We start from the raw sequence: 121,896 nt of genomic DNA on the forward strand, positions 1-121,896 counted from the left end.
AGGAGAATGTGTCTCATTCACTTCCAGCTCTTCGGAGCACCCAGCACCCAACCCAATCACTGCACCAAATTTATTTCCCATTTTCCCTTCAGTAAAAAGTAGGGGCCAGATCCCACTGACACCTACCATCATCTTAGCACAGACTTCACAGCCCTCCTGACTTCAGCAAACTCTGCTCAAAGCTCTCTGTTCCCGCCAGCTTTCCTGAGCTCCTGGGCTTCGCAGGGTAGCTGTTAAGGACAGAAATAAATCCTTTGTTTACTCTAGAAACCAAAGAACTGCTTTAACCTCTGGCTAAAAACAGGTGCATTTTCCTATCAGGTTCATGAGTCAGTCATCCCAGCACAGAGCAGTGAGCTTGGAAAGCCCAGAGCTCACTGGAAAACAGGAAAGAATGACTTTTTAATTGAATGGTGGCAAATGTCATCATCCGGTTTTCCTGGGTGGCTTTTTTCTTTTTAAGTCATGTTAAATCATTGGTTTAACACAGCTCAGGCCTGTTCCTCACACGTTCCTCTCCAGTGTGGTATTCCAGCATCATGCTCACTTTGGGATGGAAAACACTGCCGTTGTTGGACTGCTAGGGGTAACAGTGTGTTCAACATGTGACTGCATAAACTGAGCAGGCAATTAATACCTCTGTAATATATGGTGTGCTTGGCCCAGCATAATCAGACTTTCCAGCAGAGAGATTTGTATAAATATATTTGTTTATATGTGAAAACAAAGCGCTCCCTTTCTGTGGAACTGTTTTCACAGAAAACAGCATTGCTTCTTGCCTACCACATGGACAAGAACAACTAAGGAATTCTTAAAAGGTGACCTTCAAAAGTAACTTCTTTTTTGATGAAATAATAATAAAAAAAAACGTATTTGCTGCAACACCTTCCCATTCCAACCTTAGCACTAGAAACTCAGGTCTGATTGCCCTGTTTTTCCACAACTGAAGACTTACGACAGCATCCCAAGGAGCTGCTCTGAGGATATTTCCCCACTGCACAGTTAACTCATGTTCTGACTCCACCTGAAATCAGTGGTTCTTGTAATACACAGAGGAGAAACCTCTGACCTGGCCAAGGTGTGCTCCCAGTCCAGACCAGCTTACCCACTTGTCTGTAGAGAGCAAGTAGGACTTGTCTCTGTTTTGCACTATGAATACAGAACTGAAAATTAAATAACATACAAATCACCCATTTTGTCAGTTTCCCCTAGTTCCCCTGTAGCAACCAGGTGGCTGGGAAAGAATCCTGTGTGAACACAAGAAAAGAAAGGCTCAGTGTCCAGAAATAACACCAACAAGGTCTGAGAAGTGTGATGGCTTTGCTAGTGTCTCACTAGGTTAGGGGTTTTTGAAATAAGGGGAGTTGTCATGTCCCCAAGCAGCAGGGATGTTCAGAAGAGTTCTCTGCATGTCTCTGTTCTCCAGAGAAGATCAGCGAATGAACAGCGAGAAAAAGTCCTGGCATTCTTGGCACTCAAATTAAAGTGGGTAAACGTGCCTTCAACATAACGGAAGAACACATTCTTAAATCCCTCACAACAGAGCTACAGATGAGTGCAATCATCAAGCATCCCCACTTTACCAAAGCCAGTCTTCAAAGGCTTTCCACTTTGCTTTATCACATTAACCACAAATACTTCCAGTTCCTGTCCATCCCCACTCCATTCATCCCACCTCACCCTGCTTTGGGTTGTTTTGAATGCCATCAGCAGCACTTAGAAAAACAACAAAGTCAATTACCCATGTCCATTAACCTATTCCAACTGCACATTCAGCTGGTTGGGTAAGATGCATCCCTCCAAATGACGACTGAATGGCAACTTTCCATTCCCATGGGCATGGCTTGGAGGTGCCACACAGCTTTCTTGCCACCCAATCCCACTCCAGGGCAAAAGGAGGAGGCCAAGGGACTGTAGAGACACAGGTCTTGGTGGGACAGATGCAAGAGGGAAGATAAGACAGGTGCAATACCTGTACATGAGAAGAGTCACGTTAATCAGGGTTTTTATGAGTCTTAGAGGTCTACAGAAAGCGTGCAAGAGTCACTTAGGGGTCCAAGTGCCCACTTGGTTTAGTCAGGAGTTAACAGCAACAAGGAAGAAAGATCTACACCTTGCTGAGAAATATTTTTTAAAAACCCAAACAACTACCACTGCTGCTCACCCAAGTTTTGTGAGCCATGAGAGCAAACTTCAGCAGTGAGTGAAAGAGAAATGGTGGTAGAACTGTGCTACTATTCAAAAATACCTCAATCTCAGTGAGGATTAAGTCACGGCTTTCCAATTCTCCTCCATGCTTCTGAGCCCTATGGGATTAGTCCACCCTAAGGGCAGCCATGCACACAAATGCACTGTTATTTCTGGTTTTCTGCTCAGAGGCCAGCTCAGCCTGCTCAGAGCTCTGTACACTCCAGACATCATAAACAGACGTAAGAATCCACTCCTGGTTTCACCATCACTGTTTAACCAGCACGATCTCTCCTAACGACGGAGAAAACAGACTGGTCAAAAAAGGGTGCAAAATGATCTTTCTGCACTGCCAACATTACAGATTGAAAGCTCTGGGGAATGAAAAGGTGATATTTCTGTATGCTTTCACAGCACAGAAGGAAAAGAGGTCAATAAAACAGGAAAGCATACCCCGCAGCTGCCATGGTACCAGTCCTACAACGCACATCTTTCTGGGTCACCCAATAACAGCACAATATCGATAAATGAGAGCTAAGAATAGGACGGACACCGAGTGGGGAAAGCAATGACAACAAAGGGGAAGCTGGATGGGGAGGAGGCAGGGACTGATGAACATGAGAAAGTTAGGAGCCTGCAGTTAGCTCTGGCCTTGCACCGAGCAAGAGGTGACTGAACCACCGCAGGTTGTGGAAAAGAAAATCCCTTGTGCATTCCCAAAACAGCCACCAGCTGCTCTGGCCCTGAGGTGACTAATAACTATTTGACACTTTGTGGCTTTACTGGAAAGTTCATTTATTTTGCTTTATTTTTCCCAGCATAAAGAGGCTCCTTCCCTTGCTGAGTTCCAGAGAAATAAAGAGGGAACTCAAATAACAATTCACTTCAAAGCTGCAAATGTCTCAGAGATGTTCATGGGAGGAAAGTGAAGAATTTCATTCGGTCTGTACTAAAACATCCCCACTCAATCACGCTCACATCTGGCACCTCAAACACATCCTGCAGCAAAGGGCTCAAGAGCAGAGAACAAGAATATGCTCCAAAGAGAGAAACTGTAGTCTGGTCTTTAACAAAAGATAACGTGAGCTGGGTTTTGTTGTACTGGGCTCTTCTTCAGCTTCTTGTGGCACCTGGGGATGTGGTTAGTGGATACGGTAGTGATGGGTTCACGGTTGCACTAAATGATCTTAGCGGTCTTTTCCAACCTTAATGATTCCATGATCCTAATTGGCCTTTCTGGTTCGACTTATATTTCCCTAGTCTCTGGCTGAAACCCATTACACCTGCTCTCCAGGTTCATGAGAGTACTGTCAGCCTCCAGAACCTCCTGTATTTCTTCTCCAAGCCCTGCTCTTGCATCACATCACCCTGCAGCAGCCCAGAGGTGTCAGTCAGGGAACCATCCTGGGGCACTCACACCATGCCATCAAAAAGCCACCGTGCAAAGTCCTTGTCCCTTCCTCCCACAGCCTTCTTGGCACTTGTTCCTACAATTCCCATTTTGCTGGAAAGGAGGAGCAGGAAAATAAACATGACCTGTGCTTCTCCAGGACATGCTTGGAGCCCAGAAGATCCTTTGTCAAATTAGCAAAAGGAACTGGCAGGAAGGAGCCTGTTCTTCCAGCTCTGCCCGTCACCTGATGACAGGAGCAATCGATTCAAAATGCAAATAAAGCGTTACGAAATTAGTCTGTTGTCCTTGAAAAAGGTTTGCCACGAGAGAGCTGCATTCTTTCCCCCCCCTTCCTTTTCTTAGTAAGAAGTTCTGAAAACAGAAATGTCAGCTGAATCACCCGGAGGTGCTTAGTCTGCAAGTTTCTCAAAACACAATAGTGAGGGCTGAGATTGTGAGAAGCTGGAGTCAAGTAAAAGAAAAAGGACAGAACCATGACGGCCCCTTCTTCCTCCCAGTTTCTCAGCATCCTTACTTGCAATATCAGCAGAGACACAGAAACATCACAGAGGCAATTCAGGAAGCTCAGAAATGTCAACTTTTGATCCTATCGAGTTTGCATTTTCAAACATGAGTCTTATCAAGTGGGACGGGGAAAAAAAAATTCTTAAAAAAAAAAGCAAAAACAAAACAACAATAAAGAAGGAAACCACCCACAAAGCACAAACACCACAACTCATGGTTTCAAAGTGAGCGTTTCATGTAAACCCAATTCCCTGTTTTGTGAAGTTGCTGCTGAGAAAAGCTCCAACCCCAAAGTAACTCAATTATCACATTTTCAGGCCTGAAGTTCTCAGGACTTCTACAATTTTGGGGAATTTACATTCTTCCCCCCCTCCCCCGACTTCCTACCCTGCTACAGCAAATCAATCCTGCCTTCATTGCTGATGGTATTGAATAGGCAGGGAAGGAGAACCTATCCTGATTTTTTATGGCTTTGTCCTCAGTCACAAAGACCAGATGGGCAATTTCAAGCAGAGTGATTTTTATGTCTGAATGGGAAACACACAGAACAAGTGAGCACAAAAGCCAACCTTCTGCATTGCAGATCCCTCCTACGGCAATCCTCAGAGCTGAGCACAAAAAGCATCCCTGCCCCTCTAGACCCCTCGGAGAGGGAAACATTTGTAACACAGCAGTGCCTTGTAAAAAGACATGGCATAGTTAAATACAGCAAGTTCATAAACCAGCCTCTTCCTTCACAGAGGATACAGGATAGGTGAACAGCAAAAAGCTGAGCTCAGCTAATAGATATGCAGCCAATCCTTTTTCTCTTGTGCAGGGTCTCACGTGTGCACATACTTGGTGTGCAAGTAAGATGGTGCAAGATTATTTGCATTCAGTCATTACCTCTTGCTGGATAACAATAATATAACAGGATAACAATAATATAACAGAATAACAGGAAATAAACATTTCTACAAGCATATTTCACTCCACTCTCCAGTATTTCTGCCCGTCCCTTTGCTCTGACTTAAACAATTATTTCTACACTTACACGATCCTGATACTAACAGACTCACCTATACTGATTTAACCATTGTAAAGAGATTACCTTCAGCTAATCCTCATTGTCCTATAGAAACAAATTAGAGCAGCATTTGAAACAGATACAAGACGACTCAACCTGTCTGAAGCCTCTGTTGCCTGAATGAGTATCTTCTCATTGCTTCCCTTTTCAAAGCTCAAACAGGACATCCAGATCTATATAACCCTTCACAATTCATGCCCATAACACAACACAAAGAAGTTAATTAACAGTTTATACTAAGAAAGTGTTAAGTGCTTTCTGAGTATACCTAAAGAACATAGGCAGGCATAATAGGCTGCGCTCACCTGAAAATAAATAAATAAATAAATAAATAAACAAATACTAAAAATATATCAGATTTCAGACTGAAAGACTTGTGTTATTCTATGGGCTAAGACTAGGTCTATGATAGCTCTTAGACCTTTTGATTCTATGATTCTGGAAGTAAACAGTCTCCCTCTACGGCACCACCCACCAAATCCACTTTCCAGTGTGAGAAAATGAAAGGGTTAATTTCTCTGTCTCTGGTTAACCTTTCCAGGCTATTTAGTTTCCTTTCCGACTCCATCCCATCAGAGGCATGTGAGGTGAAGGATAGAATTACAGACTGGGCATGTTTCCTGTACTTAGTGGGTGGATAGAGCACAACTTCCGCACTAATAATGTCAAGGTAATTAGGACATCCTGCAAAACCTGTAACAGGGAAGAAATAACCATTGTTTATTGTCAGTTCTGCTGCTGAAGTGAGGTGGTGGGTTCCTCTTGTAACTACTCTTGCCTTTCTTTTTGAACTCATCTCTAACTTATTGGAGATACAGTTGGGCCAAGTCCAGGAGCCCTGGGAGTCTCACTACAGCCCTGCACTAAAATCTAGTCTGTATTGAGCAATCACCAGAGAAGAACAAACCACACCTGTAGATCTGAGTATGTGTGATATTAAATAGCAATTCAAACTGAGATAAAAACGGGCAAGTTTAGCTCATCTGATTATGTGCATTCTTTAATTAAAGGCCCTGCTGTGAAAGGGACCCACAAAGGTCACCACTGTCCAACTCCTGGCTTCACAGAGAACCACCCCCCCCCAAAAAAAAATCAAACTTCACGTCTGAGAGCATTGCCTAAACTTCTTGAACTGCGTCAGCTTGGGACCATGACCACTGCCCAACCTGACCCACCCCTAACATATTTCTGCACCATTCCTTTGGATCTATTGCTGGTCACCAGGGAGAAGTGCAAAGACCTTTGCATCACACAGTACAAAGATATGAAGTTAGATTATTTTACTAATTTTATCCCCCCAGAAGGATTGCAGGTACCAAGGTCAAGCCTTGTCCTCCATCTAGGTACCTCATTCCCGAAGCTTTAGAATACAATCTGGCTTTACACCAAAGGCTGTGCTCACCAAAACTCGGGCATTTTAGTGTTTGCAGCACAACCTCCACTCAACCACCCAGCTGCAACTGAAGTGGGAAGCACCTCTCCTAAGCAGGCAAACTCAGGTGCAGCTGACCCACCGTTCCTCCCAGCCCAGTCTTAAGGGCCTGATGCCATCACTGACACCTGCATCCATTCTTCATACAAACACCAGAGCCACCAGGTTGCAGTATCATATCTCTGGATCAGTGGTTTATCAGGGTGACACAGTCTCAACAAGATGGTTCAGTAGTATGTCTCTCACACTGCCTTCTTCCACAAAAGAGACCCCTGTCTTGTGGCTGTGACAACTCTCGGGCTGCTGAGGATGGGCTCTTGAAACTCCCAAAAAGGGCTCTCCACTCTCTGCATCCCAGAGAAAAGCCCCCAAGGACAGCAGCACCAACCAACCTCCGAGTGGTGACTTTGAGTCACGAAGCCCAGCAGCCCCTTGAGGGCAACACGGCAACACAGCAGGATAAGATTTAAATTATTCTGCTCAGTGTTTCCTACTGCCTCCCCTAAAAAGTTTCTGTCTTTGACAGGCTTAAGTGAATGTTATTTAGGGCCAGGAGCTCTTTTTCTGCTCTTTGGGAAGTCAGACTTTGAATGAAAGTAACAAGATTTTCTTGTGGGACCGGGAATGTAGCTGGAAGAAAAGCAGAGAAGCTTTGGATACCTGAAGCTTTTTAGCTCTTTTTCAGATTTCCATTTCACAAGATTTTTAGCAGCAGACACCTGACCCTGCAGGTTTCTCATGAACTGTTTCTCATCTCACTAAAAATATACCCAAGATGACAGGATTGCATGGGTGCGATTTTGGGAACCCGCCCCAGCCCAGGTGTCCACATTCGCAAGAGGGGGCAAATGGGAAATGAGGCAACTGTGAGACCTTGTGCAAGTCTCTGCCTCTCAGAAAAGATCCTCACTTGGCTGTTCTGGCTGCATTCGTCACAGCCTGTGCATACAGGCAGATGCCAGCACAACCCGTCCCTTATCACAGGAAGCAGCTACGTGGTCAGATGCAGACAGTCATATGGCAGCTCAGCCGTGCTGGAGAGCTGCTGGGTTCCCGAAGCCATTTAGACGCATTAGCAAGGACCATCTCAGCAGCATTTAAGCCTTGGCAAGGAAAGTGACTGGCAGGCATATCCTTGACTGGGGCCATGGTTACTAATTCATGTCCATGCTGCCCAGCCAAAAGGGCCGTATGTCCATTACAGAATACAGATAATGATCTGTTAAATCATTGCTCTTTCCTTTTGTAAGATTTCCTGTCTGCTGGGTGCTGATGTTTGTAAGCGCTGCAAGGAAAGCAACATTGATTTTTCCTCAGGTGGAGGATTTCAGGATGCCACGTGCCTCTTGTTTACTCTTCCAAACACTTCTCTGAGAGCCGTGGCTTTGCACACATTGTAAGCACAGCCTGCATCAATATCCTGAGGGGAACTGTGATTCTTAATTAATGACAGAGTCCTTCTAAAGGTGTCTCAATTAAACTTGTACATCAGGGTATCTGTGTGCTGGGAAATTTCCCATTCCTCTCACATGGAACAAGCTGTTGCCATCTGCAGAAGATACTGACAATAATGCTGAGTCTAAATTGATAAACGCACCGCTGCTGGGCTTGTGGAGAGAGCTACCTGTTATACATGCCTTTCCCAAAGGGGCCTGTGTATAATGAGGTCCTGCACTTGCTTTTCAGAGCTGCTAGGTTTTCTAACTGCACTTGTGATCATCATCGAAATCAGAGTGTGCATTTCAGATGGGAGGAAGAAGAGGGGAAAGTGGATCTTAAGTTCTGAAATAATTAAAGATGGCTCTGAAAGAGTTTAAAAAAAGACGAGATGGTGAAAATAAGTAACAGCAAAAGTCAACACAGAATTGCTAGCTATCAGAAGATAGTGGTGGTTTGTAGCAGTGCTTTTCACCCTGTAACATGACATTGGCGTCGAAAGTCTGGTCTACACTTAGAATTTGCTAGCATAATTATACTGCTAAAAACACCAGTGTAGCTCTGTTTGGACACACTTATTTCAAAATAAGAACATTCATATGGGGTGGAAATACTGGTGTAACATAAGGTATAATTACAGTGGTAAACGTCCCTGTGCAGACAAACCCTAAGGAGAAAAAGTTTGTCTGCTCCATTGTGTGCACTGATTTTAGAAGCCACCTCTGACCCACAGTCTAAAGAAGGAGCACACCCACCCCAAGGACAGGTCCCACTGCCTGCATGCTTCTCTATTTGCCAGTTTTGAAACAAAAAGCTGAATCTTACAGGAAAACTCACCTTTCCACAAAAGTCTGGAAGGAGGAGGTTTATGGCCAAAGTGACTAAGTGACAGCAATGCCTTTGGTCTAGCTCACTGCTTCCTCTTTGCAGCTCTAACGTGGGAACAAAGCTGTGGGATAACTGGGGGTGGGAGAGACGCAGGCATGGTTGGTCCAGGCAGTGCCTTTCCCTCAAAGAGAGAGAATTCCGAGCACAATGCAGCCTGTGCTCCCAGCCTCTGGAGGAGTGAGGGCCGGAAGAGGTTAATGATTGACCCTAACCCACTGCCTGAGAGTGGGCTGGATTGGGGCTGAGGCAGCAGAAATTCCTGCTGATGGGACCAAAGGGGTCACCTACTGATGGACTTCAGCTCTACGCACGCTCTGAAGAATGTCCCTGCTGACAATGTTGCTCAGGCCACTGAAAAGGTAAGTACCTCATTGGGCTGCTCTGCTGCAGGACTTTTCAGCCAGTTTTCCCTTGAAAATGAATGATTTCAGCCACGGAACTTAGGCATTGTAATCCCAAAGGCCATCTGTGAGCAGCCCATGGATCTTCCTGCCAGTGCCTTGCTCAGCCCAGCCCGCAGTGACACAACACGTGGGTTTCAACCACTTCCTTTGCAACACTGCCTCATGGATCTTCCCACCAGGAATGCCATTTCCCTTTGCTAAGCTCTTTGTGTTATTTCAGTCATATCCAAGGAGCTATTCTGCTGCGTGACTCAGCCCTTCAAGACATGCGGCTCCTAAGAGAGGCAGGTGTAGGCTTTTAGTCCCAAGTGTATTGCACCAAAACCAGTAGAAAGTATTAAGAGAAAGGACAGAAATGCTCTCTCTGGACCCAGAGACTTTTTACTACTTATTTGTGCCAAAGGACTCTGGAAACAAAGGAGAGAGGTCGCAGCTTGGTTAGAGACAGAATTGGTTCTGCTCAGTGATCTCTCCACTGAGACCTTCAATTGCTCCCTCAGCTAACTTCTGGACAGAGAAAAGTTACTCTGAGGTCTTCACATTTTTGGGTAATTTGTTCTCAGAGTTGTGTCTGCCCCCAGGAACTCGGAGGTGTCAGGGAGGCATAGGAAAGAGCCTCTGGCAGAGGGAGTTTTCTGCCTGTGCTCTGGCAAATAGAGCGTGGCAGGACACGGTGAGTGGGAGAGGCCTACAAATAATACTGCGAACATAGTTTTGTGAATTTATCAGTGGAAACCCCTCAGGAGAGAAGTGAGTCACCAGAGGGTTTCACAGCAGGCTGCAGACATCACTCAGCTGTCAGAGAGGAAGCAAATTCCCTCCATTTTACAGCGCTAAGCAAGCGACACATTTGCACATACGTTATGTCAGGAAAGAGCACCTAGAAGGGATGACTGATGCAAGCAAGGCAAAGCTCTGCAAGGACACTTTTTTAGAGGCCCTCTTACATTTTGCAGGGCTTCTTGACATCCAGAATGCCTCATCTTGCCTCATTTGTTGCCTGCAGAAGGAGCCCAGCTGGAGCACTCAGACTGGGCTGGGCTTCAGCCCCTGGCTGACACCTGTGCTTGTGCTCAGCTGCCATGGGCTTTCATCAGACCAAAGTCACACAGAATATGCACATATTTTTAACATAATCCCTCAGGATAGAAGGGGAAAAGTCTTCTCTACACAGTTATGGCAGCTTTGCATAGCTCCAGGTGGTAAGAAAAATCTAAATGTGCCTTTACAAAAGCAATTGCAGGAGAAAAGTGTCCCATCGCTGATGTCAGGCCATGATCAGCACAGCACTCAGACCTTGCTTATTAAGGTACTGTGGGTGCCAGGAACATCCAGTAGTTCCCCTGGCTCTTCAAAGGAAGTGGCAATCTCACTTAAGACACTGGCCACTGTTATTGAAACTTCTTGCATAGAAGAGACAAGAAGTAGAGCCATTCCCCACCAGGTGACCCTGTAAGAGGCACCCTGTACAGACATACTTACAGACTCAACAGATAACTTTGCATGGCCACAAACACTACAGGAGCTCTGTCCGAGTCCTTTGTCCCAGCTGTTTGCAGCTTGCAAGATGCAGAAAGAGCAGCGACTCCTCTTTCTTCAGCTCTGCATGAGAGACTCACAAAGTCATGTCTGTGCAGAAAAGCTGTTCCCGTTACACCCTAAATCAACACCTCGACACGATCCTGAGCTGGTCTCCCCCTGCAAGGACAGCAGCACGACCCAGCGCCACCTAGCCACCTGCCGCCGAAACGCGCCGCACCTCCTGGAGCACGAAGTGCCGTGCAGGCAGGAGTTGCCCCTAAAAGCTCGCGGACATCACCAAAACCAACGAGTAAAGCTGTGCTGCCAGCTCTGCCCCCGATGTGGTACAGCAGCTTGGTTTGGTGTTCGTTAAAGGCTTCCTGACCCAGCCTGGCCCCTTCATGTCAGCTCTGCTCACAGACGGACTTTCGTACATCTTTGTTACCAAAAGAAAAGAGATAATGAGGGGCTGTCACAGTTTCAGCTAACTTTCATTTCAGGCTTTGTAATTCCTCTGAATCAGAAGCAAGAAGTGAAACCGTAGGATGGGGGTGCAGTGTAAATCCCCAGATAGATCCAATCTGATGAGAACCAGTCTCCCATCAGCTCTGCAGTGCGACGTGAGCTACACCACAACTGGACCTTAGCAAGAAAGTCACAGAATCACAGAATCATAGGGGTTGGAAGGGTTCTCAAGAGATCGCTGAGTCCAGCTCCCTGCTAGAGCAGGTTCTCTACAGCAGGTAGGAGAGGAGACTTCGTAAACAAGTCTGAGCAGGAAACTTGGTCGGCACCTGAAGATAGGATGGCTATGACATGCACGGAAGGCGAATCAATGCTAACACACACTAGCAGCTTTCATTAAAGGATTTAATGGTCAGTTTAAACCAATCTGAGTCTGCTTCCTTCCTGCCATATATTGCCATCAGCTCTCTTGTGTGGGTACCAGTCATCATGGGGTTTGGTGCTGTGCCAGACCTGCCTGCTGATCCAGTTGAAAAACAGCCCTGAAAGTAAAATGTCTTCAGGCAGGCAGGAGGCGAATCCTTTCCAGCCCAAGTGCCAGCACTGGGAAGGGAGGTGGCAGGAAGACGCAGCCTGGTGCTTGGGGAGGACAGGACTGCTTCTTTTGAAACAGATCTAAAACATGAATCCACACTCCTGGCAGAGGAGAAATCATTTAGTTCTTAACAGGTGGCTAGTGGTACATACACAAGTGTCCCCACTGAGTACACTTACCTCAGAGATGAACTTTAATGAGAAACATTAGAGATTACATACAGGAAACAAACTGAACTGCAGTAGCAACATAATATTACCACCTGTAAAGTCACAGGTCTAGGTGCTGAAAGTTCTCTCTGTCAAAAATAAATGCAGGTAAAATAAGTGTTTGCTTCATCATCTGCAATCCAGCCTGTTTTGTGTGTACTAAGGCTTCCCAGCTTTGATATGGAACACATCCAAGGTAGAGCAGTTTACTTTAAAAAGTGGCTGAGACAAAAAGTCTTTGGGGATTGTATATATATATAAATAAGAGTGTGTGAGTGTGTGGGGGGGAGGTGTACAAGAAGAACATAACACACTACACAACTCCTTCTCACCTCACGTGAGTAAAGGCTGCCGAATTTTAGTGGAAGAGGCTCAGTGATGTCAGATTTATCCTTTCCATTATAGTGAAAATCAGTGTGGGCAGTTCTGTAGATCTGAGCTGATGTGAAGCACCAGAAATTGGTTTCTGAGTTTACTGATCTGGAAAGACCAAATTTTAGAGAATGTGGGAGTCTAAATGATGCCAGTTAATCACGGATGTTCTGCACTTCTGAAAAGAAATGGCCCAGCTTAGTTCACTGGTCACCAGAAATCAGATGCAAAACATTGTACCCTAAAGCTGCAAGTCAAACCAATACATGGTTTATTGTTTTGCTTCCCAAATGAACGTCATCCTCTTTAGAAGGGAAAGCTGCAAGGTAAACAAAACAGCTACTTCTTTCTGCTTTTTGAAACCATACTTTCAGCACTCACTTCAGAGTCCTGAGCCCTGATGCTCTCTACCCATAGGGCTGAACATAGGGCCTTCCTTTCAGCAAATGATTCAGCTCTGTCCGGATGGTCTCACCTAGCAGAGACATAGCTTAGACGTGAGCCACTCAGGCATTTCCTTTCAGACTGTCAGTACAGATGCCAGTCAGTGCAAGGGGCGCAGACAGTTTCTTGCAGTGTGGAAATGCTGCTCCCAAGGAGCTCCGTGGGGGCTGTTTGCATGTTTCACATATCAGTAGGCGCAGCCAAGCCATGAGAGAGTGACTTGGCACGGCCGGCTGTGTTTGTCCCCAGGGCCACAGTTTCTTAACTGTGGGATGTGGATGAAACTGCTTTCGCCAGCCCTCTCTCCTGAGAGACAAGGTAACAGTTCAACTCGTACCCGTGAACACCCAGGCGATTTTGAGAGACGTGGTTTAATGGCATGGTGGTGGGGGGTTGGTGGTTGGACTAAATGACCTTGGAGGCCTTTGCCTCTTAATCGTTCCATGATTCTACGACTTGCTGGGCTGGCAGAAAGCAAAATGAGACACTCCCAATTCAAGTTATAACCAATTGCACATTTAAGAATTTGGCCTTTTGATTTGTAAATGTTTCTTTTTTTTATTATTATTATTTGAAAATAATTTTAGGGCAATCTGGAACCTGTGCTTCCCCATACACTGGAAAATCAGAAACACAGAGTGTCAGCTCCAGCCTAACTCCAGAGGAGAATTTGGTGAGGAAACCACTGACAGGACACAGCATTTCCAGCATGTCAGAAGTCTGAGCAATTGTGGATCACCTCCATGCTATAAGCAGAGGTAACATTGGTGGAATTGCTTCTGTGAGTGATCTAAATCCATGCCATTGGAGGAGAAAGGCTCTAGCCTTGATTCTGACATTAAGGTTTGTTTCCATCAGGTCCACGACTCCAAGTGAGCCAGGAGATCTCTCCTAACCACCCATTTAGTTACCAGCCCCTAGCACACCACTTGAGGTAGTGACACAGCAAACTAGCGAGGGATTCAGTGTCACACCATGAATCAGGTAGAGGTTCATTCAGGAGGGCGCTTATTTACAATTACGTCAGAGCAATTCTGTTAGGGCCAATTATTTGAAAGTTACTAAGCAGACAGGCGAGCAAACACAGAGAAAGGTGGACATTTGGGTAGATCCTCTCTATTTAGCAAGAAGGATACAGAAGTATTGGCCTGGCAGCAGCCTTTTCAATATAATAACATCACAGGGACAGGAAATGCACGCTGTTTTCCAGCATTGAATTTCTAATTCTGGCATCTTGCTTCCTTCAAACAGTTTTTGTCTTGTGTGTAGCTGCACTAAAGCATTATTATCTTTTGAAAGCCTGGCTTGCAGCTTTTTGTGCTCCAGCCGAACATGAGCAGCTTTTTGGCTTTGTAAGGAGCAGTATATTATTGCTCTGTCATCAGGGAAAATTGAGAAATTTCTTTAGCGACAGAGGAGTTTCAGAGGGAGAGAGGGAGGAAATACAGCTCTGCAGCTTGCTGTGGGCTCTGCTGGTTTCGTCAGTAACTGTACAGCTCTTATATAATATCTTTGGGTAATAGCCAGCTCAGCCTCACAGAAATGATGCGGTCAATTTTTTCTTTTTTGAAAACAGAAGAGGATTTGAATATAGCTGATAACTTCGGGCAACTGGAAAAAAGACAAAGACAGTGCAGTTAAAGTTGCAGCTGGCATGCATGGCCTCTAAAGGGAATCTCTGAGAAAGTGACTTTGTCACTGATTCTTCCTTGGCTACAAATGGCACAAGTATGACCAAAGCTATGATGGCTAAGAATCTGAAAACATACTCAGCACACTCCGTACAGTTTGGGGAATCCCACCCATACCCAGCACAGGGGCACAGTTTGCACAGTTGAATGGAAATAAGTATTGCGTTGTACAAAACAGCAGCAGAATTGCAGGAAGCTTTACAGTATTACAGCCCTCTCAGTTAAAAACACAACCGAAGGAACCCACACCCCTGATCAGTGTAGTCACACTGGTACCACGCTCCCCTCCTCACATTTCCCCCACTTAGAACACTACACCAGGTGTATATCGGTCAGGCGAGCACCTTGTGGGAGTGCCTGTGAGTTGACATGCCAAAGTATTTGGAAATTACTGCATAGCAAGAAACCCCATCTCAGTGAATGCCAGAGACAAAAATACCCCAGCATTGCATCATACCTGCAGTATTATTTATGGCTTGCATATTTACCTAGAGGGAAAAAGGAGGCTCTTCTATTGTGAATTATTATTATTATTATTATTTACTACTTTTTTTTTTTTTTTAAACTTCAAAATGTCCACTGTTCCAGTGCTGAAAGCTCACTTGAGCTGCCCCTGTTGATGTTCTTCCCTGTTAAAACTGCTTTGGTGGGGTAACTGTCACTGTATTTGAAGATGGCAATTCCTTTCACTGATCCGTTCAGGCAAACCAAGCATATGGCACTGTAATTTTGGGCTTATTGAGCAGATGACTGATTTGAATAGCCTGAAATCCGTCTCCAATAACTACAGTATCAGTATCAAATTATACTATTCCAGGATATACTGGATATAGATGCTTTCTTGGTCCCTTCAACTGCACCTTTGGCAAAACCCAATGCATGTTTGGAGCTGTCATGCTGACATGTGAGTAGGGTGCAGTGTCATCAGGGACTTTTCAATACCCAGACATATCAGCTGGCACCAGGAAGGAGAAAGGAAGTGGTGAAAAGTCATTCCTTCTGGTGGCATCGAACCTTGAGATTGCATCATGTGAACAAGAACAGCCTCACAAAACCCTTTGTGCCTGCCTGGGGATTTTGATTTCCATTTCTCATTTATGAGCTGCAGCTGAATTTAGTTTCAAGCTATGACATTCCTCTCTCTTATTTGTTCCCATCTATATTCTTGGTTCGTCCCAAATTAGCCTATGGCCCAATCTAGACCATAACAGTCAAGGACTCAGTTATGACCTGTGCTGCAATCAGATCTGGGAACAAATGATTTCCGTTTGGTGGTGCTGATGGGAACTGTGCCCCTGAAAACTCGAATCCAGAGAAATCCAGATGGTCCAATCACCCCACGGGGTGGGGGAAAGGAGCTGTGCTGGCAGAGCTGTTTCCACGCTGTTGTGTTGGACTATTGCGAGTGCAAATTTCTTTCTTTGTCCTTTAACCCAGCTCACATACACGTTTTTGGTGGGTGGCACGTTTGGCTCTCACACTTATTGTTCCTCTGACTGACAGTTGGCAGAGGTTGGTGGGTGATTTTCATGACAAAAAGGCTTTTGTTTGGTACTCCTTTCCAACTAGCAGATGAGAAGCAAAGACACACAGCAATATCCAATGAACATAGTACAGTTCTTTCCAGGGAATTTTTTTTAAAATCTTTTTCTGTAACAAAAATAGCATTTTCGCCAAAGTGTACACATTTCTGGAGAATGAATTTATATCTGTATCTATATCTATCTATATATAAAATTGGTGTTACTCCTCCAGAATAAACGTAGATCTTTTTTTTTCCTTTTTTTCCCCTATCCGCTGGGAAGACTGTTCAGTTTGAATAGCTCTCCAATAGAATTTCAGAAAGAAGATGAACAGACTGAACTCAAGTCTCAGCTTCAGATTCCCCTAACAAGTCTAAGCAAATTCAGCTCAGGTATCAATCTTATGAATCTAAACAAAACCAACTTCCCCATAGTGCTATGAAATAGGTGACTACCGCTTGCATTATATAAAAGATTATTCAAATTTTCCTTGCAAGGAAAACTGTTTGCCTAAAGTCACAAGAATATTTTGGTAAAGGCAAGAATAAAATCTGATTTCTCATCTTCCAGTCTGCCTTTTAGAGAGCTGAAACAAAGCAAGCACTCTGGGGATGGAGATATGCAAACTCCAGACCAAACTGGGAAAAGGAGGGGAAGCAAATTTGACATTGAGACAGGACAAATATTATCTTCCTTATGGGAACTGTACTGCTAAGTCTCTTTCCAGCAGATGCTGCAGCTCAAAGAAAAAGCTGATCTTTGTTCCTTTACCTTGGAAGTGCTGGGATCCCACAGACAAAACTTGTGCACCAGCGCTTCCCAGCCCTTCACTGGCATCCCAGGAGAGTTCTCATCTGACACCAACAAACCCATTCACGCCAGATGGTTTTCAAATATGCATCAGCAAATATTTAAGGTGCGCTATTCCTTTTTGGGAACAACGGTTCTCTACTACTTAAATAAATGCCAATTAGTGAAGGGATAAAAGATGAACTCAGCAGAGGAGTCAAAGGAGTGTGCGATTTGCTCTGGCATCTCACTTCATAAATCAGTTCAAGATTTTAACGGAGGGAAATAATTCTTTAGGACACTGAAATGCATTCAAGAAAGCTTGATTCCATCCTCCCAGCCCTGGGGGCTGGAGCCCATTGCTCCAGGCTTCAGGACACTGGGCAGTGCTGGCAGCACACCTGGCTCTGTGCTCCTCCAACACCACAGCACTAGCTGCAGCCCACAGTCTTGCTTTGTACTGGGGTCCTTGCCGTGACATAGTCTGGAAGATATTTTTAAAATCTGCCTTCCTCTGAGCAAAGCTACACAAAATGACTACCTGCCTGCTGAAGGAAGAGCAGATCAGTGATCCTTAATAATGCCGTTTGGGTGAATATTGTTATATTATTTGTCAGGGAACTGACTGGTACTGACAGCACTCTGTTTTTTCAAGTCTGTTTGGGAGGGGCTGAGGACATGCAGTGGGAGGCAACAAGTGCCTCCAAGTGGAAAAGGCGTGTGAACTGCCAGCCGCCGTGCTGTCAAGTGATTGATGAAGACCATTCAGGGCTCGCCTGCTGAGCAGTGCCTCCAACACTGTCCTGGGCTGAGCTGCCCTGTGCTCCTGGGCGCTGTGAGACCAGAATAGAGACCACGCAACACTTAGCAGGGATACCCCTGCCCTCCCACAGGGCCCAGGGTGGCCACTTACCTCCAGTCACTGTTAGTACAGTGGCTTGCTCAGGTTAGGTAAAAAATCCATCTGTAATAACCTGTCTTCGTTGGAGAAGACCCAGAGCCCCTCCTACACAGCATCTGTAGGAAAAAAAATAGATTCAATTGCATTGGTCTCTGAGGATAAGTCCTCAGAATAAAGCCTGGGCCTGCTTAACTTAGCAGGCATTAATACTGACAAGAGTGCAGGGTTCATCAGTCAAGCTAATTTGTTGAACATTACCCTGCTGTTGCTTATCTGGGATAATCTTTCCTGCTGGAAGAGCAGCAGCAGGCTCACTCATTGGTGCCCCTCTAACATGAGCTAGCTTTATCTTCCAGCCACTGCTCCGAAGGCACTGTAATGTTTCTGTTAAAAAAAACAGTCACAGAGAGGGAAAAAACTATACTGGGACCCTTTCTGTTTCTATTCCACAATGCACCAAGGAAGGCTTTTGTTGTCTGTGCTGTAACTGTTTGGTTCCATCAGCAGAATCAGCAGGCATCAAGGTGAGTGAAGCAGAGGGGTTGGGAGCAAAATGGCTGTGAATCCTGTTTTTGATAGCTCTGATTTTCATTTGTTTTCCCAATACACATCTGGGAGAAGAAGTTGTGTGGGAGATTTCTCTATGCCTTCCATCAGGAGCTGAGAAAACTTTTCCTCATTGATTCATTTGTGAAATTCTCCAGCAAAAACTGCCTGAAGCCTTACACGGAACGTGCAATAATAAAATCCAAAAGTAACCTTCCCTTGACAAAGCCTTCAACAAAGGCAGAGTAAAACACGAGAACAGACTGCTTCAACAGGGCACCATTCATGGCAACAGAGAAGGGGAAGGGCTGAGGGACCACGCATTCACTGAAGCATATGGTTACCAATTTGCTGGACATACGCTGTAATTCCTGACAGGGCACAGGAGGGCTTTTGGATTAAAGGGTGTAAATCATTGGTTATCAACATAGAATTAAGTTCTATTATAAATGTACAGACTCTAAATATATACCTTTTCCTCCCTGGAGATCTCTTTCCCTAGCTGTACTCAAAAACCACAAATCACAACGTGCATTGCTTTTAAGAAAGAAAATGATAATAACTGTTCACACAGAAATTTTTCCCCTTTGCCGCTTACTTTTGTTGTGTGTGGGGAAGGAAAGAAAATGGGAGTGGGGGGGAGAGGAAGAAGAAAGATAGGAAAGTGTCTTGGGATGTTTTATCCCACAATTTCCACTGGGAGCCATTGAGCACAGATGTGCTTTTACACCACAGCAGCACCTAATTATTTTTCAGGACTGCTGTAATACATGTTTAGGAATCTCTGAATAATAGAACCATATGGTAACATTGTCGGAAGGAGAAAATAGGAACCCAGTAGGCTGGGGGAGGGAGAACGCATTAAAAAGTGCTGGCTGTAAATAGAAAACAATTTGTCAAACAAAGAATGAGGAAAGGGCAGGAATGTGATTTTTTTTTAAGAAAAAAATTTTGTTCACATTCTTCAGAAAAGATTCCAAGAATCTTGTTCTTTGTTTCTCAGCCTTTTTGCTAGAGTCGTTCCCAGAACATCTGTCCTGTGAGACTGAATGCAGTGCTATTGCAAAAGTTTTGGAGGACGGAGGAGCTTTACATCAGTGCCAGAGACATGGCTATGAAAAGCACAGAGAGCACTGGATGTGCCTTCGGTTGTGTGAGGTTAGGAAACACCTCTGGAGCAGGCAGCACCCTCAGAAGCACATCCATACAGGAATCTGGTACCGCTCCTCCACAGGCCTTCAGCAACACCATCATTCATGTTCCAGTTGCCAGTTCCAACTCTGAAGCCTTGCCTTTCCCCTGTAGGTGCAGGAAGGCACTTCTCTGCCATGATGTTGTACAGGAGATCCAGGTGTCTCCAGCTTTGCACCCATATCAGTGCAGACTTGAAGCTGGTTTCCTGAAGAAGGTAAGTCAGGACCCACTGAGGGGTCCAGCTGCCAGAGGCACACTGAAAGAGCTCCTTTTGGGCCCAAGAACTTCCTCTTGTGCCTGGAACATGGAGCTCTCATAGAGCTGTGCACGTAACTCTTGACATATACAGAAGGGTATAATCTGATACATCCATGATGGTAACAGCTCTACTTTGTGCTGTAATAATGGTTCACTGGGAACCTACAACCTTCCCCTGCTCTGCAGTTCCAGACTACAGAGCACTACAAGATATCCCAAACATTCAAAATCTTCAAACTCTTGCTGGATGAGATTCTCAGGAAGAAGAGAAATGCCCAAGAAAAAAAACACGTTTGGCAGTGAGTAAAATCATGCTGAAAGATTACCAAGGCTGAGCTCCATTTCCCTACCATTACAGACATCCTTATTGCAAAGTGGACAGGTCAGAGCTTAGCTTAAAAGGCAGCCTGGGCCCTAATCTGCATAGCCAGGTGGGTGAGAGAACACACACTACAAGTGTGTGAGCACCGGCATAATGGTTCTTTGTCTCAGTGGTTAAAGGATTTAGGGAAGTTTCCCGGATAAAACTTCAACACAGCACCAAGCACAAAGGACTCACACACATGCAAGAGGCTTTCTCTTTTTCAACCACTCTGTTTGGGGTTAAGCGACTCCACGTGGAACTCATGCACACGGGCACTGTGCTGCAGGAAATCCACCAGCTGCAATCAAAGTATCAGAAGGTGACTGGAGCTGCACACAGCAGAGGAAGGAGCCTCATCTGAACAAATGGATGCCACTACAGTGATCACAACGTGCCCAGCATGAAGCTGGGACAGTGGTAATTGTGCAAAGTGCTCTCTATTCATCATCCCTTACCGAAGCTGTGTTTTTGATTGTGTCTTTCAAAAACACATCAGGGCCACTTCTTCCTGGCCCTCAGCAAGATGCAATTTTCTCTCTCCTCCTGGAGAGCACATTTTAATCAACCTGCAAAGGACCAACACATTTAATTGGCCCAAGGAGCTAATTTGAAATTGTCATTCCTAGCTTAAGATTCACTTCAAATACACTTCATGAATAAGCAATGTAAATGCAGTTTATTTTAGGTTCACATTTTTCCAAGGGGCCCAAAAATCCTCATTGCGGCTATGATCTCCTGTACATGGAAACAACTAAGGTCACAAATGAGAACAGTTAATCATCTGCCTAAAGCACCAGGTCTCTGGACCTCCCTCCAGAGGTCATTCATTGCAGACACAGCTGACTGCAGGAACAAAATTGGAAACTGCTTCCCACACACAGAACCATAACATCACTGATGCAATGGAAAGGAGAAGGAAATATGAGAGCTTCATTCCTCCCTCACCTTAAAGAACAAACAAACACACAAACAAAAACCACAAAGACAAGAGTGAAAAGGCAGGAGGACTAATGGACAGCTTCTGACAAAGCCAAAAGTGATTGCTCAGTCTATTCAAAAATAACTGCAGATGACACTAAGATAGGCTGCCATCATCTTTTGTTTAGCAAGCTTCAAAGGAATAAGAATAAACTCTTAACACTTATTTCTTTTGTTTTCTTCTAGCTAGCTGCAAAGTAGCTTGTCTGGGCACAGCTAATTACCTTCCTACACTCTAGGCTTGTTTATTCTGCCAAGATTCAGCTTACAACTGGTAATTAAAGCAGTGTAACACTTTGCATAGACATGTCTTAATCTTGGCCCACACTAGACTGACCCTCTGCACCGCCTCAGGTGCTGGCTAAGGAAGGTAGTGACCATGACTTGGCTAGCCCTAAACTTAATACTCAGAGCTATTACCCTTCCAAGTACTTTCTAGATTGATACTATCTTCCTATTTTTGCATGCTATTGCCAGATTCACCTCCTGGTCCCTTTCACCTCCCTTCAGCAATTACCATTTCATAGAATCATAGAATCATAGAATGGCATGGGTTGAAAAGGACCACAATGATCATCTGGTTTCAACCCCCTTGCTATGTGCAGGGTCACCAACCACCAACCGGGCTGCCCAGAGCCACATCCAGCCTGGCCTTGAATGCCTCCAGAGGTGGGGCATCATTTTGCTGAATTTCTCTTTCTCACACTATGACTTCTGGATTATTCTGTTCTCAGATTTAGAGCCTCAACGCTGTTTTTCTCTCAGGTTTTTCATCTAAATCATATTTGTATTGCCTTTTGTCAACACAGGTTGTCAAAAACCTCTCCTGTCTTGTCAGTTATTTACATTGTTGCTCAGGATAGAAGACCATTTAAAATTTCCAGCTCAGCACCAGAAGAGCCGGCACATTGCTGAGGAAACGAGACATTGCACAAGAAATACATTCCCTATAGACATTCTTAGATGGTAAACTGGAAGTTGCAGGCAACCAAACTCTGTTTTCTTTGTGATTCATGGGGGATTTGCATCTACAACAGACACCCCACATAAGAATAATTACTTGCCTACATCCTTAACAAACCACACTACTGAGAAAGACTTCCCAGATGCATTTTACACCAAAAAGGTTCAAGTGATGGCCTTCTGCTGTGTTTATAAACCTGAGCTAGAGGCATTCCTTTGAGATTATAAGGAGAATTTTAGATTTTCTAGCTTGTTTCAGCATTGACTTATTGCTTATTGTTTTATGAGGAGTATCTCAGTGACTGCCAAAGATCTTTTCTGTAGAAATGTCTATATAAAAAGGAGTCATAGCACCCCATGAAATAGCATACATAATTAAAGTCTTGTTGCTTCAGACACAATGAGGTAATAATAATAATATAAGAACAAGATTGTAGACTGCAAATAGAAAAAAGTAATAGGCACTTTGTTTTATTTAAGTTTCTCTATCTGCTTGCAAAGATAGCCCCCTTCTCTAAATAGTGGATTGCTTTAAACTCCATGGCTGTAACACAGCCACCCTAGATAAAATTTAAGGCTTTCTGTATAGATAGCAGTCACTTTTAACGATGGTTTGAATTTGAAAACACTAATTTCTTCAGCTCATGAAGGTGACAATTAATTCAGCCTGTGGAATAGTCTCCAGGATGCTGAAGCTGGGCACTTCTACACACTCCCTTGGGATGCTTGGAGCCCAACTGCTCCTGGACCAACTATCCAGCATCTGTTGTGTCCCAGTAAGACAGCCTGAGGCTGAGCTCTGAGAAAAGTCCACATGAAATACTGTATAAGAGAGCCATTTTCAGTCTGCTGTAATGCTAGTGGGTATGCACAATGGAGTCACATTTTGAATGTGTCAGCTCTGCTTAGCATCCTTTCATGTTTTCCTTTTTGTCACGCTGTTGACTAACCTGACAGTTTAATACAGCATGAAGTGAGGCAAAATGATTGAAGAGCTTGAGAAATATTTCACCAAATTCTTCATGATAGAAGTCATCCGAATCCAACTGCTTCCCCTCCCTCCTCTTTTTTATTGAGAGGAGAGTGTGGAGAAATGCGTTGCTCAAAACCGAAAAGGGTCTTGAGAACAATTCATGTGCATCCCAGATTTCAGTCATTTGAAAGCAGACCTTTATTTTAGAAAGTTTCCAGACATGAGGGAGAAGGGCAGAGAGAAGCCAGGGCCTTTCCTGTGCTGACAGCACGGGCCCCACCACTCCCCATTGGAGAATCCCCACAGATGACTCACAGATTAGCCTGTACCAATTCCAGTCTTAATTTTCTTTTCTCTCTATTAATCCTTACACAGCTCTCCCCCCAAAATAAAATTAGAGCTGGATTCTCCCCTTTCTTCATTTCCTCCCACTCTCTACTTCAAATACAGCAGTTAAAGCACGATGTCCTAAGAAGACCACTTCATTTGTACTCAGTCATCCACATTTAGGGGCATCGGAAGGAAAATGTTGCTGCCATCCACAGCTTCCAGCCATTTTCCTTGGCCCAGGTTATCCAGTACCACGACTCTCCAATTCTTTCTTGTTTCGTTACATGTTTTATATCCTGTGATACAAAGAACACTGGCTGCTATGTGTGCTATGCTATACATGTTTCAAGTTCCTCTTGTTTTCTTAGCAGTAGGCCTCCTGCTGAGGAACTGTTAATCTGTTCAGCCTTAATGTCACAACTGAAATTGTCTTCTTCAGTCTCACTGGCACTCAGAAATTTTGAGAAGGAAAGAAAGAAACCAGAATACAACTTATTTAGCACTACCACCAAGATGCACTTCAAAACTGCAGAAACTTTCGCAAACTCATACACCAAAACCTAGCTTTGTTCCCCTCAAACATCATCCTTTCTTTAGCTGGACTTTCTTCATAATCACTGGTTAATTTGCTACATTCCCACTCAGTGCTCTTATGCACACATTTCTGTACCTGTGTGACTTCAGTTAGTGGTCAAAAATAGAGCAGCTTCTCTATAAAATTTTAGCTTTAGAGCTTTAAGAAGGTGCTTATATTCCAAAATGAAATTTATTGATATAAAGACCTCTATCCTCATGCAGCTGCATCTGCTATCAAAAAGATTACACCACACAAAATATGCCCACACGTACATGTACAGCTACATTGGCACAGACCCAGCACGTAGATCAGGCACAAATTTATGGCACTCTGCTTCCCAATTTCCCACTCCACTGCAATGCAGACTTCATGCTCTTATGACTCAGGAAGGAGATGCATTGCTCCCACTAACACTTCTTGTGGAGAAGACTGCTCTGGATATCACATCCATGGGTGTCATACTGGAAGAATTTATGATGAAAATCTTGAAACTTGACAACCTACAAAGCAAGCCTAAAGGCATCACTCCTTATCACCACATCTCTCTGGCCTACAGCTCTGAGGAGACAAACTGCAGGCTAACATCATTTAGTTATTCCCATGAGCTGCAGTGTTGGGAACATCCCAAAGCTAGGGATGACAAGAGAGAGAAGCACTGGTGACACACAAGGCACAGAAGATGGCTGCAGACCCAATTAGAGCAGGTCTGAGATGGGTTTATGACTTGCCTCACACAGCTCACGGTTTCAGGTTGAGCTGAGGTTTCAGTCAAACTTCCGCACTGCGCTCCAGCCCTGGGGAACTGCTTGCTGGTTCGGAAGTCTGGGAGCAAGAGAAACATCAGCCATTGGAGTCAGGTCAGGAATATAGATTGATGCAGCTAGACAACGGGACTGATCCAAGACAGATCTTGTTTCAGAATGGGAAAGCTATAGGGAAGCAGCTTTGCTCAGCAGCAGGTGATGTAATGTCTCTGGAAAGTAAGACGGACAGACAGCTCTGATGAATCCTCTCTCTGTCACAAGGACAAGAGCTGGGGATGGAGGACATCACACAAACGTGGGAAAAAGCAGAACAGAGGGAGGAAGGAACAAGCAGACGGGGAGGAGGAGGTGCTGAAAAACGGCAGGGAACAGCTCTTTCTGGGAGAGAGTAGCAAGGATTTTGCATTGAGAAAAGCTGTCGCCAGTTATTTTCGTACAGATTTTAAAGTTCACCGAACCCAGCTCTGGAAGTTGCATGTTGTGTTTTTGGCTGGCAATATCAACGTACCATATGGAGAAGCCTCAGTTTGAGCTTTACAATATTGTTTGGATTTGATACTGACGTATTTTCATTAGCACATCCACCTTGAATTGTATGTTCTTTTCTTTTGATGGATGAAATAAACCCATGAAACAAAGAAGCAAGACCTAGAAACAACAAAAGAATTGCAGAAGGAAACTCTTCTGTTTTGAATTAAACCTGAAATTCATTGACTTTAGCATCCTGCCACTGACAGCATCTACCCAATATGGTTGATCCCAGACAAGAGGAAGAAGCAAGAAATACTATGCTACAGTAGATACTATAGATGCTGCTTCTCCATCTGTTTATCCCATTACTATTGGACTGCTTCCCTGTTTAAGGGATTTGCTGAACTACTGGAGCAAAGAGTCTAAAGATAGCGCTTATATTAATTGATATAATAATAACTGTAAGGCAACAGCTCCCACCTTCTCTCTGAGAAGATCCTTAGTAGAAAATCATCTAGAAAAGAAATTTGGAATGGATGAACATATGGAGGCTGAACGAAGTTAAACATGTGGAGAACGGTATGAACCCGAGTTCTCAAACACAGAATTTGAAATGACTTTCTGGCTTCATAGGCTTAGCTTTAGGAAATCTCTCCTTGTAAAGCCTTTCTCTTGTTATGTTTTACTCTCCTCCAGAAATTTTGACAAACTTACTTGAAAAGTGTTGGGATTTTGTCACTCAGGACACTGAATCCATGCATGTTGATCTGATCAGAGTGCCTGGCGTCAGCTCCTGGAGAGCTACTCTAAGAGAAGGAGAGCCACAGTGCCTTTCAGCTCAGACAATGTCTGAATGGAGTGAAGAGCAGGAGGAGTCAGAGCAAGGCCACAAGTCTTCAGTCATGGGGACCACTGTCAAGAGAGAAGGGCACCTTAATTTTCAGACCTAGCAGGCAGTAAGGATGCCCATAATTAAACAGATCGTTGTCAGGGGAAACATAAGGGCCCCAAGAAATCCTCTGAGATGCACTGAGGAGCTGCAGGAGAATAGGGGATGCCTAGGAAGACCATTGTCATCAGGGCAGTACTAGCATTTGGGTTTCTGAACTGACTGCATTTTGTGGAACTCTTCAGCCAGCCTCTGTCCCTGCATGACGCTTCTCGCTACAGCCTACAGTTTAATAAACTGTACTTTCCTCTGCTAAATGCCATCAGCAGCACGAGATCAAGCAGTAGTAAGAGGTTCTCCCACGCATCTCTTCCCCCTTCTTGCAGCCTGTGCTGCACTAAACCACATATTTGCATTTTCAGAGACTGGTTGCCTGAAACGTAATTGAAGACATACAGATCGTCTGTTTACAGTAACAAATTACAGTAATTTCACTGAGACTTTCATAACAATTTTACTCCTAAACATGCCTATTTTTCATATGCAGTTAAAACACGAGCAAGAAGATGGTGAGATCAGAAAGCCTGCAAAGATAAAGAAGGAAGACTGAAGTAATCTCTGCTATGGATATAAGAAAAGTGGTACTGAGTGATACACCTGTCTATGCAGTGTAGGTCACACTGTGCAAGGGAGCCTGATAACACTGATCTTGCTCTAAAGCCTCTTGAGCATCCCTCCAGCAGTGGTGTCCATACTCTTGGCATCTCCAGCTACTTGTTTGTCATTCCACAGGCTAGAAAAGCAATTCAACTCCTAGGTAGTATTGAAGCCACACAACACAAATTCAAATTGCACTGCTGCTTGACATCTTGGTTCTCTGTAGACATTCACTAGAGGGAAAAGCTCAGTTGCATTCCGTATTTTCAGGCTTTTCCTGTACAAGTGGGGAAAAAAAGGAAAGAGAGACAGCATAGACTCACGTTTATTTGCACTGACTGTCGCAATTAAAAACTGAAACCATGATTTGGAAAACAATCAAAAAGAAATGCCGCTTTTGATGAGATCACTTACATTGACTGTAGTTGACATGACTGATATTCCACCAGCCTGCCTACCTGCTGCTCTGTAGTGCCTCTGGAAACAATTTTTCATCTCTGCTTGTTCTGGAGTTGGAGCAGTGTGAGAGAGACAAAAAGCTGCTGCTGAACCACCACTGTACAGTCATTTCTATTTGTCAGAGCATTTATGCAATATTTACCCAGCTCTGCCATCTCATAATCTTTAGAAGTAATTACCATCACAAGCACCACTGAGCTGGGAAGTCATATCACTCTCATCACAGAGTGCACTGAACTGCTGGGTGACCAGGCAACGTCCCCAGTGACAGTGCAGGGCATGGAAAACTCAGGTTTTGCTGTGCCACTCTCACACCAGTTAAGCTGAACTCCGTTCCATTTTCTCTAATGCTTTCAGCACATCCACCAATTTGTTCTCACGTTTAAAGGAAATTAAAACTTATCTGCACAAAGAAAAGTTTTTTCTCCATTAGAAATCACAGCCATGTATGTTAAATCTTGAAAATATTAAAGCCATTCTGGGACCCAAATTCTCCTCAAGTTTCACAAAATGCTTGCATCTCTTCATTCAGTTCTCCCACAAAACACCTAATTTTCTGGACAGAGACAGCCTGAGTACCAGACAAATTCAAATATACAAATTAAATTCATAAAACTTACAATTTTGTGTTTAGGTCTATCATGCAATCATTGTCTGCAATGGCAACTTCATTTTTGGAGGAACACCAGGAGTGCCAGTTTCATTCAATAAGTATGGTTGTCCTCTCTGAAACCCAGATCTCTGCAAAGCCCCAACCTAATGAAGGCAAAAGAAATCTACTTCAGAGGGGCCAATACAATTTTCTATTTGCATTAATGACTGATATCACTTTCACAGAAATGACATCTTCCTCTCTGCGTGAAGATGAGAAAGTGAGACATCTCCATTGTCTTCAAGAGTCAACTGTGGAAGAGAAGAAACTGTAGAACAGCGTGAAGCTTTTAAATACAGGCCCTAGTAGAAATCCTATTAGCAGATACTACTGTTGTTAGCAAAATTATTTACTTTCATCATATGAGAAAGCAGATAAAGCACTGATGAAATTAGATAAATAGGATGCAGGAAGAAGTCCATCAAAGAAGTCCAGTTCTTTTCACAAAGCTGCTGATCAAGAGCGGACAGCCAGAATACACTGCCAACATTGAACTCATAAGCATCTTTCCTGGGCATAACTGACTGCCTCAGGATGTGAAATGTACTTACTGACAAGAATTCTTGCAGCTATAACAAACTGCAAAAACTTTCTTTATAAAAGAAGGAATAACCTGACAGGACAGAAAGCAACATCTTATAGGAAGATGACAGTTCTGGAGGAAGGATGCTGAATTCTGACACCCAGCTTATAAAGACATGACTTCACATTTTCTCCTCATGAAGAAACAGGTTGTATTCAGGTGTGATGTAAACACAAAAGAGCTAACAAAAGTCTGTTGTCCCATTTATAAGAAAGATGAATTGACTCAGGAGAAATTCAGTTCAGCAAAAGGGGAAAGTAGTCTCATAAACCCAGCTTTGTCCCTTCAGTTTGACAGATTTCAGTATGTTTTTGAAGCATTTTTCCTCCCTGTACCTGGCTTAGTCAGAAACAAATGCCAGCTGTCCATTCATCAGCTTGCTTGATTCAATACCTGAGCATTATCTTATAACAATGTCACTTTGTGCAAAACATCTTCATGTTTCAGACATGCAATTGCCACTGCATTCAAGTTCAAGGCACGACATTTATACCAGATTTCAAACACTCCTCACTCTCAGGTATGGTGTTGCAAAGAGAGTGTTGATACACACAGCAGGTTAAAACAGGCATTGCTCTGCCAAAATTAGTCCCCAAATTTTCATTTGCTCCTTGTTTATTTTAGAAGATGCTCAGGTGTTAAGAGAGCACTGAATGCAAATATCATTCCAGCAGACAGGGCATCACTGTCTACAGACAACAATGTCCATTACAGCCATGGAAAGCAAGAGGCTGTGAATTGTGTATTTCTTCAGCTGTATTTTTACCAGTATCACCTACACGTGTTCCAGTTCCCTATCTCATAGCTATCCATGTGATGTTTACAAAAGTATGCGAGCTGCTGGTAAGCTCTGCTACCTATCATACTGCAGTTGAAATTAGAGATTCCCCTGCAACAAATAAAGGTAGATAAATCCTTAAGATGAGCCAGCATCCTGACAGAACCAGCAAATTGTTCTATTTCTACAGAAATAGCAAACCTTTAAAGAAAGCTCCAGTCCACTCAACAGTTTATTGGCAAGATACTACATAACACAAGTGATGTAGGTGTGCAAGGGAAGCAAACTCATAGCTACACAAAGCATTTGTAGATTTGAAGATACTACAAATGCTTAGAAAAGCGTAATTTGCCTCAATGCCTGTTTAAACCCTTACATTCAGAGCTCTGTTCAACAGAGCATTGTAAGCTACACAAGAAAAAAATAATTACAGCATCATGAATACTTCAGTTAAAGAAGTTAAAGAGAGCTAAGTGAATTCCATGCAACTGAAAGGAAGCAAAATTGACTGACATCCCCACGAGCTGAATTCTATTATACTCGCAAAACAGTCCAAAGGCAAACACAAAGCCAGTTCTCCTCCTACACTAAGTATGTTAACCTGAGGAACCTTCCAGGAAAGTCAAGAAAGAATGCATCCATTCATTCATTAATTTATTCATTTTCTGCCCTAAGACAACCAGCTAAGGAAATATGGCTGGGGAAGAAAGAAACATAAGAACTTTGTACAAGGCAGAACCCTGCCTTTTTACAGCCCTGATAAAGGCCACTATGTGATTTTAGTTGATCTTTAAACCAAAACAAAAGCCAAAACAAACAAACAAACATAACCAACAGGAGGCATTCAAAAATCAGACTCTGTGTAGCAAGAAAGGGATATGCACAGCTATCTATCCTGCCCTTAGATGCTTCCTTCAAGGAGAAGGGGTTCAGCACAGAAACTTACTGCTGGAGTCACACGAACTTTTCAGTAGCAGGAGTGCTTCACTCTCCAGATACATTAGGAGGGAAGTGACATTTATAGCTCTACTGAAAACAGAAATAAAGAAAAGCAATGAAGAGACCAGTTGTGTCACCTGCTTTCCTTCCTCTCTTGCCTCCTCCTAGCTCATATACTCTCCAGGAAGAAAGATTGGACTCCCCTTTGACTTTTCAGAACAGCTGGCCTGCCTCTAACAAATGAGACACCAGAAAAGGAAGGTTAGGAGTGATTGAGCTGCAGAGGAGACCCAGCTGACCTCAGGCTATCCTAAGGCCTCCCCTCTATTACAAAAACATGACAGTTCCCAAGGAAGCAAGTGGAGGCATTTCCTCACTAAAGTTCAGGGAAATAGTTGTCATCATGGCTCAAATCGTTTTTGTTTGAGGAAACCAGGACCAAACCCTATCATTGCTGTTTGCTATTATACCACTGACAACTGCTGTGAGCCTTACATATGACAGACTACGATTCTAGGTAGGAATTTAAAAGTAGTTGTCTCTAACAACTGTATTTTTTCATTTCTTTAGAGATGCATCATTTGAAGATATTTAACCAGTCTTAGGTTTCTTTCTTCTAACGAAACTGAAGCAAGAACTCTACATCATTACAAGAGCTGATGCATTTCAAACCAGATTCACAAAAAACACTCATGTTAAATGTTGTGATCGGCTGGGAGAGCTGAGGCACTCTGCATGGCCAAAGAATTCTGTCAGTGTGAGTGTAAATACCTATGGCAAGCCATCCGTGTCGTTATCCTACATTAGTGGTAGTGCAAAATGAGAGCTATGAAAAATGCCAGGGCAAGCAGAGAGATGCTGTGTTTGTTAAGTGTTGCAGATGATAACCAAAACCCATCAGACAGCAAAGCGCTGTGCATTTTCCTTAAGCAACTCAACTCAAATAGCAAATGCGGAACACTCAGGAATGGTACGTTCCTCAAATTGTCTCCTAAACGCTGGCCTCAGTTAAGAGCTGCAGATCAAAATCTGCTAATGAATGAACATGGTTGGCCTTTAATGCTCCATGCTCAGTGTCAGAATTGGCATAGGGTCAGAAATGTTGTCTGACAGACTGCACAACGAAGGGTGATGCTTTGATTACTATTATTAGAACTTCTATTTTTTTTGTAAGACCCCTCAAGTTTCTTGAGATTTTACCCAGAACCTTTGGGCTGCTCAGAGGAGTTGCTCTTTAAAATGCCGCGTCTTGAAGCTCTCTACTGTCTCTGCATCCAATTGGAGTGGAAGTCTCCTATAATGACAACTTGGACACCATTGCATGAAGTCATTGAACTCTATACCTGGCTCTTATTAGAAGTGAGCTTGAAGTGGTGAATGTCCTCATGCTGCTATAAAATGGCAGATAATCAGCTGCAAGGTTTAAGTCCTGTCTCATGTTTCCAGCAGATGTGTGGAAGGATCTGAGAGAGTTAAGTGGTGGTAGTCTTCAGTCCAAGCAGGTACTGCCATAACATGCCATGAAATTGTTATCTAGGAATGACTTAATCTGTGACCTGAAAAGTATCCCCCTCTCCAGGAGGGTGAAGTATGCTGCCCAATCAAAGGCTGTCACTCACAAACTAAGTGCAATTAGCCAGAGACGTGTTACTAGATAACAACTGTAATGAACCCCAAGCAGAGACACACCTTCCCTGGCAGGCTGCTATTTGGGCTTGGAAAACAGTTTCAGAATAAATAAAACAAAAACTGAAGCCATCACATTAGCTGCTGATTTTTCACCTCCTACTCAAACACTCCATGCAAATCCATGCTGGGCTCTGTCAAAAGCAAGTAATTACTCTCAATCAGAGATATTTGGCATGGAGGGAGCGAATCAGTGCATTCCTTGGGGTGGGTGGGTATTTTTACACTAATTCAGATAATGGAACTGCCTTGCTGAGTGGGAGAGGACTACTTATTTCCAAGACTACCTCCCAGCCCCCATTTCACTCCATTCCCTGATTTTTAACATACTCCCACTGCTATATGACTGGTGCATTACACATAACCAGCTCCTGAGCTGACTGCTTCTGGGTAATAGGAGAGAATTGCTCACATTCCAATGTTGGGCGAGTTGATTTTTTTTTTTTTTTTTTTTTTTTTGCACTGCATATAACAACACATATATTACACTGCAACGTATTACATATAAGATATATTACAGTAAACCACAATTTTTACCCCTATCTCCTCTCCAGTTACACAATTCAGCAAGGTGGCTGAGAATGCAGGGAAGAAACAAATCAGATTATTCTCTGCAGCAGAAGAAAGATCTGGCCAGCTTGCCCAGCTGCTCCCAGAAGGTTCCAAGCTAGAGCCCCGTTATCTCAGCAGAAGCTGAGCCAGGACAACTGATGTCTGACTGCCCACAAGGCCTCCAAGCTGATATCCTGGGCTCACAGCTTGTTTGGACACGTGGTAAATTCCTCCTATTTGCTTAAGCTGGAATCTGAATTTCTGGCTCCTTTCACTTCTTGTCAGATGATAATGTGAGTCAAGGGAGAGCCTGTGCTGTCATGCTAAGATCACTCCAGCTACATTCCTGCCATACCATTGGTACAGGCAGCTTATCCCACAGGACAGCCAAGACCCTTCCCACTTACACCTACCCCAAACCTGCCAATCACTGCTAGGATCCATTATGCTGTGTCTAAACTGATATTTTATCTCCACTGTCTTGCAAGAATTTTGCAATGTTTGTAAAAAGCTTTTTTGCTAGTAAAATACTAAAAAATAATGTTGCACAAAGTAAATTTCTTTGCTGGTAAGTTGCTTTTGTAATCATGTGAGTACAACCCAAGAAAAAACATCCAAGTAATATTTCAGCGTTAGGTACTGATAAGATGCTCCCCTACTAAGCACACTGGGAGAATTATGTCATGTTATCACTGCCAGCCTCATTGCCTGCATGGCACAGAGATGCTTGTTGGAAGATCATTTGCAAGATTTTTTTTTTTATTTTTTTTTATTTTTTTTTACTTTAACCCAAGGGTTTCTTTCCCCTCCACCTTCAAGTACAAACTCTCCAGGAGAGAATTAAAGATTTATTTACCCCAGATTGTTGAAGGATAGTATTAGCAAAATCTCCTGGCATTATCAGGGCTGCACAACTGGCAGCTGAGGATGGCTGTGCCATCTAAGGCAAGATGTTCTCAGGGGCTGCTGCTGACAGCGCGCTGCAGTATGACAAGCTGCAACACAGCAGAGGTTTTGTAGCACATATTCCTTGCCAGCATAATATTGCCCACCACACAACTGTGTAAGAGCAAATAAATCAGAGGCATATCCAAACCTGAGAGTTCAACGGGGAAACATTGCCAGCAAGCTTCCCCTACGGGATACATTATGTGGTCTTCAGATACACTATCTCTAGAAGTAGACAGCTGGAAGACAGAGAGGAGATACATAAGCCTTTGAGATGCTACACTATACAAATCTGTGATGTTCAACACTTGCTATCCTTCCTACCACTGTGTTTTCTCCCCTGTTGCAAATCACATATCTTTCTCTGATACAGGGCGTGCACCAAGCAGGTAGGTTAGCTGGCCAGAGGAAGCAAATCTTAGTTCTATGTGATTAATTCTACAATAAGGGTGATTAGTTACATTCTTTCTCTTACCATTTCAAGAGAATGACAAAGAAAGGCAGCACCATCCCATCACTGGAAGTTTATTTAGATTAAGACAGGTGAGCCTGAAGGACAAGCTGGTATTTGAACTCCAGGATAAAGAAATGACTGTTGTGATTTACCAACTTTGAAGATTTGCTTTCCAGGTAAAAGTTAAAGTGAAGGAGGTACAATTTTTCTAAAATCAGCAAGGACATCCCTTAAATTCATCTAGGAATATTGTGCAGGTAAGTCCTCAGATTTTCAGAGAGAAATACAATTATCTGCTACAAAAAAAAGAGAGGAACAGTTATTTCTGAGAGCCTGCTGAAGCATGCAAGAGCAGGGAAACAGGAGGGAAATACAGTGGTGAAAGATAAAAGGGTTTAAATTGAGGTACGCCTTAGGAAACAAAAATTACTCACTTCTCTCAAATGAAGCTGTGCTGAATTTTTCTCTGTTATACATATTTGGGCTTCCAAACCAGTCAGACCTACATTAGCATCACAACACTGAGTCACTGGGCTGACTGACGCAGACACATGGAGCTCTCCAGCTGAAGAACTTCACCTTTTCTGTATGAACAACAGAAACAGGGAGCCTTCCCTTTTTCCTTTTCTTTATTAAATTTTGTGTGTGTGGTTGTTTTTGCTTGTTTCGCTTATATTTTTAAACACATTCCTTCTCTTAGTAGTATCATCTTTAAAACAGTGTTGCAGTCTAAGTGTTATAACTTAGAATCTCAGTTATCTTCTTGGACAACAACCAACCAGGAACCTGAAAACAAATGTTACCTTCTGTGAAAGCCTGGTTCATCTGAAGTTTAATGCTTTTTTTCTTCCCCACACAACTTCCCATGAAGTAGCAGACTGTTCCACAGCAGTGGCCATGGGAAAAGCTGCTGCCCAAGTACTACAGTGCCCAGTCAGTGCACATCAGTCCTGTGTATCTTCCACAGCTTAACCAGCCATTTGTCTCTCAAGTCACTATTAATAAGCCCTTCGTCATCCAAGCAGATCAGAGCACTTTGCCATTAAAGTCACTTGCCCATAAATCTAGAGCTTATCACAAGCAACTTCTGACGTGCATGCAGAGGAGTGAGAGAGGAACTCGGTGAGAAGCAGGCAGAACGAGCGCACAGATGCATGCTATGCTCTGGACCTAATGTGCAGATCACACAGAGATTCAGCACAGTTAATGACATCTTCCCTTGCCAGCATTAAGGTTCCATTAAGTGATGAATCATTCTGCCATCTGCAAATAGCAGGTCCTCCCCCGTCACCCACCCCACACAGGACAAGGGAAAGGGAAGTTTGAAAACAACTTTCAGCTCTTCTCACTTGTCTGTATGAGCTGCTTCATTGCCTCCTTCGGTGATATCATTGGTAATCTTTCCAGTTCTCTCTCAATAGGATTTTATAACCGTGTAACATTACGCACCGAGACCAGCAGGTTTCAAAACTGCACAAACACCACCATTAAAAATGACAACCAAAATTGACACCTTTGCAGACAGCTGCATAGACAAATAGATGGTTTCATGTTCGTTGCCATTAAGCAAAGCAGCACTCATTTCAGAGCCCAAACTGAATACGAAATATCACAAGAAAGCGTTAAGTTGGGAGGCTAGCAAATGAAACTGAACCCAGCTACTTGCTGAGCTCCTGATCATGGTGCAACTTCCATAGACCATGGAAACCTGGCAGGTCAGCTGCAAAGAAGAGCAGTTTCATTTGCAGGTCAGTGCCTGCCATGTAAGCAGTACTGGGTGGCTGGAGCTCTAAGGCAATATCAAAGCGTAGACAAACAGGGAGCTCACAGCACCTGTCTCTGCAGCTGCCTGTTGATAAACATGTGCCAGGAGCTGCTTCTCTCCCTTGTTCCAAGCAGGCCAAAGACTCAGCCATTGGGATGGCCAAAACCACGGCCGTTACAGCAGTGAGTAACTGCTTAAAAGCTGCTGTGAATGTGGTTCCCCAGAGCTTCCTTAGTAGCAGTCCACATTCCACGTCATTCCCATCAGGGAGCTGCTGTGGCTGTTGGACACCCACACTGGCAACCAGAACAGGCAACTGATCCAGATGCAAAAAAAATAAGTTAACTTTTGCTGTGCAAGCAGCATGGGGAAACCCAGCATGGAAGCTGGGTTAAGATGACTTCAGCAGCACTGCCATAAAAAGCGAAACCACAGCCAAATGATCTGTTTTAACAGTTCCTTTTTTTTTTTTTTTCAAGCCAGTTTTGAAAGCTGCAATTTAAACTCCATGTTAGGTAGTATATCCTCCTTTACCATCTCTTTTTTTTTTTTTCTCTCTCTCTTTTTTTTTTTTTTTTTTTAAAAAAAAAAATTAAATTCCCAAACAAAATGAGACCACTGATGGCCTTCAGATTTTCAGATTTGTTTTGGGGAAAAAAAAAAAAAAAAGAAAAGAAGAAAAAAGCATTTCAGACAGGCTAACGGGCTTTCACTGCTGAATTCAGACTTATAAACAACAGCCCACAGCAATCTCTTTTCCCTTAAGTTATCTAAAACCTAAGGCTGCTCCCTCTCTACATTTTTCAAGAATAAAGGGTTTGGTCAGAAAACACCTTCTCACCATGGTCATCCAAGCTCCAACTTCTAAACTTCTATCAAGAGAAATAAGAGTATCACAGTGCTCAACACCTACTGATCTAGTCATCCCTCCTAAATCCCACATGAGGTAAAATAAGAATTGAAACAGGAGAATGGGGCTCGTGTTGCCATTACCAATTTCAAGGGCCTCACACTGAATTGAGCATGTCACATACAAATGAGTTGGCTTCCTTGAGCACCTGGAAGATCATTTCTAGCTCAAGAATGACTTCATCAGATTTGGTATTTGTGAAACTAACTTTGTTCTTCTGTATAGAAAAATATCTGCAGAGACAATAAATTGTACACACTATTCAGCTAATGTGCAAATTTATGCATCTGTCACTATGGCTTCTTCACTTTGCATCATAAACATCACATTCCTGTTTTGTTTTGGTTTGGTTTTGGCTTTAAGCAGAGCATCATTAAGTGCTTTGCCAAGAAAACTGATTAAGACACTTGTTGCCAAGAAAACTGATTAAGATTTTAACTTGTTTGTTTTCCTAAAACAAATATTCAATTGGCAGCTTTAAGTGGATTACAAATGAACACCTTTAACAATTTAAAAATCAAAGAAGTAAACCAGTGTTACCCTGCAAGAGGAAAACAATTACCAATTCATCCATTAGGACTAGTTGGACACATCACCATCCAAGAAAGCACTCAAAGACATGCAGATTGTCGCAGCTGTCCTAAGCAGCAATTAAAAAGAATTATTCAGAAGTACCATCCACTTACTGGCTTAAGTTATCTGGGTTCTTCCACTACTGTCAAGTGAGACAGCAATGCAGTGGCAGGCCCCTGACAGATCCTGCATGTCCACAGCAGGTGGAATGATGACTTTGCAACCTCTGGCAGAAAGCTCCCCAAAACCATCAGGGCCATAGCAGAGAGCTGTGCTCAGAGAGAAGCAACACACTGAAACTTTATTAAACTCTCTGGTAAACTGAAGTTTCCTCCCCCTTCTCTCCTTTTTTCCTCTCCTGCTTTTCTAAGATTCCAGAAATAATGTATTAGTACCATACTCAGTGATTTAAGTTCCTTTTCTTCTGTATTTCATGCTTAAGAGTTTTTTCTGTTTTATTCCTAGCCATCAATGTTCAAATTTCAAGTGTGTTATTGAAGAACAGCTAATCAAGCAACTCGGATGACACTGTCTCTACTGTCTGGTGGAATGAGCACTACATGTTATGGTAGTCATCTCTGAAGCAGCATCCATGTCATCCACATGCCACTGCCATCAGCTTTTCATATGATTTCTTCCTTGCCTTCCCTGCCATGTCCTCAATAACCTACAGCTTCTATGCTCTCTCTTCCCATCATATATGGTTTCCTCCCCATAGTCATAACAGCAGATGGATGAGTTGGGGCAGAAGTGAATGAACATCCCTTTATTCTCTCTGCATGTCAGTACTTTCCCCAAGTCACGATTTTATTAACTGCATGGCAGTTAAGCTAATGCCTCAGCATTAGACTCATGGGATATTAGTTACATAGGGGGAAGAGGATATGAGCACCAGCAGGAAATGTTAATGTGGCATGTTTAAAGCAAGTCTTTCTATTCTTTTGCACCAGGTATGTGTTAGTGATCAAACAAGATTTCTTATTTATAGAAGAAAAAGAACTGGAAAAAACCCACATTTTCAAGTGACTGTGAAAAACACTGTGAGGAGCAAATAAACAACTTTCTTCGCAACCATACATGGCAGCTCTCCCTCTGGGAAAAGTTTTACTTTTCTCTTCATGATTTATCCACAACTCAAACCTCTACATGTCCCCACCCTCCAGTGGCTGTCAGTTCACACGGAGTTTTGAGACGTGACTGTCACTGATGCATTTCATGAGGAGACTTTATAATGTCACCTTAATTTTCCACTCTGACCAACTCTCTCCCCCTTAGACTTCCCACAGAGTGAGAATCTGTAAGAAACAAGAGGAGTCAGTCATCTAACTTCATATTTCAAGTGAGTGGCTGCAGCCTGAGCTGAATCAGAGCCTTTGAAATTGAGTCATTTTGTCTAGTTCACTCTAATGTGATAAGCTAGATGGGATAGAAATTCTATATATTATTAACATGGAATTATTTCAAAACATGGAGCTAAGATAAAAGCAGAGTCCAGGGAGGGCTAATCTGTGCCTGGCAGCCCACACTCTAATCACATGCCGATTACTTTGTTAGTCATCTCTCTTCATCAGTGCTCTCAACCCACTCCTGCTCCTCCTGCAGTAAACTTTAATTAACCAAAGAAACACTGGACTTACTCACTGAGAATGGAAAAGCAGAAAAACTGAGGTGCTGAATGGCCTTCATCACAGGGGAGAACGAATTGGTCTGGAGGTAAACTTAACTTTTCAAACCAAATCAGCAGCAATGTCTGCAAGTGAGTGAAACAATTTTGATTTTGAAACAATCCAAAACCGAAGATTTTTGTGAAAGCACACAAAATGCCACATTTCTTTCCCTGGCATGCCTTTTAGGATAGCAGTTGGCTTTTTACAATAATTTAAATTGACAAAAAAAAAAAAAAAGGCAAATAGAGCAAAACATGAGTCACCTGCGTGGAGAGTTCAATAAAATCACTGTTCTTCATCTGCCATGCATTATCCCTATTCTGATGGGACAATTGTTAGCTAAATGACAAAAACAAGCAAGTCACATAATAACAATGTTTGCACTTCAGGGTGAGCCTTCAGTTCTTTCTAATTTTAGTAAGCTAGCACCACCCCTACGTGTCATGCTGATTACAACAGCAACAACATCTGTCATGCCACCAGCAAGTAACATCTGAGGTGTTATGGTTTTGTTATGCTCTTAGGGATAAAAATTAACCATTGATGGAAAAGAAACCACTTCAGTAGAGCATGATCCTGCTGTACAACTAGTTGAACAAGTTACTATCACTTGACAAAGAGAATCTGTGATAAAGAGAATCTGTGATGGAGCGAAGGTTTTATCCTCCTGGATCTCCATCCTTGCATTAGCAGTAGCATTCTTCCTTATGACATCGAGCCAGGTAGCATGAGGCCTGGAAGATGAATAAAGGGAAATAAGGTTCTGACTCTTCAGCATTTCCATATCAGTTCTGGAGTGCTTTGCCTGAAGATCCTACAGGGTTACTTCAGCTATTAGGTTAGCACTGGAGAAACAGACTGACAAGCCATAGACTCTACTAGGTTTTACAACAGCAGCTACCATGCCACATACAGAGCAGTGCTTTGGACTGAAGCTGCCTGTTAGCCTTGCATGCTCTTAAGACATGCAAGACACTGCCCAGTGTCCTGCACCAAGAATGAACCTGGGACATATGCATAATTTGCAGTACCGTAGTGGAAAGAAGATTATGTGTACAATAATTTAATCAATATTAGGCAACAAAAGGATGTATGATGTGCTTCAGCCACAACAGACCAAGATCAATTACACAGGGGTCCTGTTTTTGACAGTGATCTCTGGCAGAGTTCTGAAAATGACAGTAACATTCAGTGTCATTTTCCTCCACTTGTGGAACTTCTCCTGCCCCTCACCTTGCTTTCAGTTGGCACGTGCTCTCGTGCCTGATCATGTGAGGACACAAAATAACCTAATAAGTAGGTCTGTGAGGAATGAGAGAGTAAAGCTGTACAAGAGCTCACCATCTGGACAGTGCTCGGTACAGAGCTGTCACTCAGTGCTACAGTCACATGCCAAATCAGATCCACGATTAGGAAGCATGGGCTATATTCACAGCTGAAGCAGGGCATATCTCAAAGAATTAATCTCCATTTTCACATACCCTTATCTCAGGCAGAGCTGTAAAAGCAGCACCCTGATCTGGCACTTCAGATGTTATTGCTGCACCCCAAAACAGCAAAATAAGTCTTGCTTCTCCTAAGCACAGTCTGAAAGGCAGGAGATCCTTACCATTAAGGCTCATGTTCTCTTGCAGGCAATTTCAATTTTGCTTTGCAAACTGCTATCTCCCTCCCCTAATCAAAAAACACAGCAGTAGGTGCACTCAGCCACTTCCATATTTCACAGACTAGGAAGAGAATGCCTGTTGTTTTGGCACAGGAAGGACATGCAGGCAGCCGCTCACAGACTTGCTGACCTGGCACAACATTCAGCTGTAACACAGAACTATTTTCCCATGCAACTCATTGTTAACATTTAATTGCAAACACTGTAGAAAAGGCTACAGGATTTGGAGAGAGGTTATGGGAAGCAAGGTGTTATCTAGAGTGTTGTTCCATGGCCCAGTGAACAGCCACAGAGAAAGACAGCAGGGGCTGCTTAGCTAGATAGAGGAGACAGAGAAACTAGCACCATGCAATAGTCTATAACCAAGCACAAGAGAACATCATCATAGAAGCAAGTTTCAGAGCTTCTCTCATGCCCAGTATAAAAGGACATACAAATAATAGAGGTGTAATAAATCATGACCTGAAATCCCTGACTGAAGAGGAGTGGCTTTTTTTTGAAGCTGAAGCCCATGTTTTTACGAGTGCTCCCTTTGATCTCTGACATAGAGATGTGCAAATCACATGGTTCAATACAAGCATGCAAATCAAATGTGAATCAAATCAAACTCAACTCTGAATTTCAGAAAAATCACATACTAACGTAAAGCCTTTCAGAATGTAAAGAATTGCTGTTTTGTTATCCGTTAAGCTGTGATCTGAGCCTCTCTTTGATTTAGGGTTTTCAATTCAGATATAGGTATGTCTTATGGTCTGATTAACACCAAGAGGTCTCCTCTTCTTTTGGATGGCACAGAAGAGGCGTGGTAACTAAATAATTACTCACTTGTAGAATGAACAGACTCCACATGCCTTCTGTCATGATGTGTTACAATCCTTAAGCCAAAATCACTGATAAATGTTCTATCTAGCATGCCCACCATAGCAGAAACAGAGGAATTCCTATGCACCTTCTCCATTCTTTTACATGCACCCTCATGCCCTGACAGGAGCCCCAGAATAATGACACAACAAATCAGATGTGTAGATCAACAATAAAAGAAATTTCAACTAAGTTTCACAGCCTATTTACTACAAATAAAAATCATGCTTCACTGTACCATCCTTACCATCACAATCCACTTCCTTTCAAGCTCAGTAGGACCCTTGAATCCCTTCTGATACCAAATTACTACCAGGAGCTGTAACTGGCCATGCCACCCAGCTGGAACCCTTCTTAGGATATTAAATAAATAAATAAATAGACCCCCACAAAATATATGCCTCTCGATAGCATTCTCTTGATTACCTAATTTAAAATTAACACCCAGCAGCCTAATTATCAGCTGCTTTTCATTTGTACTCCCATTAATTTCACAGCTGCTTTGCAAAGTGACAGGCTGCTGTATGAAGACTGTTCTTCCTTCAAACCCCTTCCATTTATTTCACAGAGAATGACGACACAAAGAACTGAAATGCCTGCTTGGTATTTGGCAGATGCCACTTTCATGACACACTATTCAAACAGCAAACTGCAAGAATGACATGATGTTCTAAACAGAAAAGACATTTGCTCTTGAGCTAGTAAAAGTCTTAATTTCCACACATCCCTTCATCTCCTCACTATCCAAAGCAATTCTACTTTGAGCCATATGTTTCAGCTTACCTATCTTGTAACAAACCATGGCTGAAAAGAGGAATGCTGTCAATGCAGCAACTGCTGTTGAGTGGTAGAGGCAGAAGAATAAACAAGCAAGATGTCGGCGTAGCAGGCAGAATCATGGCAGGACACTGAGGCTTTGAAGTACTGTCTTCCAAAACTGATCCAGCTGGAACTCCATCTTGGCAGGGACACCTCTGAAGGAAGAAATAACCTGAAATCACATTTTTGTGGCTTTTAAACATGCTAAACTGACTGAATATATGTCAGCTTTATGCAGCTGATGTTTCAGCTTCTTCAAAATATATTTTCTGACATATTTCTCGTTTGCCAGGGCATTTCTCTGCCAAGCACGTGGGCACCTAAACGATGGAACACAAACCTACACCAAGAACAAGCCTACAGCATCTCAGTTAAGAACATAAATATCATTGCTAGGCAAAGCCAGGCTGATTGCAGACTGGACAGTGAAATGAAATGCAGACAGATCTGTTATACCCATTAATTACATAGGAATAACCTTAGTGTAACGCAACCTGCCCTAGCTTTAGCCTTTGAGCTATTGCTTATAAATGTGGTTTGTTGAAAGTGGTGCTGTTTTTATGCATGGATTCCTGTTTACTATGAAGCAGGCTGGGATCTGCATACTTGTTTCACGTTTAGCAAGAACTCCCTCTGTAAAATTTTACCTTGTACCTGTATCAGCTGGAACGACTCAAGGATAAACTGCTACTTCATAATCAACAGACAACCTGAGACATTCAATTTCCCAGGGTCAACTAATCAAAATCAGCTGTTCACACCCCACCCAAAAACTTAATTCAGTGCTTCCAACTACAGTGAGAAATCTCCAAGTAATTACATCTTCACAGCAGCCAAACTTATCACCATATAAAAAGAAGTAATTTCTGTCCATTCACACTACCCATAAATAAAGAACCAAGGTAATACAGAATGGGGGAAGTACTGCTTTTAAAGAAGCCATCAAAGGCCAAACCCAGCCCTTGGACTGAGCTGATATTTGTCTACTCCTGAAGTAGATCAGCAGGAAAATGGGATATTTCACCCTTATTAAAATTAAAAGATTCATCAAAGTCACATTGACAGGACAGAGAACAACACAGACAGGCTACAGGGCTGGATAGGTTCAATTTCTGAAGAATTTCTGTTAACTTTCAAAGACCAATTGAAGACCTGAAACAATAATTTAAGGAAAAGTGGAATAACCCTAAAATCCTTGCAGAAATTTGAGGTAGGATCTGCTTGATTTGGTTCATGTTTTAAAACAAATCAGACAGCAAGTTTGGATCCAGCCTAGGTTCTGCATTTTATTTTTATTTTTAGTTATGCAATAACCAAACTCTAAATAATGTTATTATATAGTATATATATTATATAAATAACTTATTTGAAGTTCTGTTACCAAGTCCATTCAAAAAGACTATTTGTTTTGTCATCCCTTCTAACTGCCCTCAGCCACCACACACAACTTACTGATGATACAAGCCTGATAAATTACAACTGCTGTCGTCATCGTACAGCTCACAGATGACAAAGGAAGCCAAAAGGATGCTTTTACAGATTAATTTGGAGTGAATCAGTTTTTGGAGTTTTAAAATTTAGAAGTGAGAAGCAGCAAGAATCAGGAGGGAACACATGGACCGCAGGCAAAGCACACATTTACTATAAATGATGTTCCCTCTCTTGCACGGCTATAAACATTTGAGTGGTTTATTTTTTGAAGGGGAAAGGAACAGACGACAAAATTAGACTCAGTGATTCTGTTTATTACAGAAAACATGAGGTTTTCATTTATTAGCTTATAATTAGGAGCTCTGGGACCTTTCCTGATAATACGCTTCTCTAGCTGAGTAACAGCATGCGTAGGATTAGTCATGTCTGTAGAAGTGTCCCGAAGTTTCATTTCCATTGGCGTATTTACCTGATAGACGCTCATTTTTCCCTATGAGTTGTAGCTTTCTGAAGTTGTGTGCTTCAGAACCTTCTGCGTCACCTGCCCATGGCTCAGCCCATGCTGGAGCCACACACACAGCGCTGGCGGAAGGCGAGGGTCAGGCTGCGACAGCAGGCAAGGAGGAAGGACGCGGTAGGGAAGGCAGGGCTCACAGCTCTCGCATCAACATATGTTATGTGGGCCACAAGAGAGCAGAGCATGCGTCAGGCTGCCTCGAGACTATTTTAAGCATCAACGGGTAAAATAAATGACTTAGCTGAGCAACCAAGCACCCTCCTTTCGTTATATGCTCCAGCTGAGGAGTCTGAATGCGTGGCATAAGTCACGCGCCTGCCGCCCTCTACCTTGGGATGTTTCCAGTCTGCAGATGTGCAGCAATGGTAAGATATAAGTGACCAAAAAAAGTAGCAAAATCAAATCCCTATCAATACCTCAGGCCCCCATGCTGTAAGTCACCATCTTCATGTAAATCCTAGCAAAACTCCACAAGAGGTGCCAGTAACTGCTTACATCGGAACACCAAATGAGCACCAGTGAGCTTATCTTAGCTATCTCCCCTCACAAGCCTGAACCAAATCTGAATATGGGTGCACAAAAAATTAGTTGTTGTGTGCTCTTGTTTTCAGAATCAGAAGACAAATTATAACAGTTGGAGAAATAGCACAAAACTATAAGCAGGACTCCTAAGTGGTTTAACTGCGCAGTAAGCCTTCGAAACCTTAAGGCACCCAACTTTTCTGCACCATATGTAACCTTACATACACCCCAAAAATGGCACAAAGACACAGGCCCCTGCCACTGGGGCCCACATCCTCATGCTAACTGTGTGCTGCTTTCTCCATGGGCAGTTCACTGTCTGCCCAAGGGACATCTCAGTCCTTTGTCTCCAACCAAGTGAACTTCTAACATAGCTGAAGTTAACTCGAATGGAAGCCTATCATAATGGAAAAGAAGGAATAGAGAAAATCATACAGTAAAAACTACTTAAGAATGCAATTCACAAGCACGTTATTATAAGAACAGCCCCAAAATAAAGATATAACCTTTGTTAATTTTTTTTATACGCAAAAGCAAAACATAGTGAGGCAAAGATAGCTAAGCCCAAGCGATGGCACTTAGCTGCTCTACTGTTGGCAGCTTCAAAAACAAATCCAAGCAGAGGCAGATTAGCCTAATGAAAACAAACAGCTCCACAAGGCTGTTCTGGTTTTCTTTTGTGTGTGTGCGCATGAGCCAAACGTGCATTTAGCTTAGTTCAGTTTGCCCATGCCATATGCACTATACATTGATTCAAAGTCATTTCTTCCTGCAGCAGAACTCAAATTGTTAACCCTCATCTGCAGGTTAAACCACCCCTAATTTCCTTCCGCCTATTATTTCATATTCTCCTTCCTCTCTTCCTGTTTCTACTTTAAGGATATTGACATGTCAATAATTGGTCTTATTAGACACACAGAGGGTTTTAATGCCATGAAAATGGAAATATGCTCTCTGGAAGCTTGACTAGCTCCAAAAGAGAAGCGAATCAATAGTTACTGGATAGTCTGTGCTAAAAACACCTGTATTATTAATACAGCCGATGATAGCAATAGTCCACAGAGACTTGAAGAGTTCCAAAAACAATACTGTTTCCCTGATCAGATCTGTTCAGAAGCTCCAAAGAAATCTAGACGGAGTATTTCCCAAGAGGTTTCACTAAATAAATAAAAAAGAAAGGATTAGCAAGGCTGATCTAATATTTCAACCACTCCGAACCATGGTTTCTGACAACAGCTCCCTCAAGGTTAGCCTTAAAATTATATCACAGCCTAATTTGATCTTGCTTTACATTACTCTGAAATCATGTCTATATTTTATCGAGCTCTGATTCTGTTACTGGTTTTACATATTAGCCAGATTAAATTTTTAAGATGGTTTCATGGTTTGAAAAGCATCATCATCTTCTGGTAGGCAGTTTTTAGTACAGCAGGAAATGGAATTAGGAAAGATCTACTGACTTAATTGAAGACTCCACTAAAAGCATTTGTCAGCTGTGAACGCGCTGCCCTCCCATCTCAGCAGGGACCCGGGGCAGTGCTGAGCACACAGCTACTCTCCAAGCACAGAGCGACTCTGCTGCATGGATGTCTACTGCTGTCAACATCATTTCGGAACGTGCAGTAATTTGGTAATGATAATGATGTTGAGCCTGCTCTCTAACTCCAAAAGGAACACAGACTCTGGAAGAAAAACAAGTCTCTGTCTTCTCCTCTTTGGCAATGTACGTCTGAATGCCAGAAGTGATTTAAAAAGAAATTTACTACGAAAAGTCAACTAAAGATATTGAAATAAATGCTTACCATACTCACTATTCTGGTTTACCAGGTAGTCAGTTTCTTCGTTTTATTACAACAAAAGGGAAATTGTGAATGCTCTAAATCCAGAAATGTTAACATTCTGGGTGTCAGGGATGTCAGTCTGCTTGGAGATACCTCCAGAAAGAGGCAGAAGGCAAAAACAAATAAGAGACATTTAAGTTTTGCTACTGTGCTTCCTCCCTGTGGCTAAAGACATCACCATCGTGACTCACTCCAGGGACAGAGCTGCTCCCTGGGCAACACAACCCCCTCGTGCTGGCTTTGTTCCTCATGCTAGAACAGATTGGTCATCCACTGACACCAAATGAAGAAATTTCCTTATTAGTCATATCTGGATCTATAATACCGGCAAATGATGTTGAAACAAGCCCACTGCTGCTTCAGGTATGCGGCCTCCCGACATTTCAGAGCTAAGTAGTTTCATCAGGTGTGGGAGGGAGGGCAGAAAGAGGAAAAAATGTTAGACGTACAGCCGTGTTGTGACTCGTGTTGAAGCCATGGAGCAGCACTGCTCGCAGGCAGCTGGGATCCATGTGCGGTTTTCACGTTTATTTGCCTGCTTGGCAAATCCCAAGGAGATTCTGAGACTGATGCTTAAAAAGTTCAAGCATAAAACCCCACCAAGCCTTAAAACCCAGAAGGCTCAGCTCTCAGCTGCACTTCAGCTGATCAGTTATCCATCCTTGTCCATCCTTCCTTAGGCTGTAAAAATTCACGTCCCCCCATTACGCAATTTAAAACCACACATCACATCACCCTGACAAACACAAGAACAGGTGTTGGTCTAAACATGCCCCTGGCCAGCACCTGTCCTGTGAGCGTACAGCACATTACTGACCTGGTGCAAACCTCAAAACCATGAGAAAAGCAGCCTGCATCTAAATAATTAGTGTGATTGGACTTAATTCATTCAAAAGGTACTGCAATAGTATCAAACCAGACAGTCACTACTAATCAAATTTACAAGAGAAGCTTACTCCACTAGCACGGCATGCTAAGGGTGGTAGCAGAGATCTGGGAACCTCTGCAGAAACAATCTCAGGTTTTCTCCAGTGGCAGTGTTTGAATTTCTGACAGCACTTTGCCCACTGCTGGATACAAGCATTTCCTCTATCAGTTCAAGAGTTATTTTCCTTGGAAAAGAAAATAATCCCATGAATATAACAAGAAAATTTATTACAAGGGATAATGCCCATTATAATGGTTACTGACCACAGTTACTACCTTCTTGTTCCCAATGACAAAAGCTGGTTTTCATTTTAAGCTCTCTCTGCTGGCAATAATTCAGGGTCCACTGCCATCAAACAGTGTGCTTGACCCACTCACCAAATCATGCCAGTAGCCTTGACCAAGGAGAGGACAAACATCCCCATTGCAGAGGACCTCGTTAGAATCCACCACCCATCAACAAAGTATCAAGCCAAGCTGCAAATCCTCCTGCAGCCCTGAAGCTTTGGGTCTACAGCCACACCGAAGAGCAGAGCTCCCTCCCAAAGGAAGCACAGCATGGGGAATCCAGATCTGCATGAAAAAAATACAGCATATGAAACTGTATAACAAATCAAGCCCACATTTATTACCTTTGTAAGTCAGGAGTGTCAACAGCACCCATGAGAGAAAACCTTGAAAGTAAAATTTTAGAAAAGCATCCAAACAAACAGTTCCTATCTTTCTGCTCAGTGCACAATGAATAACAATCATCGCGGTGCCCAGACGTGTTGATGCCTTTGTGTGAACAAGAATCATGTAGTTAAGCCTGCAGAGCTGCTGTGTCTTAGTATGTTTCTGATAACCTGCAATATCGGTTTCCCCATCATATTAGGATAGATATTGCAACATCTTAATATGAAAGTTAGCATTTGGAGAAATATCCACTAGTAGCTCCACATGCTTTTCTCTTGCAAGCGACATACAACTGGAAATGTTGATAAAGAGAGTTTTAACTGCTCAAGTGAGACGCCCTCCTCTCATCATTAGCCTCTAAATAATGATATTTGCTTGCCAAGAAACCAAACTGACTTTGTTTGGAGACAGCTGCAGTGACATGCACAACAATTACTGTAAGAGGAATTTCAGTTTCATTTTCTGAGGAAACATCTGCAGGAATTTCAGCTTCCCTAAGCATTGCATCAGGTGTAAGACAACATTACCAAGAACAGGATGTTAAACCACATGAAAGCAGCCTTGCGGCTCAAGTAGTGACTAACACGACGAAGAAGGGAACATTTAACAAGTCCACTCTTGCAACAAGAGGGGCTGTTGCCACATCTCGCCGCTATATGTGTCCTTCAGAAGTTCTCTCACTTAGGAGAACGCGTCTCAAAGTCTGTCAGTAAAAGGAATGATGGAAGAGCTTGGAACAGGGATGTGGATGTTTGGGATGTTATGTAGACCATAATGTTTACGTTGGTGAAGAAAGTACATGGGGCCATGTGAATTCTGCAGCTACTAAAGAATAGCCGGCGTTTCTCCAGAGGTTCACGTGTGCTGTAAACAGCAAAAATAACCCCAGCAGAGTTCACCCCTAGAAATGTTGACTACAGGCAACCTCAAGGCGCTCAGCATGGAAGTAAAACATGGCATGACAAAGTGGCCTTCAGTAGTCATTCATTCTGCTCGCATCCTGGTTCAGTGTCAGCAGAACTTGCTAGAATAACCTCAACATTTCCACCTCTTCTTTCAGATGAAGTCTTTGCTAAGGACTCCTCAAATTCTATTTTAGAGAGAATTCTCCTTTTCCTACTGCCTTTCATTGATACTCATCAGTATTGCATCTCAGCATTCTTTAAATATTAATTTCCATAATGCAATGTAACTTTATTATCCTTTTTTTCTACCGGAGGGCGGAGAAACAGAGATACAAATAGCCAAAAGTGTCTGAGGGACTAATTAAAGTTCTGATCTCATTAACTTTAGAAGAGGCATCAAATAAATAGTACTCTTTACAAATAAATTATCCTGTCTCAAATTACTTCATTCTGTTTTTGATGACCCAAAACAACAACCCAATACAGCTTAAGGAATGCCGATGAGGAATGGTGACTGCTGCAGGTCAAGACTTCACGATCCTTCATAACCAGGAAAGTACAGAGTTCCTGAAGGCAATCCAATCTGCCCCACTGGATGCAGAGTACCTCCAGCTGAGCCTGAGTTCCTTCAGTCAGTTCCCAGTGTCAAGTCCCATGGTGGAATCTGCTCTGCATTTACACTCAGCTTTATTTTTCTACACACGAGTTCCACATCGTTCACACAGTGCAGACATTCCCACACAGGAAACTAAACTCCAATCTCTACAGCGGCGCTTTGTTGCCCTCTTGCAAACCTCATTTTCTCTTCTCTCATCTCACTTTCCTTTAAAATGCAACAAAAAAAGAAGCAGAACTTAAAAGCATCAATCTTTTTTTTTTTTACTATTTTGACTACACATCCTTGATTGCTGTAAATCCCGTGTACTGAATGGAACAGAGATTAAGAGGAAGAGGATGAAGGCATTTGATAACATAATTAAAGACCGTAGCCTAACACACAGGCAGAAGTGGTCAGATGTGAAGGCCAGGTTCATGCTGGGATTTCAGGTGCTTGCTGCGTATTAATTCTCACAACATAATGTGCTTGTATTAACAAAAGACAAAAAGCAAAGTGGGTAACAAATGAAAGCAAAGTCACCCAAGGAGCCCATTGCAGCACTGGCACCAGCAGGGGTGGGTGGGCTCGGGGCAGCAGCACAGACACAGCTGAGGGGGCACTGCTGTCAGATGCCAGCACAGAGGCTGCCGGCACACAGCAGAGCTGCTGGGAGCAGAGCGGAGCTGCTGCCAGGCTTTTGTCTCCTGCCCCCACACCAATCCCTCCGTTCATCACAGCAGCACTCCTTGTTCCATGCTTCCCAGGTCTCTCCCCACACGTAAACACAAAGTACCCCTACGCTGTTCCCATGTTAACCTCGAGTTCCTGCTTCCCAACCCTCCCACGCTGCTGGCTCACTGCTTCAGGCTCCTCTAATCCTCCCAGGCACTTCTACCCACTGCGCTGGCCCTTGCTCCCTATTTCCAGCCTCCCATCATCTTCTCAGCTCAGCTCTCATCCAAACTTCGTGTGAACAGAAGCAATCTCAGTCACAGCCTTCCCAGCACCCTGAGCTGCAGAACCAGCATCTCCAGCAGCCTGCTGAAGGCCCCAGGCAGCCAGCACTGACACGCTCACTGACACGGATGGTAGAGTGCCTCACAGAGAGAGGTCACGCCTTGACGTGGCACGTTCCTCCATACTGGAGGCTGAAAAGCCACCTGACAATCTGCCTGTTGTAGTCCTGATGCAGACCCATCCAACAGACCAGCGCCACGCTGGCAGGTTGTGATTTCCTATGGGAGCCACCATTTTGTCAGGTTTCACAAAGCTGTCAACAGCAGGTGAACAGAAACCCAGAACCTCAGGCTCTTCTGGATCAGGTGATGCCGCAATGGATGCAGGCTTTCTGCCTGTTCTCCCTAATTCTGACCTTTTCTTCTTATCTCCACGATGCTCCGCCCTGTCTCTTAATCCTCACTCAATTCTGATTCACCTCTCCCCCTCACTTTGAGTCACTGGGCCTTTTCACTGATGGGACATAATTACTGTAATCATTCAGAGTACAGAACATGTCAGAACTCTCAGTTTCTCTGCTTAGCACCATACCTCAGGTTGGGTACCGGGGTTACAGAGAGTTTAATTGTGTTCAGAGCTGTGGATGCTTACCTAATTCACTTCTCAAACAAACTCCTGTAAGAACAGGTATTTCAAACGCCAATAATTAGGCCAAGTTTCAGGAGAGTGTAACAGCAGAAACAAACAAACAAACAAGCCAACAAGAGCCAAACCATCGTTAAAACAAGAAGAATTTCTGTATGAAATTTCAACTCCACGATTTAGAATGAAGAGACACTGGAAACTCTTAACTTGCTGGCTCGTAATCTCATGCCCAGCCCACGAGCATTTCTTTCTGTAATTCAGTTTTGTAAGCTGAAGCTGCTGAAGGTTTCTGAAGTCTTGTCAGAACCAAAGAGCCAGGGCAGAAAAAACAATTCAGCCCAAACTTTGCAGGAGCAACAAAAACAACGCCTTGCAGTAGCAAATATCACAAAACTGCATCTATGGACAAACTGGATAGCTCTGCCTACAATAACAAACACTTATAACAAATAAACAAAGCAAAACAGAATAACCAGCAATCTCACACACACACACAAACACAAAAAGCTTTGCTCAGAAGCACAGTTCAACTACAAGGAAAACAAAAATGTCTTCAGGAAAGCAATGCTTGTAATTGAAAAAATAAAAAAATACTTGGCAGTTTGATCCCGTGGAACCACCCACCAACTTTCCAGCTGGACATGCTGCACTATGACCAGGATAATATCAGAACTTCCAGCTTCTCCATTTGGGCCTACATTTAGATTTTACTTTCTGTGACAAAGGCTGTTTTGTTTTCAAAAGCCACGTTTTTACCAGGGACAAGGTCCCAGCAGTCTGCCCATATAAAGCTGAACAAGGACATGAAGCCTTCGGGTATGACTGTTTCTGCTAACAGCAGGACGAACAGAAATGGTTTTGAGAGAGGAAAGATTTAGGTTGGATGCAAGAGGGAAGTTCTTTACTGTGAGAGTGGTGAGGTGCTGGAACAGCTGCCCAGAGTGGTTGTGGATGCCCCCGGAGGTGTTCAGGGCCAGGTTGGATGGGGCCCTGGGCAGCCTGGTTTAGCATTAAATGGGGAGGTTGGTGGCCCTGCATGTGGCAGGGGGTTGCAGATTCGTGATCCTTGAGGTCCCTTCCAACCCTGGCCATTCTGTGATTGTGCGCTGAGCACTCAGCCCTCACCTCCTGTCTCATCCTTTACTGCTTCAGGATTTAACGTTAGAGAACGCACACGCCAAAAGACTGGATAGATGCAGATGCCTTCGAAAATAAGCTCAGATACCTGTTGCTGTTAGTGCCAATTATAAAACTAATGTCAAAAGAGCTGTAATTTTGGTCGGACAATAGAAGTTCCCCGCGATGCCCGTTATCGGGGCTCGCCGTGCGTGCAGCAGCAGCGCCACCTATTGGACAACAACCGCCAGAGGCAGCCCAGAAACGTCCGTACATCAGCTGGTCGATGGCCGCACATCTCCCAGCCAACTCCAGGCAAAGCTCAGCAAACCTGAGGATCTGCGGAGAGGAAGCTCTGCTGCCCAAATATGAAAGTGCTGCGTACAGTCAGAAATGCCCAGATATGGCACAAGCAGGTGTGAACTTCTGAACTCTTAAATACAGACAGAACAGAATCTTGGCAACTGGATATATATCATTTAAATAGGGCTAACAGGTAACTCCAAACACCGACCATTCCATGAGCTATAAAACATATTCTTTGAGAACTGTAATCTCTAAGATAGCACGAAGCCTATATGATATTTTTTCTCCTCCGTATAGTATAAAGACCTCATTTTGTCAAGAACGAAAAAATACCTGTAGCCAAAAGCGAAGACAAGTCAATTTTAAGGATATGATTAATTTGAATCTCCAATTTATAAGAGTTGAAGATTGGTGGTTTCAAGTCCTGGGTTGTTTTCTTATATGTGGAATCACGTGCTTAAATGATAGAATGTGGTGAAAGAGCTTCTAAAAAAAGCATTATTGTGATCTGAAGAGTCAGAATTCTAATTCGAACAAGCGCAGCGCAGCCCCACTCCAAAGGCCCCACAGCACCGCTCTCGGCCCCGCGCATGCGCCTGAGATCGAGGCCCAGCTTCGCGCATGCGCCTGAGATCGAGGCCCAGCTTCGCGCCTGCGCACTCCCACTTCCCTCACTCCCACTCCGTTGCGTAGCGATCGGAGTCCCCCTTCTACGCTACGCACACACTCCACCAATCAGTGCCTCGCTTCAGAAACACGTGATCTGCAGGCCGCTCTCGCGAGGTCCGACGCGCGTTGGCCCTCGGCTCCGCCCGCTTCCCGTCTCCCCGCGCAGTCCGGCCCGCGGCTTCGGCTTTCAGGCGGCGGCGGTCCGACGGCTCCCAGCGCGGCGCCCCCGGCCCGGCCCTCGGGCCCCTCAGCGCCCGCCGAGGTAAGAAGCGGCCGCTCGGTCCCTCCCGGTCCTCCCTTGCCGCCCCGCGGCCTCTCCCTGCCCTCCCGGAGGCAGCCCGCGTTCGGGCCCGGGCCTAGGCCCGCGTGCCGGCCGGGCCTCGGATCGGCCTCTGCCCGAGCCTGCCGGCGGCGGGCAACGCAGGCCGTCATCCCTGCAGCGGTTCTCTGCGCGGGTAAAGAAGCTGCTCGCCCTGCGTTGCGCCGTCCGTGTCTGAGCGGTGCGTTTCCCGCAGATGTCCGAAGACCTGGCCAAGCAGCTGGCCAGCTACAAGGCGCAGCTCCAGCAGGTGGAGGCGGCCTTGTCTGGGAATGCCGACAACGAGGACTTGCTGAAGCTAAAGAAGGACTTACAGGTGAGGGGGTGGGAGCGGCCCGTGGCTATTCGGTGGTTTTTCACCTTTCCTAGATGTCCCTGTGGCAACCGAAACGTCGGTCGGTAGGTTTACTAATTAATTTTCTCATAACTTGTTGGAATTATGGAAGAGTTGGTTTAGGGGGGAAAGAACAGCAGTAGAATTTCCTTAACGTTACAGAATTACAAAGGAAGACAGATGTGCCCTTCATCTGCCACCTGCAGTTTTTTTAAATGCTTGAGCATCCTGCCCTGTAAAATGCTGTAAAAACCATTTCTGTGCTTAAGGTACCAGTGTGCTTTCAGTGCCAGAAAGACCACCGGCTAATTTTAAGATAAGTGGGCTTTTAGATTCTTGTGTATATAAAGTTACGTTGCTGTATAAGAAAACAGCAGTACTGTTCAAATGTCGTGTGAGATGCTGCCTCCTTTCTGTTGTGGATTGCTTTAACATGATGAAATGTTAAGATGCATAAAACAGCCCAGTACAAAACTGAGAAGCCACTATTCTGTATAGAAAAGCAGCACTAAGAATGATGCATCAACCAAGATACAAGCGGTGCCTCAAGTCGGTGATCTTTAGAATTCCTTTAAATTACAAAGGCTTGCTGCCCACGGGGCACTTAATAGATCATCTTAATGTCCTTTGTTGTACACTGTTAAAAGCGTGTGTATATTTTTATATTTTTAAAATGCACAGCAAAACCCATATGGGATGATATCAACACGACCTCGGCTTTGATATGCAGAGATCATTGATGTGAAAGGACAACTTGCAAACTTTTTTATAAAAGCTTTCTGCACAGAATGGGGAAGATGTTTACACTTTCGTCCCCAAAAGGTTTGCTATTCATATGTTCCGCCTTGCAAATGACATAGACAATGTTTTGCAGACTTGATATGTCAACCAAACAATTGTAAAAGTGGGTTTGGCGAGTTGTGTCCTGACTGTGTAGCTTTTCTTTTGTTCAGTCTTTTGTTTAGAAAGACTTACCATGAAACTGAAAGATCCTTTTACATTCTAAATAGAGATGCACTTCAGCATTTTGTATACCGAGCTTATTCCTGATTAACAGGATTAAAATAAATATTACAAGAAATTTTTATAAATGTTTTGCTCTTTGCCTTCTGTTGCACTGAAGGGCTTCTTTGGACATCGTCCATGCAGCAAAGCAACAAACTTTGCATTTTGCATGAAGTAGAATTGATGACAGCCACCACCTTCTGTAGTTGGAGATGATGTTAGCAGGTGTCGCACTCTAAAATATCAAGTTCTGCCTGAGTTTTTAGTGAGCAGCTGGTGAGGAAAAGCCCTGACCAATTCACACAGGAATTCTCTGCAGGTCACAATCCTGTGCCAGAGACGTGGCAGCCCGCCCTGCTGCTCAGCTCAGTTGGCTGGACTAAGCTGCTGTGGTTGTCTCTCATTCAAAAGCTTTCATTGAATCAGCTATTCCCTTAAGGACTGCTACAGAACTACCTCAGGAAGATTTTTACCCAAAGTTTGCTATTTTTTGCTTCATGTTTAATGATGCTTCATCAGATTTGAAGAATTCCTGGTGGACTGCTTTCCAGCTGCTCCCATTTTGAGTTCTATCACAAACCACCAACAAACGTGGTGAGAACAACTCACCACTTGTGTGTCACACTGCTAGCTTGTGTAGCTGACGTGCTGGTACTCAGTTTACATGTATTTGACATGCTGAGGTGACACCCATTTCAAACCATGCCTCTTGATTTTCAGAATGTAGTTAGGTATGTGTTGATTAACAGTTTGGGATTTCTCACCTGGAAGGAAAAAATATGCTGATGCTGTATTTTCTGAACCTCAGAGTCTGTTTTGGGTCAGCTATGATGTTACAGAAGATAGAGACCAAAGTTAAATAGAAGTAATTTTCAGCATGTCACTGTGCTTGTGGTTGCTACCCATTGTGATTACTGTTAAATTCAGAAACAGGCAGGTCCTTAAAACAAAGAACAGAGCTTCTGTTAGAAAGGTGCTGATTAATTAAGACATTAACAGCTGTAACAAACAAACAGGACGTTCATTCTGGTTGTGTAGGCTATTGGATAAAAGTGCACAGAAGGGTATGTTGTGTTTACCTGCTATTTGGGAACTGCTTAGGATCACATATGTTCTTGAGGAATGAAGAATAGCTTCTTCACCACCTTCTCCTGAGCTAGTCTTAAGTCCACAGCTGAAACGAGCTGTGAAGCTGTGAGGAAAATTGAGGCTCTGCTGACCCTCACAACAGATCACTGTTTATCTGTACCTGTCAATAACTGAGTTATTTGCTGTTAGTTGGATGAGCTTCAGTGTTTCATGCTGTGATGCTCTTAAGGTGGGAAAAATTCTTATAGTGACTGCAGAGTTTCCTTGCCTTACATAGAAAATTCAAATGTTCCTTTAGATGCTGGCTCCTAAGTATTTGTTAATCGTACTCAAAATCAGTGGTCTCAGCGTTGGGGAATAAGAACCTAATATGGGGTGGAAGTTGGGGGGAGAGGGCTGGCTGTGTGCTCCTGTTTGAATGAATAGTGCTTAAAGGAAGTGGAGAAATTTGTTAAGCACATGAACTAAAAACAATCTAACACTTGCTGGATTAGTAAGGGAATGCCTGACCTGAAATCTTGAAGTCACTGAATGTGGAGAAAAAGGAACACCTAAAATGACTTAAAGAAATCTATTTCTTTAATATGCATCAGAATGCTTTTTAGAAAAGAAAGGGCTGTACTGAGTGTCAGTCCTAGAAAGCACTGCGCTCTTCCACCATGGATTCGAGTGCATCAGTTCAGCCAATCCCCCTATTTGTGAATAAACTGAAAAGCGTTAGATTACTTAGATCTGCTACAATTACAGCTGTGTATTTTATAGATGACTATGTATAAAATAGTCAGCTACTCCCAGTGCAGAAGGGATGGAAGTAACTGCTGGCTAGACAGAACAGGAGTGTTATGTACAGCAGAGCACAGAAACGTGCAGCCGCGTACACAGAATGTCACACCACTGTTATTTCTGTTAGTTCCTTTCCCTCGAGGCTGTCCAGCTGTATCTTCATGCCTCTAGAATGAAACTGAATAAAAATAATAGGTGACTTAAAGTTTTATGGAAGGTATGGGGATCTTTACCGAGATACAGTGAAGCCCATACATCTCTTCTGTAGGTGTGCACTTTTAAAATATGAATGGCAACAGGACTTGAAAAATTATTCTTTGTGTTACTTTTGTCTTTTGTAGGAAGTCATAGAACTGACCAAAGATCTCCTTTCTACGCAACCTTCAGAAACTCTTGCAAGTTCTGACAGTTCAGCTTCTGCTCTCCCCAGTCACTCCTGGAAGGTTGGGGACAGGTGTATGGCAATATGGAGTGAAGATGGACAGTAAGTGTAGAAAACTTCTCTAACCGTTACATGAAATAGTTCATGGTAAGAGACTTTCATTCAGCTTGAACTGCCCCTAGGGCAACCAGTAAGCAAAAAGAAACTGGGAAAGAACTACAGAATTAGCTCTCATGGTACCCCTTTAATAAAGATCAGTACTGCAGATATAAAGCAAAGAGCTGTGGGGTCATTTCCTAGAAATGCCCTGTTTGTTACTAACCTCACACAAGCAGAATAGCATTGGTGAACGACCATTTATTAATGTAATAAATGGCAGACTTTCATTAATTGATTTTATGGCAGTGTTTCATAAAGGTTTCAGGCTATTTGATTCGTAGTAGCATATTCATGTGTTTGTAATTTTTCACTATCAAGAAAAAGTGTTTTCTGTATCTCAATTTGTGTGAATAATTGGAAATCAGTTTATAATTTAAAATGTTATTTTTTGGCTATGAAATAACTGACTGTGTAAAGTAGCAGTGGAGTTTTTGGATTTACTCTCTGGTGCACAAGCATTTGAAGTTCTGGGAATCAAACCAGTTTATTCTGACTTCCTAATTTCTGAAACTTTATAAGTGTTGGAGAAGAAATATTTTTAGTGCCTGAGGTTTTCTCAACTCTTATTTATATGGAAGAGAATACGACCAAATCTTGCTAGTCGCGAGCTACCGTGTTTTAAAACTTGTCACTGAATTCCCTGAACGCTGTGCTCTTGGAATGCTGTGTCTTATTGGGGCTTTCCCCAGTCCTGTGGCCTGCCAGAATTAGAAACAAAATCAAGATTTCTGATTAGACTGCCCAAGCATTAATCATTAGTCTTGATAACTGCTGAGATCATTGCTTCTTGATGCTTAAGGTCAGCAGAACCTAATCTTTGTACTTGTGTCCTTTTGGCCTTAAGAACAACCTCTTGGTGTGATCTGTGTTGTCCCTGAAAATGAAGGCTGATATTTGCAAATTATTTTTACTTTATGCCATTAGCTGGCTGACAGTGTAGATGTTGATGGGCTGAGTATTAAACCTTTACTCACATGCTTACAGCCATGATATCTTTACAGGTGTTATGAAGCTGAGATTGAAGAAATAGATGAGGAGAATGGGACAGCTGCAGTCACTTTTGCTGGATATGGGAATGCTGAAGTTACACCGCTGTTCAACCTCAAGCCTGTGGAAGAGGGAAGAAAAGCAAAAGAGGACAGTGGCAACAAACCCATGTCCAAGTAAGTAATATGAAGGCCTAAAGCTGAAAGCTACTTGGCTTCCCCTCTCCCCCCAGCTATGAGAATTGGCCAATGTAGAAACTTAGAATTATTGTACATTCACGTATTTGTTAAAAAGGATCATAAATCAACGTGGCATACAATGATCAGCAGATTATTGTGGCTGGCATTGTATGTTACCTGTCCTGGTAAGATAACACAGGACTGTTTTACTCAGATTATGCTATCTCAAGATAACAAATATGTATGTGGGTAGGCTAACAGCCCAGGTCTGCTGCAGGCTGCTCTCAGATCTGGTACCTGGCTCACAAGTCAGTACACTGACATCTCTGCAAAGCTCCTGCCTGTGTCTCTCTGTTGATCCCATCACTGGGGAGATGGACTTTACTCAGTAGCCTACTGTGCCTGACCAAGAAAAGTATTCAAGGCATTTTTCAGGTTTGAAAGCCTTTGGGAACAAAAAAAGGGAGTACGGTTTCAGAACTTGACCTTACAGGGTCACTCTGAGGGACATGGTTTTGGCATAGATTTATATGTGAAATTCCTTATCTTCGATGAAATAACTTGTGCTCCTTTCCTTCCACCCCTGCCCAATACTGGTTAGTCTCTCAGAGAAGTTTTGACTTTTCTCTCAAGCTAGTTATGTTTTCCAAACGCTCGATGCTTCTGAAATGTAGAAGTGCCAGAAAATACATCTCCAGTTCTGGAAATAAATTGGCTTCAGTCCCATGGGTTGCTGCATTTCGCATGGTCTTTATCAGGTGGCCATTATTGTTATGCCCAAAATACATAAAGGAGCATTGTAACACTTCAGCATGGAGAGAATTTTTTTCCTCCCAGAATTTGACATAGTTTACAAGCTTTGTTTTATGTATTTACTTAAGAATAACTGTTGTGCATGCCCTCCTTTCAGAGAGGTTTTAGTTTCTTACAGGATACTCTACGAATATAAAGACAGAGACACAAACATAAAGGATCTCTTTTTTTTCCTATCTTCCAGAAAAGAGATGATAGCTCAGCAACGGGAGTATAAAAAGAAAAAAGCTTTGAAAAAAGCTCAGAGAATTAAAGAACTCGAACAGGAACGAGAGGACCAGAAAGTCAAGTGGCAACAGTTCAACAACAGAGCATATTCTAAAAACAAAAAAGGCCAGGTTTGTTTGCTTTTTGTCTATATGTCAATAGTTAAAGATGATAGAATTCTATGCAGTAACTTGGGAGAGGGGAAGAAGCTGTTTTTAAAGGTAGTTTGTTCACCTGTGACTTATTTGAAATGTGCAGTTGGTTATTTTGTACTTTCAAGGCCTAGTTTTGCACTGGGTGACTTTGGGGTGTTCTTATGAGGCTGAGCTTGCACTTACCTCTAAGAAGTGGGTTCACAGTGAGTTGCAGTGCAGCGTTTGTTGGAGTTAAGATCCCAAGGCCTATCTAAACCAACAAAGTCCTCTTACGTTTATGATGCTGCACACATGGCAGTACTTACTGTGGACTAGGAAGCAGAGAAGTTAGCAAGGACATCCTGCAGCTCTACTTAAATTTGTGTCATGGCTCAGCCAAGAGAGCTGCTAGATGTGGTGCTAAATCTGAATTCCCCCTTACAAGCCCTTACCTTCCTCGTAAGGTGGTCTCTATTGAATTGTATTCATTATTGGCTCGACCCAAGGCTGCGAGGGCAAAGATCCCATCCAACATATTCCAGCCCTGCCTCTTCTGCTAATAATGTCAGAGGTGAGTTAGCCTCTGGAAAGCATGCTGGCATATAGAGTAGGAAGCTGAGGATTCTGAAACGCTTCAAATAGTAATGGTTGTCTGTTTCTAAAAGCGTCAGTCATCACTGAGAAATTGTATTTTCTCTTCCATCTGCAGGTAAAGCGGAGTATTTTTGCTTCCCCAGAGAGTGTAACTGGCAAAGTTGGAGTTGGAACATGTGGAATTGCAGACAAACCTATGACACAGTATCAAGATACCTCTAAATATAACGTCAGGCATTTGATGCCTCAGTAGCAGGGGAAAAAGGTCGAACTTCATCTCTGCAGGGCTTTTCACTTATCTTTTTATCATTATATTTTTCTAAAAGTAAATTATTTGTTGGCACATAGCAAGTAGTCCATTTTGTCACCATCACTTTGGCTTCAGCTGATATGAGCCTTAAATTTCCAACTATTGATTTGACTCTCCTCTTCATTTTTTTTGGTAGTTGCATTACAATACATTCTGCGGGTAAATGCTTTCATGAACTGCTGCTACCTTTTATGCTAAAGCAGTAGTTATCTGAAAGTTTGATCTCCGGATTCTTCCATTTGTATGGATACTAAAGTTTTTTTCTCCTTAAGAAAAGTGGTGGTATAAAAATGGCACCTATAAAGCCTCCCTCATTTCTGTAGTCACAGTGCTGTCTGCTGGTCTCAGTGACAAGCTCTGTGTTACAGAGCTGCTGCAGCACTGGGAGAAAGATTACATCATAGCATGTAAGTCATGTGGAATTACAAAGGAGGTTCTAAATTACTCCCTTACAAATCCACTGCAGATAGTTTTGTACAGCTGTAAATGAGGGCAGGACAGGGCTGTTATGATTTTTATCGCTAAGTATTATTCATGTGCTAGAAACAATAAATCTGACTTTAATTCCAGTCTAAATTTCCTGTGCTAAAAGTAGAGGAGATCTTTTTCTTTAATAGTCATCAAATTTTAACAGGAAATTATTGAAACGTAACCAGAACAACATAGGAAGAGACTTCAGTTTCAAAGAACAGAACTGTGCTTAAAGCAGTGCCCCCCTGCCCCAGGGATTAGAGGTGGGAGAACTGGACAGTTATGCTTTGGAAATGTCATCACCTCCCCTCCTGCAGTTTTCAAGCTTAGAGTTTTGATGGTATGGTCACAGACCTTGAGCAGACAGTAACATCTCGTGTCGGGGCTGCCTCCATCTCGTACAGTAGTACTAAAGCATAGCAGGTGTGAATGCCTAGATCCCACTTAGCTGTGAGTGAGTGAAGGTTAGTCTCAAGTTTCTGTCCGTAAATAACTGACTGGCCCTAGTGTTCATTGTAACTTCAGCTGTCTTACAGTGCTGCTGAGCCCCTTCAGTTCTATTCAGGAAGCCACGTGTAAAAGCTCTTGCTTTTTTGTATTCCATGTGATTTGCCTTTCTTCTGTTATTTGTCTCCCACTTACGGTAGTGGTGCCATCTCTGAATCTGTAACGTGTTCAAAGAACTTAATGGGTAGCCCTGTATACAATGTAGATATTATTTTTGTAAAATCTAGGGCTGAGTTAATGGACAAGAGTACATCAGCTGTTTCTCCCATTAAATGATTAAAGGGTGCATCTTGTTCATTAACCCTGACCGTTATTTCCCTGTATATTATGTTAATGTAGCTCATTTTGTAATTTGTTACCTAGATCAGGTCACGTCAGCAATTGTTGATGCACTGATTGGTGGAGATGTCCATCAGTTACCTGAGTCACAACTCAAGCTAAACTCTACAACTGGTAGTTTAGAATCCATGCATAGAAAGAAGTTTTCCCTATAATGGGAGAAGGTGATTTTTATGAATACAAAGTGTGTTAATTTCAGTTTTGTATGTTTAACTTTTATTAAATAAAGTGTTTAAAATCTGCTGGATATACTTGTCAATATAAGTCAATATAATATGAACATAATGTATGTGTGGCTGGGCACATAAATAATCATGCTACAGGTAAATGTAGCATCTGCAGATGCTACACGGGAGAGATGGGGGAAAAAAAAGTGGGTACAGAGAACATGAAACTCAAAAGTGAATCAAAAGTAGGCCACTAGCAATGCAAAATCAAGTAGATCCTAATTCCTCGTCTTTGCTGCTGGTTGGAGGTAGGTGTAAACTTTCTTCTGCCTAGAAAAACTCTCTTATTTAAACTAAAATAATCTGAGGGAAGAGCCCACTGCTTTTTGGAGAAAGAGTTTGTACTGCACCTGCACCCTAAAGGCCATGTCTCAGCTATGCCATTGGTAATAGTTCTGCAACATTTACATCTCCTTGGGGAAAGTCACCTGTTGTCTTTTACAGATGGCTGTGAGAGAGGTTCTGTGCTGCTTTCACTAGGCAAAGGAGCACCTCCTCAAAGTTACACAAAAAAGCACTAAAGTAGAACTCTAAGGGAAGGCTCATTTGCCTTTGTGGGAACTATCTGATCAGTTTTCTTTTAAAAAAAAAAAAACCTTTGGAGAAAGAGAGATGGACCACGTGCTATGTATGCTGACATGCTCATCTTTCAATATATTAAGTATAATAATAGATGGTCTATCACAGGACTGTTATCTAGTTCTGTAAAGAGCTTATAAGTCACTAGAACACAATGGTATGTGAGCCTCCCTTCTGACAGCCCAGCCCAAGTGACAGCCAGCTGGTTTCATGGGCTTTGTGCTGATCCCTTCCCTTAAAAAATTAGGGAGACTCAAATAGAGTTGTTGTGACTTGATACAGGAAAAAACCACCATTTTCTTTGAGAAACTTAGCGACCTTTCATGCTGTTGGCTGCCTCGTGAACTTTGCTGCAGGTGGGCACTGGAAAGAAATGCTAAGTAAACCTTTGATAAAAGCTTTTTTCCCTAAATGCTTTGCCTACAGCAGCTTGTGGCAGTTCTATCACTGTGGCTGGAGTGGCCTGAGCTATGGAACAGAGAGAGTAGCTTTAAGACCACTTGTTTAAACAAACAACATCAAAACAAAAACCTAAGACTGCTACCTTGCCCACAGCTGTTCCTTGTAAAACTAGGTTACGTGGCTGTTTCCTCATTCTGCAGCATCAAGTCACTTCTCAGTAGGACTTTCAAAAACAGGAATCGTTAAGCAATGCCAAAAAACACCTCCTTACTCTACAAAAGCTGAAGTGACCTGAAGTGGTTTCTGACACCCAGCCTCTCGGCAAGCAGAATAAGCACCTACCCCTGTGCTACCACCTCATAACAGACAGTACTTCAAAGATACCAAAATGAAGGAGGAAAAGTTTGCATTAAGCAGAGGAGTAAAAAGCGCAGAGGCATTTTGGAAAAGTATGTCAGCATACATATTTGTTTCTTTACTCTCCAAGACTAGCACTAGAGGATGTCCATCTCTTGCTACAAAAAACAGTTTATCCAGAACAGCTTCAGTCTTGTACAGACTGTAATCTGCTGAGGAAATTAAGACAGTGCAAATCTGAGACTCGTAACTTACTGCCAGCATTCAGAACAGTCCTAAGAGTAATGATTTTAAATGCTGTGAATGTTGCCATTGTATCAGTTAACATTTCTTAAAGAGGTAATTACTAATTTTTACCAGCAGCTTAATATGTTCAACATAAAGATGTAAGAGAGGATTTATACTGACCAATGCAAGTTTCATGGTCATGGCAATCCATTGTGACTGTTGTTTCACTTATTTCTGGAGCTGTTTGGCCTCTGAGCTGTTTGTAAATACAAAGAAGGAGTTTGAACTTAAGCAATTACAATTCAACATGGGACAAGTTTAGAAGCCAAAAAGATGGTAAGTTTCTACACTTCCTCTACTAGCCTGAGTTGGCATATTGGCAGCACTTGGTGAAACAGCCACTACTGTGTGTCTTTTGCAATTAAAAATGGGTTACTGAAAATGTTCTTAGGTCAGGCCTAAGGAAAGTACCACTGCTGTGCAGGTGGTACTGCTCTGCATTGCACTACTTGTCCAATCTTTATCTCATCTTCAAAAAGCTTCGTTTAAATCACATTACAAAAGAGACAGAGATGTTTGCATCATAGGTATGGTAAACATCCATGCCATAGAGCCAAGCTAGCTACATATGACCTGATCGATTAAACAACTTCTCTTGACTTCAAAGGTTCTGACATTTCAGTGAAGGCAGCTACACAAAAGCACTCTATTTTCTGTTGTAAAATAATGATCTTCCTGAGCTGAACTCACCTTGCTATGATTCTTTGGTCCATACAGAAGTGCAAAGCTTTCCCCATGATGAATGCTGATGGAAGATGTCTGGAAATGTCTCACTCTCACCTAGATTGAAAGATGATACTGCTTCCCAGAGAGAAATTCTCAGTGAGAAATCAAGTGATGTAGGCTTTAAGCCTTATGTTCTTAACAGACCTTTTGAACATTCATAAGGCAATACTGTTCTGTATAGTCGACCACTACTCCAGAAAAGCAGAGAGCATTTCTCTACCAAACTTTCTAGGAGGAGATCCAAACCAATTCATTGTTTTGAGGCAAACTGCTCTGAAAAGGGGATAAATTGAAAGCATTTCCAAACCTTAGCAAACTTAAGCACAAACTAGATCACCGGTAGTCTGTCACGGAATGAATTACGTGCAAGTTCTGACCAGCAGCCACACTTAAAACCACCATAAAGTGATTTATGTTCATTTGATGACACGCCTTTTTGCTGCATGTTCCTCAAGATCGTAATTATTCATTGCAGGAATGCAGCCCTGCTGCAACATTCACAAGCTCAATGGACACCACAGAGGGGGCAGATTGCCCACAGCCGACAGCACACACACGGAGTGCCAATCCAGCTCACTACTGTTTCTTCCACCAAGAATCATGGCAGATGAACAGATGAATGCTACATCTGTCTTCTCCCAACCTACACCTGTCATTATCACTTCATGGAGGAGGCATGTGATGGCTAGCTGGAAGGAGATAGGAAGCCAGTGTCCTCCAGATCCATACATACAACAGTCAGATCCATATGATGAAACACTCCAGAGAATCTTACTGCTGAAAAATCCCAACCTGGGAACATCCCCGGAGGTGGGACTAGCACTATTACCAGTGCTCAGAGCCATTCACTCATTATTCCTCTCTGCCTGATTTCTTAGCTTTGTTAACACCCCATCTCCAGCATGCAAACACACCTCATGGCTTCACAAGCGCTGGCTGGAACCATTCTTCACTCCCTAAAAATGCGCTGAAGCCACTGCCCTCCCTCCACCAGCTGAAGACTGATGTAAACCTTGTGCAGTGCTTTGATTCCTCTGAGTAAACATCATATTAAAATGAAACTTCCCTGCAAGACTGCAGCTTGCAACAGACTATAATCCACATTTTATGGATGAAGACACGGAGGCAACTAGGTGTCAGACAACTCGTTAAAGGCCAAATTCATCAGCTCACCCCACCAGCTCACTGTTAATCAGGATGTTTGGAAGAAAAAGTGGATGTGTGGAAACGTTCAGCTGCCTGCTTGGTCCCACTGAAGTCAGCATCGAGCCCCTTTAAGCAGCAGCATTGATTTTGGATTTACATTTGGCCTCATGACTTATCAGCAGAGGATCCCGACAGGCAAGTTCATGTGAGCTCCTTCCCAGTGGGGCAGTGTTCACAGAACAGCACCCTGCATGTCGAGCCCAGCTGCCAGCCCTCCTCCCTGCCCTTCCATCACACACACAGAAGCACGGCACTAAGGAGGGGTAAGAAAGGTGACCTGCAAAGCCCCAGCCTCTGTCCATGTCCCAGAGAGCAGCTGCTTCTTCCCAAGGCAATCCTTAGGCTTCGTGTGGGTACCGCAACCAAAGGGAACAACTTTTTCCTGTGTGGTAGGACAACGTTAAAAATATCAAATATTACCCATAGCCTTAACAGTGGTTAATATTGAAGGCTCTTCTTGAAAACATTTCACGCCTTTGGCCTGCAGGGACATCTGTTACAGCCCCACACAGCCAAGTGCTGCAGGCAATGCGTGCATCACCTTTCCATCTGAGCTCTCAGATGCCTCTCCTGTACCTCGAGGAACACAAGTCTCTCTAGACCTCCAAAACAGCATCCTCCCTTTGGAGAAAATTCCTCAGCTTTGGTCAAACAGAGCACCACCACAACAGAAATGGTAAATACCATATATTTAGTAGTACTTAGCACAACCATAGCACCAATACCCACTGCTTCTGTATTCCTTCCTCTGCCTAATAATTAAACACATCACTCCTCTTTTCAGAAGGAAATGAGCAGCAAAATCAAGGCTCAGCACAAAGGTATCATCATCAGTTAAACTTTTCTGTACGTGTAGCTCCAAAGGGAAACATTGCGTATGCAGTCAACCACTCTTCTGCCTGATGTTCATCCTCCCAGCCATCACTTAGATCTATCAGCCAATTTCAAGCACGTTTGACAGCACATCAGTATTTTCAACAGCATTCATTTTCTAGATACCTTGTGCAGATTGAAGAACACAGAGGAAGAGAGATGCACTCCTCTTCCCTGAGGGTCTGCAGGACAATTCAGAGGATTTATCTCAGATGCAGAGGAGTTTCAGTCACTATCAGAGCACAGAATTAATCACTCAGCAGAGAAATCTGTCCACAGGACAAAGCCCCAGGAAAACAAACAAAAAAAAAAACCACTACCGTTTTTATTCTGTTATTTATGGATTCCCCCCCCCCTCCTTTGTTAATATTAGTAGTGCCCTCTCTAAATTCAGAATAAATTGCTGTAAAAACAAAACAAAACAAAACAAACAACACAACCTTCCAGGAAGTTACCTGAATTTCTCTTTCTAGTGACACAGAGCTGGTGCCAGAAAACATATAACAATCATAGCTTACAGTGCTGGGGAAAACAAGACTCTTCCAATTAGTGAACAAAATGGTGAGGCCAAGTATTTCTTCAGTTTCAACAGAGCAACACAAAAACATGGGCTACAAACAGGGAGCAGAGAACAAAGAGCAGAAAAGGAGAGGCTGGAGCTCAGAGCCTGGTAACAGACACAAGTAAACAAACGGAACGAAAAGAAGATGACAAAACCTGGGAAATGATCCATGCGTGCAGTCAGCCCGATTCCTGTTGACCCACAGATTTCTTGAGACAGACAGATTTGTGACCACCTTCCATCAGTGACATGCCTCTAATGGAACGGACATTAAAATGACCTTCAAGTGACAACTCATCACAGGATAACCGTGACAAATGCAGCCAGATAGTCATCTCCACCTTGTGTGCAGACACAAGATGACATACTGTAATATGCTTGTGTCAAAAGAAGGAAAATGCTGGATGGTCTTTTTAATGGGTTTGTCCGTAGCAAAAGGACCCATCAGAGATGTAATTTGCAGAGGGAAGGCTTGGCAGAACGAGCTTACGAAGGAGCCGAGTGTGTGCACGGGTGGGTGTGCTGCCTAAGAAAGCACATCTGATTCTGTTTCATAGGAAGAGGCACCGTGTTCTTGTAAAATTACCTAGGGAATAGATTTAGGGCTTCTGTTACACTCCAAACATAAAAGTAGGCCACAAAACAATAGCATACAAGAAGAAAACCATAAAAAGAATCTCACTCTATTTTGCAAATATAAAAGGGAAATGCGACTCCATGCCCACATTACGGCATTCCTCCGGGTGAAAACAATCTGGTGGGTAGACATCTAGGGCCAATAAATCTTGCTCTATGGATTCTCTTACAGCTAAGCAGTACGAAGGACCATCTCGGCTTTCAAAAGATGAGAAACTTGTCCTTACAGAAGTCCAGGTAAATGTCATCAGGTGCCCTTATGTTGTCCACAGATGCCACCCCACCACTGTAGGAGGCCATCAGATTGGTCAGGCACGATCTGCCCTTGGTGAAGTCACGATAAACTCATGTCTCCCTGCTACATTTTCCCCCAGTATCTGCAGCTGATACCAGACTCCTCCAAGCCCACAATGGTATAAAAGGTGGGAGATACTGGCCCTGACGCATGCAAACAAACATTTCAATCACATTTACTCCAACCATAGACGCATGACAGTTTTATACCAACTAAGAGAACAGAGCAACTCCTGAACTTTAGTATTTCTCAGGTGTAATAATTCTTTCCCTAGTGGCCATTTAAAACAAACAAGAATAATAGGAAGGAAGAGGTGCTGAGACAGCTAAAGAAAAAGGCTGTTAGATAAGTAATTCCCACTGGAATTCAGCTGCACAGCACCAGGGCTGCCAGTGATCAACACTTTCAAGTAGAGTAATAATGAATAAATGAAGTCAGGCTTGCTAGAGCTGAAGATTCCTCTTCTTCATCACTACCCCAAACTCCTGTCATTCAGAGGTTATATGGGCCCCAAACAAATCTGAGCAGCACATTCTTCTTCCAAAACCCTTGGGCCCTATTAATTAACCTAGCACTCAATTCAGTCTGTGACAGACTCCTGTTCCTTCCAGGTCACCTCCCAGAAGGAAGAACAGATGTACTGAGCCACTGTATTACACACACATAAGTGAAGATAGATTTAACAACAAGCAACCCGATCCAGACATAATAAAGAAATTAAAAATAATTAAAAAGAAAACAAGCACACCAAAGAAACAGAAGCTTATAGCCATGGAAAGATTATTTCTCTACTCAAGTGTATGTGCTGTGCCTCCTACAGGGGATGACACATTTTGAGAAGAGCAGGGAAAACACCAGGATAGTTAAACACAGGCAATTCATCGTAATGCACAACTCGACAGCAGAACCACTCCAGATCTTCTCATCACGGGATCAAAGGGCACAAGAAGAACAAAGTGTCAGCTAAAGTGATACGAATGACCAAGATGGAAGAACACAACTCATTTCAGATACAGAAATGTTTAATGGCGTTAAAGTGCTACTTTAATGGGGACCATATGCTAACATTTAAACACAATTCCACTGCACTGCTAAATATGGTTGTTTTTATTTATTTTTTTTTTATTTTACCTTTTTGCCCAACCCTACCTAAAACAATAAAATAAAGTCTAAAGGACTGAAATTAACAACCCATTCAAATCAGCAATAAGTTATGAATTTTATAAAGCATTTTTTTCCTCTTCTTTTCTTAGTAATGAGGGGTAGTTAAATTACTTAGGGATATACAAAGTTTCAAACAATGCCATAGGTGAGAACTCTATTAAGGTTTTTAAAACTTGGAAAATGAAATAATCCTGGCCATTAAAAAGACAAAAAATAAAAAAGCAAAGCCCTCAAAGTGCAGGTTAGAACGCTCGTCTCTGAGAAGATTAGAAAACATTTGCTAGAACAGCTCTTAACAGCACCTGCACAGGTGTGATGGCAAGGCCCTTGGGAACAGGACGTGCAGTCAAAAACATTACATTAACGTGAGAGACGTGCTGAGCTTAACTAGGTTAACTACTGGACTGGAACTTCAAAAGTCAGCAAAGGGAATGATTCTAAAAAGAAATTTGAAGAAACCCTCACCAAATCTGGCCTTCTGCAGCTAGCACAGCCTCCATCCACTGTGTGCACGGCAAAAAGCATCTTTGCATTTCATTGGGTCAAGTGCTTCATCAAAACAGAGATCTTCTCGTGGCATAAATTCATATAAAAGACATCTAAGGTTTTGTATGGACAAGCTCTAAAAAGACGCATCAGACTTGGGGTGTTTTCTCTCCCAACACATTTACAAATGTTTATCAAAAAATCTCATCAAATAAAAAGGTCATAGTGGCTCAGTATCTGGGCATGACTTTCTGGCATATCACCTCTTCTGTGTGCTGGTTTCTTTCTGTCCTCAGTTGGCTGTGTGCCGGCGTATGGGCACGCATCTACCGGGAGATCTGCTGTTGGTGTCACAGCCTGAGGCATGACACAGCCCATGAAGTGCTGGTAGATTACAAGTTGTACCCCTTGCTTTAGCCACGCGTCAGAGGTACTTGCTTTTTAAATGACGTCCAACAGAAAGCTGAGCTGAATGGTATTCTTTCCTGAACATCTCTTTGCTGCCCCTCTCTCTGGGCACAGAATGAGACCTTAATATTATTGTTGATGTTGTTATCCCTAGGCTACTTACGTCCTCAAAAATTTCCTAGTACATTACAACAGCATTGGATGGTGATAAATTGTAGGACATGGTCCTTTTAGGACCACAAAAGCTCTTCAGAAGGGCCTAAATTAGGTTGTTCAGCCTGAATGCAACATACAAAATTCTGACATTTCCCAGATCTCATGACAGAAAGAGAGGGATGAGTCTCTAGTATCCTCTTTCAAACAAATAAATTCAAAACAAAGTGTTTTGTCACTAAGGTCTATATCCAGGTCCCACAGAAACAAATGGTTATCGCTGACTTCGATGGGACTACAGTTTGGTCTAACTTTTTGCCAGCAGGAATTGGAATTGGTAACGTGACCAAATGAATATGTGAGTTTCTTCCTTTACCCAAAAGGTTTTATTTACAGGTCTCTCCAGGACTAGTTGTCAATGTGTCATTTCTGAAAGAGGATACCGGCATCTAAGACCCACTTTGATCACCCCAGTGAAATCATTCACCCTGCACTGTCATCTCACTTGGTTCTAGGAAGCAAACGAGAGCTTGACACTGGCGCTGGAGTAACCCTCGTCACTCCCAATACTCTGCAAGCTGCTGTGATCATCAATGTCACTGATGCTGGTTGTGCTGATATTGTCCACTTCTCCATGGGAGAACTCTGTGCTTTCAACGTCCACTTCAATCTCTTCTGAAAAAAGGAAATGAGAGAAACACACACACATTAGCACCACAAACACAAACACCTGCTCCTTTCAGGTCAGCAAAGCTGCCAGGACTCCCTCGGTAGAGATGAGGCAGCAGTCTGGCAGGAAGACTTTCAATGCTCTTTCCTTGAAGTGAGATAGGCTGTGGACATGATTTATAAAAAGATAAGCTACCAGCCTGCAGTTTTTCTTAGGGAGTTTGCAAAGGGAGCATGCAGGCCACATCACCAGCATAGGTGGGCCATGCCATGCACTGAACTTGTTATTTTATCTCTGTTCTTTGGAACTGTATTACCCCAGCGTTGGGGAAAAAAAAAAAAAAAAAAAAAGAAAAAAAAAGGATAAAACAGAGCATAAGAGAGAAAACAGAGCATGAAGTTAGCCTTGTACCATGCTACTTGCTTGGCATCACTTTCTGAAAGCTGGGATCACAAATAGAGGGCATTATCATGAGGATTTGGGTTATTTTCTGATGGGAGAACTAAAAGCTTAAATCTCTTTTTGTAAAAAGGAATTAGAAAGCAGTAATCTAGTCAACCAGGCATCTTGGTTTTCACAACATTTTAAATTTTCCTTTCCCCCCCCCCCCCCCCAACTGTAGATTCAAACACGAATTATATAGGGTGCTTGGCTGTCAGTAAACATTGAAACACCTTCTGTGCCTACCTAGGATCCACAGCTGACATGTTTCAAAAAAGAAAATTATTCAAATTAATTTAGCTATTCAGATGACCTCTATCCAGTTTTAATTGAGATGAACGTATAGGAAGCTTGGAAAAGAAAGGGAGGTGGTGGCAGAATGATTCCTGGAATTTTAAGAGTCAATTTGCTTAGTTCTGTTTGTGATTGGTTACACCACAGTAAGCCTGAAAACAGGAAAATACACTGGAGGGAATGAGAAGTTAGATGTTGTCTTGCTGCATGCTTTTTTGATGCCAAAACATACAAAAAAAAAACCAAAAAAACAAAAACCACATATATTCCATCTTTGACAACAAGTATTTGGCTACCATCTTGTGACCACAGCCGTTTATGTTTTTGTAAGGAATGCTTTCACTTTTTAAAGAGCTCATTAGAGAACAGGTCACATTAAATGCCATAGGAACCTGTATGAGTTGACAAAAGCAATGCTTCTTCCAAACTATTTAATTAATGCAAAAGACAAAAATTTTCATGTATGCTATAGAATCATAGAATCCCTACAATTGGAAGGGACCTTTAAAGGTCATCCAACTCCCCTGCTGTGAACAGGGACACCCACAGCTCTATCAGGTTGCTCTGAACCCCATTCAGCCTGATCTTGAATGGCTCCAGGGATGGGCTTGCATCACATCTCTGTGCAATCTGTTCCAGTGCCTCACCATCATTCACCATAAGAGACTTTTTCCTTATACACAATCTAAATCCCCCCTCTTTTACTTTGAAACCATTTCCCCTTATCCTATCATCACAGACTCTGCTGAAGAGTCTGTCCCTTTCTTTCTTGTAGCTCTCTTGTAGATACTGAAATGCTGCTATCAGGTCATCTCAGAGCCTTCTATTCTGCAGGCTGAACAGCCTTGATTCGCTCAGTCTGCCCTCGTAGGAGAGTATATGTGTGTGCACATGTATGTGCATACGTGTGTGAGCAAAATCAGTAGCCTAAATACCAAAGGTCACAGAGAAGGGCATAGTTGAGAGACAAGAAATGGATCTGCCTCGTGCTCCCTCCTCTCAGAGCTCTGGAGATTCACCAGCAATTCAGAGACACCCACCTCGCTCAGAGTCTGAACGATCAGAGGAAATGGTAGATCCAATGCTGTCCATTCGTATTCGCTCTATCTCCTGAGGACCCTGTAGTTGTTCCAGTCTTCTCTTTAGAAATCTTTGTTCTCGTTCCAGGTTCTCAAGCTGGTGTTGGCTTCTTCTCTCAACCTCTTCAAGTTTCTGACATGATCAAATACATCTCAGTAACAAGTTTCATCCTTTTATCTTTCCCTCCTACCTCTATTGCCCAGCCACCTGCTTTATTTAAGACATTTTGAGATCCTAAAAGGATCTAAGCTGCAAGAGCACTGAAAGAAGCTGCCTTCCAGGTTCCAGAAGCCTCTCTTGGCAGTTTCTATGCTACCTCTTCACAACTTTTCCAGTTTCCAAACCCGGATAAATCATGTACATTGGTATCAAAAGGCTTTGAAGACAAAGCCTCTCTAAATGAAACTAAGTGTAGCAGCTTGTGGGTCATTCTGCATGGGTTCAGCCACCTGCATTACCAAGAATGTCCACAAAGGGGCCTCAATTCCCTTAACCAAACCAATCTACTATTTGTTATATCTCACTGTAACATAAAAACGTGCCCTGGGAGCTCCGCATTCCTTGCTGCATGGTTTAGTAGGATTTCTCAGAAACAGTTTTCTATTTAGTGAGTGATTTACATAACCTACTACAGATTTCTTTGATCACAGCTGGGAAATCTACCAGGGCACTGTTCTTTGTTTCCTACAACAAGCACATTGCATAAGGAGGAGTCATTTCAGGCTAACCCCGTCCCTCCAGCAGTGCTTTTTCTCCTTCACCACCCGTCCTCCCTCCCACTATCCTGAGCTACAACAAAGGATTCCAGCTTTTTCCAGATACTGGCAACGTTGTATTTTCTTTTCATGCTTCACTCTGCCAGAAGTGAAACTAGAAAAGTGCTGGGCTAGCTGGCTGCTTCACGTATGAAACTTCAGTAAGCCAACCCTGTCTCACACTCTTGAGGTTTTGTGCTAATGCTTCAGCAATGGAAACTTACTAGCACAACAGGAAAAAAAAAAAAAAAAAGTAGCATTTCCCATCAAAGTGGAGTTACTCAGCGGTAAGCATGTTTTTCTTCTAGGAGCTTCTGCTGTCAGTGGCTGACCACAATACAAAACAAGACCTTTAGTCTAATCAAACATTTTCATAGCTAACGGAGTTCACCGTGGACTCTTCAAACAACGTGGCCTGCCGTAATGACTAACAATTAAATAGGGGGCAACACTTACCTAATACATCTATATATTAAACAAAGGTGCTAGTATCCTTTAACACAAAACCATTCTCAGCAGCAAGAGAGAGCAACCGAATTGCACTTCCAGTCAGATGGAAAGAAGCCGGGAAAAGCAGCTCTTACCTTGATATGTGCTTTGGCTTTGTTCAGCAGGCCAAGCGTTGTGTGCCTGGTGCAGTCTGGTCCTAGTGGTATCAGAACTTTTAAGCGTTCTAGACACAGGCGGAGGTGAGCTCGGCTGCAAGGGGAGAAGAGGATCAGAGTTAATTTCCTTCTCTGTTTCCATTCTGTGAGCCACTTTTCATATTTCCTTCCCTTCATGCATCACAAGATTCCCCACAGGTGCCAGGACGAACTGCCACTAAGCTATTTACACTGCAAACAGCATCTGCTCACCAATACCTGCACGATTGCTAACCCCTGACAGACACTGTTTATTCTCTTGCTGTCTGAACTGATAATCTGATTCAGTGGATGAACTTTGTGCAGACACAAGGCACAATCTGTACTAATATCTTAGGGGTTGCATTTCCCTCGGCTGCTTGCTGTTGTGCTGAGAACTTTGTGAGAGCACTTTCAAATGACTGCTACCACTGCACACTTGTGCACTGTCAGTTCAGGGTCAGTTCAGGGACATGCGCTACGAACCAATCCAAGCAACATTTCTAACATTTCTTTACACAAAATTTGAAAGAGCAAAGAACAAAACTAGTCAGCCTAACACACCCAAACAATCCCTGCTGGCAATTAAATGGCCCAAGCACTGCACTGGGCCCAAGTCTGAAAGGCTGCTGAGGTGCAAGGTCAGAGGGAACAAGAGAGCCTGAACCCCTCCTCTGGGCAGCCTGCTGACCTTGTATCGCTTCTCCAAAGAGAGTCTCAAGCACAACAGCACTGCTGATGGTTTGAGCCATTTTCTGCAGAATGGGATATGTGGGGAAAATGGTTTGGGCAGCAGTGGCAAAGCACATCATCCTCAGGCTGCACAGGAAAGGAGACCCTACAGATCCTCCTCTGTATCACATATGCAGGAACAGACAGTAGATTTATGGAAAACTATCAAGCGTGGGTTGCCTTTTTCTCCCCCTCCCTTTTTCTTTCTCAGACATTAATGATTTATGTTTAAACTTGTCATCTCAATCAATAACACAATGACATCAGCTTCACCATTCACATGCAAGAAACACCAGTGGAAAAGAGTCCTGAAAGCCTATCCCAACCCCTGCTCATACACAAAGAAACCGAGTCCTAGCCTGATCCAACTCAATACAGGGGGAAAAAAAATAAAGAGCATGGACAGTTCATTTCCATTTGTTTTTCAAATTCACTATTTCTCCCAGTTTGAAAGGGGTGGGGGAGAAGAGTCTGTAATCAGGCAATTATGTCAGTGACAAGCAAGGATGATTAAGGGTGGAAGGGTCAGGGGTTTTGCTGATGAACTGTCAGCACGGAGGAGTGTTTGCTAGCAGTGCTGTAGCTGGGAGCTCCTCAGTATTTCTATTATAAATCTCTTTACAAAGGGTCCAGCATTCTGTCTCAAGAAGAGCCACAGGGCTGCGTATGACCAGCAAAGCCCTTGAAGAACATGAGTTTTTCATTAAACATTAACAACAAGGAGGGTGAGAGCGTCATAATAAAAATAAATAAATAAATAAATCAAACAACAGGAAAACAAAAATCACATCAATCTCATCTCTTCCTTCTGCAGACTGCTCTAGGGCAAACTCTACTAACTCTATTAATATTAAGCACACATGGCTAACATGAGCTTTCCCTTTTTGGTTTTTAGCTACCTAGAAGCTCATCTTCAACATGCAGACTGATCAACAGGAGCTGCGTGCGCTCACTGCAGGTGCTTTGCCCAGTGTGGTCAGCAATGGAACAGCAGTGCTGGTTTGCTGGCACTTGTCGTCCCAAGTGACACTGGGCACTGCCTGCTGGCAGAGCAGGGACTGAGGAGCAGGGCCAGCTCCATTTCATAGGTACAATAGGAAATAAGTTTGGGAAATCAACACCTGACCAGTTTCAGGTTTATCATGGTGCACTCCTAAATGCAGAGGGAAACGCACAGTGCATTTCCAATCTGAGCCCAAACACTGGGTAGAAGGGGAATGCCCTGCACCAGGAACCATGGTTCTAGGAACAGAAATCAGCGCGGAGTAGGAATGAGCACAGACAGGATTGCCCAAAGTTAGGTGGATGGCACTGTGACCTGCTGTGTCAAAAGGGTTATTTTGTGCATTTGGCAAAATCAACCTTGTCAGGCATCTGAAAGCTGTGTGCAAAAATCCAACCATTTAAAGAGAACAAATGCTGAAACTCTAACTGGATTGGTCTTGCTTCTGCCGCAGGACCACAGCACATCAGAGAAAGCAGCAGCACCCTGCAAACAGGGGCTGGAAAGTGAGCTCCAGAGCCTTCACACTGAGCCATCACATGAGCGTGTTGCTTTCCAAGGCTCAAAAGCATCAGAGCAAACTTAGCAGAGCCTGTTTCAGGGTGAGAGCAATCACAAGCCTATTAATCTTCCTTATCAAGTCGTGTAGCTGTACCTGGGCAGCCGTAATCCCAGAGTCAGGCTATAATAGGAATGCCTTTCCCACATGCTTACCTTCAACATGGCTTTGACACCACTGCAGGCTCTTGCCTGCAATGAAAATGCCAGCATTGTGCAGGCTCCAGACAGAGCCTGCCGGCTTTCCATGTAAACCTCTGGGTTATGCCAATATTTGATGCATCTGCCAATATCTGGAAAAACAAGCCTAAATGCCCATATTGTTATGTAACAGAGAAACAACACAGGCTGGGCACAGAGGGCTGCTGCCTCTCACTGCCCTGATCCCAGGAAGAGAAAGGAGGACAGGAGAACTTCAATTCTAGTTCTTCAACTAGAGGGAACTGACCCACAGCGAGCCATGGGGGGCTGCTGATGGGAGAGAGGGCATCAGCCTTTGAGACAACAGCTCTGTGGCTGTGTGCTGGGCACATGCTGCTCTCCCCTTTCCACCTTGTGCTGTGTGACAGCTTCTGACTGTATGTGAAGCATCTACTTCCAATAGCCCCCTCAGTTCTCCTCCAGCCTGAGCCCCTGGCCTCTCCCAGAGGAGCCTAGCCCTTGCTCCACATTGCCCCTGCTTGCACTTGGCTTTGCTTGGCTGCAGAGGGCTGTAATTTCACAGCCTGCTCTCCTCTGTGGCTCCCAATGACATCATCCTTTCTGATTATATAAGGTACTGGGAGGAAACCTTTATTTCTGCATGCTTTTTGCTCATAGCTTCAGCTGTCTCACTGCACAACCTGCATCCAAATCCCACTGCGGAAACCGGGCTCCCCACTGCCTGAATCAAAACTGCAGTGCAGGAAGTGGTTTGGGTGCAAATACATAAACAAATAAATAATTAATCCCCATTTCCTTCCCCCTACTCTGCCAGAGACATTTCTGAGGGGTAGCATTAGGAGTCAGCTCCGCACCACAGCCTCCTCTGTGTCTGAGGATTGCCTCGCCCCTGCCCCACAGAGCTGGGGGCATAGCTCCAAGCCTTGTACTTGTTGGCCACAAAGGGCCTGGGAGCCCACCTGCTCTCAGTGCTCGAGGAGCCTTTTTAGGGACAGCACTGCTGAGCTCAGCCTCTCTGCTTGAGTTGTCTCTCTCCAGATTGTAGCAGTGCACAGCCATCGGGTTCAAGCAGATACACAGCATCCCTTGAATCTGCTCAGTACCCCTTGGAGAGCCCAGCCCAGGCTAACTGCAGCCAAATCTACCAAGAGATCTCGGTTCCAGTCAGATTTGGGCAAGTCCCTGAATGTGAGCATCCCTGGAGAGACTGCAGCTGTTCTGCTGGTACAGGCTGTTTTTTTTTTTTCTTTCCCCCCCCCTCCCCCCCCCATCTTCTACCATTGGCAGAAGCAATGGAAACAGAGAGAAGAAAGTTTCTCTGCCTAGAAGTCATTAAACCACGTGCATGCTCAGCTCTGAAGCAGCACTTTACAGGACTCAGCACTACCCTGCAGCCAGGAGCTGCTGAGAGACTGTGCTGAATCAAGGCTGGAGCATGTGCAGAACACACACAAATGTGCACAGGCACACTAACACAGACACTGCCCATCTTCAGAAGATCAAGCCTCCCTCCCAGCAGGAGATGACCAACAGCATTTCAAAATGCTGAATTCCAGTTCTTACATGTTGAAAAGAAGAACATCTGAGGGAAAAGGAAAGCACTTCACAGATATTTCTGTACTATACCTGCAGGTCTATAGGGCCGAAATTCAACAATCAATTTCAGCTTGTGCTCAACATTAAGGATACCAAAGCTCAAGGCCCACTGAAGTGGGATCAGACACCTGATGTCCAAGAGAAATTTATATATATATATACAAAATAAACAATACAAAACCAAAAAACCCCAAGAAGCACTGAAAACATCAGCACAAGGAAGATCCTAAGATGAAAAAGAATATGGTCATCCTTCCCCTGTGCTCTCTTTCTCTTCACCTTTTCAAAGTCGAGTCCAATTTAACCCTGAAATTAGAAACCACAAACTTTGTTTAGATTTCAGAGCTAATAGATGGCTTAAAAAATTCAGAAGGGATCGCTGGTTAAAGAAAACAATTCCTGGAGCGACGCAAGTGACCCCACATCAATAATTCATTGGACCAGAACGATTTCGAGATAAAAGTAATGAGAAACACATGCAGAAACTACTGGACAGGGAAAATGGGGGAAAATATAGTTTCCTCCCATAAACGATTCACAGGTCAGAAACTCGCTTATCTATAGCAGCCATCACAGGACAACGGGTTTTGCCTTGTGCTCATCTCTAATCTTTCCCCTGTCCGCAGAAGGATCTGACCCCTGCCTTCACGTCTCCAGAGAAGGAAGAGGAGATGCTGCCAAGTGCCTGAATCAGAAACTGAAAGCCAGGCGGGCGCTGGGGCAGAGCCTGCGCTGCTGCAGAGCGTTATGTAAGCACTGTGAGCGCTGCGCTGCCCCAGCCTGCAGCAGCACGCACCGCTCACTGCGCAGCACCACCGGGCACACGCTGGGAAGGAAATCTGCTGCACAACGGCGCCGTAAAAGCCCATCTTCTCCACCTGCGCTGTGCAATCATTCATTCGGTCGGATTTTCCATCAGGTCTCTTTATGTAGTTATTTGTGTTTTGGTGCTCACTCCAAGCTGAACGCAACACTCGCTCACCGCCTGTGTTCCCTGCCATTCCTACCCACGGCTCCTCAGCGTACATGAGTGTTTGTATTGCAAATGTTAATAAACTGCATCATGAGAAAGTAATGGGGAAAAAAAGCCTCCAGACTTTTGTTTTTTGTAAGCCTATCATTCGGAAGAAACAAAGAAATGAAACTTGAGTAATGATAATAAAAAGCCTTGACAACATGCTGTACATAGGGATTCAAGGGAATGAAAACATTCTGCAGGCAAAACGTTGAGCCTGATCTTAACCAGATCAGATCTGTGTGCGAATGCTGAGAATTAACATGCATCTAACTGTGCTCTCAAACCAAGGGCAGACGAAAAAGAAACCACAAATTAAGAGGCCTGTAATTAACAGTATTAATAACAACAGCAATAATAAAACCAACAAATACATTGAGGCAATGCAGCTCTGCCACGTAACACGCTGCCCGACAGGCAGGTAACTGGTGCTGTGTATCTTGAAGCTTTTCCCTTTGAACTAGAGGGCTAAAGACTACACATTTAAATTAATACCATAATAAAGTGACCATCTGTAATCCCATGACTCCCAAAACTAGGATGCTGAAAAGAGTGGCAAAAGAAAAGCACTGAATACTGGTACCCACAGTAATAAAAATGAAGCTGAGAAAATATCCTCTCGGAAGGTGCCTCCTCTCAGCTGTTTGCTAGCTGACTGCTCATCCTTCCCTAACCTCTCTCATCTTCAGAGAGGCCAATGAGAGAGGCTACAACTCAGTAGTAAAAGATCAAGCATAGCAGCCTGCACTTCACAATGAGAAGGCGATGACAGCAGCAGAAGTGGCCATCTGCCCAGCAGAGGAACTGAGGTAAGCAATGCCTGGCATTTTCTCTCACCCCTTCATTTTCACCCAGCCCGAGCACCATGCTCTCAGCGCCTCTTCATCAGTTTCTCCTCTCCCCTCGCAGCTTCCCTACAGCTTTCTGCCTTCCTTTGGAAGGCAATAAAACTTGGGCAGTTGTTAAGAGACATCAAATAGCAACAGATGCTCTTGAGTAGAGTCTATTACAATTTATCAAAGTTAATCTCCCCCTGAAATTATATATCAAGGGTTCATTATTATTGATCTTGGCCATTACCCACAAAGTATTTTTTAATCCCCGGTGAATCTAATTAACTGAACTTCGGCCTCACGTAGCACAATACACAGCACTGCCAGATAAATCCCTGTCGGGCTCAGCTGTGCTTGCAACTGTCCTAAACCCTGCAGCCACCACAGACTGTAAATGCTCCACGTCCCATTCACTTTCTGACCTATTTGCTGGCAATACGGTCACATCCAGAGTCTCTTGCACGAGAGATCATTTGGCACCGACTTTCTGATTGTGCTCATTCTCAATGCTGCAAGTATCACAGTTTCACTACCTAGCAATAAGATATGGTCACAGTCCTGCATTTGTCTATTGAGGAACATGCAAAGCAAGCCTTAAACATCAACGTGCAGCCCACTCCAGTTAATTATAAATAGTCTGGTCTAATAAATCTCCGGCTTTCTTAAAAGGCAGTTAAAAATAGAGCCTTGCTCTTGAAATAGCCAACGGTGCCCTGTGCCCCCGTTCCCACTAATACTGGTCTAATCGCCGCCGGGGACACGCACTGCGCTCCCGCATGGTGACACCGCTCCGAGCAGAGCTCCATGCCACCAACGTGCCCATGGAGCAGCTGCGCCGGCCAGCAGCAGCCTCACTGCAGAGGCGGCAGTAACCTGCTTTGCTGCGACCTGCGGATTTTCAGCTTTACTGCTAGAATTAGGTCAGCGGCAAAGATAGCCGAGATTTTCCAAACTCGCCCACTATTCTTGATTGCGTTTGGAGGGTTTCCTGGCTAAGCACCACGCCTGTGGAAAGGATTGCCGAGGTATTTTGGGCTCTCGCAGGGTTTCTGCAGTCAGTGGTTGAGAATTGGAGATGCTCGCACCCAGAATCCCCAACTGCCTCCTCCAACGCTGCACACCGAGCTCTCCTGGTGGGACCCACCTTGCTTCGCAGGCATGGTATGCCTGAAGGCACGCTGCTAGCACCACGGTGGGAAGAACCCGAGATATCAGCTGGAGAGCAGCCCATTCCTAACCTAGACCTCCCTTGGGGTCTGCAGCAGCAAAGGCACAGAGAGACTTCAAATCACAGAATTGCCAGGGTTGGAAGGGACTCCATGACTCCATCATGAATCTCCAACCCCCTTCCACATGCAGAGCCACCAACCTCCACATTTGATACTAGACCAGGCTGCCCAGGGCTCCATCCAATCTGGCCTTGAACACCTCTAGGGATGGGGCACCCACAACCTCTCTGGGCAGTCTGTTCTAGCACCTCATCATTCTCTCTGTAAAGAACTTCCCCCTTGCATCCAACCTAAATCTTCCCCCCCGAACTTAAAACCATTTCACAGCCTGTTTTTTCATAATACAGAAAAGACCCCAGACTTTGGTGCCCACTAAATATAGTCAGGCTTTAAGCTAATGACACCACTACAGCTGGTGTTGCAAGAAGCAAGCACTTGTTAAATATAAAGTTGTCCATCAGTCAGAGAGCAAAGGATGCTGCCAACTTACTATTTGGGAAAACACCTTTCCTCTTTCCAAAATAATGAGCAGGAACATGCCAATATCAAGAATACATTCTGTGTGGTGCCAGTTGTTATTAAGATAGGACAGAGCTTTTCTAGCATATGCGCTTCTTTTCTCATATTGTATTCCAGTTTGCTCACCTCATGGAAGCAAAAATAATCTTAATTCCTAACAAAAAAGAAACATTCCAAGAATATAACTGTATGCAATATTTGTTTACACAAAATCTTTTACACCCGAAGGAAAGCATGTGCTCTTCATCTAACACCACTCTGCACTGTCAGAAATATTTAAGGAGTCATCAAACGGCCGCTGCACCTCTCAGGTACAGAGTGCATGCATCTGGAACAGAGGAAGCAGTGCATGTAATTTAACCTTGTAAAATTATTGTAAATTTAACCTCAGACTTCCCAGGGAAAAAGAATTAGCAGCCAAGGTCGTTGTAGGATATGTGGTTGGACAAAAGCACAGTAAGTAAGAAGGAGAACATAAGAGACCCTAGCACTGTCCTTCCTATTGGATATATATTTCTGCACTAAACAACAGTATTTCAGAAGCCTAGGAGTGAGCTGGCATTAAGCACCAAGCAGCTGTAATTTAAGTTAACTCCACGTGCTGCTCAGCAGGAAAGCCTGAGCAGAGAAAGGCGCTCCCAGCGTTACTGCAGCAGGTGGGCTGCGTGCTGAGCTCGCACCAGGAAAAAAAGGGGCCTCTGAGAAGTGGTATCAGAGCACAGAACACACCTTGCTCCTGCTCACCCGGTGTCATGTGCTAACACAAACTCACCTGCTCAATACTGTTCTTCCAACAAGGAGCAGGGCCTATCACCAGAAGATTATCACTATCTGAAAATTATATTTACTGCAGGAAAATTATAACAATGTAAACTTCAGAAGAAAAAGCAAAACCAAACTAAACCTGCACCCTGCCCTTTCCCTTTACTACCTCTGACACCTTCCTTGCATTTTCTTTCTCTTCTCTGGGCAAGTCTGAAAGCAAAGTATGCAGGACTGCTCAAATCTCAAACAAGGAAGAAGCACAAAGCTGGCCACTTGAAAACTATTTCCTTGGGCAAGCAGTAAAACAGAGTACATCTGTAAGAAACAAAAATTGCTCCAGTGTTTTTTTCAGCTCAACTACAAAACTCCTAATGCTTCCAAAAGCTCAGTCTCTCTGTTATATGCAAGACATTCTTCCTAGTGCAATCCTAGCTGGAGAAGATCAACAAGACCCCTGCCTTGCTCAGCAATGCCACAAACAGATATAGCTATTATTCCCCCAATCCGAGAACAGCTGCAGATGAGTAAACTAACATTTGCGGGAGGATTACCGCCTGGCGCTTGCTCACCCTGTGTTCTCCCAGCAGGAAAAGTTAGGATCCCACCTGGGAACAAATCAAACACTGGAAGGTTTGTGGTTTGTTTTGGAAAGGAAAAGGGGAAAAAATTAAAAAAAAAAAAAAAGAAAAGAGGAGGAAGAACACCCAGTCCTCTGGTGTTGGAGGAACTGGTTTCCATTTGCTCAACTACCAGGCCAACATTAAAAATACAGCCACACAAGCTTACAGAAATACCTGCAAAAGCACTGCATTATCATTGCAACCACATCAACATTCCTTGTTGTTTTGTAGAGCTAATGACCCTCACAGGGCCTCATGAATTGAAGCATTAATTAGAGCTTTGTGGTCAGATATTTCCTACATGTTGTCCCATCCTAAGATTACTCCTTTCTTTAAAAAAAAAAAAAAACACAAACAAAACAACAACAACACAACCCAACCCACTAGTTTTAAAAAATAACAATTGGAAGAAAAAAAACAAAAACAAAACCAAACCAAAACACAAAGAAAACCAGAAATAACTAACAGGATTTTCTACCAACCATTCACCTGGGAAGAGGCAGCAGTGGGCTGCCTCTCGAGAAGCAAAAGGCATCTCAAGAAGCACAGGCTGTTCACTCTGCCCAGTGCTATGCCAACCAGGAGCCTGCAGAACCTGCACGCTTTCTCATGAAGGGTAAAGCAGCAGCAAAAAGGGGCCAACATTTCAGCCCTCCCCACATTCAAGGAAGGCTTTGTAGCAGGCAAGATGCTGAAGTGAGAGTTGGGAGAGCTGTGTGCAGCCAGCCTGCGTGACCTCAGGTAAATCCCTCAAGGAACTGAAGCATGCACCACACATCCACAAAATGGAGCTAAGCCTAATTCCTTCACGGGGCATTGCTAAGCTAAATCCACTCTTGTTTTTCAGGTGCTCACATAGCTTGGAAATGACACTGGCGTTTGGAGATAGCAGGACACTTTGGAAAGCTAATTCATTCAGCTCTCTCTGCTAGTCAGCAATACCCAGAGCACAAGATGGCCATGTTTTTCAGAATGTGTCAATAACCCCTCATATGCAGCAAAAAATCTCTTACAGCTGTCTCAAGGAATTCCTAAAAGGGAATTTCAACAGAATTCAGAGCAGCCAAGTCTGAACCGGGACTATGAGGTGAAGGCTGTACTGCAGACTTTGCAATCAAACAGTCACAGAGCTTTTTATTTCTTTATAACATCTAGTTTCTCATGTCCCGCTGTTAATCTGATATGCCCAGATTATGACTTAGGCCCCATAAAATAAATAGATCAGAGTGCTTCAGACATCGCATGATCATAAAAAGAAAACTAACAGTTCTTTCCTGTGTTTTAAATACAGATGTTGCACTACCTTATGCTTGGGATCCGTTGTGGGGACAGAAGGCACCTCACTCCCAGGTGCTGGGATTTAAAAGTCATAGAACATCACCAGAATTGCATTGATGAAACTCCAAGGGAACTCAAGCCTCCAGAGGGCCTTAGCATGCTTTCTACAAGTACAGCACAACACAGATTTCTCTTCTCCCCCCTTAACAACCCCTTCACTGAAATACATCCCCATATGTGCTTCTCCCAATGAACACCAAGCCTGTAAGCTGCTTTTCCAAGCCAACAAAAGTTTAAAAGAGTTCATGCTGTCCAGAACAGTATCTGCATTTTTTCTTAGGGAGTCGTATTACACAGAATATGCTTTGGGGACATAGCGTTCCCAGGCACTTTCCTACTTCTTTCAGCATTAAAGTTGCTCATCTGGGTAGATGAAGTGGCAAATGTGTACTGGGAAAAGGGAAGAGGAATGCTGGTGTTTTTTTCCATATTCCCTTATCTCCTCAAAATTCCTGTTCTGGCATCTAGCATTTATTATTGCTGTGAAAACTGATGACTATATTCAGCATCCAGGACTCTTCCCACTGAACACAGAGGCACTCAATTTCAGGTGTTTTTTTCATTCCTAGAACAATGCTGAAAACATTTTCTTAATTAAATGTTAGGAAAAGCTTTCCAGTGGTACCAGCAGTTGATCGACGCAATTTGGCTTCCCTAGGCAGCCTTGCTGTCAGAAGCTTTTAGCACCATGTTAGATAAGCATCTGTCAGGTAAGGGTTTAGATGGAGCTTATTCTCCTCTGGGGCACCAGATGAACTGTGCAGGCCTCAACCCCATCTCTGACAACGTCGTGAAATGCTCTGTAAATTGGAAGGGTGCAGCTTCCTCTTTTAGGCATAGGTCTGAGCCAGCTGCAGAGGCACTGCTCTGAATCTCTGGAAAGCAAAGGGGAATTTTGTCTCTCTGAGCTACAGCTATGGTGAGAGAGCAAGATTTACTCTGCAATGGCAGCTCTCGCTGCTGTGTGCAGCTGGGAAGGGGCAGTGATGCCATGTGTACACAAATAGGCAGCCAGAGGGAAAGAGAGAACCAGGAGACATCTGCAAGGCAAAGTTTCCAGTACCAGCATGCATCAAATCCCTGCCCTACAGGTTGGTGAGGATAGGACAGGAGAAAGCAAACACCGAGAAGCTCTGCAGATGCTGTGACAGCATTTATGACTTATAATTTTCCAGATCAGGTTTGGCTGAGGAAGAATCAGCTGAAGAGAAACGTGCACTACAGCAGGTAGCAGGAAACAGGAGGGAGGTGCCAGGAAGCAGAAGTCACAGCAAGCAGTGGGTCATCAGCACGTCCCAAGCTAGATGAGAAACAGAAGGAAGCAGGGGGACCTCGAAGATGCTGGCAGCATAGTCTCAGCTGCCACTGCTCTCACTCCTCCTTGCCTACTGCAGTTTTCATTGCACAGAGAAGAGCAAAGATCCCCCCAGTCAATGGCAGAAACTAGCTATGCTGCAGCCACCCCTGCTAGCTTCTCTGCATGCAGTTCAGCAGCTGCAAGCAGGCAAAAGAGCAGACAGCTCTGAGGAGTGCCAGGATCCAGGCTATGAGAACACTGGAAACAAACACAGATCAAAGGGAAAAACCACGCTGTATACACAGCTGGGATTCTGCCTTCCCCTTTTAAAAAGAAATGGGCACATAGATTTTAACTGCAAGCTCTTTGTGTGTTCTTGCACGTAAACTGGGTGCATCTGTGCAAGCGCGAGCACTCACCCTGCATTTGGCCTCCTGACATTACTGAAGTGTAGCTAATGAATGGCATTCTCTGAGCTGTATGGAAGATTCCCACACAGCTGGGCAAACTGTGACTGGGCAATGCACAGCTCAACCTGCCCTGAGGAGAAAGGCCAAGTAGGTGGGAATTAAAGACAGGGAAGATACAAAGCAATCTCTTTTTAACCTCTAATTCCTGCTACGCAGCTCCCCTTCTCAGAACTCAGAAGAATCCCCCCCCCCCCCCCGCCCCGAGTATCCAGAAGGAATAGAACCCTTCCAGCTTCGGCCTTGACAAGTTACAGTGAACTACCCAAGTGTTTGAGAAGTTGTGCCTTCAAGTAGCACTGGAAAGTCCCTCCTGAGAGAATAAGATGCAGGACATACCACCCTGAACCTCCAAGGTCATGGAGAGCCTGAGCAATCCTTCCTGCATAATCCAGCTTTGAGTAGAAAGAGAGAAGAAACGCAGCACTGCTGCAGATGAAGTGTTGGCAGCCGTCTGCACTCGGGTCCTGAGACACTCTGGCTAACCAGAATCTTCACAGCTGGGGTCAATCCCAAGGTCCTCAGGGTTCATCTCACCTCTGAGCCCTCCTGCTCTGTTCCCTTTTTCTCCTGGGCTGCTCAGAGAGAACTCTACCCACACAGAAGCACCAAAATAGATTCTGACATCACTCCTGTCCACATACTCCTCTAATAGGTATGTGTTTTTGCTAGCCTTTACTCTTATAAAAAGATGTCTGCCCTTCCTCTAAAAATACATCCACTTATTCACATGCAAGGGTGGCACCCATCAACACTCTCTCTTCACTGGGGAATCACGCTCTGAACTGGACAGCAAGTCATTGAGTGCAGGAGTCCTTGGCACTGCTCTCTAAATGATCATGCACAGCTATAGCACTGCAGGGACAAGCAAAGGGAGCACTGGGTACCCAAGCAAAGGAGCAAGTATTTATTTGAAGGTCATTAAGAGCTGTGCTTCTAAATGATTCAGATGCTTTTAAATATTCCACCCTAGCTCAGCAACCAGTCGCCCCAGCGATAGCAGGCTGCACTTCACTTTATAAGCATGACTAAGTTGTGTGCAGCTGTTTACTACCTGCCGTGATAAAACCACACCCCTATCAGACACAGCGTTATCAGCACGGACCACACATGAACTCACTGATACTACTCACAGACTCTGTTGAAGTAACCCTGCATTTCAAGCTCAAGTCCTGTTTCCACTGGAGGTTTCAGTGCATGAGCTTTTTGTATCAATTTCTGCTGTGCCTCCACCTTTCCCTCAGCCCCTGAAGGGCAGAATTTCTTCTGTATGCAGCTACAAGATTGCTATGCAAGTGCTACATTCCCTCTCCTGCCTCAAATTCTGCAATGCCCATCTGTGAAATCCCCCATTCGTAACAATCCCTTCTTCACCTTGAAAATTCTGGTTCTCAAACTCCTGGGCAAAAAAATAAGTGCAAAAGGCATCTGGCAGAAGCTTTTCATTTTTCTCTAAGTCATGCATGCTGCTTTCTGAACACATTCTCAAAGGTAAATAATTAACAGGCAAGAGGGACAGAAAATCTTATTACAAAGCTAATGGAAAGCAATGCTTAAGCAGCAGTGTATACATAAAGGGTACCCTCAAAAGACAGCCATTAATTTTTTTGATGGTCTATTGGGCAGAAGACCTGACTCATGCCACCATGCTGAGATCCAGCAAATCCTCAGCATTCCTCCCAGCTCAGACGAATCCCAAAACTTTCTATGAGATAGCCTGCATCTGGCAGGTTAAATGCCACCTTTCTGAAGGGGGATACTCTCATTTTGCAAAGGCACAGCAAGGATTTACCAAAGAGCAAGCAGAGAGTGCTAGATATAATCTGTATTTCTACACAAATTCAAACTCTCAAGACACACAGGGAGGCAGGTTATGATTCCCCTGGGTCTCCATGGTGTCTCCCCATCGCTATGTTCTGGCTTGGCCCTGTCTATATTATCCAGTGGTTTTATGGGAGGGGAGGGAATTCCTGACCCTCGGTTGCACGCTGCCCATTTAATTGTTTTATGGTTGTCTCATGTGCTCTTTGGGAGGAAACCTGCCTGGTCTGTTTGCCCACAGCTATGCAAACTGCTCAGCACTGTTCGCAGCCAGGCAACAACCACAGCAACAGCCAGGCAAAGCACTTTGCTTTCATTTCCCAGGCAAGGCTGGGAAAGTTTGTTGCACACCTGCTCCCAAATCAAGGGGCTAAATCATACAGCACAGAGCACTGCCACTCTCCTGCAACAGCAAAGGTACTTCACCTTGTGCCTTTCTGCTCCCTCCAAACGGGAGGAGCCTCAAGGGCAGCCAGACAGCATCACTCAGCATGTCCCAACCCTGGGCAAGGAGTAGAGGTAGGTGTCTAACTCTTTGCCTTCCCTTATTGAAATATCATAAAAGGATACAGATTCTCAATGCTGTAACATCCACAACAGGAGAATGTGAAAGTTTCCTGCCTACATTTCCTATTCCACACCAAGTTTTCCTTTGCTTATCACTGGGCAGCATGGGATATGTTGCTAGAGTACCTTAAACACATGCATCAGAAACAGATACAGATCATCACATATGCACAGCTGCGGGCAACACTAGCTTCTACCCCAAGTGTACCAAGTATTGAAACTTGCAGTCAACACGTAATCTACCTCAAAAACTATTCCTGTTACCTTACCTTCTTGAGGACAGAAAGTCCCTGAGTGGTATTCACTAGCAATGCTTTCAGGCCCATGAGCAGCAGTAGTCACTTGAACAAGACAAGTTGCTGTATCAGAATTTCTGGCTCTCAACACTTCAACAAACAGCACCCCATGAAGAAAAAAAATTAAAAAAAAATAACAACAAACCTGCAAAGTCTCCAGAGGCACATTTGGGAGAGATATGGCAAGTACAGTACACTGATGTGACTGAAAACTGAGTTAAGAAAGCTGAATGCTTGACTTACTACTGAAGACCAGACTCTTGGCCTGGTTCAAGCTCAGTGGTTACAGGGTGGATTTGCCTGGTCTTAATTTTTTGAGGACATCCATAAACAAACAGAGTTGGTTCAGCCTGAAGAAAAACCCCAACAACTGTGGCAACAGCCCCAAGTAAAATGTGACGAACGCATATTTGGGAAGAGACTGAAGAACCAGAGCTGGCAATGACAGCCTCCAAATTAGATATCTTCTAAGTACATCTGACTGCTTTTATTACACATCCACAGAAGCGACCAGACCCCCTTCTGAAGCTCTGAAACAGGAAAAAGCCTGTAAAGTACCACTTGATTCCTCTTTTATTCACTGCTCTGGAGATTGTAGGTACAGGATGCTGAATGCCAGAACTCAGCCAGCAAAAGCAGGGAGGCCTTGCCATAAGAGTATCCTTCTTCTGAGAGTGGGGTCTCCATTCTGGCAAACAAAAGGACAAATGAATTCTCAGCATCGAACCATTCCAGCCAAGGCCAAGCAGACTGTGCTAACACTCCTTTCTATACTCTGGGGGGGAACACACCAGAAAGTGTCCCTGTAACACATCCCAGTTGAGATGGGGTTTGTGATACTGTGTGACAACTGGCATACGACAGCAATTTTACTGTGCAACATGGCTGAAACAGTTTGCTTTGAGATAGTTTATTCAAAATAGTAGTATTGTTCTTTTTCCTCTTCCTTCTCTATGTGCTATTGGGTTCATAGGGGTAGCGGAAAGATCTGGGAGCAGAAAGGAAGCCATGTAGGCATCGACTCCTCAATGCATTGCTTTTTTTTTTTTTTTTTAAACAACAATAACAACAAAAAAAACCCAAGTAAGCAAACAAATACTGAAACTTGAAATTCTGATACGAACAGTGCTGAAGAACTTCCAACAAAATGAAGATTGCTTTGTTTCCTTTGAATTTTGGCATGGAAACTAACTTTCCCTTTTCAGCAGCTTTACTCAGTTCAAGATGTTCTGCTGCTCAGCAAATGTGAAACAAAGCCTTTGCAGAGTTTTGACTCTAAGTGAATTGAAACATTGCTTTTGCACAAGGGGACACTTTGCATGAACAAGTGTGGGGGTCAAAGAGATCAGATCCCAGCCGCAGCATCTGACTGCTGAGTTCCTGAAGCAGTGCAGGAAAGTAACAGCACTGTAGCAAAAGGCAAAGTGACACTAAACAACCACGACTGAACCTGAATGTATGCAGGATCAACACCTCTCTGATAACCTTACTCCACAAACTAGACTTCCCTTTCTGAAGGTTAAACAAAAACAGGCATGGTAGTGTAAGTTAAACCAATCTCTTAATAGAGTGGAACATCTTTCAGCTCATTGAAAATTGTTGGTCCCAGCTGAAAATGAATACATCTGTCATCCAAACAGCAGTTGAAGACAGCTAGCTACCTCCAGCTCTTGTTCCGTGCTGGCCATGGAGACAGCAGGGCTTAGCCTCAGTTCCCACAAGGAGCAAATTGGATTGTGGCACACTTCGACCTTTGGATGTGTCAAAAAAAGATGCATGCTCAGCTGCGTTGGCCATGTTTTGACTGCAGGGAACATCACAGGTTCCAAGCTTTATAAATGTGGAAAATAATATGTACTGTCAATGTATGCTAACATGAAAACAAAGACCACTCCAGAGAACAAATGAAATTTACTGGATTAGTTTCTTGTTCCAGCTCTCCTGGATAAATAGCAGTGAATTCAACACCACTTTGATTAGTTACTTCAAGACAAACACTGATCAGATTGCCTTGGCAAGCACACATAGCACAACAAAAGCACAATCAGCCCTGTTTACTCAGAGCCAACGAGGATTCACTACACTTTCATTTCCCTTCCCTCCATCTTCCAGCCTAGACAGCACATCCACACTATTTAATACCCTAACTATTTAAATGCAGCAGTGCACTGTGTTCTGTAGTTAAACGCTGCCCCCCCCCTGCTGATACAGACACACTCAACAAGCCCCTGTTCTGCAGAAAGAGAATCAGATTGCACCATTGCTGGGAGCCTCAGAAAGCCCCATGTTTCAGTGCAAACTGACCCAGGTCATGGTTTTCTCCCAAAAATTCAGTAGGTTTTTCCTTTATTTTATTTGCCACCTGAACTATGTAAAATAGGATAACTGTCAGCTTTACATGAGAGACCAACTTGGAGAAATCCTCTGCATTTAACAGTCTGTCTCATGTTTAAAATGAGAATGTGTGGGGGAATCACAGAAGGAAGATCCAGATGAGAGTCAGAAAGTTTAAAAACTACAGTACTTGATCACTGCTGCACATGTCTTCTTTGCTTTGTTTCTGATCATCTCAAAAGAGAGGATCTTACAGCACTTTACTTTATGCTTTCTCAATAAGCTCACAACATTTCAACTTGACTTAGAAGTAGATCTTCACTTTGGTCATTTTTTGTTTTAAACAAGTTACCTCTTGCAGAGACCAAATCTCTGATATATCTGAATTCAGTGGTTGTCCCAGTGTCTCTTTCCATCCTCAGATCTATCTTTTGAGCTACATTATTGTTACCAGAAGCAAAATCTCCCCCAATAACTTGTTCCTCGCCCAGTTACTCAGGTTTGTTTCACTTCTTTCTACTATATTATAATGCAATCATCACTAAAACAAATAGGTCAATTTAGAATATATAGAAAGACTTAAAAACAACAAAACAATCTGATCAGTAGCTTTGTAGACATCTCTCATTCCACCAGGAGATGCAACTTGTCTGACAGGCATCCCCACGTTGGTCTACCAGAACTGCCACTTCACAGAAGAGCAGGAAAGCCGCTCTGTGCTGCGTACCTTCTCCTCGCACCACACCGACCACATCCTTCCAAAACTGGCTTGTGTCTGAGACATTCACAAGCAGCAGTTCATTCTGCTATAAGACACATGCACACACAAATTAACTTAAGCCTGAAGTTTGTTTTTTATACCTTTTGGGGAAAATATTACGCTATTAGAGTTCGTATTTCACTCACTTGCTTTACTGTGTTTTCTTTCAGTATTGCTTAGGAATCAGTTTTTGGTAGGCATGTTAACATACTAAGAAGTACTATTTTAGTTATGCCTTGCAGCATACAAGAAACACAATTCTGGCTTCGTGCTTAAATGCAAGCTATGACTCATCCTGGGCAAAGGGAAACTGTAACACATACCCATTAAATAAAAAACACAAACAATTTTCCAACATGAGGATTAATGACAGATAATAACTATAAATTAACTTCAATCTTTCATAAATCAAACAAAGCCCCTTATATAAACGTCACTGCAATCTCTTCAGACAAAAAAAAAGAAAAAAAAAAGAAAAAAACAAAAATCAGTAACATATCAGAGCAGAGAGAGAAGTCACTTCAATATTACAGTGAGCATTCGGCACCAAATCAAGCACCTCCTTAGCAGAACCACTCCAGTGCTTATGAAATGTTTCCATACTTAAGGGGCAGCTTAAGACATTGCTTTAGTTTTTGAAAGCATATTTTTAGTTACTTTTGGACAGCAGGAGTTAGACGATCCTTCAACCTGATGCACTGAAACTTCATAGCTCTGCAGAACCGAGACCAAGTTATAATTGCTTATTCAGAAAGGAATAGGAGAGAATTGTGGTTTTGCACTCATCTCCTGCTACTGCTTGAAAGAAACTAATTGTTGAAGGGGTTAAATCACAACTTAACTGAGTAGAAGGCGGCTGCTGTTCACAGACAGGAGGGGGGGGGGGGAAAACAGAGACAGAGACCTAATAGTGGACAATTTTGAAAATTACAGTGTGTCAATAATGGAGATAACAGTGAGACTCAGAAGGAATAATCTCAAATAATAGGGAAAATGAGCACCTGCCAGTCACAAAGCCATTAGTATCTGGGCTTTTATTTTTGCCACAGTTAAGTCTGGGGACACTGACAAACTTAAGAATGCTGCAAATAAAAGAGTGAAAATCTAACTGGGAAGCAATCTCACTGACTGGGAAAACACTGCCATGGAGTTTGAAAATAAATGTTTCCAGTACAAAACCTCACTGCCCAACTGTTGATAACAAACACTGCAAACCCAATACAGCCACTTTGGGGTCTGGCTAAGTTTGCCCATGCTACAGCCTGATCAGCTGCACACATCTGTATTAAGAGATCTCACCCACAGAGTTTGAAGCTCACTGCCTGCCCCGCAAGCGTGAGAACAGAAAAAGATGGTCACAGTTCCACACAGACTGGGCCTATGTGAGAAGACCGGGGTGGTACAAGCAAAGATGGGGACAACTGTGCTCTAGCTGCGCTCAGGGCAAGCAGCATTTGCTGTAACAATTAGATATGCAAATAAGTACACTGAAAATTAGTGACGGTTTACTGTTGTCATGGAGAAAAAAAGCAACCTCTGTTCTGGGTACAACCCATTTTCCTTCTTTTGCTGGTGAATAAAGCTGCAGAGAGCACTGGAAAATCCACGGGCCAACACGTTTTAGCAGAACCCTACCTGAGATCAGAGAGGTCAAGGCTCAAGGGAAAGCAACATAACTGAAAAGAAAATCTCCCTGCATCACCCTGCAAAGGCAGGGCCATGACAACTCTGTAGGCTACCTCCTGTAGGAGGTACAACCACAGTCAGGGAGAAATCACCCACACCATGCGACGCTGCTGCTTAGAAGGCCCAAATGCATGGGAAACAGAGGGCAACATGGTATATAGAGTACTCAGCTCCAACTCTCTTGATGCTATATGGGAAGATCCTGCCTGAATTGAAATGCACAGCTGGCCATCCTTCTAATGCCCCCATCCCATCATATGAGGGCTGCTAAAAGGAAAGAAGAGGCAATCAAGTAATTTAGACTCAGCTTTCCCACCCTGGGGGCTTCTTCACAGGAGCAGCTGGCCAGAACACTGCCTTTGTTCCAACAGCCACAAAAAAACACAAACACTCCCCCCCCTACAAATCCCTCAGAAAAGCCACCGTAAGTTTATAATGGAAACCCTGACACAACCTTAACTATAGCATCCTGAATGGAAGGCGATAATCTGATCTGTGTGTGAATTAACTCCCCTTGTCTCAATGGTATTTATCTTACTTTAACTCCTGTTACAAAAGGGTTGAGTCATATAGCAGAGCTGGCCAAGTACCAGAAGTGCAAGCTTTGCTAAAACTCCAGATTCAAGGATAAACAGGCTCAATCCTAAAACAGGTTAGAGGAAAGACTCTCCACAGGCTCGCTGCTCACCAGACCTCAGAGCCTCTGGACAATGGCATTTGCTTCTGTGCTGCAGAGATTATCACAGCCCAGCAGAGGGGCGGGAGGGAGAGGGTGCAGAGCAAATGGGCTCTGCCCTTCACTTCATGGTAACACGTATCACCCTGGGCCCAAGAAACCTGATCCCGTAGCAACCTCATGTATGGAAAGTGCCCCAATCAGATTTCACTGTGTCAGGAGAAGAACAGTATTTACTCTGCATACAGATTAGTCACAAAACTGGGTCACTTCTTGCCTTTTCAGATAGCAAAAAGAAATAAAAACAAGGCTTCTTTTTCAGATCTTTTTGTATCTTCCTCTCAGTTTTAGAACTATGTGATGCACGGTGGTCATTCACAGCTGCCTAAGCAGATCAAACAACACCTGCGTGGTAAGGTTAAAGCACACTGCACTCACCAGGCTTCATTTCTTAGAATTTGGCTCATTAGCTACTTACCGGTTCTTTTCTAGTTCGTTGTGCGTAGACCTGGAAGATAAACAAAAATTTGGATTAGCCACCTTTGAACTACGGTGCTGAGAATTCAATCTCTGAAAGCTGTACGCATCCCCAGTGGTGTATCTCAGCAATAAAGCCAAACAGCCTCCTACATTAAAGCCCATAGGTATCACCCCCCAGCCTCACTCCCTGCTGACAAGATTCCTCCCCTCCTAAGTCTATATTTACCTGATATGTACAAGTCTGGTGCTACAAAATGCAGCCAAGAGACTAAAAAGCACACAAAATTCCATAGAAAAGCAGTGATTATAATAGAGGTCCAGAAACAGCCATTTCCAAATTATTCTGCCTCTGCTACCAGCTCAGTCCAGGGCATATCTTTGTTCAGTGTCCCTATCTACCCTGTAAAAATACTGCCATCATCTGCTAACGCAGGAGCTAGTGGTGCATTCATTTATGCACATTAAATACTTGGGGACCTTCCAGCAGCACTGGCTCTGTAAGGACAACCCCCGGAGACCTTCAGCAGTCACATGCTGGATTTATCAAGCTTAGTAGAACTCCAGATATGGTCAGCATTTGGGCATGAAATAGGATGACCAGCAGCACCATGTTTGCAAACATCAGCAGTGCTGAGTGGTACTTTTAGGATGCTTGGAAACCCCTCTGGGACACAAACAGCACTGTCCCAGCAGTGGCTTGCAGCAAAGTGAGTGACCCTACAAGTGGCACTGAGACCATTTGACAAAGGAGGAGGCTTGGTCTGTATACCTGCTTACAACTTCCCCATTTACAGCTCACAGCTTGAAACTGAGACCAAGTAGAAACAAAAGGGAAACAAGCAAGTCCGTTCTCCTGCCTGTGATGACTGCAAGAGTAGCAAAAACAAACCTAATCAAAAATACCTAAACTTAAAGCCTTTCAGGATTTCTAATCTAATGGTGTTATTAGAAACCTAGGTGAAGTTGTTGAGGATTATTTAAAATAGCCATTTACCCAGCATTTCCCTTTAACAGAAGGTCACCTTAAAATAAGAGTAAAAGGAGCCCAAGAGCTTAATAAAAAGGATCTATTTTCTGTAATTTGGCATCACATTTCTTCCGGAGCTCCGAGAAGATTATCCTCTATCCCCCATCTGGAGAAACCCGCAGAGAATTCTACAATTAGGGAACTGAATGGAGGATGTGCTCCAAGGGAAACCCTGTCATAATTAAATGCTTCTCTAAAACCAGGAAGGAGGAGCACCTAACAGGTGCCAGAACCTTAGTGAGGATGACGTGTGTGTGGATGCCTGCAAAAACCAAAGCAGTTGAGTCTCAGCTTGCTGAGCCTGAGAGCTGGGGGTGGATGGAAAAAAAGAAGAAAAAAAACCAACCACCAGAGCTCAATTGTAGGACAGAAAAAAACACAACAAAAACTCAAGAGTACATCTGAGCAATGTACAGCAGCATATAGGATGTTCCTAAGGCAAGACAAACTCCTAAAGTAAAGGAAACTCCCAAAGCAACCGCTTTCACCTGACCCCTCTGAAAACAGCAGGTCCCTTAGGAGTGGCACCTCAATTCAACACAACACAAATTCAGTCCAGAAATTTATCCAAACCCACACTCCCCAGAGGGGCTAAACCACCCCTTCTCCACACATCTCGGGTGCAAATCTACACACTGGTGGCTGAGCTGAGGCCACCAGGGCCAACATGTTCTTTGGAACACGTTTATGGATCTTATTTACTGCACGCTCCTGCAGGAGACTTTGCAGCCTTCTTGGCTATGGCATTAGCAGTTATAAAGCCAGAGATATGCAATGGCTTGAATTCCTATATTATTTCGAGCCAATTATCAAGGCCAGCACTGAAAGAACAAAGTTTGGCCCACTGCTGTGAACAAAATTAAAACAGCAGGTTCTCCATACTCCTCTCACATATGAGACTCTTTATTACCTATCTGCCTTCTGATGAACAACACCACTGAGAGGGGTCAGAGGCTTTTCACCAAGTCAGGAAATTTATGCTGTGACTTTTAACCATATCGGTGACAGGGAAAAAAATTATTAAAAAATCACTTCCCTCAAATGCAGCTACTACTGCAGCTGAAAGCAAAGAAAAAAATCTCAGCTACACTGAATAAATTCTATGGGAACGCTGCCTCTCACCTGCCTATGCTTTGCTTAATTTTACTGGGGACACTTGGACAAATTTAATCTTTCCTTTCAACCAAGATTAGGGAAAAAAAATTAGCACTGCTCCCCAGCACCACCACCACAATTCACTGCCTCTTGTTCTCTGTGCCAGTTTCCCTTTGCTCAGACGACGGATACAGAAAAATCCTCTCTCTTCTCTGTTCATAATTCATTTTCTGTAGCTCCTGATCGAGATTAATCTTCTCCCCTTCTTTGGGGCTGCACATGTTACTAAGATTTATTTGGAGTTAAACAAGGACAGCATTGACTGCAAAAGTGGAAAAAAGCATGGGAACCTCTATTGCCACTGCATTAGAAAACAACTCAAATAGGTACAGAAACAAACATAGCTGGCCTCTAGCTGAGATGGTCTCATCAACCACAAGCCCAGAGAGCATCACTACACTGAAATCAAACTCCATCCCTGAGGCCACCACCAGCTCTCTGAGCAGGTTGACCAGCACAGCTGTGAGCCATTGCAACACACAGGAAACATTCAGGGTCACTCTTACAACAGCAAGGAAATGGCGCACGCAGTGCGATGTTGCTCTGCTGCTGCTGATGGTTGGGCACTGTTTGTGTCATGCAGTAAAATGAGGACACCGCTGCTGAGCATGGAGTAGAACAGGGCAAGCAGGTCTTGCCCTGCCTGCAAAGCTGAAGCCACAGCCATGCAGACACAGACAGGAAAACAAAAGCTCTCTCTCTCTCTCTCTCTCTCTCTCTCTCTCTCTCTCTCTCTCTCTCTCTCTCTCACACACACACACACACACACACACACACACACACACACACACTTTAAAAGCAGGTGTCTACAGCAGTCAGTTCTTTAATAATAAATTCAAACCATCCATATTGGTAACTTTCCCTAAAAACTCAAGTGTTACGTAAGGAGGAAGAGCCAGCTGAATGCATTTTGAAAACAGCTCAGGAAGAGATCATGAAAGACTTTCAGAAGCTTAACATGAAGGAGCCAAGAAAACAACAGAAATAGGAGAATAGTTCCTACTACACTTTAAAAGACTAAAGCTGTAAGAGAGGAAACTGAAGTTTATCCATCTCTACCCCAGATACCTTGAAGTCCATACAAAATAGCAAGCAAAAAGGAAGCACTTGTAAGTCATGGCAGTTCAAGGTCCCCACGAACCAACCTCTTTGCATCAGTTACTGTGATTATCCCTGCAACACTGCTACCCAATGTTGTAGCAAGGTGCTGCTGAAACACTGAACTACCTCAACTCCCTCAATGAGACACTGCAAATCATTGAACGCTTTACTTCACTGTCTTCATTTAAACAGAATCTCCCCCCTGCCAGAGCACAGGCAGCTGAAATCTCCCCAAGCACAGGTAAGGCAGCAGAACAGCGTCAAGGAGGAACAGGCTCTAAAGAGCAATGAATTAGTTTGTCACTTCTCTACTGTAATTAAAATCATAAAGCTGCCACATGACATTAAACACAGCTGACCTTTGTGTTTTACACATTTGATATTGATAAACAGCCCAACAAATGCACTGGCAGTATATCTGCATTTTGTTTTGATGTCTCACCGAGGTAACTTTCCTATAGGGAAAACACAACAACGAGGAGTCCTGCAGTGACGGCACTGAGACCCAACTCCTGCTGTGTGCTCACACCCAGCCTTGCTCTGGGTGTGCCTGGCCCCAGGGCAGCTCAGGGGCTGCATTTCCACCACCCAGAGCCCTCTCCAACGCACGTCCTTAATCCAACACAGAACCAGTACTCATCTTCCAAGTGATATCTAACTCACTCCACCACACTCTGCTTTAGCAAGAGGTTAATCAGTAAACAAATACTCCATCTGTCTGCAAAAACTAATGCACAGTTACCTGAATCATGTTTAGCAAAACAGAAAAAACATCCAGAGCAGGGCAACCATTTTCTCTTACTTCATTCTGCCCATGCAGTCATTTCTGCATCATCATAAAAAAAAAAAAAAAAAACAAAAAAACAGCAAAACAACCCAAATCTCCTCCTTCATTCTCCAGGCCTTTCCCACATTCTGCTTCTGTTGACCCCCATTCACTTGGCCACCAACTTCCCCTCCAATAAATGTCTTCTACCATTCTCCAAGCCAAAAATCAAACTACCCTTGTGGAACCAATGAACTAAGGTACTGCCCTTTCTTTTATGTAAGTCTTTTCACAGAAAGGACTGCTATTAGAAGCAGCCAGATGATAGGACAAAACAAACAAAAAGGAAGGCTGATTAATTGCTTTGTTCTTTTTCACATCCACCTGTGTCCACAAAAGCAAACCTGGCTGAAGAATCCCTGTGTTCTGCCAGTTGCAAACAACACTGGATCAACACTGTGAGCTATGTATGAAACTAAATGCACAAGATGCAGGCTGGGAAGCCTGCAGGAAAGCTCTGAGAGCAGTGTGGGATGAGGCTTTCAGCCCAATGGTAGGGCAAGTGATAGATAAGTTCACAGCTGCTGCACGAGTCAAATCTTCCTGCCAAGGCAAAGATGAGCAAAGGCTGTACCTGAGGGAGCTGTGAGTCCACCTTGCCTGGGGGAGTAACCCACCACAAGTACCAGCCTCAAGCCCAACAAGACTCACCTCAGCCTCACTTAGCAGCAAATTTAACAAAACATTTCTTTGCAAGCAACACAAAGACAAAAGGTATCTCAGTCACTGCTATTCCATGATCCTCCTACCCTGTCTGGCCTCGATGTCCAAAGAAAAAGCTTCTCCACAAGGAACTGAAACAAGGAGACAGAACAGGCTGTTTCACCTGCTCACTGACGTCAGTGGAGATGCACCAGATTAACCTGGCCCCAAATTCTGGCTAGTCTTTCTGTTGCTCTTAGACTGACATGGTATCAGATTCCTCCCAAGGCTCTGATCAAAGCTGTTTTCCCAGGATCAAGTCAGACAGTTTCGAAAGTTCACATTCTCAGCCTCCAGCAGAGAAGGGGACACAGCCATCCTGGCATCTGTTCCTGTTTTTTCATCTTTGGAAAAGGAGAAATGGCCCCACCATGTTTGCATCCCAACAAGGAAAAAGAGCTCCTTCACGTGGTTCACGACTGCAGAAAGACACCCACCCCTCTGCTTCTACACAGTCCTGGAAGCCTCCTGCAACACTGTCAAGCACTACTTCATAACATACACAGCACACACTCCTCAAAGAAGTGAAATCCACGCAGCCTTTCTCAGTTTGGAACCTACTCCCATAATCACTGTTTCTGTTTGCAACACTTTGGGAATTAACTCTTCCATGACACTTTCTGTGCAGGAGGGACACACAACATGGAATAATGTTCCCAAGGCCACCCAAGAAACCAGTGGCAGAGTACTTAACCTCGTTCCCTAAATGCCAGGGTGCAGCAGGGGGTTGCTGTTCTCTGGCTGCCCCTGTTAGGTGACCCCTAACAAGGATGTCCTAGTGCCACCTGACTCTTGGGTCCAATTCAAAGCCTGACATAACCATTGTATGCTGCAAGTAGAAAAATCCCCACATAAATCAAACCTAAACAAGCCCTCATGTCTTACTCACCAGCTGCCAAGTGAACCAGCCCTACTCTCAGACACCACTGGATAAAGTGACAGAGAATCCCCTGAGGAGCATGCTGTCCTACTGTCACTTGTTCTGCTGCCTCAGCACAAGGAAGGAGTGACAGCTCTCTCTTGCTGAGCACCACGAGCTTCTCCCAGCCCCAAAGCTGGGCTCACCAGACTCCAGCAACATCCCAGTTTAGCAAGGCAAGGTGGCTCACTGCAGCATATGGCTTTGCCAAGCCAGGCTACCAAACAAGAATACTGTTTTGCATTCATTGCTGCAGCCTGGGGATCAACAGAGATGCTCCTGCTTGCTTCCTTTCCAACTCTACAGTCTGGGAGCCACGTGCTGTCATGGCCCTTCTCCTCTGCCACCTGAGGTGCAGAGCCTGGTCCTAGCTGTGGGAAAACTGCCCCATTGCATACACTCCTTCATGCAGCACCCTGCGTGGCCAAGAGGAACTGAGTTTGCTGAACAAGCAGCTATTCAGTTTTTTGTTTTCTCCTCATTGTTCAATGTGTGGCCTCAAGCCAAGCCCTGCTCTGAATACAGAACCGGTGGTTTTCTTACAGACTTTACAACAGTCTCACCAAGAGCAGCTCACAAGTGTGTTTACTGCTATGCATCTTCACTTTCCAAATGGAAAGCCAAGAAATGGGGAAATGAGAGTTGCAGGTTCTCATTCCCTCCAGTGCCTTTAAGAGGATCCCCAAGAGTTTTCTGAGCTACTTTGTAATTTCAAAGCACAACTTCCCCGATGCTCCCTGTGGCTGCACATCATCAGTGCTTCTGCAGCTCAGCTCCCAGGTTCATACCTTGGAAAAAAAACAGGGGATGAAGAATACACTGTTTGGTGGACTCCCTTGACAAGACAGGCTTCAAGTGACTTGCTGAATGTACACAGGACTGCTGACAGGGGTTGGGAGGGAAATAAGTTCTATGTGCTATTCACTGCTTTGTTTGCCTGCCTTCTAATTTCAGTGACAAGTGAATAAAGTTCTACAGAAACCACCTCCTTCCCTTCTCAGCCCACAGTTAACCACATCAGAAGGGGCTGGTGCATGCATAGCAGACACAAAGGCTGACACATGACCCATCTGAGCCATTTCAGTAGGGAAACCCTAGCCCACCTCCCTTGCACGTGTGACAGCTGACAACTTCTGTAAAGACCTAAAATTTAGTCAAATTACAGTAGATTCTTGCAGTTCAGGAAAAAGTGATTTCCTTATTCTCACCAAGGCAAAATTATTCATCGTGATCCATGACACAAAGGAGCACGAACACAAAAGCAGATTCTTAATTTTAAAAATACTGACAAAAGGACACAACAAAGAGAAATATCAAGTGGCCTCACCATGGCACCTCCAGGCTCCATAGTGAACAGAGGAGAGGAAGGCACCAAGTGAAGGCAGTGAACCAGACATTTCCTCACGCCACTGCTAGCTTCCAGGTGCTACCAGGCACAGCACCCCTACATGCTTCCCTTCATGATCACCATAAATGCATTACAGCAAAATGCATTGTTTAAATAGAATGATGCACAGAGTTTGACAAAGCAAAGACTTCACCCAACTCCCACTAGCACCTTAATATCTCTGCTAATGACATTTTCTCTGTTCAATATTCAAGCATATTGGAGGGTAGACAAGAAATCAAAATGATTTGCAGAAAGAGGACAGTGACACAAGGGCTATTTTCAAATCTATCTAGAAGACTCAGGTTCCTAAGTTCTATATTCTTTCAAATAGTCACATGCTCCAAAACACTGATGCTTCCTCCTGAGAACAGGATTAAAAAAGCACACACACTACCCCAGCGTACAGATGGTGGGAACCGTGGAGGGTACAGATGGTAGGAGCCATGTAGGTTACCTGATGTGCTCACATCTTGCAGTGTTTCAGTGGCAGACTCGGGCATGGATCCCAGGGCCCAGCATGCCAGCCCTTTGCCTCGTACCGTGCTTCTTCCCACACGCAGTGCTGCCCTTTTGAGGAAGATGGTCACATCCAGAAACCGCTTCAGAAATGTCATCTGCAGTGCTAAAGTCTGTTTGGAGAACATGTTCCTCTCTGCAACCTCTTCTGACCTAAGGAAACTGCCTTCAGGTGCACTGGGGAAAACGAGGCTTTTGGACTAAAATGTCACCTGACAGAAACTGACTTTGTTTGAAAAGAAAGTGATGACTTTTGTACAGCTCTAGGCCAGATCAGATTTCCTTCACTATTCAGACTTGTTAGTTATCTCCCATGTTACAATGACACTGCTGCAACACAGTTCCTGGAGATGAAGGCAGGGAGAAGAGTACTTGAAAACAGGAAATACAATCACTCTTCTGTTAGCCATAGGTTGTCTTCAGGGAACTGAAGCACAAAGACTAACATGGACTGTAGGAAAACCAGCAAGAGAACCCCAATGTTCTCTCAATTGATCATGCTCATCTACTGTCCTGGAGATCCATCAAGGAAGGCTGAAAAAGTGAGAAAGCTTGTTTTTCTTTCTGTTCTTCCAGTTCTGGCTCACAAACAGCAGAAACTCACAAGAAGGCAGCAAGGTGGTACCTCCTCAGATGGCCAGACTGTTTGTGAAGCAGCTCAAACTGCTGCAATTTGCAGCATAACAGTTAAAGGCAACCCAGAGCTGGTGCCATGTCACCTTACACCATAGTCCTTTACATCATGTCCTTGCCAGAGCAGCAGAGCAATGGCAACTGGGGCAGCAGTCAGTCCCAATGTCTGTTCCTTCCCACAACTGCTAGCACCTGGTTAATCCCTTCTTGATGGTGTAAAAAGTGGAATGGAGAAAAACAAAAAGTTTTCAGAAGACAACTGAGTATTTCATGCAGATGAACTTTAATAAAAACCGAGGCAAAAGTGCAGCTCTTAATCCATATGCCTACTTGCCACGAAGGAAACAGTGAATTACAGACAAGCAACTAAGATAATACTGAAAGCTGTCAAGTCTACTTCAAACTGGATTCATGAAGCAACAGAACTGAAGTGAGATCACATTCCTATCAGAGAATGGAAGTACAGTAGGCAGCACAGACATGAGAGATGGGAACATATCCAGCAGGATGGAAAAAGCAGGACTGTTCCCTCCAAGCTGAGCAAAGGCAGTGTCTCACAGACAAGAGATCCCGGCAACAACCCGCCAAGTGCACAGCCCCAGTCTCTGGTCAAGAGAGCCCAAGACTGTCAACAAAAACAATTACTATCTTTGTTGGTTCAAAGCAGGCAGGGAGCAGAAGCCAACTCTCTCAAGAACAAACAGAAGTCAGTTCTTGAACTTGGGCAGAAGTTTGCCAGAAAGGATCAGGAGATAATCAACAGCAGGAACTCCAACAAACAAGACAATTAACTTAGCAGCATGAGATGAGAAGATGTACTGGACTGTCTGGGTCAGAAAAAGAAAACGATTTTAATGCTCCACCAGGAGCAAGAAAGGAAAAAGCCACTCTTACCCACAGTGAGGGAGCAGATGGGAACAACACTACAGGTGACAACCAAGCCATTGTCAAGTAAAGGATCGGGTCAAGTTAAACACCTGACACACGAGGAATGCTACCTGAAGTAGGGAATTGACTGTACACTAAATACAGACTCCAGAAACAAACAGCCAAGTAGGGACCAAATATCCTCCCCACCATCCTCAGGCACCAAATCTCGTTAGAAGCTGGAACTAACAACCCTAATGTTTCAAAAGGCCATAAGCACCAAAAGCTGCAGTTCCTCGTCACTGTGTCAGAATTGCTATCAGTAATGCAAATCATCCCACGCTGTCTGCAGCACAGCTCTGCCTGGATAGAATGCTGCAACATGAACACCATGAGCCCTGAGTAACAGGCCCACTGCTCCAAAACAGCACACTTTTGCAGAGACCTTCCCTAAATCAGGGAGGACAAAGGGATTATAAACCTTCAGCCACAGACAACTCAGCAGACAGATGCTGCAGCAGTAAATTACAGCTAGGTTGCAGATAACATCAACAACTGGGCCTGCTTCTGGTTTACACAAAAGCCTCTTTGCACAACTTTGACAGTTTAAAGAACAAATTACATTTTACACCGACTGAACGTATCCAAATCCTAAATTCAGCCCAGAATCACGGGGAACACAGTGGGTTCCACGATGGGAAATGTTCTATCAGCCCTATTACTGATACTGCTGATTCGGAGGCCCTGTCCCACACTAAGGAGTGGGACTAATATTTCTCAAATCATTTGCTGTACTTTCTGGAAAACTGTCAGCTGTAGTACTGTAGAGCCAAACATCACTGAGAAGACACTGCATGCAGAGCCTCACCTACACTGGGTAATTTTTGTCTACATCACTGGCAGAATCTCAGCTTCTGATGCAGATTGGCAAAGACAAGGAAAAGCACAACGTAATGCCAGCAGGTTTGGAAGCTCCAGTATCACTGTGGCTTGCCTGCCTGTGCTTGCAAACTCCATCAGTGCAAATTACATCAATTGGGCAGATGGGATGTGGCTGAGGTCTAAAGGAGCTATGATTGAGTACAGCCCTCCTCACCAACCAGCTCCAACCAACCACAGCCTGGTAAAAACCTAGAGAAGTAAGAGGATTTTAAGGGGTGATTTGCCTCTCGTGCATTCAGTGTAGCTGCACTGTTAGACAGGCTCCTCTTTGACAAACAAATTTCAGACTGCAGCATGCACAGATGCTGCAGTCAAATCACACTCCAAAAGATCATTCCTCTGTCTGTGCTACATGCAGGTAACAGTGGGGGACCTGAGCACAGCTTATCTTGCCAAATGAACTAATGAAACAGAACGGACCTGCAATCCGCTTTCCCAGCCTAACACTTAAACTATCATTATGCTTTCCCAAAGAGAAGTCATGCTTATGCCTAACTGTTGGTTAATTCCTCTTACTATCTCTATCAGGGAAGCATACCTTAACATCTATCAGGGAAGCATACCTCAGTCCTGTCCAGTTTTCCTTCCTTAAAAATCTAACAGATGAATATATGCTCTCTACTAGAAGGCAAGACCCCGCTCCCCTCACCTCCTCCATTCTTACTAGACAAAATTTCAACAGAACCACAAAGATTCCAGAGAGTAATCTCACTGTTGGTACGTTACCAAAATGTGGCACAAACCAAAACGTGGCACAACGAATCTCATCCACCCTCTGTATCACACATGTAGACTTGTACCACACAAAGACAGCCAAGTCCTGAGCCATGCATAGGGCGTGAGGCAGTCTCTGTCCCCAGCATCTTACACAAAGGCCAGATTCTAACCCACCTACACACAGCAAGTCAAAATTTAACTCCCACTAGCTGTGGAGTAAGTGTGATCCAGTGTGAGAATAAGCAGATTAAAAAATGTCCCCAAACAAATAAATATTCAGAAATAAACAACTATCTATAGAGGCTGGGGGGGGGGCAGTGAATCTCCTCTGACAGAGAAGATAAAATGTATTTAAAGCTCTGCCTATGCAAGTGTCCACCAGCCCCCTGCTCCTCCCCTGCACAGTGCTCTACGGTAGCACAGCACTGCTGTTCTGGTAAATCAGGCTTTCCTGTGCATCAGACACCCAAGGCTGACTTGCAGCTACACATGCCACGTTCTTCTAGCTTCTGCACCCGTGTTTGTGAACCTGTGGCACATCAAGTCATCACCTGAGGCACACGAGGTACCTTCTGCACACCATTCTTCCACAGGGATGCTATGTGCACATGAAGCTTAAAACCAGGAGTACCTGAGGGTTTAAATGGCTACGACCCCCAACCCTACCCTCAAAAATCAGCTTCAAAGGTTATGAGAGCGGAGGGTTACAAAGATTCAGCACAAAACCAAGTGATGGGATTTAGAAGCATGAAAAAAAGACAGTTTTTAATGGGATAGAGGAAAGCAACAGTATAGAAAATGAGAAACTGCATCACTAGAACAGTCAGACAGGCAAACATGCCCAGGCCCTTAAGACCTGGAGGCCACCAATTTCAAAACACCTTTGCCTTCCAGCTGCAGATCTCAGGCTCTCCACACAACCTGCTACTGGGCTGTAGGTGTCTCAAAGACCTTTGGGAAGCAGCCTTAGACACAGGGGAGGATAACAAGAAAGAGGAAAATGAAAGGAAAAAGAAACTGGACAGAGATCAAACCCTCCCAATGGAGCTGAGCAATAGCTTATTTGTGTGCCCTTAACCACACGAGCCTACTGGGAGAGCTGAGGGCTCCTCACATCACTGGAAGAGGGCTTAGCACTTCCCCAGGATCAGACCAAAAAGCAACAGGCTTCTCTATACATCTGAGAGTCTAAAAAAAATGTACAAAGAGCAATATGATATTGTAACATAATTTCAGATTCTCTTGTAAATCTTAACTTTATTAAACCACTTGTATTTTGGGTGGAAAAAAAAAAAAAAAGCCACAAACCAAAACATTTGGCATCTGCTTAATTATTTTTCAAAAAGTGTAAGTATGAAACCAGCCTAATCACAGCCATAACAATCTTACTGATAACTGTCTATTTAGAACTGCATATGGAAGAGTTTGAAAGAGCAGTTTTCAGTAACAGTCGATGTATCCACAGAGCTGCACTCCCAGAATGGACTACTTAACTTTTCTGGCTGGTTTTTAGAAGCCAGCTTCTGTCTCAGAAATGTCTTCAGACAGAAGAAAACTAAATAAGCGATACCATATGTTAAAATAAATCACTGCTGATTTTTAGCCCATTCCAAAAACCATCAGATATTCTTTTCAAGACACAAAGTAAATTGAAAAAAATAATAATTCTAATTTAATACGGGTTGGCTGATTGGCTCTTCTTTTGTTGTTATTGTTGTTTGCCTATAGCTGTATTTTAAATGGGATATTTCCCTTGTTTATTAGAGACTCCAGATCACAACAGCTATAGTTGATCACATATCTTTGCAGATGGGTCATTCTCAGTACCTCAATATCTGCAACTAAAGCCAAGACTGCACATCTTTAAACGCATTCTGGTTTTAAAATCACAGCACACCACGCTAGCCACTAATCCCCAAAAGGTCTTTAAAATGTGCATGCAAAATACTGTGCATAGATATTAGGTAATGCTACGGGATGGCAGAGAGGAACCCCCTGCAGGGATCAGTTGCACAATTGGAATAAACAAGAGGAAGGTAGTGAGAACCTGAACTAAAATAATTTCATTTTTAAAATGCAGTTACATGAATTAGAAATAATGAAGCGATGCTTTCTTAGTTACACACTTCAGCTTGGGTAGAAATAAAACCATTTTTGCAGGCACTGTGAGACCATCCTTATTTCTTTTAGAGTAAGATTTGCTCTATCAGTGCCATCCAAAGGTAGGCTGCCTGCTCCTCAGAACTCTGCAGGTATTTATGCCATGAGAACACGGAGCCTGCTAGGAAGAAATGGCTGTCATCGCACAGAGCAAAGGGAAATATTTGGATTTAATCTAGAAGAACACGTAAGTACTTTGAGTCTCATATTCATGGCTTATTTGGTTGAATAAAGACTAGCAATGACACTCAGGTGTCTCAACTATAGTTTGCCTCGGTTGCTCAAGAGACATTTTCTACAGTAGTCTTAAATCCTGTGCATATTGCTCATTTAGAAGCATCATTTCTGTATGCTAATTAAACATTTTGAGGCAAAAGAAATCTAAGAAAAATCACACACCTAGGTCTGAAATGCAAGTTTTGTCCCTCATCAAGGGCTTGATGTTTATTTCAAACTTCACCAGACAGAACCTCCCAAGAAGGGATGACTATTTCAGAAAACTATCTTATACCTGCAGTGGGCCATCAGGGCGGCCTGCATCTACAAAGGATGGAGTAAATGTAACATCCTCTACTGCCTGTTTGTGCCTGAGGCCCCCCCATAAGGGCACACCTTCCACTTGGGGCTGGGCAATGTGAGGGAGATACCACCAAGAAGTCCTGCCTGCACGTGGAGCTGGAGTGCTCCTGGGCGAGGCAGCAGCTGCTGGGGGATGCGCTGTGCTTCCTCCACCACACTCAGAATGAGCTGAGAGGGAAAGATTAGCCCACCCTCCTAGATACCTTCTGCAAGGGCTCCTACCTGCATATTGAGAAAAACACCTGCTGGCTCCAGAACCAGCGAAAGCAGCTTGGAGGCATCTGATGGTGCTGCCCTCCCATAATTCCTGTAAGATCAAGCTAACCAACTCCAGGAGTGCTTGGAGCACAGCTCTGTGACTCGCAGACCTTCCTGAGCATCAGGTAGGCTGACTTGCTCAGCCTCTTCCAGAGCCTGATGTAGAAGCCAGCCACCCAGGGTGACCACACAGAGCTGCATTGATGGGATTCAGCTGGTGGCAGAGAAGAAACACCCTTCTTGGGATGATCTCCCCAGCACAGCAGTCAGTGCTGTTGCCAGTGAAATCATCAGTTTTCACCTTGCCTTCTCTGTCCACGGACTGGCACAGCCCAGGTGGCCGTTTCACAGAACCTGGCATTACCCCTCTCAGCTGTGGCTGTGCAGGGACCATGCAAGAGGGGCCCTGGCATGCTCACTGAGGGCAGGGTGGAAAATCTGCCCATCCCAGACACACCCTGGGCACTGGTGCCACACAACTGAGCATACTGGACACACAGCAGACATTGCTCAACAGGCAGTGGGAATTGCTTCTGCACATTTTCTCTGCTGCCAAACCACATTTTGGGGAACCTGTCTTCATGCAACTGAAGATGATGTTGCACAGAGGCTTGCAACAGAGAGGCCTGCTAACATCCAGGCAGTCACCACTCAAAATCTTGGGAAAAGTCCATTACCTCTGGGAGCTCCAGCCTGTGCTGAGATGCCAACAAATTGTTTGTTTGAACAAATGCTCTGCCTGTGAATGTCTGCATAGAACTCTGAGACGGAACATGGGCATGGAGTGCTGAGTGCACCACTGCCACACAACCATGGAGCATTTCCAGAAAGAAACAGACTGACAGAGGTTGTAAGGGACTTCTGAAGCTATACTGGGGGGCCATAAGAAAGAAGAGGATAGACTCTTTAGCAGGGTCTGTTGTGACAGGACAAGGGGAAATGGTTTCAAACTAAAAGGAGGGAGATTTAGATTGGATATAAGAAAATAAGTTTTTACAATAAGAGTAGTGAGGCACTGGAGCAGGATGCCCAGCAAGGTGGTGGATGCCCTGTCCCCAGAGACATTCAAGTCCAGGCTGGAGGGGGCTCTGAGTAACCTGATGGAGTTGTAGATGTCCCTGTTCATTGCAGGGGAATTGGATTAGATGATCTTTAAAGGTCCCTTCCAACTCAAACAATTTATGATTCTGTGATACAGAGCTAAACAAGGCTAACGCTCTACTTGGCATCACACAAAACACACTGCAGTGATTCTGGAGGCATCCTAAACTTCACAGTTGTCACTTCCCAGCACTGCAGCCATCTGGAAGGCCTGCCATCTCCTACAGCAAGTGCAAGCTGCTACGACTTGTGCTAACAGAAACTTCCATTTCCAACTGCATGTATAAGGTCTGAGCTCCCCAGAAAGAACCACTCAGATCTCTGCCTGGAGCAGACCTTCCTCAAGCCAAAAGATGGCTACCAATTTCATACCAAAAATTTCACTTGGTGCTCAACACTCCTTGAATAATGAAGGTTTTAAATAAGGCTGGAAAGCATCATTTCTGCCTCTCTGTTACCCTATCCCCCTCCCCACCACAGATTCGGTGCAAAGCTGCCCTGAGAGAGCTGTGCCTGGGGGCCCTGTGCTGGCACGCCTGGGAGCTCTGTGCCAGCAGGGCAGGCCGTACACCCACATCCCAGAGACAGGGAGTGCTCTGCATCCCTTGCTAGTCCCAAGGCAACAGGATTCAGTGCTAGGAAGCTCCTGAGGGGTGTGTGTGCTTCCAGCCCTCCTCTGGAGAAGGGCAGGTTGCCATGACAAAGGCCTTTGAGAAAAAGAGGTGTGGGATGGAAAATAACATGCAAGAAACCTATGAGGGAAAAACACACATCTCAATTCAGCATTTGCTGTCATTTCTCAACACAGAGTGATTGGGATTTGGGTTCATGGGAAATAGGAAATGACTGCAACTGCCCTCATATCAGGAGAGGGTAGGTGAATGAGGCAGGCAACACAAACAGGCAGCACACAGTGAGTCCAGGGTGTGATGATGCAGCAAGGTGTCCTAACATCACTTCAAACAACCGTTATTATCAAATGCTGCCAAAGCAGGATCACTGTAAGCAAAGACACCTTCCTCTACAGCTTCTTTGGTTTCTTTTCAATGGCCTTAAGAAAGCTTTAATCACCTGAGCCACCTGCCACTATTTTATGATTGTATGAGCCCCACTAAAGTAAACGCAAGCTTGCAATTGCCTGTTCAAAATCATACTTTGTTTCTAAAGTTTCCCCGTGCCAGAAATCCTCAGCACTGTCCAAATAATTGCAGAGAACAGTTCCAAAAAAAATCCTACAACACTAAACACACCATCAAAAAAAAAAAGAAAAAAAAAAAAAGGACATCAACTAGAGAGGAATAGCAGATCCTTTCACAGCACTGAGTGATAGACCTAATCCGGTTGTCTCTTCTTGATTTAACAAACCAAGAAATATGGCATTGTCTAATAAGCAATGTGTCAAAACCATGAAGTTCTACAATTACCAAGCTATCAGAAAGCTGGGAAATCCCACTGCCCTGAAAGCCAGAGTGAAAGACAGCTTCAATTTCCTCAACTGAATTTTTAACACACTGCATGTAGCAGCCAGTCATCTCCCTCTCTCCCATTTGTTGTAGGGGATCCATTTCAAAACATCATTTCCTTGCTTCAAGTCATGCCTGTCATTACAACCCCAAAGCGCTCAGGTTGCATGCATGGTATCCCTTAAGAGCAGTGACTTCTGGGTTGGAAAAACATCAGCTGTACATAATGGGAATAGCTATTGCCTATTTCCTCCCTGCACCCTCTGAACAATCTCCCTATTTCTCTTCTCTCTGCAGCATCTGAGCATTGGCACAGAGTCAGCTGGCAGTGCCGCAGATACAGCTCCCCTGTGTCCCACTACTTTAAGTGCTACACATCCAGAAGGGATGCTGTGCCTGTGTGCCCCAGCTCTGAATCCCCCTGCACTCACATTCTCCCCATTTTCCTGGGGGAAAATTTTCTCACCTCTCCCAGTTTCCCTCTTCAGCTCCATCCTCCCACCCACCTCTGCACCCACACTTTCCTGCCCATGTCGTACCTGTTGGCAATACTTGCATTGCTGCCACTGCCGCTGTGTTTCCTTGCCCGGCTCAGCCTCCGCGTGGGCTTAGGGTCTTGTAGTCCAGGACTTGGAGCTGAGGGGAAGGTCGAGGCATAGCCATGTTCGCACTCTGCACAAGAATCAACAGGCAGGGCATAAAAAAGGGGTCAAAAAAAAAAAAAAAAAAAAAAAAGTCAGCTGGCAGGCCTCACCACTGACCCGTCAGCCTAACTGTGGATGCCCTTAAGCACAACAGCACAGGGAAACACGACTGCTGATATATTCAGAGGGAAATGGAGCAAGAGGTGGAGAAAAGAGAGAAAGACAGTGTAAGAGCTCTGCCAACCTCGCAGGAAGACCAGCACATCTCCAATACCTGAAAGTGTCAAAAGAAGCCAGGATAGCCCAGACTGTGCCTTGTCTCTCCTCCTGCTCAAGCTCTGAACCGAGTAAATCAGGCACATTTCATGCTGCAATGCCAGGACCTCCCACCCCATCCTTCCTGTCCAGTGGGAAACTTTACAGACAGCCCCTGCTTTTCCTTCCAGAAATCACATCCAGCTCGTCCTCCCCTTCCTGCCAACCCCCCCACCTCACCCCAGCCTCAACCTCTGCTGGAGGATCAACCACCAGCTCCGATCCCCTCGGCCTCTCTCACCCCTCCGCGGGGACTCCTGGCCCCGACCCCGCTCCCACCACAGGCGGTCAGCCCGGCTCCTCCCTGCCTTTACCTCTCTCCCTCCGCTCCAGATACTCGGCCGCCTCCAGCAGCCGCTGGATGTTGATCAGCTGCACCTGCTCCATGGCCCCGGGGCTCCGGGCCCCCCTCGGCCCCCAGGCTCCCGGCGGGGCGGAGCTGCGGGGCGAGGAGTTGCCGGCTTCCCCCTGAACCCCAGCCCCCTCACATCGACCCCTCTCTCCCCAGGACGGCTCTCCTCAGAGGGGCGCGGAGATGGCGAGGACGCCCGCTCCCGAGGAGGCAACGAAGCGAGGCCTTTCCGGCCGTCCCTACCGCTCAGCCTACAGCCGCCCGCGCCTCGCTTCGCCCCCCAGCCCGCCCTCGCCCCCTGCCGGGCTCGGCCCCTCCGCCCCGGCCCGGGCTTACCCCCCCCCCCGCCGCCCGGCTCTACCCCGCGGCCCCGCCGGGACCGGCCCCTCCGTCCGCCCCACCCGCCTCCCCCAACGCCTCGCACCACTTTGTTTACCTCCGCCGGGCGCTCACGGGAAGGGGGGAGGGGGGCGCCGCGCCGCGGGGCTGCACGGGAAATGTAGTTCCGAGCTGCCGCGGGGCGCTGTGCGACGGCCGCTGTGTCCGGGGGGGACGGCGGGACGCGCAGCCCGGCCCTGAGGCGACGGCGGCGGGAGAGTGGGCACGGCCAGCCGACCGCCCTCCCTCGAGCACCGCCGGGGCTCAGGACGCGGCCGGGCCGAGAGGCCTGCGGTCACTTCGCGCTTCTTTTTGAGGCTTCCGCACGTGAAAGGACAGAGAACGGAGCAATAAAAGAGCAAAGAGAGGCTGCGTCTGTAGAGGCGTTAACTAAACAGAAGCTGCCGTGTTTCCAGGGCTTCTGAAAGCACCCTGAGGTGCGCGACCCGTGCCCCAACCCAACGTGCGCTACAGACAAAAGAGCACAGACAGCAGTCTGTGTGCCTGGGAAAGCCGGCAGGGTGTCTGCAGCACCACGCAAATAGGGCACGCTTCACCTGGACACTGCCACACCCGCATGGTGCATCCCACTCTTCCCGATCCCCCAGTAAAGCACCTCACATCCCAGCTTCCACACCCAATCGCCACCATTTCTGCAACTGAATTTTGCCAACAACTTTTAAGGCTTGCTGGAGTAGAGCTTCAAAACCTGTTAGCATGCAACTGTATGACAACCAGTATCCAAAGTACTTGATCAGGACACTCAGAGTTAAAATACAAGTCTCAGGCAGATACCAACCTACCAGAAAAGCTGTTTGGTCGGGCTTACTTTTCACAGGTCTGGACCTTTAGCCTGTGACCAATGAAAGGTATCAGGAGACTCATGCAGAGTTGCAAGAGCTGACGTGAAAGAAAACCAAGTGGATTCAGTGTACTTAGCTTTTCTTTAAATATTTCACTGATTCACTGTTTTTGAGGCTTCCGTGGAAAACTGCAGGCTTGCAGCTGATAGAGGTATCCAGCCACTATTCAGCTCTTACAGAAACCCTGTCATCCCTGAATCCTGTTTCTCTTAAGATGGGACAGTCCTCTATCCTGGAAATGACTAACAGCGCGGATTATTAGGAGCACACGTTAAGGCTCAAATTTGAGCAGGGAATACTCATGTGATCTTTGGAAAAGGACGCAGGTGCTCTGCACCAGTGGGGTTAGAGCAACAGCATTTCTGGGCTCTAGCTCGACTTCCTGCTTCCAAAACCAGGCAGTCATTTGCCTTCCAGGATTAGCAATAATACTAAACATCAAACAAAACAAGAAATACCCACCATGATGATGAAGCTCACAATCACTGTACTGCAACCACCACTGCCAGCTTTCAGGTGGTACATGTGGAGATATGTGTTTCCTTAAAAAAAGGAAAAGCCACGGCTGGGATACAAAGGAGTGATTTAGGAGTACATCCGTGAGGCAGCCTCCAGGAGCCAACGTTCAAGACGCAAAATAGAAGAGTACAGAGGAGAGGGATACACGCATATGGTGAATTAAATCAGCACCAGAATGAAGCAACAGCAGGATCAGTTCTGCATGAGATGATGTAAGATCAACTCCTCCATGCACACATCAGCTCAGCTTCCACGTCTTTGTTTCTTAAGTAAATAATGCACGATTACAAAAATCTGTGTGAAACAAAGACAAATTTGAGAGTAAACTGGGATGTCTTCCCAAAGAAGGAGCCTGACGGAGATCAGCCAGCCAACCACAGAGCCACAGCTTATCTGCAAAATCTGTCAGTTGTCATCCCAAGTGGCAGTGCGGGCAGGTCAGCCTGCAGAACACAGAGTTGTGTGCAACAGAAACAAAAGTGGGTGGAAAGTGAATGGCACGAAGACGCCTGGTGCTATTCAACTACCGACCAAAAAAACCCCAAAGTCACATTTTAAATGGGGTTGAGCCATGCTGGGGAGGGGCTTAAGGAAAAAGTATTTTAGGGGAGAATGAGATCATTTAATTTAGTGGCTCCGAATGATCTGTAAGTACAGTTTTCTGATTATAAGTGCTTGCTGCTTGGCATCCCTTCTGGCAGCTGTGATTCACTTTCATTGTGTGTTCTGCTGCTTTGCCCTTTAGAAAGGGGCTTTTTACATTTTATTAAATGGCACTTCGGCAGCCCTCCATTTCCAGCCTTAATAATGGATTTGTTAATCTCCCTGATAGCCTTTCCCTCCTCCTTAGCAACAATTTAAATATCCAGGAAGAAATCTGCAGTGCAGAAATCAATTAATATTTACATCTGAAATGCTGCTGTGTTATTTTATTCAAGTAAAACAGATGTGGTCTGTTTTGATTTTGATTTTTATTTTTTAACCAGTACCACAATCACTGGCATTAAAGTAGCTGCTTCCATCGGGGGAATCTTCTAGGAGCTTTCCAGAAAATTGTGTTTTAAGCTTCTCAAAACTGCAATGACTTTATGTTTCTTTTCTTTCTGCTCTGCAGGAAGGGAAACTGAGGTGTAAGCAGCATATTCACTGCATGAAGACGCCCTCAGCTAGAGGTAGAACAAGAATACAGCTCACCCATCAAGATGCCCAACCCTCTGCTTTGGGCACGAGGCTTAGAAATAACATGGTGCTTTGCAACCTGGAAGTTATTTTCAGTAAGGGCGATACCTTTAGTTGAACTGCCTAGTTTTCCATCCCTTCTCTGGCTTCTTCTCAAACAGTCCTACCTCCAATTCTTTGTAACCTACGGGAGGAACGCGAACATGGCAACAGTTGCAGGGTTTGTTTGAAGGTGGGCAAAGGAAACGCTTGCAAATTCTTAGCCTTGCTTTCAAACCCTTCAAAATTAACACCCCTGCAACCAAGGCAGGAACAGAGGTATCCATTAGGAACCATTTTCTGCTGCTCTCAAATCAGTAAAAAAAATCCACAGAGGCTGTCAGGTGAGAAAACTTTTGGTGACAACAGACTCACAAAACTGGTTTTTGGTATCCAGGGGAGCAGCAGCTATGACATACCTGAATATCCCACCTACCAGCACACACTGCAACAACCAAGTCTTCCCCTACTTGACACTCTTCCAATGCTTGCAATACGTTATGCAAGGGTCCTACAGCACCTATAGGATATGGCCTCATTTCTCACCCAGGAACCTTGTCCTTTTGCAAGGCATCAGATAATCCCTTTCAGCACTCCCACTGGCAATTGGAGCCCATCGATGGGGAGGACAGAATTTTTTCACAGCCAAACCACCTGGATATCCAAGAGTTTGAGTGCGAACAAAGCACGTGCTGTGTACTCTGATCCAAAGACTACCCTCTGCCAATGGGTAAGGCAAAAGCCAGGGAGGAGTGTACTCCCTGCTCCCAGCCTCTGGGAGATGTGCTGCTCTGTTTTCAGACCTGAACCGTGCCCCAGTTCATTCCGAGTCAGTGACTCAGTCACTTGACTGATCCACCTACAAAATTCAGTAATAGGGCCTCCCTCAAGAAAAAAATTAATAAATAAACAGCAAAACAATATACACAGGATGGGATCTGTCAAAGGTAGGATTTTCCAGACAACAGCAGAAGACACTTCTCTGCCAGCCTGAGGATGCCCTGCTGCCAAGGACGTGATCAGTTCTCAGCAGTGCTCCTGGCACAGCCCTGCAGCTCTTGCTCTACCCTATCATTTCTCCTGCTGTGGCTTCCTTCTGAATTTCATGATGATGTACAAACAGCACGAGTCAAAATAACACAGCCTGGAAGTAGCTGACACATGAATCACTGTGGCCAGGTTATGAACCAGGAGGAAGGAAGGGAGCATATTGTAAGTTGGAAGAGAAATATATAAGTGAAGGAGGTCTGTACTGCACCATATTACATCAATGTAAGATCCAAGACCCTCCATACTGACCTTGAGCCATGTGTTCAGCTCTCACTGACCTTATGGGAACCATCCTTTGGTTTGTCAGAAAAAAGACCCTCAAAAATGCATAGACAGTAGAAGGAGCCACAAGCTGAACACAGTGTTGACTCACCCTCAAGGCTCCGTTTTTCTACCTTTCAAGCAGATTTATTGAAGAGCAAAGGACAAATCTACAGTCACCCATTTGTTATTCTTGGTCAGAAGGTCACTAAACATAGACAGCACTTGAAAGTCAGACAGCAAAGAAAATCTGCCTGTCTTTTTGCAGGGACCAAAGTCCACTGTCCTGTACACACACACCTGTGCTAAACTGTGAATAAGGACACCGCTGTCACGTTGGTTTGCTGGCCATCATGCTTTTGGAAGAGGATGTGACAGCATGTCTGCCTCTGCAGTGAGCTCAGCACATATACATACCACATCTATTATAGATAAGGCATCACATCCAAAGAATTAACCATGGCTTATGCAACTTGTACTGACATAAGCAGAAGCCTGTGAACACACAGGTAATGTTTGGCACATACCAACCCCAGCTGAATTTGCTTCAAGTCCCTCTAATAACGCCTTCCCAATTCCAGCACTTCAGCTGCTTCTACACACTGCTATGCAGGCCTCGTTGTGAGGTGTATTGCAGAGGTGATAGATACACACCACCAGGGCTGCCCTCAGCAGGGCTTTCATTTCTGAAAACAGCCAATGTAATTTTTCATGTGCTGTTTCTATTCCTTTGATACCAAGCTCAGATTTTTAGAAACAGGTCATTTGGAAACCTGTACATGTCAGTTAGCAACGTGTGTTGGGATTGGGTTCCACGGTCTAGGTATGGAAGCTGCCTCAAGCAGGCAGGCAGCATTGCTCCCATTTCCAGCAATGAAACTGGAAAAAGGATTCAGCATTATCTTTGTAGATAAATACTCCATTTTACCCAAGCATTATGAAATAGGATTCCATTCTATCCAGGCTCTATACTATAATCCACTACACTGTAATGCACTTCTGCTGCTGCACCACCCAGCCACATGGGCATGGTGCTCATGGGTTGATTGCTGGACTAGATGATTTTCTGAGGTCTTTTCTAACCTTAATTATTCTATGATTCTATAATCTGAGTGACAAGCAGTGCTATCCCATGGGGTCATCACTGCCTGCAGCTTGCCCAAAGCCACACCACCAATCCCAGACAGCACCCAGTACTTCACTGCCTTGTCCCCATCATGTGCACAGGCCAGGTTGGGCCAGACACCTCTCTGCCAGTCCTGTTTTCTTCAGGCCATGTTTCCTGGGGGCAGGCACTGTCACTCCCCATGTGTACAGCATTGGTGTAACTCGTGGTCACATTAAAATGCAGCAGAGCCTTGCCGGGCACCAGGCAGAACCAGCAGGCAGCAGGGAGCACGTGCCCAGCTCAGCCCCAAGCTTTTGGGGCTGCTTTCCTTTGTTGCTGCTAATTGCCAGGTAGGAGCCTATAAAGATAAGCACGGAGCCATTATCCCCGTCTGGCAGCCGGCACGGAGCGCACGGAGTCATCGGTGCTGCTCCAGCAGCCAAAGGGCAGCGGATCCCGGTGCGATAACCGGAGCTGAGCACACGGCTCTCCCTGCAGCAGGACCAGGTATGCACTCAGGCCATCACCCTTCCACTCCTGCAGCTTTTTTTCCCTTTGAATCGGTCCCGTGGTGTTCAGGGATTGTTTTCCAATTCCAGCAGCAATTTTCTTTGTTTGGGAGGCAACACATCAAAGCCGCCCGTTCACCGCCGTCACGTACTGCACCGCACGCTCCATAGCGAGCCCTGGGCCAGCCGGGACTGTTCGAATCAAAACGCCAAGGTTGCAAATAAACACTGAGACATTGTGCAGCATCTCCTGATGGAGGCAAGGAGTTCCCTGCTATCAGCACGGCTCTCCTAAGCGGAAGATGGAGAGAAAACAAGTGCCGGGAAGGGAGCTGGTTGGATATTACCGCTTCCTCTCAATATTTGGCAACAAAACCCCCATATCCCCACGTGCTGCTCACGCAGGGGAGCACCATTCCCCATCTCCAAACACGGAACCTCATAAAACCATGCATTTTTAAATAAAATGCGTGAAATGTCAGATACTCTTGCAAGACAATGGCAGAACAATGTTGGCAATCCCCCTCCCGCGTGATTCTGACACATCCCCTTCAAGCTCAGAGAAGAAGAGGAAAAAAAAAAAAAAAGACAAAAAACAACCGGCGGTCCCACAGTGATCCCCAAAGCACCGCCGCTCTCTCAGGCGCAGCGCTGAGCTCCGCCCGCTCCTCCATCATCTCAGCGCTCGCACCTCCCGGCCGCTCCGCTCCGCTCCCCCAATACGGGGCTCTGCGGGCTCATTACGAAACACCGATTCGCATGTGAGGGGAAAAAAAATAACCAACACAACAAACAAACAGCGAACCAACACAACAGCGCTATTTCTACTTTTGAGAGGAAAAAAACAGCGTGGAGCTGATGGTGGAGAATAAGGGCTCGCGGTCCCCCCCACCATTGCGGCTGGGGTCTGTGCAGGGGCAGCCGCTCCTGCACCACGGGGGCAGCGACGAGAACTGTGCGAAAAGGAGAGAGGAAGGGGGGGGAACATGGGGGGACGGCGTGCGCCGGGAATGGGAGAGAAGAGGGAGCTGCGCGTGTTTCGGGAAGAGTGAAAAAATAGTTAAATAAATAGGGGGGAAAGGAATAAATAAATAAGAGGAAAATAAAAGAGGAAAAATAGGGAAAAAATAAATCGATATGAAATATGAAAAAAATAGGAAGAAAATAAAAGAAGAAGAAGAAGGAGAAGAAGAAGAAGAAAAGGAAAGCAGTCTGCGTGTGACCCGGGGACACAACGGCAGCGGCAGCCCGGGCTCACCCCGCCGGGCCGCCCCGCACAGCAACGCGTGACGTCACGGGGGACCCCGGCGTCGCTTATTGGCGGAGCGAACACCCGCGGGCACGCCCCGCTGGAGGTCTCCGCCAATCAGCGTGGCGGGTTGCCTCCATGTGCGAACCATGTGGCTGCGCGGGGGCGGGGCGCCGGCCCGGGGCGCAGCGCAGCAGGACCGCTCCGCGCAGCTCCGCGGTGCGCGCAGCGCTCCGCACGCTGTGCCCGCTTTGTTCCCAGCGCGAAGTGGCAGCCTCCGTCCCGCCGCCTGTCAACCCTCACTCTCACTGTGCGCACCGCTTCGTAAAAGGCAATGCGCATACTGCGCGCCCGCGGAGCGGGAGGCCGGCAGTAAGGCCGGCTGCTGCCCCGCACCGCCGTTCGGCCCGCGTGGCCGGCCCTGCCCTTCCCGCGGCGACGTGGCGAGCACGGCCGTTTGCCTACGTGACTGCGCCCATGCCCCGGCGGGGGGAGCGCGGCGGTGACACCGCCTCCTCCCCGCGGCCCCGAGCGGAGACCCCCCTCCCGCCCACCGCCTGCGGCCCCGCCGCTCCCCCCGAACTTTACACGGTGGTCCCACGACTGTCCGCCGCTCGAGGCGAGGGGGCCCGCAGCCGTCCCAAAGTTTGCGCGGTTATTTATTTCCCCCCTCCCGCAGAGCCTCCCGCGCGCACTCACTTTTATTTTCCTTCTCGATCCGCTCCAGGTAGCTGGCGGCCTCCAGCAGCACCTGCACATTGTGCAGGAAGGTATCCATCCCCGGCCCGGTGTTAAAAATGTCCCCCAGGGGACACCGGGCCCCGCCGGCCTCCCCCGCCGCTTCCCGCGGTTCTCTCCGCGGCCGCCCGCGTTTCCCCATGCCCCGCCGCAGCCCTTCGGCCCGGCGTGTGCGGCGGAGCGTGCGGCCGTGCCCGTGTGCGGCGGAGCCCGAGCCCGGCGCCGCCGCGGTCCTAGCGCTGCCGCCGCCGCCTCCTGCCGCTCGTGCGCTGTTTTCGTCCCGAGGGCGGCCGCAGCCGTCCCGCCCCCCCCACACTCCCCCTCCCCGCCCCACGCTCCCCGTCAGGGCGGCCTGGCCCGTACGCGCCTGCGGAGTGCGAGCGGCGGCCGCAGCGCTGCTCTGAGAGCGGCTGCCGGGCTCTGAGTGGGGCTGGGGTGCAGGAGGGGCCACCGCGCGTCCCTGCTGTGTCCCCTGCACCTGCAGAGCCCGCAGTGCCCCGTGTCACCCCGTGTCACCCTTGTCACACTGTGTCATTACCCCTTGTCACCTCTTGTCACCCCTTGCTGTCCCATTGTCACCTCTTGTCACCGCATGTCACTTCCCACCCCCTCATCCAGGGTTCTACATCCTTCTCATTCAGGGACGCGGGGACTGTCATATCCCCATGCAAAGCTTTCGGTGCCACCACGTCGCCAGGGGCTCCCGTGGATCCCCTCAAGACATAACAACAGTGGTGTGACATCACATCACTCTGAATGATACCCCCCCGTGGCCCTCAGCTGCTATCCCAGCAGTGCATCCATCCGCACGTTACTGAGCACTAATTGATGCTGTGAAGTCACCGGGACCTGAGTCACTGTGGGCAAACAAACCCCTTGGGCTCCCAATGGCAGGGCTATTTTTAGGAGGCATGGCCACAGCATTGCTTCAGCCACACGTATGTCCCAGGGCACGTGCTGGAGCCAGGGTGGCTCCCAGGCAGTGCAGCGTGGCTGTGACTCTGTGCCACCCACTTTGGCCCTCCCATGCCACTCACTGGTGGCTCATTGGAGCAGGGCTTTCCGTGCCGTGGGCAGCGTGTCGTGCCATGTCCCCATGTGACAACTCCAGGTTAAAAGCCAGAGCAATCAGAATTTTTTATCCCTTTCCTTTTAGCTCAGTTCAAGATGTCTTTTGCTCCCGAAAAACGCAGTGGTTCTGGCCAGCTCTGAGCCCCAGTTGCTGCCTCACACCCTCAGTGTCCCAACTTTCCTTCTCTGAGTCTGCTCTTGGCTGCTGGATGCAGAATGCTGAACTGCCTGAGCATGCTCTGCTTCACACATTGTTAGTGGCCCAAAATTCAGTCCCCATATGAATATGGAGAGCCCGGGAAGAGGTGGACCCTCAGTGGGACCTGGGCACCTGCAGGGACGTGGGCTGCCCAGAAGGACGGGATGCCAAGGTTCCAAGGCAACCAACCACAGAGAAATGGGGAAGAAATGAGTTTCCAGGGGATGTGTGCTAGGGGGCACAGAGGG

General features: G+C 44.7%; 2 protein-coding genes across 4 annotated transcripts; one reads left to right on the forward strand and one right to left on the reverse strand.

Annotated features, from left to right (window-relative positions):
- The first annotated feature begins 53,434 nt into the window (after positions 1 to 53,434).
- SMNDC1 (survival motor neuron domain containing 1) lies at positions 53,435 to 62,086 on the forward strand. The gene is made up of 6 exons (XM_042818717.1): positions 53,435 to 53,489; positions 53,743 to 53,862; positions 57,099 to 57,241; positions 58,300 to 58,461; positions 59,462 to 59,615; positions 60,328 to 62,086. The coding sequence occupies exons 2-6, from the start codon at positions 53,743 to 53,745 to the stop codon at positions 60,463 to 60,465; spliced, it is 717 nt and encodes a 238-aa protein (XP_042674651.1). The 5' UTR covers positions 53,435 to 53,489; the 3' UTR covers positions 60,466 to 62,086.
- A 6,908-nt stretch (positions 62,087 to 68,994) lies between these two features.
- Positions 68,995 to 120,520, reverse strand: MXI1 (MAX interactor 1, dimerization protein). Of its 3 annotated transcripts, none has more exons than XM_042818564.1 (6): positions 120,340 to 120,520; positions 111,714 to 111,846; positions 94,817 to 94,846; positions 74,026 to 74,140; positions 72,647 to 72,818; positions 68,995 to 70,876 (listed from the first exon to the last, which is right to left on the reverse strand). In XM_042818564.1, the coding sequence occupies exons 1-6, from the start codon at positions 120,518 to 120,520 to the stop codon at positions 70,713 to 70,715; spliced, it is 795 nt and encodes a 264-aa protein (XP_042674498.1). In that variant the 3' UTR covers positions 68,995 to 70,712. The 3 variants fall into 3 exon arrangements, with proteins under 3 accessions (XP_042674498.1, XP_042674500.1, XP_042674499.1); XM_042818566.1 differs by lacking the exon at positions 120,340 to 120,520 and adding an exon at positions 112,448 to 112,565; XM_042818565.1 differs by lacking the exon at positions 120,340 to 120,520 and adding an exon at positions 112,093 to 112,194.
- Between the last annotated feature and the right edge of the window lie 1,376 nt (positions 120,521 to 121,896).

Source organism: Centrocercus urophasianus, unplaced genomic scaffold (genome assembly GCF_019232065.1).
Source record: "Centrocercus urophasianus isolate 14NV4802_14NV808 unplaced genomic scaffold, USGS_Curo_1.0 seq_17, whole genome shotgun sequence".
NCBI classification, from domain to species: Eukaryota; Metazoa; Chordata; class Aves; order Galliformes; family Phasianidae; genus Centrocercus; species Centrocercus urophasianus.

Excerpts from the sequence above, each read along its gene's own strand:
- SMNDC1 (XM_042818717.1), top strand. The coding sequence starts at position 53,743 with ATGTCCGAAGACCTGGCCAAGCAGCTGGCCAGCTACAAGGCGCAGCTC. Across the intron at positions 53,863-57,098 it reads AGCTAAAGAAGGACTTACAG|GAAGTCATAGAACTGACCAA; the intron begins GTGAGGGGGTGG and ends TGTCTTTTGTAG. Across the intron at positions 57,242-58,299 it reads ATATGGAGTGAAGATGGACA|GTGTTATGAAGCTGAGATTG; the intron begins GTAAGTGTAGAA and ends ATATCTTTACAG.
- MXI1 (XM_042818564.1), bottom strand. The coding sequence starts at position 120,520 with ATGGGGAAACGCGGGCGGCCGCGGAGAGAACCGCGGGAAGCGGCGGGG. Across the intron at positions 94,847-111,713 it reads AATGCAAGTATTGCCAACAG|GTCTACGCACAACGAACTAG; the intron begins GTACGACATGGG and ends TTTATCTTCCAG. Across the intron at positions 70,877-72,646 it reads TCGTTCAGACTCTGAGCGAG|AAGAGATTGAAGTGGACGTT; the intron begins GTGGGTGTCTCT and ends TCCTTTTTTCAG.